Genomic DNA, 104,426 nt, shown 5'->3' with positions numbered 1-104,426 from the left:
GAGGAGTTTGGATATTTAACATTTGCAGGAGGATGGACTTTTGCAAGTGTTTTGTGGACGGAATTCGGTGTCGAACAATGGCCAGGAAGAAATTTAGGACGGAATTAAGTCTATCTGAATTTGAGGGGCATGCCATAGACCAGATCGGAGAACAGTATTCAATTTTAGGTGACAAAAGATTTGTAAAAGGTGCCGAGGGCAGTCAAGTTGTTTATTTCCGTGAAACGATAGAGAAGACCCAGCATAGGCATTGAACTCCTTGTGACTGTAGAGATGTGCTCAGAAAAGGAAAGTTTCTCGTCAAATATGACGCCCAGGTCCTTTTGTGCGGCAACTCTTTGAACACAATTATTTTTTATGAAATATTTAGTATTAAATGTGTTTTTCTTCAAGGAGAAGGTCATCATGGTACATTTTTGAGGGTTGAGTTGTGAATTATATCTAATCCTTGGTATTTGCTGCTTGTAATATGAAGCTTATATTACACAGCGCTTCACATTGATATTTATTTCCACAAAGTATTTACCATACTTTCGGTCATCCAGTGCTCAGCTCATTTTCTTCGGGGAGAGTTAGCAACACTCATTGAGTGTTCGCCAGCCCCCGCAAGCACAGCTTTGAATTTGAAATGACCGATCGTCTGCCCCCGCCAGTTGGACAATGAACGTGGATGGACAAGGATTGAGGGTGCCGCGTGATGTATGGAGGCTGCTTTGTTTTTGGACTCGTTAGCAACGGCAGTGAGTGGATGCTGTTTAAAGCACTCTTATCGTAATCTATAGCTGCAAAATAAGATATTTCGCTCATGCTTACATTGAAGAGGTGATGATATTAACAGTAGGATATTTAAAAGGTAAAAAGGAGAAAGTTAGAAATTTTTTGAAATACATTGTTTGGTACAACCCCTCCCCTCCATCTCCTCTGCCCAGCCTGCCATCTAGCATGCCCACAGAGAAGCAAATCGACAACATAGTTTGGTGCACTGCCAATAGATGTCGCTCGTTTCGCCCATGACGTATTAAGACCACAAATTATAACATTGAGTTCGCAAGTCTCTCCTAGTAGTTTGTCTATGACGGAAACGCTCGGAAGTCGATATCTCGAAGAAAGAAAAGCTATAATCGATCTTCATAATCGACCAATCCTTGCCGGTCAAAAATTCTGGTCATGAATATTCAATACCGGTAGCTATTTTCATGTTCAGGCCATGTCCGAAAGGTGCAAGATTGTACTTGAAGCGAGCATCCTCCGAGTATGGTCTTGGAGTACGGTATTCAAGTCGTGGACTGGAAGTGTTGTCTTTCGAATTGCACTTCGACTGCAGCACCTAATACGATCAGTACATAAAACTGAGTACTCGTTGTTTTCCTCACGTTTTAAACATTTATTTTTCACCATAGAAATCACATAGCACTTTCAAATGTTCGTACACATACATTTCCACACATTAGAAGAACTATAACCAACAACCTGCTGGCCATAACGTATATCTACCTGTGTCGCTGGTTTTCTACCTCCGCAATTTTAAACAAACGAACGAGTGTGGAAACCACGTGACCTAGTCCCCACCCATCTGTACTGCAAGCTGTGCACTTGCATACTTCTGTTCTTGGCGCTTTTGAACTGTACTAGATGACGTCACTTCCACAAAGACCATACTTCAAGTCTGTACTTTGTACCTTGTCACGTACACAAACTGCATTGCTATTCTTTGAAATAAAGGACCATAGATGGCAGCATGCAAAAGGAACAACGGTTATATGAGGTGATGCATAAAGCAGTCTAGAAAGTGGGTAAGAGATGGCACCACCCAGGAGAACTTATACGATTGTAAATAGAGACAACAGAAAGAGCAGATATGATGAAATAGTGATTGTATATATTAATACTAATTATGAGGAAATAAATAAATAAATTTAACATAATAACAGGATATAAATAAGGAGAAAAGGGGAATTATCATTCAGTAACGGCATAAGTGATTAATATACAAAAGTAATGAAGTCGAATTGTAATTTCGATTTTGTGTCTTTTTCGGTTCCCACGAACTTAGAGTTTCATGTGGCTTTTGGGTTGTTATTTCCCAGGTGTAGCACCATCTCACGGCAGCACCCAAGCACATTTGGAAGCGCATACACTGTAGCTCCAAGTTAAGGTTAGCGCCGGCTAGGCGGCGATCTTTAACTAACCCCTTTTCTCTTTGTTTGTCTGGGGGATTGATTTTTTTCCGTCAATTTGGATCAACAAAGAAAAGGAAGAAGAAATATTATTGATTACAAGAAAGAGAAGCCTTAGCGATTATAAGAAGAAGAAGCCTTATTAATTGCATGAAGAAGGCACCTTAAGAAGAAGATGATATATTAATTAAGAGGCTATAAGAAGAAGATGCCATATTAAGAAGATGTCATATTAATTATAAGAAGAAGATGCCATATTAATTATAAGAAGAAGATGCCACATTAATTATAAGAAGAAGATGCCATATTAATTATAAGAAGAAGATGCCATATTAATTAAGAGGCCATAAGAAGAAGATGCCATAAGAAGAAGAGGCTATATTGATTACAAGAAGAAGAAGCATAAAGAAGATTAGCCACAATAGAAGAATAATATTGTATAAAAGGATTTACAAAGATATTAACACTTGTATATAATTATTCAAGAATATAGTACGAATTGTACCCTCCGTAGTGGGTTAAATCTGTTGTTTCTTTTCATATATTCTTAGCGTTAGTAACCTTGGTCTGTGCCCAGAGGTATCTCATTGTCTCTACTCTGTGCTAAGCTGGCAGATGCTCACGCGAGGAACGTGGCAACCTTTTGGACAGAGCTTAAGATTCTGAAAACTACGAACATTTTGAAATTCTGGACAGCACTAAAAAACCAGGACTGTATGGGCTAATCCCGGATGTATGGTAAGCCTACGTATGTTAACTTGTGCGAAACCAGTAATACGTCAGGATGATGAAAGAAAACCTTCGTAAGCACTGCTATATTAAATAAGGTGAAGTGAGCCGGAAGAGTAATAAAATTCCAGCAGCATATTTGCAGTCTAAAGCTCTTCTTTGCAAGCGATTTTTATTGGATGTTGCAGTCCGAAGACATTCAACAAAAATCAATTCCATACGAGTGCCATGCATGCAATTTCTGTCGCATGTTGTAGTGAGATACTTTGTTGGATGGCGATATTCGACAAAAATCGTATGTATCAATGGAGCGTATTTGTTTCAATGTTCCTTCAGTTTGTCCAACAAAATGCCTTACTTTGACGTCCGACAACTATCGGATGGCGCCACCTGCTCCCATCCCCTCCATCTGTTGACAGTTCTGTCCCCTTACTACTCCCATACGGACAAGTAAAAATTATAATTCAATGCATTTTCCACATAGTACTTAGAAGCTTAACCACTTGCCTGACACATTATTTTCCCAAAAGTGGTCCATATGTTACACATTTTTTTTATTGTGTGTTTGTAATGTACCGATATCGGCAATTAAGGAACAGTTATGAAATTCTATTTTTGGGGTCAAATAAGATTACCAAACTATTCAAAAAACCTCCATAATTATTAACCCGAGTTAACTCGTACATACATGGAAAGTACTACAAATGTTTCAAAATAGCATATAAACTGTGGAAAATAAAATGTCTTCACATTTTAATGTTGAATTCCAAAGAGACAGATCCAACAGATGAAAGAAAATCTTTTTATAATACTTTTTGCCACGCTTCGTTGGTGTGGCGTATGAAGCAAGATGCTGATCAACACCATGCATTTTGTCGTTGTAATCGACCACCACTCGTGGTTTAATTTTTGCTTTGTGACGTTGTGTTACAGTCATCATTTCAACAGAATGGATGGTTGACAACAATGTCACATCCTTCTTATCTTTCCATTTCATGACTGTCACTTTGCCTCATTGCAACCCTACTTCTTCACCTTTCTTCAATTTGGCTGTTCTTAGAGCCTGTGGTAGATCTTTCCTACTGCGTTTCAGTGTTCCAAATACATCAGTCTTTTTAGAAATCAACAGATCTGCAATTTGTGGTGAGTTATAATAATTGTTCATTGTCAAACAGTACCCCTTTCCCAACAAATCATATACCAAAGCAAAGATTTTGGAAGGCGACTGTACACCACCACAACTATCTGTATCTGTCTCCTCAGTACACACACTGTCCACTGTTGTATCACTTTCACTCACATCCATTTCCTCCTCCTCCTCCTCTATACTGTTGTCTAAGCTTGTCGTCACTCATCTTGTCGTTCTTCACACGATGGAAAACACTAAAACATGAACAGAATGTATTCACAACACAAAAATGCTCTGTAAGTTTTGGCACTACACTCACACAACGACCACAAGTACCACTGGAAAGATGACAACTACGTAGTGTCATGGGAATCCGGTAGATGCCAGCAAGCTATCTACACCTTCCATCTAGTGGCCAAAATGGGAATTAACACCTTTTAAAGTTCAAACGAGTCTGTCCGGGTAGGCAGAAAAGTGCACTGCAGTTGCACGATTTTAACGAGATAACTCGGGTAAATAATATGTAAAGCAAAAACAAATTCCGAGTTAACTCGGGTTAATCAGGCAAGTGGTTAACCTTTACTCGGCCAATGGGTCACATGTGACCCATAGAAAATATAGGAGTAGTCGGACGATGGGTCACTGGTGACCCATAGAAAATATAGGAGTAGTCACTGGTGACCCATCGTGCTGATTAAAAAATGCATGTGCTTTTAGCACCTTCATACTTGTATGTGAGGTTGTAAACGCTGACAGATGTTGAGATAAAACTTTGAAATGTCATGTGCAGAACTCACCATGCACATGTTGCCTGAACGACACACTCTGTAAATGGGTCGAATGAATGGAATAAATGACATGGAATTTAGAGGAACAGCATAAGAGCATCCGCTATACAAAGAACCAAAAAGGAAACTGAGGGAAAACAATGAAGCAGCCCTAATAGCAATGGCCCAAAACCTTGTAGTCAAAACCATTGTATAATTCAAGCAAATATGATCCCCTCTTCTTAGAAACTATAAATAATAGCATCAGCGGAGCAAAAAATAGTTTAGAATCCCGGTGGACACCGTGAAGTAGTTGGTAAACACATCGAATCACAGATCCGTCGTAGGTTCGATCCTCACCACCGGCAAGAAGAAAATTGTTCACCTGAAGACGAGAGAAGAGGTACTCTCTCGATACGTTGTGTTAGAATTAGTGTAACTCAGAAGCCAAGGACAACATTGCTTTTGGGGATGAAGGACTTGTCAAAATTTCCTGCCGATTTCAGCTCACTGGGAGAGAGATGATTCGAGAAAACATTAACAGAGCATTTGAACACGCCAGAAGTTGAGGTACATAGTGTGCATGCTACTCTAATATCATCAAGTGAAGATAAACAAGGCATTTTTCAAGGTAAACTTGATTCTGACACCAGAGACTGACTATGTTAGTGAACACAATTAAGAATGTTAGGATTGTACGACCACCCACAACATATTTTGGCCCTTCACTGTATGCGAAAATATGGTTGCTATAAGAACATCACTCACATGTAGACACTCAAAGTAAAGCACAAAAACGAAGAAGAAACAGGACAAATATCCAAAGTTTGGAAAATCTCAAAAAAGGTGACATCTTGATGGTATATTTTGTTAATTATTGAATAGTAGGCTATAATTGTGTACTTTGTATTTTTACAAAGTGTATAAATTATTTTTAAAAAATATGGGCTGTTAAAAATTAGTTTCGGTACATCCTTTGTAGAAAAAATGTCTGCTAAAAATAAATATATAAATAAGAATAAATTATCCTTCTATGCAGTATTATATTAATTATACCGTCTCAGTTATGACTAGAGCAAGGCCACACATAGAGTCACAGAAGGGGAAGAAATTGAGTGTTCGTTGGTGGAGCCGTCTCGCGTCACTACTTGGGCAGAGACTGGTTTTCTTTCGTCTGCTCCAGAGATAGCTGGGACAGGGTATAGTGTAATGTTATAGATTATGTCTTCTACTCTTCACACAAATGACATGTATGAAAATGAAACTATTTCTGATCATAGAATAGACTCAAAGGACGAACATGAAAATGAAAATTTTTTGACATTCACAAAACTATTCATTTCTCAAGCATGTGTTAAATATTTTACAAATCCTCATCTAAATATATTCGAGTGTATAAAAATATAAAATATATGCATGGTTTACATTAGTTTTCAGCAACTCTCTTACATCAAGAGTTTACAAAAGTCATTTTACATTATCTTCCGCTAACATGTTACCATACTACATCTACTCACTGGCAAAGGTATATTTCATCAAGCAACACCAAAAGTAAACACGTCAGACAATTACGACAAAAAGTAACCCCACACAGCTACAATCTAAATACAAAATTATTTCTTAGTTCTACAGTAACACATTTTACAGTTATGTTGATATAAATAATATGAAATAATTTGAAACACAAGTACAACATATATCACACCTTCATTTAGTATATATTTCAGCATCACACAAGAACACTTTTGCAGATATCTTATGAGTATACTGAGAATTTATATTCACTAAAAACTAGCAGAATGTACACATACATGCAAGTATGCCATACAGGCCTTAAAAATATACACTAAAATATCCAAAATTAGAAATGAACAAGAAAAGTAGCTACACAAACAATTTTACAGCTATCTTACAGAACACTAAGGAAAAAGTAAAACTAGTACACAAGTTATCATTTATTACTAAAACCATTGCATCAAGCCTATTGAAAATATCTGTTGCAATATTCATTTGGTCTGCTTAAACGTTTAAGTGCAACATCAAAAAAAAGATGCAGGAACGTACATCAGAAATGCATCAAATGATGCTTTAAAGTGCATCTCGACTGAAAGAAATCCTCACTTGCACCATATGATGCATTTTGGTGTCTTTCACGACATACAACAATGCATCAAATATGAATCTGATTCTTCACAGAGGCCATAAAATACACATTAGTGCTTCAGTCGGTGCATTCTGGTACATTCATCGATATGATGCATTTGTTCTCTGAGTGTAAGTTGAGTGCACTATATTGTGGTTCAAAGGGGTTACATCAACTCGATAATAATCAGTATCAAAATGATTCGCTTGTATTTGCAATGCCCTAATAAGTAATTTAATTTGTTCCAGAGTTTCAGCATCAGATGATTATACACTACTGTGGTTCACAAGAATAGAAGTAACATGAACTAGAAAATGATCGGATGCCTAATATTTCTCTACATAGGCTATGTAATTCCCCTTCAAGTAGCTTCTCTTTTTCCCTAGGTTCATTGATTGATTGATTGATTGATTGATATGTTGTTTTAAGTCCACTTTATGCACAGTAAGGCTAATCGGGACTGGACCTACAGTTTAAAGTGGGATCCGAACCACTTGTGCCTCCACCGGGTATCAAACCCGGGACCCCTTGATTACAAGGCGATGACGCTACCACTGCACCCCCTAGGTTCATACAAGAGTGCCCGCAGTGTGGGGGCAGGGAGGTACATGCCCCCGAAATATCTGGAAATATTAATGTAATTCGAATTGTGAAATTGTAGCAATATTTTAAGACTGTCGTAATAAGAGGTGTGCTGGATGGGACGGGATTGGGAAAATTAATATTAATAATCTTGATGTTCAGAACTGCAAAAAGCCTCCATCTCCCGACAGGTCGGGAAATTTTGGGAACAGGGAATTATTGAAAAATTATCAAATTGTACACACTATTTCCCTTCAACTGATAGTTTTTGCACATCTCGAATAGTATTTGTAAATTTCAGATACTTATAGCGAAGAAAATATCAACAATTATCCTCTTTTAAAAATGATCTTTGGAATTCCTCGGCAGTTTGGGATTTCGAAAAGTCGGGAAATCATTTGATGAACTTGGGATCTGACCTTGATAGTTCATATCCCATCATTTTAAATCATTACTTCTTTACAGTACTGGATCAGAGGCAGACCAATAGCAAGAAGCATAGGGGAACTGAAGCCTGTAGGTCATGCACATACAAGGAAGTCAGAATATTCTGCGGAGAATTTACACTTGACACAGCAATATTCCGATAACACACTGCTGTTATTTTCTGCTTACCAAAGTAGTAGTATGTTTGTAAAGATGTTCTTCAGACACTACAACAATACTGAAACATTCTTGTGATAACAGTATTAAGCCTTGATGAAAAGATTCTCTCGGGCTATCGACCAGGTGAGTTGTGGAAATGATTCCAAGCTTTCGAGAGCTAACGTCACTCTCATCTTCAGACCTGAGTCTGAAGAAGACCCCACTATAAAGTTGAAACGTCATGTTTATGGTGTGTTTATATGACAATAAATTCTGCCTTGGTCAGCATTTTGAGTGTTTTTTAAAGCACTTTTCAATGATGAAAAGACTTTCTCGGGCTATCGACCAGGATTCGAAAGCTTGGAATAATTTCCACAACTCACCTCATCAACAGGGAATATAGAAATGGAGACCAGTGTAGGATTAAATATATGCAATTATGGTGCGGAATTTGGATTGTCTTCTTATTGGTTCGCTCTGGATCCTGTTGATCTTATTGGTTGCAGCTTTGTTTTAATGGAGGAGCAAATTCCAGGCGTGACTGAGCTGGAGTCCCATGTCCTGTTGAGATTGGTACTTTACTATGACATGTCTATGGCTTTTTTACTCATCGGTCCCAGTAACCAGAACATTTGGCTATTATTTTGATGTTAACAAATAAAACCCTGTGTCCCTCTGTAATGCTGTGTTCTGCAAGTCCTGACTATTCAGGTTGGAATAATCTGATGTTGTGCTGATGTTCGTTGTGTGGTTGTTCAATGGTGCATCCTGTTTGCCTATGTATGGTGTCCTACACTCGCAAGGAATATGGTATATTCCTGAAATTCGTAGCTCCAAGTTATACTTGACTGAGCGGAGAAGAGCCTTGGTCTTGAGTGGTGGTCTGTGGATGGTCTTTACTCCATGTCTTGCAAGAATTCTATAACACCAAACTTTACAAAACTACGTTACAACCTTGACTCTCCAGGCATCAACAAGATTCTACAACACAGCAGCCTTTCCTTGGTAAAAGAAGGATCCACTACACCCATCAGCAGCTGGACTGCCTAGATCGCTCACTACTTTCACTACACCTTGAAATCTCCTCACAGATTTCACCTTCTCACTGGGAATGGGTGGACGTCGTGACATCAAGCCAAGCCGAATGACTCCGACTGAAGCTGACCACCAAACAAGCCAAGAAGTTTGCAAAACTGCAAACTTCAAGACCCAGTAGACCAGAACTGGATGTGAACAACCTCACCGACAAGCAACTGGATGTCAACCAAACTTCCACATTGAAGAAGGGACAGAATATCATTTCTGGCATAGAACGAGCTCTTATTCACCTGCCTTTAAGATGCCAAAGAAGAAATCTGCCACAAAGTCAGCCGGACCCTCAGGAGAGCGGTCCTACCAAAATCCAACATCACCAGAGCCGAAAGAAAAGCCCTGAAATCACTCCGTTGAGATCCAGACATCACGATTCTACCGACAGACAAAGGGAACGCGACCATGCTACTACCTACGGGAGCCTACCAGGAGAAGATCACTGAACTTCTAAGTGACCAAGCGTACAGGGAACTAACCAAGGACCCCATCGCATCAGTGGAGATAAAAAAAAATGCCTTCTCAAGAAATTCGGTTTAACTGAAGACATCAGCAAACACTGAAAACCCATGGCAGCCAGCCTTCCAGATTATATGGCTCCTTGAGAACCATTGTTAAGTGCTATAGCCAGTCCTACCTACCACTTTGCCAAATACCTCACATCCCTGCTTCAACCTCTAGTCGGACAATGTGGACATCATGTTGAGAACTCTACTGAATTCATCCAGAAACTGAAGAAACTCAAAGTTTCTGAAAACGACATCCTCGTCAGCTTTGACGTTGTTTCCTTGTTCATAAAGAGTTCCGATTAAACTTCTGAGGAGCCACTTTCCACCGGGCAAGTAGACCTCTTTCGCCACATGCTTACTTCGACATATTCCTTTACAACGGGAAATATTATGAACAAACTGACGGAGTGGCCATGGGTTTACCACTTTCACCGGCCATAGCGAATTTCTATGTGCAGCATTTTGAACACGAAGCTCTGAAGGATGCACCGCATCCACCATCCTGCTTCTACAGGTATGTGGATGACACATTCGTCATTTGGCTACATGGATGACTGGCATGAAATAGTTTCCTTGAATTCCTTAATGGCCGCCATTTAAACATCATGTATACTAAGGAGATAGAAGAAGATGGCCTCTTTTTCCTGGACAGCCTAATCTGCCACAAACCAGATGGAACACTCGGGGGCATGGTGTATACAGAAAGCCCATGCACACCGATCTCTACCTTAATGGCTATAGTTTTCACCACAAGGCTCAATGTCTTGCAGTTCTCAACACGCTAGCTAACAGAGCAGTAACCATTTCGGACGAAGATAACCTACATTCAGAACTCAACCATCTTGGAACCACGCTACAACAGAATGGATACAGCATCAGTGACATAAGGGCAATCAACAAGGCAGTGACTTCTCAGCAGAAACCAACCCTGGACAACAGTGTGGTCCTTAGAAGGGCTGATTCTTCACCACTCAGACAAGCCGAATATGGGGGTTTGGTCCCTTCACCACACAGCCCCCTGCTAACAGCAACACAGGAGAACATCCCACTACAACAGTTTTACATTTTTTTAAGCACACCTCTGGGAAATTAAGTAGAATTCTCGCAAGACACGAAGTAAATACCGGCTCTTCTCCGCTCAGTCAAGGATAACTTGGAGCTACGAATTCCAGGAGTATACCGTATTCCTTGCAAGTGTGGGACACCATACATAGGCCAAACAAGATGCACCATTTGACAGCAACGCAATGAACATCAGCGCAACATCAGATTATTCCAACCTGAAAAGTCAGGACTTGCAGAACACAGCATTACAGAGGGACACAGGGTTTTATTTGCTAACATCAAAATAATAGCCAAATGTGCCAGTTACTGGGACCGACAAATGAAAGAAGCCATAACCATATCACGGGAAAGTACCAATCTCAACAGGGACGTGGGACTCAAGCTCAGTCTCGCCTGTCTTTTGCTCCTCCGTAAAAACAAAGCTGCAACCAATAAGAACAAGATCCAGAATGACACAATAAGTAGAGAGAATTCAAATTCTGCACCATAATTGCATATATTTAACCCTACACTGGTCTCCATTTCTATATTTCATGATGATGAGAGCAATGTATGTGCTCGAAACGTTGGAAGCTAACACAGACTTAACCTGGCTGGTAACCTGAGAACACTTGTCGGAATCACGTTGAAAGGAGAGCTACAATTCCTAAGACCAAATTATGTTCTATTCAATTTGAATTGTATGATTTGAAAAGTAATAACATTAGTAATAATAACAAGAATAAAAATATTTTGACTGATAGGCAAGATATGAAATTTTACTCCACACCCTTAGAAAAAACTTCGGTTCATATAGAGATCGGTAAACAGCATTCAAACTAGCATTTCTGCTATTTTTCAATTCTCTATTAAGTAATTTCTTGATTGCAAACACTCACTTAACAACACCTGAATGTTTCTCTTGTATTTCCAATGCCCTCTCAAGCAGTTTCTTCTGTTCCAGAGGTTCACCCATATCTCTGTAGGCATGACTTAACTTCACAAGAGTAGTAGCAACTTGAAAATGATCAGCACCATAATGTTTTTCTTTTATTTCCAATGCCCTCTCAAGTAATTTCTTTTATTCCAGAGGGTCACCTATTGATGAGTAGGCATTAGCTAAGTTTACAAGAGTAGCAGCAACTCGAAAATGATCGGTACCATAATGTTTCTCTTGTATTTCCAATGCCCTCTCAAGTAATTTCTTTTGTTCCAGAGGTTCTCCAATATCTCCATAGGCATTACCTAGGTTCACAAGAGCAATAGCAACTTGAAAATGATCAGCACCGTAATGTTTCTCTTTTATTTCCAATGCCCTCTCAAGTAATTTTTTTTGTTCCAGAGGGTCACCTAATGATGAGTAGGCATTAGCTAAGTTCACAAGAGTAGTTGCTACTTGAAAATAATCGGCACCATAACGTTTCTCTTGCATTTCCAATGCCCTCTCAAGTAATTTTTTTTGTTCCAAAGGATCTCCCATATCTCCATAGGCATTACCTAAGTTCACAAGAGCAATAGCAACTTGAAAATGATCAGCACCGTAATGTTTCTCTTTTATTTCCAATGCCCTCTCAAGCATTTTCTTTTGTTCCAGAGGGTCACCTAATGATGAGTAGGCATTAGCTAAGTTCACAAGAGTAGTAGCAACTTGAAAATGATCAGCACCGTAGTGTTTCTCTTGTATTTCCAATGCCCTCTCAAGTAATTTCTTCTGTTGCAGAGGTTCTCCTATATCTCCGTAAGCATTACCTAAGTTCATAAGGGTAGTAGCAACTTGAAAATGATCAACACCGTAGTGTTTCTCTTGTATTTCCAATGCCCTCTCAAGTAATTTCTTTTGTTCCAGAGGTTCTCCAATATCTCCGTAGGCATTACTTAAGTTCACAAGAGTAGTAGCAAATCTAAAATGATCGGCACCGTAATGTTTCTCTTGTATTTCCAATGCCCTCTCAAGTATTTCTTTTTTTTTCAGAGGTTTTCCAATATCTCCGTAGGCAATAGCTAAGTTCACAAGAGTAGTAGCAACTTGAAAATGATCAGCACCGTAGTGTTTCTCTTTTATTTCCAATGCCCTCTCAAGTAATTTCTTTTGTTCCAGAGGGTCACCTAATGATGAGTAGGCATTAGCTAAGTTCACAAGAGTAGTAGCAACTTGAAAATGATCAGCACCGTAGTGTTTCTCTTGTATTTCCAATGCCCTCTCAAGTAATTTCTTTTGTTCCAGAGGTTCTCCAATATCTCCGTAGGCATTACTTAAGTTCACAAGAGTAGTAGCAAATCTAAAATGATCGGCACCGTAATGTTTCTCTTGTATTTCCAATGCCCTCTCAAGTATTTCTTTTTTTTTCAGAGGTTTTCCAATATCTCCGTAGGCATTAGCTAAGTTCACAAGAGTAGTAGCAACTTGAAAATGATCAGCACCGTAGTGTTTCTCTTTTATTTCCAATGCCCTCTCAAGTAATTTCTTTTGTTCCAGAGGGTCACCTAATGATGAGTAGGCATTAGCTAAGTTCACAAGAGTAGTAGCAACTTGAAAATGATCAGCACCGTAGTGTTTCTCTTGTATTTCCAATGCCCTCTCAAGTAATTTCTTTTGTTCCAGAGGTTCTCCAATATCTCCGTAGGCATTACTTAAGTTCACAAGAGTAGTAGCAAATCTAAAATGATCGGCACCGTAATGTTTCTCTTGTATTTCCAATGCCCTCTCAAGTATTTCTTTTTTTTTCAGAGGTTTTCCAATATCTCCGTAGGCATTAGCTAAGTTCACAAGAGTAGTAGCAACTTGAAAATGATCAGCACCGTAGTGTTTCTCTTTTATTTCCAATGCCCTCTCAAGTAATTTCTTTTGTTCCAGAGGGTCACCTAATGATGAGTAGGCATTAGCTAAGTTCACAAGAGTAGTAGCAACTTGAAAATGATCAGCACCGTAGTGTTTCTCTTGTATTTCCAATGCCCTCTCAAGTAATTTCTTTTGTTCCAGAGGTTCTCCAATATCTCCGTAGGCATTACTTAAGTTCACAAGAGTAGTAGCAAAACTAAAATGATCGGCACCGTAATGTTTCTCTTGTATTTCCAATGCCCTCTCAAGTATTTCTTTTTTTTTCAGAGGTTTTCCAATATCTCCGTAGGCATTAGCTAAGTTCACAAGAGTAGTAGCAACTTGAAAATGATCAGCACCGTAGTGTTTCTCTTTTATTTCCAATGCCCTCTCAAGTAATTTCTTTTGTTCCAGAGGGTCACCTAATGATGAGTAGGCATTAGCTAAGTTCACAAGAGTAGTAGCAACTTGAAAATGATCAGCACCGTAGTGTTTCTCTTGTATTTCCAATGCCCTCTCAAGTAATTTCTTTTGTTCCAGAGGTTCTCCAATATCTCCGTAGGCATTACTTAAGTTCACAAGAGTAGTAGCAAAACTAAAATGATCGGCACCGTAATGTTTCTCTTGTATTTCCAATGCCCTCTCAAGTATTTCTTTTTTTTTCAGAGGTTTTCCAATATCTCCGTAGGCATTAGCTAAGTTCACAAGAGTAGTAGCAACTTGAAAATGATCAGCACCGTAGTGTTTCTCTTTTATTTCCAATGCCCTCTCAAGTAATTTCTTTTGTTCCAGAGGGTCACCTAATGATGAGTAGGCATTAGCTAAGTTCACAAGAGTAGTAGCAACTTGAAAATGATCAGCACCGTAGTGTTTCTCTTGTATTTCCAATGCCCTCTCAAGTAATTTCTTTTGTTCCAGAGGTTCTCCAATATCTCCGTAGGCATTACTTAAGTTCACAAGAGTAGTAGCAAATCTAAAATGATCGGCACCGTAATGTTTCTCTTGTATTTCCAATGCCCTCTCAAGTATTTCTTTTTTTTTCAGAGGTTTTCCAATATCTCCGTAGGCATTAGCTAAGTTCACAAGAGTAGTAGCAACTTGAAAATGATCAGCACCGTAGTGTTTCTCTTTTATTTCCAATGCCCTCTCAAGTAATTTCTTTTGTTCCAGAGGGTCACCTAATGATGAGTAGGCATTAGCTAAGTTCACAAGAGTAGTAGCAACTTGAAAATGATCAGCACCGTAGTGTTTCTCTTGTATTTCCAATGCCCTCTCAAGTAATTTCTTTTGTTCCAGAGGTTCTCCAATATCTCCGTAGGCATTACTTAAGTTCACAAGAGTAGTAGCAAATCTAAAATGATCGGCACCGTAATGTTTCTCTTGTATTTCCAATGCCCTCTCAAGTATTTCTTTTTTTTTCAGAGGTTTTCCAATATCTCCGTAGGCATTAGCTAAGTTCACAAGAGTAGTAGCAACTTGAAAATGATCAGCACCGTAGTGTTTCTCTTTTATTTCCAATGCCCTCTCAAGTAATTTCTTTTGTTCCAGAGGGTCACCTAATGATGAGTAGGCATTAGCTAAGTTCACAAGAGTAGTAGCAACTTGAAAATGATCAGCACCGTAGTGTTTCTCTTGTATTTCCAATGCCCTCTCAAGTAATTTCTTTTGTTCCAGAGGTTCTCCAATATCTCCGTAGGCATTACTTAAGTTCACAAGAGTAGTAGCAAATCTAAAATGATCGGCACCGTAATGTTTCTCTTGTATTTCCAATGCCCTCTCAAGTATTTCTTTTTTTTTCAGAGGTTTTCCAATATCTCCGTAGGCATTAGCTAAGTTCACAAGAGTAGTAGCAACTTGAAAATGATCAGCACCGTAGTGTTTCTCTTTTATTTCCAATGCCCTCTCAAGTAATTTCTTTTGTTCCAGAGGGTCACCTAATGATGAGTAGGCATTAGCTAAGTTCACAAGAGTAGTAGCAACTTGAAAATGATCAGCACCGTAGTGTTTCTCTTGTATTTCCAATGCCCTCTCAAGTAATTTCTTTTGTTCCAGAGGTTCTCCAATATCTCCGTAGGCATTACTTAAGTTCACAAGAGTAGTAGCAAATCTAAAATGATCGGCACCGTAATGTTTCTCTTGTATTTCCAATGCCCTCTCAAGTATTTCTTTTTTTTTCAGAGGTTTTCCAATATCTCCGTAGGCATTAGCTAAGTTCACAAGAATAGTAGCAACTTGAAAATGATCGACACCATAATATTTCTCTTGTATTTCCAATGCCCGACGTAATAACTGCTTTTTTCTTTTAGGATTTCCGATGATTTGATACATCCATCCCATTTCCATTAATAGATACTCAAGATTTTCACTGTCATTGCCACCCCTATGTATCATATCATCTGTATGGGCAAGAAATGCTTCTAAGTGTGGTAATAACCGCCTCATCCAGGAAACACCTTTAACTGTGTAATCACAAAATTGTGCACTGCTTATAAGTAATTCAAATGCTTTCCTCATAATAAGTTGCTCCTTTCCTTCCTTTCTTATATTGATCTGCGTCACTTTCTGCACTAATTTGTGCACATTAACAAAACCTTCTCTTATATCAATCATTGAGTGTTTTTTAAGTATGTGTAATGTGTTGGCCAGGCATTCATCGTTTGCTTCTGATTGTTCATTCTCCCTGAAAATTTCTGAAGGGATACTATTTTCAGATAAGTAAGCAATAATATGTAGAATCAAAATTGCTTGCTGACCGTATTCAGTATTTTCTTCAATTTTGTTAGTGGTAATTGTCCATGTCGTAAATGTTGTTTTCGTGTACAAATCGGAACTATCACCTGGAAATTGATAATTGAGTAATTTTTCAGTTTCTTTTTTATATCGCTCAACATAATCTGTGATCGAAAATCTTAAACCCACGATTTGTAATTTCTTGTTTGTTTCTCTTATGTAGGCAACTGCCTGCTGGAGAGCCAGGGGGAAATACTGTAAAGTTTTAGCTAACATCTTGACTTCAGTTTCTTCAGATTCCTCTCCTAACTTCAGAGCTATTGTTATGAATTCTACTGCTTCCTGCTCAGTGAAAGTGTCTAAAGACAGAACTTCTATGTTTCCCCATTCATGGTTTCGAGACGTGATAAGGATGTAAGGTATCTTTGAATTTGGTGGCAATGAAGGCCTAAATTGTCCAATACCTTCATCCCCATCTCTTTCACTTCTGTATTTTTCAGCATTGTCGAACACAAAAAGACATTTCCTTTTCGAGAAAAACAAGAACACCTCTTTCACTATACATTGTATATTCCTAGGTTTTCCTTCCAATGTTTCTGTGCAAATTCTCAACTTGTTTTGTGCAAGTCCACGAAATGATTCACAAAGTGTATCATAATTTTCTGCATTGATCCAAACAATGTTATTTTCATAATACTTTGAATATAGTTCAATGTATTTCCTTGCTAACTCGCTCTTTCCTATTCCACCTAATCCACTAATTGAAGTACTTTGAGATATAACTGTTATTTTATCATCTCCTTTGTTTCTTTGGAAAGCTTCATGCAATTTGAGTAACTCTTTTTGCCGTCCTGTAAATAACTCTACTGGACCTCTTACTTCAAACCAAACTGAAACTCTAGCTGATTCCTCATAAAATTTATTGTCTTGTGTGAGGAAATAATCTTCGTTTTTCCACCAGTTTTGAACTTTAGTTCTTGTTTCAGAAAACACACTCTCTATGTCACTGTATTCCACAGCAAACTTAGCCTGTATATCCTTCATTATGATTTCACTTAATCTTTTCTCATTAGGCTGATTCACAAAAATTTTAAATCTACTTAAAAAATCTACTATTTCCTCGTCATAAATAATGTCGTTTGGTAATGCTGGTTTCTCTTCCTTGTCCTTGACACTTCCAAAGTTCCCTGGAAGTTTAATATTTCTTGCAACCAGTTGTGATATCAGATCATCCTTACATAATACATTGAAACCTTCCCTAGTATGAATTTCATCTAAGAACATTTGTTTAAAATGACTGTCATTTTCATTTGTTAGAAAATCTTCTTTCAAATGTCCATAATTTGCTTCTGTCCTTTCTATCACTTCTTCAGCTAATTTGTAGTGATATAATTTCATGACACCTTTATCCACATTTGCACACTTTTTTGAAATAACACACTCGGCTAACTGCTTCGCTAGTTTCTTACAATCGGACGATTCTTTGAGACTGGTTCGTATCTTTTGATCATTACTTTCATGTAAATTGAGCTTGTAATAATAGTTACCTTTTCCCTCATCAAATATATATAGTATGTCATTTTCATTCACTTTTACTTTACTAACATTTTTGTCGCTCTCACGGAAAGAAGATGTGCTATTAGTAAACAAAACTAGCTCACAGTCTTCAAATCTATTTCTGAATACAGTATGAGTCTTCAGTTTCCGAAAACACTCTTTTATTTTACGGTAGGCTGAGAAATATTTCTTCAGCTGAAAATCCCCTTTATCCTTCCCTGCAAGTAATTTATCTAGAGTAATATTATCCTTCTGCTGGCTTTCTCGGTGTTTTGCTTGTAGGAATATAACTTTGTATTTTTCTGCTCCAGTCTGGTCTATGTAATGGCACCTGAAAACGACATCATCAAGATCACCTGCTTCTTGCAAGTTTGTGGCTAGGTCGAAATCTTTCATCTTGTTTTCCTCAAACAGCTTTTTCCCTTGCAGCAGAAAATACATCAAAAGATGTATTTCGTAAAGCTGGCCACTCATTCCTGCTGTCCCTGGTCTTTTATTATATGTTATATGTTGCTGTACATCCACAGACACTCTTCCTTTCACTGCAAGTGATTCATTCAATGTTCTTCCATTACACTTATCTTCCACAGATTCTATTCCTTTCATTTCAGGTGATTCATTCAATGTTCTTCCATTACCTGTTTCTTCCACAGACTCTATTCCTTTCACTTCAGGTGATTCATTCAATGTTCTTCCATTACACGTTTCTTCCTCTCTCCCGCTACCTTCCTTTAACTTTGAACATAGGCTCCCCATTTCTGCTCACAAGTGGTATTTATGAAAGGATGCACTTTTCATGATTCAATTCTGAGATAGGTGATCGACTGAAAGCACGTGTATCATTTGATTCATTATATCGACTTGATGAAGATATCCTAAGCGTGTTTTTCAAAGTCTAGGTTCTCTGTACCCATTATCTCCTTTTGCACATGGGAACTTGTGATCATTTCTTTAGTTTCTGCCAATGAACCAATTAATTTTTCGGAACCTCTACCATTCTGAAGGAATGAGAATAAATGAATATACACACCCATTCGGTTTGCACCAGTTCTTGGCCCACTCGTGGTTTCAAGAACTGATTCATAAAGTTATGACTTTTCAATGTGATGCTCCAACTCTCTTAGAAACAAATGTTTGTTGAGAAGATCATCCTGAACTGATGTACGACCTAGAACAAAAAGTAAAAAGTGTCAGTGATTAATGAGAGAATGTCGTCCTACATGTGAATAATGGTTCTTAACTGGCACTATAGATTTAGATTTAATTCATCCGTGAATCACATTTGCATTTTCATGCTGTGATATTGGACATGTTTAGCAACATTACAATATACTAATACAATGTAATAAAATAATGTAATATACAATGAAATGATACCCTAGCCTATTAGTTTTATGCTAGGTGGTGTCTACTCATATTAGTTTTAATATTTATACATAAGGGTACCACCAGTAACACATGTTAATGTTACAATATAAAAATAATGTGTATTCTGTAATGGATTCGAACATTAAATATTGAGAGATAATATAAAACTAATAACATTTTAAAATACTAAAATTTCACTTTTGTGATATAACAGGTACATCACGTGAGATTGGATCCTGCACTCTTGTGAATGTATCAATGAACCTCCAATCCATCAACCCACAAGTGAGTTGATGGACTAGAGGTTCAAAAACTCACTGAGTAAAAGCAGATGATTTACTAGTTTCTTTTTTTTAATTTGGCTACTGGTTCAATAGTTTTTATATGATCTGACAACTTATTGTATAGGTGGATGCCTGTGGATTTGAATAGTGTTATCCATTGGAACTGCAAGATTGGAGTTATTTCTCATGTTGTAATGTACTTCTTTGTTGCATTTGGAGAACTTTGTCAGATCAATTTTTACATGACATAATAAATTAAGTATATAGAGGAAGGGTAGTGTTATAATGCCAAGTTCCCTGAAGATTTCCCTACATGGTTCATTCAATTTCTTTCCCATCATAACTCTTAATACTTTTTTCTGAGTATTAAATATTTTCGTGCAGTTTGCTGCATTCCCCAGAATATAATGCCATATGTTAGTTCCGATTAGAAGATACTGAAATATAGGGTTTCTATTGTGTTCTTTCTGTTATATCTTTCATGATTCTTATGCCATAAATGATTTTGCTTAATTTTCCTGCTAAATAGTTCATATGGATGTCCCAATTGAGAATTTCTTGTATCCATTTTGTGGAATTTTCAAATTTAATGTTTTCATTTTCTATGTTTACAATTAATATATTGTTGCTTTTATTTCTTGGGTGGTGGAATTTTATTGCTACTTTTTGTTTTCATTTATTGTTAGTTTGTTGCTGCTGAACCACTCTGAAAGTCTGTCTGTTGAGGTTTGAAGTGTTGCATAATAATCAAAATTTGTATCCTACTCATTGTTCGACCCTCAAAAATTAATAACACTGCCAAAATCAATCTTCGATACTACAGATTACGCCTACCCAGTTTTATCAAACAATCAGAAATGATACTTAGATTTAAAAGTATATGCATTTTTATTATGTCTGTAAATATTTTGTTTTTAGGTAAAGTTTCCTTAAAATTGTCTTTAACACTATTTCAATTCCTTTCTGTACAGATAGACTAAAAGACAGTCAAATGTTAAGAACAGCCTTGTTCTTCCATTAAGAGATAAATTGGCCAACTAATCTATGTATAATAGTGAATATATTGTACTGTTATGTTATTGTACTGTGAAAATACTGACAGAACTTTTCGTGCTCATTGCTTACTAGTGAGAAGTATATCACCAGCATTTTTCGGTTTCAAAATTCTTCAGTAGTACTGAAGATGCTGCCATTGTACAGCTGCCCCTTGTAAATTCAGGGGCCAAAATTATAAATTAATTTTACAAGTCCTTTCATTCTGAATTACAGTAAACCATTGTCTTGGGCTCACCAACAGGTGTAAAAATAAATCAGACAAACTTGAAGCTATCACACTAATGTGACCTATTGTATGTGACACACCATGCAAAAACTAATCTTTAAAATCATGCTTCACATAGTGCATTTTGCAGTACATAGTAAAAACAACAGATAAAACATGTTAACATAGAAATGTTCTCAGTGTATAGAGATCATTAAGGACATATTTTTTGGTTTAATAATCTTGTTTCTATCTATGAGGCAATGACGTAGAAGCTGCAAAGTAGATGAAACTGGAATATGAATTTCTCGCATAGATAGCACCAGACATTGAAGTAAATGGTTTCCGGATATGCATGTTGGATTCGTTGTATATTTAGTGTGTGATTGATCATCACAGCATGCCAATAGTTTCGAATTTCTAATAACGTCACTTCGCAACAATGCATGATAGGAGTGAAGATGTGTCTTATTGAATGTATGTGGTGTTCTGATGCTACTGACTCACCTAGAAAATTACAGGTATCAAAATTCACAATCACGACTTGTTGCATACGACTGAATATCAATTACATTACAGTAAAATAGGAAGAATTTTTTGGTGCAAGTGAACATTTTTGAGACGATGACCATGATCTCATTTCAGATTTCATTTTTACTTATAGCACAGTTAAGTTAATAGGCAGATATTTACCACAGGTAGCAAAACAAAAAAGTAAAGTGTTCCCCTGTGCTTTGCACCATGCCATGAAGGCCTATAGGGGGTGTGGGGTAAGGGCACCATACTTTCTTGATCTCGGCCGAACTGAGGGTGATGTGATCAGCACCACATCCCAGGCCACCTTTACCCCCCAGAGTTTCCTCCAGGTACCTACCCACTTTATACGATACTGGGTGGATGCTGGGGCCACTTGAACAGGTTGAAAAAGACCCGGTTATCCCCTGCCAGGGATCAAACCCTGGTCTCTCGCATGGTAGTCAGACAGCCTAATGACTGAGGTACCGTGGCTTCAAACCAGCTACACCAAAATGTCAATGCCCGCCAGAAGTTGAGGCAGTCACTGATAGGAAGAGCCAATGGCACTTTAACTAGTGCCAGTGACACCTCAAAGCGGTGACACTAAGAACTTCTTGCGGAGAATAAGCCTATTAACTTATCTGTGCTTATACACTTCCTAACAAGATATTATTGGTATCTGAAAAAGAGAATGCTAAAAAATGCTTTTGGTTTTGTGCCAACCTATCTTCCACACACTGACTGCATTTTGAAGACTAACGAGGCTCTGACGCCTTCACTCATGGCCAGCAGTCACTAGGTAGGCCCTGACTCTCCCTGGCTGTTGCACCATGGGATATTTATTATTTATAAGTGCATCTATGTGATATGAATCAACTATTGCCGTTATCAGTTATATTTTCTGTCGAAAAATAATAAATAATGTGCCTTGGACAGACTTCGATCAATGCTCTCTCTGGTACAAAACGTGCCCAGATCATTAATAATAATAAAAAAAATGTAGTCGCAGGATTCACTGATACGAGAAAAGTGTGCGAGGAGAAAATAAATGACCATGTCCTGGAGCGGCTATGGAATATATGTCGGAAAATTTTTGAAAATGTGGAAATTATATGTGAAAATAATTGTGCTAAATTCTAATATGTGTACAAATATGGAAAATAAGGGCAGCATTTTCTGAGCTTACATACCTTGATTCACAAAATTAATACAAAATAATATTGATATTAGCATCAATTGAAGACATGTATTTACATACAAATCTGTTACACGATCACATCAAAGACTTGTTTGGAAATTTTAGCTGCTATGGGAGACCTGAACGATTCAAATGGATATGAATATATCTAACTGTAATTCTGGTGATGCTGGATCAGCTGCTGCAACCACAAATTCTTACAAGTTAATTCCAGTGATTGTAAAGGATGGAACACTACTAGCAAGTATGAACCATCTCCTACAGTAACCCAGAAACCTGTTCACAACTGATATGAATGTTGATTTGCCAATCATATAAACATTTTCATGTATTACCTAACATCAGACACTCTGATTAGGGGGGCGAAATCCTTTATGAAAGTTCAATGAGGAGAGAAAAACCTCTTTCCATCTCACTATATTATAGGGTATGACAGTGCCAGCGATTCAGTTGGCGTGGGAGGCGGTTGTGGAACCCAATCGTCGCCACTGGGTATGAAATAAGGGCATATGTAGTATGTGTTAGGACCTACTGAAAAAATTACTCTTATTGTAATCTTAGGCATCATATATATATAAATATAAATGTGGCCTAGGTCACGAAATATCAACCTTTTTCTTTTTGTGTGGTAAATGTTTAATGTCTCCATCATTTGTATTTATCCGCCCTTCTGGCACCTTTTCTCATCCTATTCCTGTGTTATATATATACAGGGTGATTCTAAAGGTATAGTACAAACGAAAACCACAGATACCTCCCATGAAATAGAGACGAAAGATCCCCTTCCACTTTGCCGAGAGATGCCTCCGTGAGGAGCTAGACAATGCCGAAAACGTGTGAAAATGAACTTCACACCTCTGTACAGCCAGTACCAGTGAAGATAGAAAGGCGGAACAAACGAAGTCAAAAGGAACACCAAAGTCGCCCATCCGAAAAACACTAGGCGGCAGCTGCGCAACGCATGCGCATGGGGTTCCACAAAGGAAATAGGAGTGTCCCGCAAGACAAGTGAAGGGAAAGGGTAGCGATCGACAACGGTAGGGGCAAAAGAAGCAATGAAGCATGAAGTAACAATTGCACAGCAGGAAACAAACACATGCAGCATGTGGGGAGTCCCCAAACATAGTGGGGAGACACCGCAGCAAGAACAAAGCACGGTTCAACAAAAGAGAAAGAGGACCAGACGGGGGGAATGGTACCTGTCAAGGAGACAACAAATGCGGGATGAGGGATTCCCCGTAGCAGCACCGAGGGGATGTCACACAGAGGTCGTGCGCCAGCAGGAAAAACACAGCAACTACGGGCACAGGAGGTTTATTGCCACGCAAAGGTGCACTTACAGATAGGAATAGTACGTAGTACGTAGTCGTACCCCGGACTGACGTTGTTACAAAAGTTGCTCAAATTGACGACCACCACATTCAATGCAGGCATTGCAGCGTCGCAGGAAATTCTGGCGAACCCTATCAAAAATCCCTGGCATGGTACACACCTCGGCCGATGCTGCAAGTATCCGCGCTACCAATGTTTCCTTGTCAGGCACCAGGGTTTCGTAGACGAGTGTTTTCACATGGCCCCACAAGAAGAAATCCATTGGTGTGAGGTCAGGCAAACGGGCAGGCCAGGGGACGGGGCCCTCTCTGCCGATCCAGCGCTGTGGGTAGGTACGGTGCAAAAGGGTTCGCACTGTGCCATCAAAATGTGCAGGCGCTCCATCCAATTGAAACCACATACGATGTCGCACGTTGAGGGGTACATCTAGCAGCTCTGGAAGGACTGATGCAAGAAAGGTGCGATAGAGGCGGCCATTTAAACGTGGTGGCAGCAGGTATGGACCGATAATCTGTTCATCGATGATACCTGCCCAGATATTCACTGCAAACTGGGTCTGATGGTGCACCTCGACTACTGCATGTGGATTTTCATAATCCCACACATGGCTGTTTCGGCAATTGAAGATGCCCTCACGGGTGAATGTTGCCTCGTCCGTGAAAAGCACATGGCGCAAAAAACGGGGATCGTCGGTACAAAACTGCAACTGTTGTTGACAGAATTCCACACGTCGAGGGTAATCCCCAGCCTGCAACGCGTGGACTCGCTGTGGATGATAGGGATACAGCAGATCATCATGAAGGACACGCCACACTGTCTACTGTGATACTCCCACTGTGCAATGCTACAGGTGCTAGTGGACGGTGTGTCGTCCACGCGAGCAAGTACGTCCTCCTCGACCGCCACGGTGCGCACATGTCTTGGCTGACCGACATGATGGCCTGCACGTAACACACCCGATTCACCAAGGGTACGGTGCACGTTCGAAAACAACCTGCTGTCGGGTTGTTGCCTCTCCGGATACCGTCCGCGATAAAGGCGTGCAGCTGCTCGGCCATTGCCATCTGCAAGGCCGTAGACAAAATGCATGTCCCTCAGTTCTACAAATGTGTAGCGTTCCATGGTACGGTGAGGATAGTGCCAATTATGGAATACTGTACTGCAGTGCACAGGTGGCACACACACACACACTGGTCACAACGGCTTCGAAACAACGTACTCAATTGTCGTATGTCAAGCACACCACCACCGCACCGGCTCTTTCACTGACACGCTCCCTGACGCTGCACTTCCAATCAGCCCACACGTCCGCACGGCGCTGTGGTACAATCAGCTGACGTTCCTGAGCCACCTGTGCCTGTGCTCTTCACTACCTGACCACTGCCGTCAGGTGGGACCATGTACTCTGGGGCCTTGTCATCGTGGAACACATGTAGCGTCCTTCATTCTTGCGACATTCACCCACAACACGTACTTCGTCCGTCTTGCTCGAGCCGACGGGGAGCACTATGTACGATCGTGTGGTGTTTGTGTACACCAATGTGGGGTAACCCAGCAGTTGAAAAGACGTGCATACCCCCACGTAGCTTCATTACACGATTGTCCCACGCAGTTTATCTGTCCAGCCTTGCTCGGCCCGGTCTCACACCCACGCGGTAGTGTGAGGCCACGCTTGGTTTCGGAGCGGAAGACTGCGGCCGAGTTGTTCGGCTGGGGTTGCGCTCGGAAGCAAGCAGCCGCGTCAGGTCTGAGAACGGTGGACCTGGTGATCGGGATGGAAACATTCCGACCTCGTCCATTAGTGCCGTCCACCGTACGGAGTGGTGGGGTCCGTACGACACTCCAGCAGCCTTTCGCCCGCTCTCACCCAGCGATGTGCCTCCGGCTTCATTTCTAAGAGGCTGATTGGGCCCCATCACGACGTTTGTTACAACGTCAGTACGGGGTACGTGGTCCTATCTGTACGTGCACCTTTCATTAGCAATAAACTCCTGTGCCCGTAGTTGCTGTGTTTGTCCTGCTGGCGCACGACCTCTGTGTGACATCCCCTCGGTGCTGCTACGGGGAATCCCTCGTCCCGCATTTGTTGTCTCCTTGGCAGGTACCATTCCCCGTCCGGTCCTCTTTCTCTTTTGTTGCACCGTGCTTTGTTCTTGCTGCGGTGTCTCCCCACTGTGTTTTGGGGACTCCCCTTAAGCTGCACCGCCAGCGCCGCCATTTCTGCCCCGAACCATGTACACGTCTGTTGCCTGTCGAGTGTCACGGACCACTTTGCTTGCATTCTCGGTGTGTTTTTACATCCTACGTCGTCCTCCCGTGGTTCTGCAACCCCGCACTACTTTTATCAACTGCACTGCTTCAGTCATGGTGTTTGTTTCCTGCTGTGCAATTGTTACTTCATGCTTCATTGCTTCTTTTCTCCCTACCGTTGTCGATCGCTACCCTTTCCCTTCACTTGTCTTGCGGGACACTCCTATTTCCTTTGTGGAACCCCATGCGCATGCGTTGCGCAGCTGCCGCCTAGTGTTTTTCGGATGGGCGACTTTGGTGTTCCTTTTGACTTCGTTTGTTCCGCCTTTCTATCTTCACTGGTACTGGCTGTACAGAGGTGTGAAGTTCATTTTCACACGTTTTCGGCGTTGTCTAGGTCCTCACGGAGGCATCTCTCGGCAAAGTGGAAGGGGATCTTTCGTCTCTATTTCATGGGAGGTATCTGTGGTTTTCGTTTGTAATATACCTTTAGAATATATATATACCGCGTGAGGCACCTAAAAGTATCACCTGAAATAGCGAAGAAACCAGAAACATGTGAGGTTTGCGGGAAACAATAATATCTAATGGGGCTCGTAAATCGGAGGTATGGGGTGGGTCGAAAAATATCGACAAATGGGGCATCTGGAGCAAAGTCATATTTTTTTAAATGGAACGATATACAATAACATGCATAATATAAAAGAGCACACGCAGAGAAATACAACGCCGTTGGTCTCATGCATCTACTGCATATAGGAACAAAGATATGGCCATGTGAAAATATGTAAACAAACTAACAAGTGGCCCACTTGACCGTCAGTACCACGGCATGTACAAGTATGAGATGTCGGAAGCCATTGGACAAGATGAAGACAGAACGTGTTAAAGGAAGAAAAAATACAGTAGACATCATCAGCACCATGTATTGGACAGTGTTACAGCATAAGGAAAATGACCATGACAGTATGTCGAAGAACCACTGCGTAAGAAGCGAAAACCTGTCAAAGTGTGTGTTCAAAGTGGTGGCCGTCAGCTGCGATAGAGGCAACGAGGCGCCCACGCAAAGATCGTTGCACAGAATGTAGCATCTCGTAGGGAATGTCCCTACAGGCCACAGTAATGCGGTGTTGCATATCCTCTGGAGTTGTTGGCACATCCCGGTAGACAATGTCCTTCAGCTTTCCCCACAGGAAAAAGTCTAACGGTGCCAAATCGGGGGAACGAGCCGGCCATTTGACAGGCCCTCCACGTCCAATCCAACGATTTGGAAATGTATTTTCCACACATGCTGTAGCACGTCTTGTACTGTGAGCTGGGCACCCGTCATGTTGGTACCACATGTCCCTCTTTGTCTGAAGTGGTATGTTCTCCAATAGTACAGGCAGTTCATGTTGTAAAAACTGTATGCATCAGTCAGCATTCAGTGTCCCTTGTATAAAAAAGGGACAATGAGATGTTCACCCACTATACCACACCACACGTTCACACTCCATGGGCGCTGGCGTTCCACTTGGCGAAGCCAATGTGGATTTGTCACCTACCAATAGTGCATGTTCCTTAGCTTGACATTTCCATGATTGGTAAAAGTTGCCTCGTCAGTGAAGAGGATACGTGACAAATCGGGTGTATCGTGTCGTAACAACCATGTGCAAAACCGAACACGGTCCCAAATTATTTTGATTTACATTCTACATGCCCCGCATTATGCTAAAACTTATATACCAACAGAAAGTAAACTGCCCCCCAGTTTTGGAACCCAATCGCCACCACTGGTAATGATAGTACATTTTCAGTGGCAGCGATTGAGGGGTCGCAGTTGCCCCCCCCCCTACACACACACTTTTGCCCCAGCATTATGCTGAACCTTATGTACCAAGGCAAAGTAAACTGTCCTTGCCCCTTGTCCTATGTAACCCAATCGCCCTGGCCCCACTGATTCTACAAGCGTGGCTCCTCGAAAAATCTTGCCCGATGATTTCACAATACTTTGGGGAATGAGTTTGAAAGTGGACAAATGACAAAGGTATTTCACATAGAACTCTTACTGCATTCGTTACTCAGAGAAGGAAATTTAAATATATAATGAAGATCAATATCTAGTTGCCCTCATTGCTCTAATACATCTCTATCCAAATGTCATTGATCAAAATTACTATGTATGAGTAAGATGTGTATGTCTGATTTGAATTTAGTTTTGAACACTCACGATGTACACCCATATGTGTTGTGACATGTATAGTTTTGTTGTGGTATGTATAGTTTTATATTGTTTATCGAATGGAATAAATATACTCCTCCCATATTTCGACAACATAACATACCCAGGGACTTTAATTTTTTTGTGCCAGTCCCAGTAGTGGAGTGGATAGCACATCGCGCTACAATGCCAGGGGTCCCGGTTTCGAATCCCAGCTTGGACATGGATGTTTGTGAGTGTCCATTTATCAATTTCATAATATCATCATTCATCTCTATGTTTGCGATTAGCCAAAACTGAAGTAAAAGATACCAAATAAATCAATCGAACCTGAATCGAGTGATATAGTTTGTTTTTGTTTTTTTAATAAAAAAATAGAAGTTTGCTTAAGTCGGCGATGGATGAAGGTGTTATCAGTGCGTTCATTTTTCACAGTTATTTCATATCGAGTGGTTTGTGCATGATCTCGTGATATTTTCTTGTCAGATAACGTTTATTTTTAACTAGGGCTTAGCCGATGCCGATCTGGTATCGGAAAGTATTGGTTGGAATTTATCTACCGATACTTTCCCGACATTTTGGTCTTTCACGGGGTCAGCAAAAATGGCACGTGACATTGGAAATTATGCAAAATTCAAACTTTCCTTTTATTTTGAACCAATTTTGCACAAAAAAGTATATTTTGTGATTACATAATATATATTTAATATTTTGATGTAATTCTTCGATATTCTAAATCAAGTTTCTTAGTAAATTCATTCATATAATTAAAGAATAATATTCACACATATATATTGATCAATATTTTGAACAAATTTTAATTATTGCAATATTCGAGTATCGGTATCGGTGGGAATTGGTGAGAGTATCAGCATTGGTTCAAAGTGGTATCGGCTCAGCCCTATTTTTAACATCTTTTCTTTCAAGATATCACACTTGTTCTTGATGTAAACAGAAGAAGCAGGAAGAGATAGAAAAAGAGAGGTGGTTTGGCATAAGGAGTATGGGGACTGCCACAGACGATAAGCAAAGTACTTAGAAAACCGGGCATAAAAGTATACAGAAAGGGAGGCTGCAGCAATTTAAGGATAGCGAACAAGAAGAAGGAAGAAAACAGAGAAGAGGATGAGGAAGATATTATCTATGAGGTTCAGTGCAAGGAATGTGTGTACATAGGGAAACGAAAAAGAGACTGAAAGACAGGCTGAAGCAACATAAAGATGACGTAAGACTAAAGAGGGAGAAAAATGCTATATTCAAGCACACAAAAAAATGGGACATGACATACAATGGGAGATGGCTAGGAGGATATGGAGGGAGAAGAGATGACTAGTGAGGAAGTGGAAAGAGGCCAAGGAAATAGAGAAGAAAGGAGAAGACATAATGAACTGGAATGGGGGAATAAAAATCAACAGAGAATGGAAAGGAGTAGTAGAAAAAGTGGAAAGGATGAGAGAAGAGGAAAAATTGATAAGATACAGACTCTCACCAGATACCTGTCAACCACCTGTCAGGAGATTCCTCACTCGGTAATTCTGGACAGGAAATGTTCTCAGAAAAGGACTGGCTCCTTCATGTCGTTTTGTGTATGGATCCTGTACTGGAAGTGTGTATATATAAGATGATGGTTGCATCTTTCATAAATTTATTGTAAATTTTCATCTGAAGAAGACCCTGTTATACTGGATCCGCGCTTAGAAGGAACTGTACGGTAAACAAATGCACCTGTATGAATACAGTGTTGCCAACCAATAACTGCAGAATATAGCGAAAAGCAAATTCTCACAGTGTGTAGGGTTCTACATTATATTGTAGAAATGCTTTTTATAGATAATCTCTATAATCACAATGTGGACATGTCATAACCTATTTGTTGCTAGTTTTCATAGAATAAAAAATAGAAATTTTCCCCCTCACAATAAAAGCCATTTTTTGAATGGCCAGTTCTTTCCGAGTGTTATCTTTGTATATCCGTAGGTTTATTAAATATAGCTATGTATGTAGTATAAACATATTCACATAACTAGAGTAGTTTTGCATACATTTTTAGAGTTTTCCAAATTTCAAGCAAATTGGACAAAAATTGTAAGAGAATTTGAAAAAAAATCCAATATCGTGGATCCGCGATTTTCTTTTTTTATGGACGAAGAGAATAGATGTGCAGAATTTCATCTAATTTACTCAAAAATCATAAGAGGTATGACGAATCGAAGAACAATAAAATGGAAGTTCAGCCACACTTTATTTCTTCTATTTTTCAAAATTTTGAAAATGTAGTATCATATTTGCAAACAGCGACGTAGAGAACGTTCGAATAGGAACATCTGCAACAATACCACAAGGATTAACACTGCTGTTAAAGAAAATAAATAAACAAACAAAAAATAGGTCACTTCCGTGTCTATTTTTGAATGAAGTAAAATAACTATGATACTACTGTGCAAATATCTGAAAGCCATTATTGTCACCAATGCAGGGCCAAAAAGTTCAAAACAGCTAATTTTAGCAAAAGAATAGGTGGATTGGTAACACTTCTCGTTGAGTCTGCTTGAACAACAGACGCAACAAAATATAGTCCACCTCCTAACTTGCAAAAATGGAACATTCCTTCAACACAATTGTAATTATCGTACTCTAGAATTATCATAACCAATATTTAGTATGTAAATGAACTCCAGGTTGTCATAAATACACAAAACGTGACAATTTTTACTCTGAGTACAAGACGCATGCGTAAAGGCTGGGCAGGAGGGAGGGAATTTCAGTTTGTGCGAGATGGATGTTCGCGTTGGCTACGTTAAACACTGCAGCGGGAAATGGTTGAAAAGCTGCAAGATACAAATTGTATTGAATGTGTTCGCCAAGTTTTTCGAGAAATATCCAACTATGGTTTTCCAGGACGTGATGAAATTGACATCTGAGTTTACTGGTGTGTCTGTTAAGAGTGTAAAATCTGCACGCAGTGAGGTTCTAAATAAGGGCATTTTAAAAACACCAGGAAAAAAGTGTCAACGTCAAAAGCCTGTGTTACAAGGTCAGTGCGATGAGTTTGCGAGAAGTGCCATCCGTTGTAAGGTTAATCACTTTTTTGAGAGGAACGAAGCGCCAACAATAAATAAAGTGTTGGTGAGTGTGAATAGTGATCCGGATCTGTTGATATATGAGAAAACAAGTTTCCACACACTTCTGAAAGAAATCGGCTTCGAGTTTGTGCAACGCAACAGAAAAAATATTATTGTTGACCAAGAAGACATATTGTTGTGGCGGGAGGGGCGAATACAGGCGGGAGGGGTGAAAGTTGTATTTCCTTGATGAAACGTGGGTGAATGAAGGTCATACTGTTTCTAAGGTGTGGGTAGATTCTGCTGTAAAATCTAAAAAACAGGCTTTCCTCTCAGGATTAACCACAGGGCTAAGAAACCCGACCGGCAAAGGCAGACGCCTTATTGTATTGCATATTGGAAGTCAAGATGGATTTTTAGAGGGTGGGGAATTCATTATGGAATCTAAAAAACCTGTAGATTACCATGAAGAAATGACAGGTGACGTTTTTAAAAACTGGTTAAAGAAAATTTTACCTCTCCTTTCACAGAACAGTGTGATCATATTAGATAATGCATCCTATCACTGTGTTAAGTTGGAACGTATTCCTAACAAGCAGTGGCTGAAACATGATATTATTGAATGGATGGATGCAAAAGGTATCGAAGGCAGGCCAAACATGGTGAAAGATGAACTCATAAACGAGATAAAAGAGGCTAACATTCACCACGTTTATGATAAGTTTGTTGTGGATTCAATGGCTGAGCAGGAAGGCCACAAGGTGTTAAGACTCCCCCTTATCATTGTGTCCTGAATCCTATAGAGCACGTTTGGAGCCAGGTAAAGGGTCATGTTGCTCGGAACAATAAAACATTCAAATTGAGTGACGTCAGAACTTTGCTTCATGATGGTATTAGGCTGGTAACTGCTGAAATGTGGAAAGCGTTTATACGCCATGTGGAGAAAGAAGAGGAACGCTTCTGGGAATCAGATTACATGTGTGACATGGTTGTTGACCGACTTGTTATCAATCCAGTTGATAGCAGTAGGGGTGGGTGGCACCAGCAGTGAAGGGGAGAAATGAATCTATGTAAGGAATCGACTTTCTATCTGACTCTGCTTAGGCAAGTAAAACACTTTTATATCTTCAAATTAAATTCTTAAGTACAGTTGTTCAGCTTATCTTGTGAATAGTTATAGTTTTCCTTTTTATTTAATTTATTGTAGCTTGTAACATTGCTTTTGCGCCGATTTTCTCTCACACGTGGTGGAAGCAGCAGATGCTTTACGATCATCCAATCGCTGAAGCCTGGCAGAGTAATACCTTTGCCCTTGTGTTTACAGTGCAGTCCCTTCTAAGCGCCGAAATACTATAGAGGGTGGTGGAAATGTTAAATTTTTAGTGTATATTTCTTATACAAGAAATTTTGCCTTGGTCACCATTAACATGGAAACAAGGCTTAACAGTGTCAGCATTTAATGTTATATTGACTGTTTCTCTATCTTTCTTATTTAACGATAGCTAATTTTCATAACTTCAAACACCAAGTTTCATCAAGACTGAAACAAGTCTGCCCATCCAAAAGTATATGCATAATATTAATATCTAGAGTGCGCGTCAAATCTCCTGCATATGGCCTTGAATGGCTGAACGGCACCAGCGAATCACAGACGTACGGCATTGCCTTGTTCCGTGACAAGGCGTTTCCCTCAACCACGCTGTCTCTTTTCCGTGTGAGATTTCGACATGGCACCCCTGCAGTGCGCTGCTATTGGCTATCGCCATATGCAGGAGATTTGACGTGTACTCTAATATTATGTTACATTATAAGGTTAAAAAACTTCGTTCCATTTATTTTTTTTGTATGAATATTGTACAAAATGACTACCCACCAGCCATTATTTTTGCCAAATGTACAAAAAACACAAAATTTTCGTTACAAGGAGTAAAAAACAAAATTTTCATTCTTTGTAGAGAAAGAGCATGTCTTTGCTATGATTTTCAACATCAAAAATTTTGGTTCCATGATGCCCACATGCTGAAAATTCAGATTTTCATAACCTAGTTTTTCCACCACAAAAATTAGGCTACAAGAACATTATCAATTCCTTTTAGGCTTTTAATATAAAACTTTTTGAGTGCTGATGTATTTTTTTTATGAAATCCTCATAATTTCACTGAGCTTTGTGTAAAATTGCAGAGATCTGATCATTGGTTAAAGAGGAAAAAAAATGCAAACAAGTGTATCTTGTGCCTAGGACCTTAAGAGTGACAGACAACACAGATTTAATTAAATTTCATAGTGTTGTAAAATTAAAACCATTTGAGAAGACGGGGGGGAAAAATCAGGGGGTTTCCTTCAACCATAAGGGAAGGGTTACACCAAGTTTCATCAAAATCTGAGATGGTGGGTGACAAAATCTTTGTTTTTCGTGTTGATTTGATATGATTTGATTTGTTGTTTTAAGTCCATTTTATGCACAGTAAGGCTAATCGGGACTGGACCTACAGTTTAAAGTGGGATCCGAACCACTTGTGCCTCCACCTGTTGATTTCATGTGAAATGACCTGGCTGCATGTATGTATCTTGATATTGAAGAAAATAGTATAGTATACTTATTTGTACATTTTTACTATCAGTAATACAAAAAAACCAGTACAGAAATATATATTATACATATTTTAGATGTTTTAGTATACATAGATATTCTTACACATTTCCGTAGTTACATACAAGGGTTGTTTCGAAAGTTCGTGAACTGAGAACACTATTCGGAGTCCGAGTCAGTACAAGGTGTGAGTTTCATTTTCAAAATAGCACCCTCCACACTCTATACACCGATTCCAGTGATTCAGTAGCTTCTCAAACACATATTGCAACCATTTTCTGATAGTCTGTGTAAGATAGTGGATATGAGAGCTTTCACTTCCTGGTCCGTTCCAAATTTTACTTTAGTTTTGGAAATGCCCAGAAATCACAGGGTGTGAGGTCTGGGCTGTATGGAGGATGGTCTATAGACTGCCCACCAATTTTCTCCAAAGCTGCCATAGCTTGCTGTGCCACATGTGGCTTAGGGTTATCCTGCAGGACCAACCAAGAAACCATTCTTTATGAAGCAGTTCACATCTTTTTTTGCGAATTGCTCCCTTCAAACGCACTTGCAAAACGTTAGCATAATCTCCATTTACAGTTGGATTATGTGGAACCCAATGCTGCAGTACTATTTCCATGGATATCAAAAAACAAAATCAATATTAACTTATTTGAGGAACCAGAAACCCAAAATTTTCTGACTCATTGTGTTTCCATACGCTGGACTGCTGCTTGGATTCGGGATCATAATGTCTAATCCAGGACTCGTCAGTGGTGATTATTCTGTTCAAGAATTGAGGATTTTGTTCCACTCGTTGAAGAAATGCCTGGCAACACTGAATGCGATGGGACGGTTCTTCTGTTCTTCACTCAGTGAATGTGGCACCCATCTTACACAAACACGAGACATCAGGTGTTCTTTAATGATTTTGTGACATCTTGCTACACCAACATTCAGTTTAGCTGCCAATTCACGAATCGATAAACGTCTATCTTCTTTCAACAATCTATCTGCTTTCACAATGTTCTCATCAATCACAGATGTTAATGGACGCACACTTCTCACCTTATCCTGCACATTGCGTTTACCTTCCTTAAGATGCTTCCACAACTTGAATATGGCCGATTTGCCCATTGCTTCACCACCTTAAGCTTCTTTGATCATCTCAAACGTTTCCTGGCCACTTTTGCGTAACTTCACACACAATTCAATAGTGATCCTTTGTCTGGTAATTATCAGTATATTCTTTTCATCCGCCATTGTAATACACATACAATCTGCAGTTCGACTTTTATAGTGAGCAAACAAACAACAGCTGTGCATTGTACATTAACAAAGCACACCACAGGCTATCTTCATGTACAACATTCACAGACTCAGCTTACACAGAATCAGCGCAGTATTGCCAATCCACGAACTTTCAGAATTTCCCTCATATTTCAGCAATATTTTCTACACATTCAAGTACATATTTCGCACATTTTGGCTACATAAAAACCCAGGCCCAACAGAAGCTAAAAGTGGCCATCGCCAACATCTTGCACAAAGAAGCTTCATAAATGGTCCAGGCCCGTAGCTAGAGGGGGGCAACTGCCCCCCCTGAGAGCCTGCTCTGCCCCCCCTGTGAAAAATACAGAACACATTCCTACTTCGAATTCTCACTAATCTTTACAATTATATCATGTGTTACTCTAGCAACATTACAAAGACACTTATTGATTTTGTGATTTATTAGGGTGTATGCGATTCCGGATAATGTCGAATCAGGATTGGGGGGGGGGGGATTCCCTTCCAGATTAGACTTCGGGAAATTATTTCACAATTTGCAGTATCTAGAACAGTTGTGACATTTTGAGTAGTATTGTATTAAAGGTATCTAATGTGTTTGGATATTTTTCTTGGATGTCTTGCTATGAACTTTGAATTGGTTAAATTTTTGTTTCCCAAGTCTATCTTTTGGTAATAGTATGGTAGAGAGAGGGAGTGGATATTTGATTTTTGTTACTTTGCGTTGCTTTTCTGCCACTTCTAGCTAATCGCAACAATGAAGAATGGCGTGAAATTGATGAAGAGACACTCATAAACAGTGCCGCAACTACAGGGGGGCAGGGGGCATTGTCCTCTCCCCCTGACCTTGACAGAAGTCCATTCTAGGGGAAGCAAACATTTAAGTAAAAAACAAGACTAGGAGAATCTAAGAATAGCAGAACAATTGGATACTCATGATGGAATAAATTTTTACGTGTTCCTTGCATTTTTCTACCAGACGGACAAGGGCACTTGCAAGGGGCACAGAGGGGCAATTGCCCCCCCTCGATTTCAAATTTTATACAAATAAAAAAACATTTCGTAAAATTTTCTTGCTCGCTTCACTCGCAATGGCTGCTGTTCTATTCTGTTCTATAGTCCAAGATCAGAGCCATAAGTATCTATGGGGCGGCAGAAGTTGGCTCTGGAAGCCAAACGATCTTTATGAAGAAAAAATGTTAAACAGAATGCCATGGTGCCCCGTAAAATTATTGCACCCTATTAAAATAATTTCTTTCTATGAAACTCAATATGAAATATTACTGATGACACTGTAATCCAAGAAGTCATTGATCAATGAAGGGATTCCCATTTGTTTGTCAGGTGTTAAAACATGTATTTCAACTATACTACAATTCACACAATATTTTGCAAAATGGTTAACGTAACCAGTAGGCAAACATTGTCTGTAGTGATGCAAGAGTCTCCCCTTTGAAAGAAATAAAGTCCGTGGTGGACTAAGGGACCCATGTTTTAATGTTTTAGCAAGTACAAAAAAAAAATTAGCTACAAATGTTTACACTTTTAAGGAGATCTCATCGCATCATGACATGATGATTCTTCAAAATGCTCTCACAGAACTTGTTAAGTGGTGTCGGCAGTGGAATTTAGAACTAAACCCTCAGAAATGCTCTTTCCTTACTTATTCCCTAAAAAAGAACAAAGTGGTGTCTACTTATATTATTGAAAACAATCCAATCCAAAACGTTTCCACCCAAAAGGACCTAGGTATTATCATGGATGAAAAACTCACCTTTAATTATCATATTATTGCTACCACTAAAAAAGCCATGCGCCTTCTCGGTCTTCTATACAGATTTAGCGAAATTCAAAACCCATCATCTCTTGCTTTATTCTTTAAATCTTTCATCTCGCCCATTCTCGAAATCTGTTCCCCAATTTGGGCGATGGCCTCAAAAACCAATCTCATCAGAATAGATTCTGTTCTCAGTTTCTTTCTTGCAATTGTTCGCCATAGAATACCTTCCTTTCGACATGTATCCAAATCAGAGACCATGGCTGCTCTGAATATTCACACTCCATCCTTTCGTCGGGATCTAGCTGACATGAAATTTTTATACAAGATAATAAATGGCAAACTCAGAACAGATCTCCTAATCAGTGAATTCACACTTAGGGTACCCCAAAAGCTAACGCGCAACCTGCAACTTTTCCACAACCCAACCACTAGGCTATCCCTTCTACAACGCTCCTTGTTTTACAGGCTCCCAGAAATCTACAACAAACTTCCCCTGAATGTAGATATTTTCCTTCCAGAACGAAATTTTTGTATATTACTGACGAAGAACATGTAAATCTATCCCATCTTGTTATTGTTTTTATCTTTTGTTATTTTTTGTTTCTACTTTATGATGTTTCAGTGTAAAATGGCCAAATAAGACTGTATCTGAAACTCTGAGTAAATAAATAAATAAATAAATAAACAAAGTGTAGATAATATGTAACCAACATTATTTAATTAATTCTATTTTCCTTGTATAATACAACACAATGGTGTTGTTGGATTCTCGTTAGATTCCTTTGTGTGTAAAAATCTTGCATACTAGAAACTAGAGGGAATCATAATGAAGCATGATTTATAAAGGGCTCCAGTTCTGCAGAGAGGCCCAAAGTTGTTGGTGCATATTAATAATCTATTAACATTATCGACCTGTAAATATCAAGTAGATACAGTCCCAATTAGCCTACCTAGGTATTTATGTTAAACTTCATATTCTTTGGCAATCTAGAAAGGTCATTATCGAAATATTGCTATTTGATGTTGCTCGAAGTTCGTTTGTTCGTTGCACTTTCAAGATATCATCCCTTTCTGTTACTTACCTCTTTTCGTGGAGGGGGCAAGTGCCTCCGTGTACCCCGTTATATCTGCCAATGCCACACAATATATTAACAATTTGCCCCCTCTAGGATTGACTTTGCCCCCCCTACAAAGAATTCCTGGCTATGGGCCTGAAATGGTCGCAAGAGTGCCTTCGATGTTCCTCTCCAGCTTTGCCAACCTGCGGAACTTCGTATTTTAATATCCCCACAAGCAAATTTCAGGGGATTCAGATCAGGCAAATGACAATATCATGTGCAGACTTTACTTCACTTTTGTTGGCTGTGGTGCTTGCTACTGACCTCCCAATCGGGATGGATGCTCTGTCAACAAGAATTCCTGGGTTCCATTCCAGGTTGCACTTCGAACTATAGGTCAGGATCCAATCAGCCTATCTGAGCATAAAGTGGACTTGCAAACAAATCTTGAATTAACTTGCACATAAAATCAAATGACAGGAAAACATAGAAAAAATTCAATACCAACTTGGAATCTTGTGAGGTAATCTTACAACCCGAAAGAGACACAACTAACACTAGATATGATTAACAATTACGAATGGTCTAAAATAATATTTAAAAATAAAATCTTAAGAGAATTTAGAATGAAAGGACATGTAACAACAGGAGAAGAGGTGCATGCAAAGGGTCACCTGGTACTTCACGTATTCCAAGTATGAGTAATAATACGATACAATAAGAATTTTGTTCAGAGTTAAAGTACAGAGCAACAAGTAAAAATCTTAACATTACTTGTATAGCAGGCATGATAACAATTATGAAAAATAATTGATGTGTGCTACTTGTGCATTTAATACAATAACAGCCATTATCACAATTCAAATGATAAGTTGTCTGGACTAAACAAACCATGCAAACTTGTGGATATACTCTTTACTTTTACCTGGTCAAAAGTCAAAACATGTTTCAAGTCAAAACATGTTTCTACCAGTGGCGTCTCATCCCTTGGGGCTTCTAGGGGCTAAGAAAAATGGATGTATTGATGTAATTATCAATCACCATAATGCATAACTATCACACAATCTTTTAAAAGGTGATTATTACCCATGTAAGTTCATCGTCTGCTGCAATGGATACGACAGTGATCCTAGCAGCATTGATGTCAATTATCAGTCTCCACGGCTTGTCACAAAGGAGGCGTGGCCTACGCTACAGTGAAGGTCACATGCTAGCAGATAGAGAAGGGGAGAGTGCAATGGGTTTGAGTGCTGAATTCTGGGCTAGTTTCGTCATGTCGAGTTTGATCTCACGTGTTGTACTGTAGTGTTGTGGTGGCTTTTATTCGCTATGAACAAAGTGGATTTCTTGTTGGCAACACCATTTCAGATGCTGAGTGACCAAGAAAAACTTGTTGTTAAACAATTAGGTCCTAACCATCCGAGTGACACAATAATACAAAAATACAAATCACAATCATGCTCTTTCAATCCAGACTGGTACAACATGAAACCGTGGTTGACAGCTAGCAAGATCAAGAAAACTCTCTTTTGTTCTAATTGCCTTTTGTTTGGTGGTGATGCTTCATGGACAGTTCATGGTATAACAGATCTCAAACATCTTTCTGAAAGAATTAAGTCACATGAAACTAGTTCTTCGCACATTGGAAACTCGTTAAAATTGAGTTTGTTTGGAAAGGTTGATGTTCGAACACAAATTGATGAAGGAGATAGGCTGTCAATTACAAGACACAATGAATTAGTCTGGAAAAATAGTCATATATTAAATAGAATTATCGATTGCTTAAAATTCTGTGGTCGACATGAACTTGCTCTACGAGGACATAATGAAAGAGAAGAATCTTTAAACAGAGGCATCTTCCTAGATTTAGTAAATGAAATTGCTAAGCTAGATAAAAGTTTGCATGAACATTTAGAGGAATCCAAAGTAAATAAATACACATCAGCCATGATACAAAATGAGTTGTTAGACTGTATGTACCAGGTTTACAGTGAGGCCCTCCAGGAAGATGTAAACAAAGCGGTTTGTGTCTGTACAAGCAGATGAAACCAGCGACATTTCCAATAAGACACAATTGGTTATTGTGATTCATTTTGTTCAGTGTTCGCAAGTAGTAGAGCATTTTCATGGTTTCGTGCAACTGACTGACAGATCTGCATCAGGTATATCCCTACGTATATTAGACACATAAGAGCAGTACAAACTCAAAGATAAATTAGTTTCTCAAACGTATGATGGTGGATCTGCATTCCGAGGGGTACGGCTTGGAGTCCAGAAACTTGTAAGAGATGTTTATCCGTGTGCTTATTTTGTGCATTGTTATGCACACCAACGCATTCTCATAATGCAACAAGTATGCTCTACCATCACATCTATCAGATGGTAATTTATCTGCATTTTCTTCGTTCTTCTCTTCATCTAGTAAGAGAACAGATTTACTGCAGGAGATATGTCATCGACGGTTACCGCAAACATGCCAAACAAGATGGAATTTCCAGAGCAGGGTAGTGCCGTCTGTTTCCCAGTGCAAGGAAGCCCTGACAAGAGTGTTTGGAAATTATTCAGCAGGATGGCTCGTATGATTCTGTGTCAATTCGGGAAGCAACTGGACTGATACATTTCCTTGAAGATGAGGAATTCACTTTTTTCTTGGATATCTTTAACAGGATAATGCCCTTCATCGAAAATATTTTACAATATTTTGCAGAAGAAAATTACAACAATGGTACACGTAAAGGAACATCTTCGTAAATTTGTTGCTGACATCAGTGATATTAGAAATCAATTGGTCAACTCTTCAGATGATAGTTCTGTTCTGTGTAACATCTCAAAGAAAAGAAAAAGCAGTGTTTACAAAACAGCATGCACTATTGAGTGTTGCAAGCCTCCTCATCTTCTCATCTCATCTGCTTCATCAAGCCAAAGACAAATTTAGTGCAACTGAACATTTGGAGTGTTTCAATTTAGTTGACCCTGCAAAATTCAATGACTGGAGGAAGTCTGACTTTCTCAATGATTTGTGTAAGAATTGTGCCAAATATTATCACTTCATAGAAGAGGGAAAACTAAAGAGTGAACTTCGTGTTCTTTATTGTAGTGAAGAGTTTAAAAACATAAACTCTATCAGTACATTGCATTCACTTTTCATTGAAAATAATTTAGAGGATACCTTTTCAGAAACAGTAAAAATGACAAACATAGTTTTAACAACTCCAGCTGATCGATGTTTCAGCACATTGAAGCTTATTAAAACCTGCTTAAGAAATGCAATGGGATAAGACAGACTCAATGCCTTGGCAGTGCTTACAATAGAGAAATAATACATTGCAAACATAGAAGGCTTCAACGAAAAAGTAATAACAAAATTTGCACAGCAGAACAGGAGAGTACAGTTCTTGTTTAAATGACAGTCAACGTTCGTAGAAAGGTACGTTTCACAGCAATACCTGTTTCTTTTTTTAATTCATGTGAATTGTCATTATTTTAAATTCTTTAAAAAAATAAATCCAGTTTTGTAGTTTACAAGAAGATAAATACCTGTTGTTTTCTTTTGTAATTCATGTGAATTGTCATTACATTTTTGTTCAGTTTTGTAGTCTAGAAGAAGGAAAATACCGATCTTTTGTAATTCATGTGAATTGTCAGCGTGGTTACAAGCAAGCAGAAATGAGATAAGAGTGAAGAGTGAATGATTAAGAAATACAATTTGTAATTTATCAGTCTCCTTATACATTCTCCGTATTATATGTTGATATTTCCACTGAGGTTTGGAAACCTCTGCTTGCAAGAACCATGAGTGCGGACTCATTTTTCAATGCATAAAGCTACTTCTCTCTTCTCTGTAAAGCAAACAACTTAACTCTTGCATATAAGTGAAACAATTGAATTGTACAACAAAAGAAAATGTCATATTTCCTTACATTATTAATGGGATTTCTGCTTCAGTACAGTATATCCAAGTGAAGTACTGTGAAACTGACAACATGCAGTTATACCATTAATGCTGACGAAAAGGGTATGTAGGTATTAGAAATTTAACACAAGGAATTCATAGAATTGCATTGTATAGGTACCTGATTTAGCTAACCACACATTAAAACAAGAACACTTTAATAATAAAAGCTTCTGAAAGTTCATATACGAGTCACATCCTGAATGAAGCTCCAATGGTGCCTATATGCAGCACTAGTGGTTCGAGAGCGACACACACACACATGCAGGCAGGAAGAAATGGCATGTAGCTGTAATCTGGTACAGTTGCAATGCAGCCGTTTTAGGACAGTTCTAGGTTAAAGATTGCAGCTCTCATACAGTCTCCCACCGACTGCGATGTAGCCTACATTGCACGCTCAGAATTTGGCACAGAGCCACCAGCAATCATGTGAGATGTGCAGACCGGATGTCATGAGTGATAGTATGGTCAGACGATGGTGCAGACAATTCACGGAAGGCCAATCGAATGTGCACAACCACATACAGCTTGTACACACGAGCCTTTTGCATCACTTCAGGTGAGAGATCTTGGACCACTCCCTGTACAGCCCTGGCCTTGAATGTACCGACTTTCATCTCTTTGTTTAACTGAAGAGGTTTCTGGCAGGGAAAGGATTTGACAGCTACACTGCGGTAGAGATAGTTCCAGTCTTTGCTGTCGGACACATATACCATGGGCATACAAAATTTAGTGCTATGCTACGACAAATGCCAGAACGACGGTGGTGATTATGCCGAAAATTAGGTTAGGACTCACTGTTACTAATGCAATAAATTACAACTAATATTCTTGTTTTATTTATGCCTAATCGGTAGTGTAAGCCCATAGTGTACGATAGCTCATTGGTGACGTATTGAAGACTCAATATACATGTGTCTAAGGTAGGATATGCCATTGGCTAAGCTTATGCGCTGGTTCAGCGAGGAGTTTGGCGTGGCAGATCCTTGCCGACTGGGGGAGACGTAGGACTAACTGGACACAGGCTGAGTATACTATATTTCCGTGTATCACCCTTTTTGGGCCTGCATGGCCTGGTGTAATTTGCCTAACGTTAATATAGTTATTTCGACTTCTTACAAGTGCTAGAGAAGGAATGTGTTTTTTTTTTAAGGGTAGATTGCTCCGGGTCATGTTGGCTGTGGGTGTTTTGGGTGGGGCTGCAGTTGACTCCGACTCGTATAGCCGTTACGTACTGACTTTTGACAATCTAATTGGACGGACTGTTATAATTTAATTAGGAGATAATACATAGTTATTTTTGTTGAGTTAACTAAAATGTGGTTCTTAGGTGTTTGGATTGGTTATGAATGAACCATGTTATGCATATATAAATTTGGAAAGTATATTTAATGATATGATTTGTTAATAAATATTATGGTTGAAAGAATTTTAAGTTTACATTAAATAGTTTAATTACCTACTGAATGATAATTAACTTCCACTGCGCAGATAATATAATCCTCGTCTCACTTCTTTATTATTTATAAAGGGGAAATAAGAGACGTACAGGATTATAGTAGGGACCTTGAAATTTTATTTTTTTTCAAATTGGTGTATTTTATTATTTTTTATTATATGGTGATATTTTTCCCAAAATTCACATTTTCATTTTAGCACATTTTCTGGCAAATATCTGAAATTATACCTTCATGGTGTTTTTAAACTACTGTTTCAAATTGTAAGTCACATGGCTTACGCCTCTTCATGAGAGTTTGATATCTTGAAAGTTATTTTGGGAAGTTATTTTCCATACCCCTTTTTTAATTTTAAGGTAAGGATTTTAGATAATGGAATTTTCCCCGTATATACTGAAGGGTGCATAATAACCATAAGTGGAGACGCACCCAAAAAATTAAAATCAATCAATCTCAAGTGACAGATACCGATATATTATGGCACCAAAAATTGGCATTATCTCTTTTGACTTGTTAGTGTTACGTTTCCCAAAATTCGTGTTTTTCTTTTAGAACATTTATCTGCCAAATATACCAAAATTTAATACTCCATTGTGCTTTTAAACTATTATTTTAAATTGTAGGTCACATCGTCTACGTATTTTCGTGACAGTTTGATATGTTGGAACAGATTTTTGAGGAAGTAAAGTGCTCCCCTGCACTTTTCCATGAAGGTGTAGGCTATAGGGGTGTGGAGTTAGGGCCCCACACTTTCTTGATCACGACTGAAGGTGGGGGTGATGTGATCAGCACCACGCTCCTGGCTACCTTCATCCCTCAAAGTTTCCTCAAGGTAGCAGCTTCATATGATGCTGGGAGGGTGCCGGAGCAGTTTGAATAGGTGGAAAACATCCCGGTCCTCCCCCGCAGGGGATCGACTCCGGGTCTCTTGCATAGTAGTCAGACACCCTAATCACTGAGCTCCATTATTACTCGCTCGACAAATGCCGATGGTGCACACTTAGCTTGGTAATTCAAAACATATCTCGTGCGACAAATACAAAGATGTGGCTCCCGTGTGACGGTAGATACGCACTCGATCTCCTGTTAGAACCCTGCCACTTTGCTCTGTGATGCAAATGGTTTTGATAGAAGTTGAAAAAATCGTGGGAAAAACATGATTTCATGTGGCTGCCGGAATTATTCCATGTACGTATAACTCTATAGTTTACTCTTGAGTAAAATGTTGGAAAACTTGCATGTTCTATGTACACAAACATGGCCTAGAAAAGACAAGAATGTTGGATTTCATGGAATTCTTCGTTGTTTTAGGACATTTCTTTAAAAAAAATTGCTAAAAATGCCAACAATTCGCATTTTATGCCAAATTCGCATTATTTCGATATTTCGAAAGGGCAAAAAATGTGTCCAGACATCACTGCAATTCATAAACATAACTTCGCAGCAATTAACATTTCACGGTTTTGGCGTTTGCGAAAAATCAATGTCCCTACTAATCGGAAATTACTTTCTGGCCACCCCTCATATAAATCAGTGGATGGAAAGTAAAAATTTAGTAGGGCTGGCAGAGAAAAGTCAATTCTTGAAGAAAGTGATTTGCTTTTACGATTGAATGATTCAAGTAAATATGATATTAAAATATTAACGTATTTATTATTAGTATTTTATTTCATAATATTGGACATTAACCTTACTCAGTGAAAGATTAATGACCATCTCACACGAGTTTAAACAGACAGGACAGAGAGTGACCTTCATTTCATTGCAATGCAGTAAATTTAAGGTTGAGAGCATGCACTTGCTAATTTTTATAACATTCACCAATGCAGATTTATGTTTCACTTTTTCGTGATAGTACTCAATATATATCCCGTTTGGTTGGATTCTTCTTGATATCTAAGAATAGTGCAATGTCATTGTAAATGTATGTTAACTTGTGTGAAACCAGTAATACGTCAGGATGATGAAGGAAAACCTTCATAAGCACTGCTACATTAAATAAGGTGAAGTGAGCCAGAAGAGTAATAAAATTCCAGCAGCATATTTGTAGTCTAAAGCTCTTCTTGTTTATGCATACGATTTTCATTGGATGTTGCAGTCCATGCAATTTCTGTCGCATGTTGTAGTGAGATACTTTGTCGGGTGGCGATATTCGACAAAAGTCGTATGTATCAATGGAACTTATTTGTTTCCATGTTCCTTCAGTTTGCCCAACAAAATGACTTACTACGACGTCCGACAACTATCAGATGGCGCCACCTGCTTTTATACCCTCCATCTGTTGACAAGTCCCCTTACTACTCCCATACAGACATGAAAAAATGATAATTCATTTTCCACGTAATATTTAGAGGCTTAACCTTTACTCCCCCGATGATACCATATGGTATCATCCGAGTAAGGTTGTACTGGCCCGATGATACCATATGGTATCATGGTGCTGATTACGAAATGAATGTGCTTTTTGGACCTTCATACTCTTCTGTTTGGGTGGAAACTCTGACACAGGTCTGAAGCAAGCCTGGGAAATTCATATTGATGACCAACCTCCCCCCTCTCCGCAACATATCCATACCACATTTCCAAACAGAGTTTCACATTTTGGCTCATTATTCAACTTGTATGGCACCCAGGAACATGAAACATGTTTCAATCTCTTTGGAAACATCCATTCTTTGAAGAGAATACTAAGGTTTGTGCCTTCTCCCCAAAATAGCGGGAGAAGAGGGGGCAAACTCCAGATTTTTATGTTGTTTTTTTTTCATTGAAATTATGTGGTAGCGCACCCAAACCCCCCTTCCTCGGTTCGGTGTTCTGAATTGTTGCATGCTATGATGTTTTAGCTGCAAAAAAAAAAACTTATCCGAAGTAGATTGCTCCCATAGTGCCCGAGTTATAACAATTTTCCTCCAAAAATGCAAATTAATTATTTTTCGTAAAAGAAAATTTTAAAAAATCACATTTTGGCTTAGTATTCAACTTGTATGGCACCCAAGAACATGAAACATGTTTCATTCTGTTTAGAAATATTTATTCTTTGAAAAGAATACTAAAGTTCGCGCCTTCTTTCCAAATAGCGGGAGAAGAGGGGGCAAAATCCAGATTTTTATGGTTTTTTCATTGAAATTCAATGGTCGCGCCTCCCAAACCCCTCTTTCACGGTTCGGCATTCTGAATTGTACACGGTTGCATGCTCTGATGTTTTAGCTGCAAAACAAAACTTATCCGAAGTAGATTGCTCCCATAGTGCCAGAGTTATAACAATTTTCTGAGCAATATGAAAATTACCTATTTTTCGTAAAAAACAGAGTTTCATATTTTCGCTTATTATTCAACTTGTATGGTACCCAAGAACATGAAACATGTTTCATTCTCTTTGAAAACGTCCATTCTTTGAAAAGAATACTAAGGTTTGCGCTTTCTCCCAAAAATAGCAGGAGAAGAGGGGGCAAATTCCATATTTTTATGTTGTTTTTTTCATTTAAATTTGGGGGTCGCACCCCCAAGCCCTCATCTTCGGTTCGGCATTCTGAATTGAACACGCTTGCATGCTCTGATGTTCTAGCTGCAAAACAAAACCTATCCGAAGTAGATTTCTTCCATAGTGCCCTAACCTAACAATTTACCTTTAAAAATGCAAATTACCTATTATCCGTAAAAAAAAATAATTCACATTTTGGCTTATTATTCAACTTGTATGGCACCCAAAAACATGAAACATGTTTCATTTTCTTGAGAAATGTTTATTCTTTGAAAATAATACTAAAGTTCGCACCTTCTCCCCAAAATCGCAGGAGAAGAGGGGGCAAACTCCAGATTTTTACGTTTTTTCCATTGAAATTCGGGGCCGTGTTATCAAGAGTTACGTCACAGGGGGTGGTGCTAATTCAGTGGTTCATCAACTACGATCAAAATGGACATGCAGCATTCTCACATCAAAATATACAGTCTCTTGGGAGAATAATGCCTGAGAATGCAACAGGAAGCTGATGGAACTGTCATGAGTTGTTAAGTGTGCATAATATCTCAGTCAACATTCAATTGTTTAAAAAGTTGTTCATTACAAAATTGTATGTGGAGTCATGTTAGAAATGGTTCTCCCGCTACTACATTATGAAGTACCTACGTGTGTGCATAAATTAACTTCTGTGTACATACGAGTACATGACAGAGATATTGCAATGAGGATGGAATCCGAACCCATGCGGGCAAAACCCATTGGACAGGTCAAGATGGTGAATCAGTTTTCTGCAATGATGATTTATTGATGGTTGCAAGAAATGGAAACAATAACAGTGGTACTGAACTTTCAATGCCAGGAAACCAGCCATCTACGTCGTATTCAGACAATTCCTGGACTTGGGAGTCATTAGTTTGCATCTACATCAATAGAGTGCACAAATAACATAAAGTGGAAATTATGAGGTTGTGTTCACTGTTATTAGGCAAAAACTAATGGCAGAACCACAAGCAGACAATACAGAAAAGAAAAGGCCTGAAATATATTAAGGGAGTAGGCGACTTGCAAAGGCAGACTTGTGGAAAGAAAAACAACTGGTGAAGAGTGTGAATGTGTGAAAAAGTGTAGCTTTGCATTACATCAGGAAGAGATAAACAGTTTTATTAAGCATGTGTATAGTGGTAGGAACAAAAACGAACAAAATACATATTTAACGGGAATTTATCGAGATTCATGATGTGGAGAAACATAGGCTTGAAAAACGAATAATCCAAGCAAATCACAAGTTTTAAGTATTTGGCAGTTAAGGGGAATACATGATATGAAGTGTGTAGAAAAGCCTTCCCAAGTTTACATGGCATTTCAAGGAAGGGAATATTTCGATAAGACATGCCTCTTTGAGAAGAATGAACTGCCCAATATTCTTACTTGTGAGTAAAGCATGATATCCACACATGTATTAACAATGATGTAGTTACAAAAATTACCGAACCTATTTCAGCATTTTCTACTAAGGTTTCACATTAATGGTTTAACATGTAACAACGTACATGAACTTTTTTTTGCCAGTATAGAAAACTTATCTACAAGAAATATCAGAAAGTGTTTGTTAATGCATTCAGGTTCAGTGACATTTTAACATGTCCAAAGGTCATGGGGACATAGTTCTGTGTACAGTCCTAGCCTATGATGGTTAAGTTTCAAACCAAACCACCTCGAGGACATTGCCAAGATAGTACACATTCCAAATGAATAGAATAAACTCTACAACACAATATTGTTGTGATCTGACATGGGTGCAGAAGAAGAACATGACTGACAGTTTTGAGTGAAGGGAAAGACAGACAGGCTGTTCCAATTTGTTTTTCTCATTACCTGTTTGTAGATTAATAACTATTCCTCAATATTATTTTGTTACAGCTATCATTGTAATGAACGTTTTGTTTGTATCATTTAAATACTGTGATACTTTGTGGTAATATATCTGATATTTCAGGGTGGCCACTCTGGGACAATGATAAAATTCAAGTATAATTCCCGGTTTTCAAGTTGAACTTTACCAAAATTCAAGGGGTACAAGCAGATATTTTCTCTATTATGTTACTGCCTATCACCATCCAAACACATACCCACAAAAATACATTACCGATATAAAGGGTCTGTGTGATTCCAATGTATCCAAAAATTCTGATTCAATTAAATTAAATGGTATATAATATATACGAGGGGTGTCCCATAAGTAGTGAGCCTGATAGGGTTCCCATAGTTCAAACTGAAAATAATTTGGGGAATTTGAAATACCAATTCTTTGTAAGTGTATATGCGAAACGGTGTCCAGTTCTAACCATCCTATTAGTCTTTGCAGGAGCTAGAAGTGTGCTAAGTGCGTAACGTCAGAAAAATGAAGAGAGAAGAGATACGAGCAATGATCAAGTATCTGTTGATAAAGAGGTTGAGTTCCAAGGAAATCCATGAGGATATGGTGACAACATTAGGAGAGGATGCTCCATCCTCTGCCACAGTGAAGAGATGGATAGCCGAATTGAAGCGGGGGTGAGTAAGTGTGGAAGATGACCCTCGCCCAGGCAGGCAAGTGGAGATGGTGACACAAGAAAATGTAGAGAAAGTGCACAAGATATTCTTGCAGACAGATGTGTGACTGTGCGATATATTGAAGAGGAACTGAAGATGTCCAAATCAACAGTGGAACGCATTGTGCATGACCAGTTGGCGATTAAAAAGGTTTCTGCGAATTGGGTTCCAAAACTTCTGACAAGTGAACAAAAGTTGACAAGATGCATGATCTCAGAACGAAATCTTGAGTTGTTCCAGGCCGATCCAGACAGATTTGTTGAACGACTTGTGACTGTTGATGAAACCTGGGCTCATCACTATGTACTGGAGCCAAAACAGGCATCAAAACAGTGGAAACACCCCAGCTCCCCCACCCCAAAGAAGGCAAAGTCCGGCTCCTCTGCTGGGAAAGTAATGAGGACAGTCTTCTGGGACTCTAAGGGTGTTTTGTTGGTTGATCATCTCCGAAAAATAAACACCATGATCAGAGAGCACTATGCTTCCCTGGTGAGGCAATTATAGGGTGTTTTGAAGACTAAGCGACGGGGAAAGCTCTCTAAAGGGGTGATTCTGCATCAGGACAATGCACGTGTTCACACATCACTTCTTGTGATGGCAACCATCCGTGATAGTGGGTTCAAATTGTTGGAACATCCCCCTTACTCACCCAATCTTGCTCCATCAGACTTTCATCTCTTCCCTAACCTGAAAAAAAGCTTTGGGCAGTGTGCCTTATCAGTGTGATGATGACGTCATCAGTGCTGTGGGTGACTATTTTGCAAGCCTTGAGGAAAGCTTTTATTAGACCAGGATAAAAACACTGCAGAAGCGTTGGCAAAAGTGTGTGGACCTGCAGGGAGACTACGTAGAAAAATAGGTCGCTATTGTGGTCCCATCCTGTTCCCTTCTAGGTTAGGGTCGCTACTTATGGGACACCCCTCATATTTAAAGCACTTAATTTAACAGGCAGAGTTTACATTTGCCACTTCACATACTCAGACTTGAAATACATCTACAAACACAAGTCACAAATGTTATGGGATATACACTAATCTGCGAAAAATTGTATTGTATGAGAATTTCAAACTTAAAATTACTTAATAAACTTCAAGATATATATTGCAATAATCTTCCGTCTGTGACATAGATTGTTCTGCAAAGAACACCAATGAAATAAACATATTGGGAGAACTGTTTTATTTTCCATGCAACTTTCTTTTCCTTCCTCGATAAAAATAAAATGTAAACTGTGAAAAACTTGCCTCAGGTCATTTATAAATATGTATAAAATCAATGGGATTTGGATTAATAAAAGTTACAAATTTTCACGTCTAGGGAGAAAAAATTCATGCAGAATTTCTGTTGAGTAGCCACTCTGTATTTGAACCAATGCTGGTATTCTTCTCATAAAAATTATGAGACGTAAAAGGAAAATATTCCATGCACTTTGCACATTTATTGTGAGGCCATGGTGAACATTATGGCATGGAGTACATATTTCTCTGTAGTGTATCCATTTTCTGTTGCACACTGTTTTCTCATTGTTCTCTAACTTGTGCAGCTTGGAATATTTTCCTTTTACTTCTCATCAAGGTGACATCATCAAGATTGAAACTTCTCTGATTGTCTGATATTTCAAACAGGTAGTGATTGCTCCCACTACAGTTTTAAGCAATCAGATTGGCTGACGTGACGTGACATCATTAGTGTGAACACAGACAATGTGAGGTTAGGTTAGGTTGGATAGAAGAAGAAGAAAAAGAGTTGTGGTACAATTTCCAAGCTGTCCAAATACTGTCAAGGATGCAACACTCTTGTTTTTAAGAGGAAAAATTCACACAACTTATAAGGAATACATGAATGTAATTGTGCATAGAAAAATGTAAGCATAATTTTACCCACAGTTAATGCTGGAAAAAACTTTAAAACGAGCAGCTCTGGAGCCATTGTTTTTGCTTCATGGTATTTCTCCTCTTAATTTTTTGAATCCTCCCATTCAAATATTAAATTTGGAAAAAAAATGTTCTAGATTAGGAGGAGATTCCTCCCCCAATTTTTGCTATACTTTTGCCCCTGAGGTATGGCCTCATAATGCTAAGCATTCTCTAACAAAAGAAAGTAAATTGTCCTTGCCCCTCACTTTTGGCATGCAATCGCTGCTACTTTTTATAAAACACTAAGTACTTTATGTTGTTTTGTGTTTACGATTGCTTCTTTTTCTAATGAACAAACAAATGACAAGTATGATCAAGAATTTTGTTCTCAATGTTACACACACACTTACTCAGACAACCTTAATCCAAGCACATCTTGCTTTCACATTACAGACGGTCAAAGATATCCAGAAAATTAAAAACTCGAGTTGGATTTCTGAGGCAATCTGAATTTCAGATAGAGAATTTTTCCATTTTTCAGGTAGAATTTATTACCATAGCTCGTAATGTGCTGTATTTTAAGTTTTGTCTTCCTCATTTCACGATCATGTACACACACAGTGTGTCCATACTAGAACTGAACCAATTCCAGTGGTACTGATATCAGAAAGGATTGGTTCAAAATGTAATCGCAGATAGTTTTTCTTGTATGTACGCATTGCTTGCATTGTAGAATAATTTTCCTGTAATTTATGGTTATTACAAGCATAAGAAAACAGTTTTTTCTTTGTGACGTTTCAGGAGAACACACACTCCTTTCATCAGACATTTATTTTCATTTTGACTAAAGATACAGTTATAACAATGGTTACTAATTTTTTAAACAAAAAGAATCCGTTCTATAATGGATGTTGTCAATGTTACATTGTTGTAATATAGCAACATAACTGTGAAAAGAAGCAGTCTGTTTTATTTTTATTTCAGATTATTATTATTATTATTATTATTTAATTATGAATCCCAAATATCATCAGGTAATTCAAATTCATCATTGTTTTCACAAAGTTTGTAAAAATAAAGGACTCACAGATACCAGCCGATACTTTTCAGGAGTCTAATTATCCTAAAAATTATGTACCATGGAAAAATATCATTTCTTTTGTGCCAGTATTGTTAAAATATTGCATGATTAATAACAGCCTACTTATCCAATTAAATTCTTTGAATTTAAAATAAACAAAAACTGTAGTCAATTGATGTAGCATAACCGAAATGGACTAAACTAATTGTTTCAGTGCTCAAGCATTGGTAGTAGTGGATATTGAGTCACTGATTGAATGATTGATTGATTTGTTGCTTTATGCACAGAAAGGATAATCAGGACCAGACATACAGTATAAAGTGGGATCCTGGATATTGAATCAGGATTGGTTTAGCTATAGTCCTTGCACCTTAGGTTCACATACAAATTGCTTTGTGAAAGTTGTTTCTAAAATTCATAAAAGGGTGTATTTGCATCAGAGAAAAAACAAAACCTGTATAACAAGAAGAATGGTGTCAAAAAGTGTGTACTGATGTAGGTTTACTGAGCTGGGGAAAAATAAAAACTTAAATTTTACCAACCAAAATGCCATGGTAAAAAAAAATGTTTCTTGTGCTCCCCCCCAAAAAAAAAATCAGCCACTTTCACCTCTGCAATTGGTAGATTTGGAACTTTTAGTACTATCAATTGTGAAACTGACCTGTGACAAGTTTTCTGCTTCTGCTTATGTCCATTAACATTAAAAGGATTGCAAAAGTACATCCAAGATGAAATTTTGTCATCCACAGTTTTCTGTTTTGTTCATATCAATCCAATAACAGGTTACTGAAAGAAAAAAATGAGATCATTAGGAAGCACATACATTTCAGTAATATTTCAGGTGAAACTTCAAAAATCAAGAATATTAATGTAAACTGCTAATACCTTACAGAATATTAGGTGTTACATAACAAATGAAGACACTATGCAAGAACTGGGGCGTAAGGGGGTGACCCTTCCATTAGTACACCCAAATGTCAACCTCACTTCCACTTAGTACACCCTGGACTGCACATTAGACTAATGAGGCTCTGGTGACTGGACGTACGGCAGTATAATTGTGTGTAGGGCTGTGTGTGTGTGTGTGTGTTGTCCTCTGTTTTGTCCTTATTTATGTGCTGAATGCCCCTCCCCTTTATAGCCTCAGTTTTTTACCCAGGTAAGAATATTTTTACTCCTCAGACACATGAGGCTGGTGCGAAGCTGGTCCCCATATAATGTGACAGGTGTGAAATGGCCTAAGTGATGACACACCCAAATTTTCAATTGAAGCAATGTATCCAAGAACTTCAAAATAACAGCAAACAAATTTTCTATCATAATAAAGTCAAAGCTACAAGGTAACTATGTGAAAAATGGAAGTTATACTTCATTAACAGCAGTTTTTTCTGGATGTATGCATTAACTTGCAAGCAGTTCTGGATGCAAATGTGGATTTTTTAATGAATAAGTTTGATTATAACTCCATTAAGCCTTGTTTCCATGATTATGAAAAACTAAATATGCTGACCAAGGCAGTAATTTATTTTATTAAAAACATAAACTAACGTAACGTTTCAACCTTCTAGCAAGGTCTTCATCAGACTCTGTATCAAGTACAAAAGTAACCAGATACAACAAAAAGCGTAATAAATATACACAATCATTACTCCCTCCAGACTATTTAGAAAGTTGTTTGGAACTTTCTAGCAGATGACTTTCACTTTCCAACTTTACTTTCACCTAAAAGGCTAAACACAATTACTTCCAAATAGAATGGGGTTGGACTTTTTAATCTCACGCTCTTTTCCCTTCATTTTTCTTCCTTCTCCTCTCCTCTTTTTCTCTTGTCCTTTCCACTCTTTCCAACATCATCTTCCATTCTTTGTTTAACTTCAGTCCCCCATTCCAGTTCATTGTGTCTTCTTCGCCTTTCTTCTCTATTTCCTTGGCTTCCTTCCATTTTCTCACTAGCATTCTCTTCTCCCTTCCTATCTGCTTAGCCTCATCCCACTCTATGTCATGTCCTGTTTCTCTCGTGTGTTTAAATATTGCATTTCTCTCTCTCTTAAGTCGTACATCATCCCTATGTTGTTTCAACCTGTCTTCCAGCCTTTTTTTCGTTTCTCCTATGTACACACTCTGACATTCTTTACATTTTACTTCGTAGATAATCCCTTCTTCTTCCTCTTCTCTGTTTTCCTTTATCTTGTTAGCATTCCTCGCTATTCCTAAGATGCTTCTCCCTCCCTTCCTGTAAGTTTTAATTCCTGCTTTCCTAAGCACTTTGCATATCTTTTCTGTGGTCTTCCCCATACTCCTTATTCCAAACCTTCTCTCCTCTTTTTCTTTCTCTTCCAATTCTCCCCTGCCCGTTTTCTTACTTCTTCTGTTTATGTCCAGTCTATCCTGCTTCTCATAGCCATTCTTTTCCAGCTGTTTCCATAGGCTATTTATTTTGCCTTCTTTTTCACATTCTTTCATGCATATTTTCTTGATTCTGTCCTCCATATTCTTTATAAAATTTATTTTTGTCACCTCACTTACATCACTTCTTTTGTGGCAGAATACCCCTGCTGCACACTTCTTCTGATGCCAAGCGGTTTCAATTTCTTGTCCTCTTTTCCTTTTCATCAATATATCTAGATAGCAGAGTCTGAAGAAGACCTTGCTAGAAGGTTGAAACGTTACGTTAGTTTATGTTTTTAATAAAATAAATTACTGCCTTGGTCAGCATATTTAGTTTTTGAATAAGTTTGGTGAAACAGTATGTTTGTTCTTTGTTTCATGTAATCATCACCCATCTTTTTGTGGGATTTTAGAGTCAAATATAGGCAGGCCCTGGTTCAGAGGTGTGTGAATGGGGGTAGTACAAATAGCTATATTTTACCTACATTAAGACTATTCTCAAAAAGGTTTTCACATTCATTTATCATGAATGTGTGTCAAGCATATAATAAGAGTATGGGTTATGCAAATTAATGTTAATGTGAAATAAAGAATAGCCACATTAAAAAGTGTAAGGGATAAACTTAAGTAGGGCACCTGACGTCAGCATATCTTCCACATAGTACACTCCAGATCTTCATTGCAAGCTAACAATGGTCTGGCATGAGGAAAATCCTCTGTGGTGTTGTCCTTAGGTGTGCTTCCCTTTGTAGTCTTAGCTTGAACAATGGAATCAGACTTTGGAGTGTAAGGCGTCAGGCTTTGGGCTCAGGCTACAGGACACAATCTGATTTGAGTCTCCTGGGGGAATGGGTATCAACTTTTCTCTTGATAGTATGGAATCATCGTGAAAGATTGGAAGCTAAGGACGAGTAGTGTAACCTGGTCATGGAAATCTACAAGAATGATTGGAGGTTTTTCATGCTGATCACACATCACCCCATAAGTGGTTGAATGATCTCCCACCTCTGCTGGGGGAAGTGGGAATGAGGCCAGTAGTTGGTAGATAGGCCCTGGCCCTCAAGAGCTGTTATCCTATGGGTTATTATTGTGTATATCAACTTCTTCCATCAATGAGATACTGATTTTAGCTGCTGCTCCTTTGTTTTTCAGTATATTTTCTTCTTTGTGAGAAAAAGTGCTTCATGCATGAATACATTTAAAAAAATGTTTCTATTGCTGCTGCATACTAAAATTGAAGAAAATACTTTCTGGGGAATTGTTTCCTCATATCAAAAAAGCACTGTATGTACACATTGTGAAAATCATGCATGAAAAAATCATATGTACACAGTATGACAACAAAGTAATGAGACAGATTTTTGGGTTGTACCACGCATACATTCTATATGTGAAGTAACATGTTCATGGTGTAGTGTAGTCAATCATATGCAACCTGGCAACACCTCATGTTGGGAGTTATGCCATCATGTTGTGAAGGTGATGTAAGGGTGTCGTCATGTAATCACTGTGAAACAGCGAGGGAACATCAAGTTTCATGAATGGCATCCTGAAAACTCCTCACAGGAATAAACATTTCTTGATTTCCATTGATGTGGAGGATGAACTGTGAATTTTCACTAATGTCCTGAAAGTTGCTAAATTTACTAAAAAACAAGAAAATGCAGCTCTCAAAGTCAAGGGTGAAAACAAAGCAAGAGCATTATTCATAGTTTACTTGTTCCAGAGGTTGAAATGGTAATTGATTGGCTGTTACTGTTGTCATGCACTGAATGGTTGTGAAAGAGAACAGTAGGTCCAACCGTAGTATCCTGAATCGGACAATTGGTTACTGCTCCACAATAATGTACAGTGCCAGTTGGAAGTGATTGACCAGGTATTCCAAGCCGGCCCACAAATAAAAGTGTGTTGATCATCCTCTCTACTCGGCCAAATTTATCCCTCTAAGACTATTTCCTATTCACAAAAGTGAAGGTTCTGCAAAAATTACATACTTTTATGAACATCCAACAGGTTATGACATCGAATTTTGAAGCCATACCACCTGAAAACTTGTCATTTCAACCATTGGTCAACCATGGCACTTGCTGTCTTATTAGGAATTAATGTAAGAAATGGATTATGAAACTTGATTAATTCTTCCCTTTCATTGTCACAGTGATTCATACTTACCCTTCTGTTTAAGTACCAATATTTGACAAAGGGTAAATCATATGTTTTCAATTTCTAATATAATCATCATTATTATATTTTTCCAGCAAGTCAAGTAACTATTACGGTGTATACTCAGGGTGGCCACTCAAGGATCATGATAAAATTCATGCATAATTCCCAGTTATCAAGGCGAACTCTTCAAAAATTCAAGCAAGATGCTTTCCCTGCTTCAACCTTACAGATTACCGCTCACACCACACATACACACAGAGAGATACAGGGGATGGACAAAAATATGGAAACACCTGGTATAAAACAGGTAGCCATTTCAAACAAGATTTTCGTCTGAATGGTAGGTGGCGCTGTGGTCACTGGCACTTCCTGCAAGGTATACATCCTGGCCTACCTGACAGATGGGCCAGTTACAGTTCAGCGACCGGTCCATGCAGGTTATCGTGAATCATGTCTGAGCTGACAGAGTTTAAAAGAGGGCAAATTGTGGGTGCGCGTATGGTGGGAGCTTCCGTGACGAAAGTAGCGGAAATGTTTGGTGTATCAAGAGGCATAGTCTCGAAGATCATGACTGCCTACGAGACTTCCCGAAAAAACACATCAGCGAAGCACCAGCATGGACGCAAGTGTGTGTTGCGTGACAGAAACAGACGCACATTGGGTAGGATTGTGACCAAGCAGAAGATCACCACGGCTCCAAAAGTCACTGCTGAGCTGAATACAGTGCTTACAAACCCTGTTAGCGTCAAAACAGTCAGAAGAGAACTCCACAAGCAGGGTATTCATGGCAGATCTGCAATTCCCAAACCACTCGTGACTGTTGACCATGCTGCTAGATGGAGACAGTGGTGCAACGCCCATAAAAACTGGACAATGGAGCAGTGGAAGACTGTAATTTGGTCGGATGAGTCATCCTTCCTTTATATTGTTTCCAACTGCTGGCCGAGTGTACGTGTGGAGAACGCCAGCACAAGCGTACGATACAGACTGTCTGTTACCGAGAGTGAAGCATGGCGGTGGTTCAGTGATGATTTGGGCAGCCATCTCCTGGTATTCTGCCGGACCCATCATCACCCTGCATGGACATGTCACTACCAGGGACTACGTAACCATTTTGAGTGACCAACTGCATCCCATGGTGCAAACTTTGTTCCCAGATGGCGATGCCGTGTTTCAAGATGACAGAGCCCCTGTTCATGCAGCTCACATCGTCCAGGACTGGTTTGATGAGCACAAAGATGCAGTGTCACATCTGCCATGGCCTCCACAATTGCCAGACCTCAATATTATTGAGCCCGTGTGGTCGGTTTTGGAGACCAAGGTGCGAGGCCGCTACCCACCACCATCGTCTCTACAACAACTTGCAGCTGCTTTGGAGGAAGAATGGTACAACATCCCTTTGACAATCATACGCGACCTGTATTTGTCCATTTCACGTCGACTGCAGGACGTTCTGCGTGCCAAAGGTGGTCCTACTCGATCCTAATAAAGGTAATGTGCATTTCTGCAGGTGTTTCCATATTTTTGTCCATCCTCTGTATATTAACAATATAAAGGATCTGTGTGATTCCAATGTATCCAAAAATTCTAGTCCAATTCAATTAAATGGTATCTTCAATATTTAAAATATTTAATTTAAGGTGCAAAGTCTACATTTACCATTTCACATACCCAGAAGATGCTTAAAACTTGTGCAAATACAAGTTACAAATGTTACGCGATGTACTAATGTATGAAAAATTGTTAATTGTATAATAATTTCAAACTCGAATTTAACTAATCAACTTCAAGATAATCTTTCGTCTGTCAGAGAGATTGTTCTGCAAAGGACACTTATAAAGTAAACTAAAAGGACTGAGAGAATTCAGATTTATTTTCCAAGCAGCTTTATTTTCCTTCTCGATAAAATTAATAGCTTAACTGTGAAAAACTTGCCTCAGGGCATTTATACATACATTTAAATTCAATGGGATGTGGATTAATAAAAGTTGCAATTTTTCACATTTACGGAGAAAAATTCATACATAATTCCAGGAGCCGATAAATCATGCAGAATTCCCAGTAATCAGCCACCTGATACTGTAGTGCCATGCTCTTCTTCTTAATGTTTTGTCATGAGTCGCAGGAACCAAAAACGTATTCTGTGTGGTGACAAAATAGTATAGATAATGTAAAAAAATTAATGTTATGTAAAAATGTACAAGAAAATCTGCACATACTTATAAATACAGTAAAACCTAGTTAATCCAGACTTCGCTTAATCCGGACAGGCAAAAGGAAAAAAAAAGAAGCATTATGCAAGGTTTTAAATGTGGCTAGAAGTCAACAATCAACTTTCAGAGCAACAGTTTCGAGTGATCCAGAGCCAGGTCCATCGGACACATCATCATAATATGGGTATCGCGTATGTACGTACTGTGTTGTCATATTGCTTTATATTTTACTGTACTGTATAGTGTATTTAGGCCTATGCCCTTCAAATACACCATAATAAACGTGTTTTGTTGCTATAAACAGAGTTTTAATGCACTTTCTACTGTTCTTTTAGGTTATTCCAGTTAATCCAGACTTTTGTTAAACCGGTCAACTTATCGCCCCCATTAGTCCAGATTAATGTGGTTTTACTGTATATCAGCCTAGAAATAGGTTTCCTTTCCCATATGGCTTATGTTAGAATAATGGCATTGTACTCCTTCCACTAAAAGTTAGAAACATGCATTCAATTTGCTTTTTTCATTTAATATAGGATAATTCTATCAAAACAACTGGAATCGCTAATTCAAGATGTAGTGGAAACTTATAATGAAGATTTGACCTTGCAAATAAAATACCAAAGTAGAACAGCTCACACTTGTGAGATAATCAGGGCTCTAGTCCCGATTAGCCTTCCTTTGCATAAAGTGGCAAAACAGTATAGATAATGTAAAAATGTAATGTTAAACATGAAAGCTGAAAAATACTCAGTAATTGGTTTGGTTTCACCTAAAAAAAAAAAAGGTAAAGTGCTCCCCTGTGCTTAGCACCACGCCATGAAGGAAGGCGTATAGGGAGTGTGGGGGTAACGCTTTACCAAAATTATTATCAAGAGTAAAATTTAAACTAAATAGCATTGTTTTTCTTGTATGTATGCATTGCTTGCATTGTAGAATTATTTTCCTGTAGTTTACGGTTATTACAAGCATAAGAAAACAGTTTTTCGTTGTGACGTTTCAGGAGAACACACACTCCCTTCATCAGACATTTATTTTCATTTTGACTAAAGATACAGTTATAACAATGGTTAGCAATTTTTTAAACAAAAAGAATCCGTTCTATAATGGATGTTGTCAATGTTACATTGTTGTAATATAGCAACTTAACTGTGAAAAGAAGCAGAATGTTTTATTTTATTTCAGATAAAAAAATTTTGATCACAATATTTTTTAATTTAAAATTATGAATCCCAAATATCATCAGGTAATTCAAATTCATCATTGTTTTCACAAAGTCTCTTGATGTTTTCTGTTACATTCAATTTTAAAGATGGTGGCTTACTCCATTTGTGAAAAAGAAAACTCCATACTGGATCTATGTTACCATTTTCATTATTTAATTTATTCCAGTGTTCTTCTGCAATGATCAAAGCTTCCCAGACATTCAACTCTATGTTTCCCGTCAATCTTTTTAAAACCCTTCTATTTTTAATCAAATGCTTCTCTTCGATGATGTGAGCTGACAAACCTGTTCTTGGGTTTAGATTTATAATGTCCAAATCGTGTTCGTGCCATCTTATCGCCATTTTCCTTGCTGTTTGTCCTACATAATCCTTTGAACATGAACAACGTATATTATATATTCCTGTGGTTTCCACATCTGGTAGAGAGTTTCTCATTTTGAATTCATTAAATGTACAGTCCAAACTTCTTGGTGATCTAAAAACAATTTTGAAATTAAAACTTCTAATAATTTTGGCAATTTTATGTGAGACTCCCTTGTGGAATGGAATGCACACAAATTTCTTTTCAACAGATTTTTCATCTTTGTCTGTTATCCTTTAGTTTTCTTGTGACTTGTTTTTTGACGTGTGTTCTCCTGAAACGTCACAATGAAAAACTGTACCATTTTTTTTAAGCCAATCTCTAGTCCATACTTTTCTTCTTTAATTTTTGATAAAAGCACAACATTCTTCAAATTGAATGCTATGAATTACACCATCTATGCTGAGTGCATGGTATTTGTTTACAATTGAAACAACTAAAATATTGTTCCATATGAGTACAGTAACCGTTATAAAATATGTATTTTAGCAGTGCCATTGTTTTATACCTAATAACATTTTATAAGATGTTATTCAATTTGAAGAATGTTGTGCTTCTATCAGAAATTAAAGAAGAAAAGTATGGACTGGAGATTGGCTCAAAAAAAAAACTGGTATGCATATCAATATATTCATACATGACATTCGCAGAATTCATTCACAAATTTAAAAAAAAAATCAAACCTGAATTTAATACACTTGTAATAATAAAGATTTTCATTTTCAGCTAATTTTATTTGTCACATACACATCTCATTGCTTTGCATAAATACCTAAATATTAATGAACTGATTTCTTATGCTTGTAGTAACCGTAAACTACAGGAAAATAAATAGCATTGGTTGGTTGATTTTACTTGCCATTCCTAATGACAGGACTGTATAATTTTTCTCTGCCAGAAGGAAAGATTGTGACAGCTGTAAAGTTAATGCATGACATTTGGTACAAAAGAAAGCAACTGCTACTGCACCATTTATCATTACAGTCAGCATACTGGAGAGAGTGTGCCCCTCTCCCTCTGATTTGATACATTAAACCTTGGAGATTCTAATAGTTCTTAATAGTTAGTTCAGATCGTTGACAATCACACACACTTAACACTTCCTGCAAAATTTTGTATTGTGGGTTACACTTTACCTACACTATTCAAGTAAAGCCCCTATCACATGGAACTGCATTTCTAGTAGGAATGCCCTAGTTGGCGCTGAACTCACTTTCTAGGTAGAAATCATGGCCGCCTGGCTGACTGCTTGACTGGTTTTGAGGAATAGAACATGTTCTAATTGCTACTGGCTTTCCTCGACTAGATACTGTGGAACAGCCAATCAGAGCAAAGTTTGGGCATGTTAAGATAATCTGTGACTTTCCAAAAGGGAGTTTTTTTTGTCTGTGCTTTCAGAGTGTTGGTTGTTTTTGTTAGCAACGAGATGATGACGTGCGGTGCATTCGTGTTCAGTTCATTAATATTTAGGTATTTATGCAAAGCGATGAGATCTGTACGTCACAAATAACATTAGCCGAAAATGAAAATCTTTATTATTACAAGTGTATTAAATTCATGTTTGATTTTTTTTTAAATTTGTGAATGAATTCTGCGAATCTCATGTATGAATATATTGATATGCATACTAGTTTGTTTTTTTTGAGCCAATCTCCAGTCCATACTTTTCTTCTTTAATTTTTGATAAAAGCACAACATTCTTCAAATTGAATGCTATGAATTACACCATCTATGCTGAGTGCATGGTATTTGTTTACAATTGAAACTAAAATATTGTTCCATACGTGTACAGTAACCGTTATAAAGTATGTATTTTAGCAGCGCCATTGTTTTATACCTAATAACGTTTTATACGAGACATTATTACTCTCGGATCAATAGTTATTGGCTTTTAAAAATGTGAAGTGATATATTGTTTACATTTCACGCGGCCGCCATTACATTTTCACTCGTCTATCAACAAGTACGACAACAAGTATCGTGTGAGGCAAAAACTAGCAAATGGGTAGCTAGACCAGCGGTAACTAGGGCATTCCTACTGGAAATCCAGTTCCGTGTGATTCAGGCTTAAGAGACAAATAAGTGTTATGTACTGGTTAGCGCACTCAGAGGGAGGAGATATTCTCTCAAAATGTAACGATAGAATAAGTCAAAGCAAAGCACTAGGCAGTGGATAATATCAAATGAACATTGCATGATACTATGTCACTAACACTCAATACTGTTAAGCTAACTTTTGAAATACTTTTTTCCCATGGATTTTCAGAAAATTACTTTCTGTACTTCAATTCTGACTAATGGTATTCTGTAGTTAGCTGAATTACATATTTTTAAAAAAAAAAAAAAAAAAAAAACTTTCTTCTTCTACTGGGTAAATAAAAAATGTCTATTCCATACTGAACGAAACAAGTTATGATTTGTAAAACTATCATTCTTAGTTTCCGAGATATTAACTTCATTTAAAACATTACATGCTTTTAAATTTCTTGCTGAAAACATCTTGGGCATTACCGCAAATACCAGGAAAAAAACCCTGGGCTTCTAATGGTTAAAAAATGTATGTTGGTTCAACCTGCAAATTCTTTGGTCATGCTTAAACGTTGAATACATGTGTGAACTGGAAAGTAAATATGTATAATCAGTTATTTATATTTCCTAATACGAGTACAATGAGAATGTTTAGGACATAACATTTTATCACTCTTCGCTATCAGGCAAGGCCGGGCCGGCTTGGTAGCTCAGTGGTTAGAGCAATGGCAGTTGGCCACCGTGGCAAAGTGGTCAGCACATCGCACTACGACGACAGGGGTCCCGGGTTCGAATCCTGGCTCGGACATGGATGTTTGTGATTGTCTGTCCTGAAGAGTCCTGAAATAGAATTGAGTGAAATGATATGAGTGAATGAAGTGTGATGGGGGAAACTTCGGCTTAGGGGCTTTCATTTATAAAAAGAAGAAAAAAATGGCACGGTGTGCCAGAGACCCGGGTTTGAGTTCTGGTAGAGCCTGCATTTTCCGCCGAAAATTTCTACGTAGTACATCTCCTGTGTGTGCCTAATCTACAATAACATTTTATGTTATGAACTTATTTGGCATTTACTTTTTACTTTTCGGTGACTTACAACTACACCACATATGACCATGTGATGGTTTGTTTCTACTCTTCACCAAAAGGAGTTGTGCCAACCTCATAGGCAGGGTGGTTAGCACAACATGCTAAGAGTCCTCAGTTCAAATTCCAGCTTGGGCATAAGTGTTCTTTAAGAGTGTCTCTTTATCAATTTCATTCTATCATCTCTCATTCTCATTATTGCAATTAGTCAAAAGTGGAAAAAAATAACTAAAATAAAATCACATCACAAAGGAGGTATATGAACAATGGAATTACATTTTGATTATACACTAGAAAAAAGATGACTGCGATAAGGAGAAATTCTTCTACAGACTCTAAACTATCCATCTCTCAAGCATGAATCAAATATTTTACATTTTTTGAAAGTTTATGATTTTATTAGCATATGAAGTACACATTCCTCAAACAAATATATTACAATATACAAAAATATGTAGTTATGAAAACACTAAGTCTTCTATTTACATTGGTTTTCAGCAACTCTCTCACATTAAGAATTAACAAAAGTGATTCCACATGTTCTTCCAATAATATGTTACAATATTAATACATTCATTGGCAACAGAAATATTTCTTCAGACAACAACAAAAGCTAAAACTTCACAAAATTATCAGAAACATTGAACAACACATTTCAACATCCACCCTGTAACAATGTGACAATACAGTCATATTATTACAAAATTATTCTGCAATTGTATAATAGCACACTGCATATCTAATTCTAATTTGATGTAAATAACATGAATTTAATTTCAACACAGTTATAATACATTCAATATATTTATTGTTCAGTGTGGAGAAATTAATCTTAATATAAGAACAACAATGATATTATCCACTAATATATTTCATCTATATTTATAGAGGTCATGCATGTTGAAACTAAAGTGTCCTTGCAAGTGTGTTTATTGGTGTTTCTTTGTTTAATCACATGTCAACAATGAAAAATGTACACTGAAGAAACATGGTGCACTTTACTAATTCGGTGATGCTGATTTCAAAAACGTAATTAGTTTTTTTTCACATCACGTAAGGTTTGCGAGTTCTTGATTGATCTTATTTTTCATCCATAAAGTAAATGTTAATTAGGTTTTCATACAACAGATGTGTTTGTTTCCAAAGTTATCGTATTCCCTTTGTTATTTGTATATATTTTAAATAAGCATTGTTAAAAGTTATCATTTTCACGCACCAACAACCAGTGGGAAAGAAGGTAGGAAGGAAGCATTGTTTGGTGCTGCGTTAGATTAAACAAACGCGTGTCATTCGGGGTGCCTGCTATCCCAGGCGAGTCATAGTCTTCTGCCGAGGTAGAGTGTTTTACCGTGTGTGGCAGCGATCAGTGTTCGAATATGAAGAAACAAAGGCGTAGTTGTAAAAATTCACCAAATATATTTTGTTATGTTTGCGGTGAATTTACACCAAAAAATCGTAGGCGTTCGATTTCCGAACTACTGAGGTCAGCATATAAGTTGTATTTTAGGCTGTGCTGTTGGGGATCAGGATCGTGCTTGGGCACCTCACGTGGTCCCTACAAATTGTAACGCAAGACTGACTCAGTGGTTAAAGGGCAAGAAAGATCACTTGTCATTTGGTGTTCCAATGGTTTGGCGTAAACCGAAAAACTATACCGATGACTGTTACTGCTTAACAAATGGGAGTGGTTTTTCATCTAAAAACAAGAGGTGTATTCAATATCCAAACCTCCCTTCCGCAATGAGGCCCATACCGCATGGCTACAACATATCCGTTCCAGTGCCACCTTCTACATTGCCAGATTTGATTGGGCCAGCTGATGATGATATGGAGCTGTATCCTTGTACCTCAAACGATGACACCTATGTTCCAGAAGAAGGGTCTCGTCTCATTACACAAGAGGAACTTAAGGATCTGGTACGTGATTTGTACGTATCTAAACAGTCTGTAGAGCTTCTAGGTTCTCGGCTTCAAGAATGGAAGTTGCTTAATAAAGGTACAAAGGTTTCAGTGTACAGAAACAGAAATTACGATTTATTGCCATTTTTCAACATTACAGATTCTTGAGTTTGTGCATGCAATGATGTAGGTGGTCTGATGTTAAAGTTAGGTATGCAACATAATTCTGAGGAATGGTGTTTATTTATTGATGCATCTAAAGTTAGTTTAAAGGCAGTTTTGTTACATAATGGTAATAAATTTCCTTCTGTGCCTGTAGCAATGAAGGAAACTTACGAAAATATGTGCCATATTCTTGAAGCAATTAAATACGAGAAATACCGTTGGCATATATGCGGAGGCCTTAAAGTAATTGGTCTTCTACTTGGCATGCAGAGTGGATTTACCAAATATCCTTGTTTTCTGTGCCTCTGGGACAGCCGTGATACTCAACACCACTACATACGTACAGAATGGCCAGTAAGAGAAGAATTCACGCCAGGTCAAGATAATGTCAAATTTACCCCTTTAGTCGATTCTCAGAGTATTTCTTCCTCCTTTGCATATTAAATTAGGACTAATGAAAAATTTTGTAAAAGGTATGGACAAAACAGGAGACTGTTTTAAATATTTACGTTCAATTTTTCCTGCAGTGAATGATGCAAAATTAAAAGAAGGAATTTTCATTGAACCACAAATTAGAAAATTGTTAAATGATAGCCTTTTTTTAGAAAAACTTTCCCCAAGGAATTTGCAGCATGGGATTCATTTAAAGCTGTTGTGAAAGGATTCCTTGGCAACAAGAAACAAGAAGATAGTGAAAAACAAGTGCAAACACTTCTTGAAAAATTACAAGGCATTGGGTTGCAGGATGTCTCTCAAAATCCACTTCCTGCATTCCCATTTCAAATTTCTCCCTAACAATCTGGGTGATGTGAGCGACGAAGAAGGTGAACGCTTCCACCAGGACATTTTGCAGATGGAGCAGCGTTAGAAAGGAAAATGGGATCCATCTATGATGAGTGACTATTGTTGGTTCCTTCAAAGAGAGGATTTGACAGCACATAAAAGAAAAAGTGTCTTGAAGCAGTTCCTTCATTCCACTATGTAAATGCAAGTTGTCACAGATACATCTATTGTATTACACTAAATTGTATTTAACTGTATTGTTACAATGATATACATACAGGGTGACTGGTAATTCGATGTATTCCCTGAAAGGGGTTAAAGTAGACAAAATTTGCAATAAATTTAACCATATGATACCCCGTCCGAAAATTAGTAGTTTTCGAGATAATCTAATTTCTTTTGTTTCTTTAAAAAATTACAATTTTCCAGATAAAAAGATGAATTGAGAAAAAACTGCTCATTGTATGGAACTTATTTCAGCATTTTCTGATAGCTAACAAATAAGTGGTTCGTTGAAAAAAAAAGTTTTGCCCAAATAACAATCACATGTAAGTACCGGGTGGGTCTAAACTTACAAGTGATGATAAAAAAACACACTCTTAGTTTACGTGGCAACGTATTAATAACAAAAATGGTATGACACGAAGCGTACAAAATAATTAAATTATACTTCCTTGTGTCACCTGCTATCCAACAAGGTACAAATGTTGCTAACATTCACATTTGTGTACAAGAAATAATACTTCATTCATCTTCATGTGAATGGAATCAATGAACAAAACAATTAAAGAACATTACACGTCTTGCTCAAAGTGGGCACCTCCGTTACGAATGCAGGCATGCAGGTTTTTACGGACGTAACTCGTGATGTGATGGTGTCCTTAATGTATTGACCAGCTGTTAAGATCCTCTTCCGGAGTTCTTCTTGAGAGTTTACCGGTGTCTTGTAAATAAATTATTTCATGTGGCTCCAAATGTAGAAGTCGCAAGGCGTCAAATCGATCGGGGGATCGAGCTGGGCAGTCATCATGTCACGTCTTGTAGCTAGAGGTGCATCGTCCAACAACATTGCCATCCCATTCCTCAAAAAATGATCATAAGTAATGCCATTTAAGATTTTGGGCAGGAAAAATGGTTCGATCAAATGATTGTTGATGACGCCCATCCATACTTCTGCCTGGGCGTGCGACAGTGACTGGATGAAAATTACCCAAAGAAATGGATTGGCCGAGGCAGCCCGATTCCCTGGCCGGCTCAATCCCCCGATTTGACGTTTTGCGACTTCTACATTTGGAGCCACATGAAAGAATTAGTTTACAAGACACCGGTAAACTCGAAAGAAGAGTGCAGGGAGAGGATCTTAACAGCTGGTCAACACATCAAGGACACCATCACATCACGAGTTACGTTTGTAAAAACCTGCATGCCTGCATTCGTAACGGAGGTGCTCACTTTGAGCAAGACGTGTAATGTTCCTTAATTGTATTGTTCATTGATTCCATCAACATGAAGATGAACGAAGTATTATTTCTTGTACACAAATGTGAATGTTAGCAACATTTGTACCTTGTTGGATAGCAGATGACACAAGGAAGTAATTTAATTATTTTGTACGCTTGGTGTCATACCATTTTTGTTATTAATATGTTGCCAAGTAAACTAGGAGTGCATTTTTTTATCATCACTTGTAAGTTTAGACACACCCGGTACTTACTTGTGATTGTTATTTTGGAAAAACCTTTTTTTCAACGAACCACTTATTTGTTAGCTTTCAGAAAATGCTGAAATAAGTTCCATACAATGAGCAGTTTTTTCTCAATTCATCTTTTTATGTGGAAAATTGTCATTTTTTAAAGAAACAAAAGAAATTAGATTATCTCGAAAACTACTAATTTTCGGACGGGGTATCATATGGTCAAATTTATTGCAAATTGTCTATACTTTAACCCCTTTCAGGGAATACATCTAATTACCAGTCACGCTGTATATGCATAATATGTATAATATAATGTTTGTCATACATTTAATTTGGCATTTTGAATGTCAATTTCCATTATATATTCAACAACTTGCAATATTATTGCAAATGTATGCTCTTCAAGTTTGTTGAATTTTTTTGTACGTAGTGTATTAAAAACTAAAATAACGACAAATCTGAGGGTGCTGTAAAAAAGTGAGTTACATTTTTGGATTCAGCATCACATATTCATAAAGGATCTCTGTACAATTTTCAAAGTTAAAATTTGTTGACAGTTTATTTCTTTATGCTCAAGGAATGCTAGGTGGTGGCTGTACATGCATTTGTAGACTTGCTATTATAGTTTATCGCTCACCATTTATGATTTAAATGGGGCTGCTTGGGCAATCTATTTGTAGGTGGCAGCACAATAGCTGTGTCCTTACACTTTAAACAAGTAACTGTTCTTCCACATTTACACGTGGGGAATTTGATGCTGGACGTGTTGGCAGTTTATTAATTTGCAAGTTTAATTTGATATTAATGTAAGAAATTATATCTGAGCATGGCAAAAGAATAACCGGTGCTCTAAAACCAGGATTTTTTCAAAAGAAAGATGATTGTTGACAAGAGAAAAGTATCATACTAAAAAAAATGTTAAAATTTGAGAAAATAAAGCAATAAGTTGAGCAATTAAGAAAACAACATTTATTGAATGAAAAACTCCTACCAAAAGGCTAGTTGAAATGAAAATTGAAGCTGTATTTAAAAAGAGTATTACACTTGGTTTATCTATTAATGCATCCTGGACTGCATTTGACAGACTAACGAGACCCTGTCACCTAAGACAGAGAGAGAAAGAGAGAGAGAGAGAGAGAGAGATCAACTCACATCCAGCATAATTTTATGTGGCTCATGTTGTTACCCATATATATTTGTAATTGTCCCTTCATCCTCCATCTCACCACCATTCATCCTCACTGTCGTAAACAGCCAAAAGTGGCAAAAAAGTGAAGTAAAAAATACAATAAACTAAAATCTAGCAAACATTGTGATATCAAAAATTCTTGACACAAGTATAATTTGTTGACCTTTTATTGACTTCTTAGCTTACTTCTTGATTTCCTTACTTTTTCTTGACTTTCATGAATGGCAGCTCGCAACCAAAAAACAAAGCCTGACTTAGATTCAAAATGCTTGTAATATCAGTCAATGGCAGCTGGGAACTACCCAAATAACACCAACTTTAGTGCTCTTTGTGCATAAACATTATTAGTTACAAAAAGATGGTCATTTTCGGAAATTTTCTACATTATCTAAAAGGTTGACAAAACAAATATTTATTATCAGTTCAGACAAGAAACTCTGTGGTGAATATAATTTTTGAATAAACACTCCATCATGTTCCAATGTAAAGCTTACAACTACCAAATGAACAAAATTCTCAGGACACAACTATGCTGGCACTGACTTCTAGAGCATTCACACAAGTCTTTATGTAGTTTGCTTCTGCTGCTATCTAGACATTATCAATAGCATAATAAACTTAATTAGCCATGAACCTATTGAGAATATCCAGGCAACAGTGAAAGCACATCTCATGAAAGTACACATGAATGCTCTGAAAGGAATTCTAAGCATATGTAACTTTTCAGAATTTGGAAAATCATAGTAGTTTTTCAAAAGGAGAGGAAACTTTGAAAACAGCTGCCTTGACATAAGCCAAAAGTCCAGCCAATCCATAAGACTATGAGCAGAAATGTAGACAATTCCATCAAAATAAGTGCACATGAATTTGTACTGTAATATTTCTAAATGTTGCTTTTTGTACCTCATGTTACAACTGCAAATATCTGAGATGACAAAAGTAGTAAACACATTTAAGTGAACATAGAAAGCTCTAGCAAGTGAAACATGAAACATATCATCACTGGCCTTATTTACGAAGCAGGTAAGTGGTTAGGAAATTTTGCTCCTATTGCTTATGTGAGCGCAGAGTCTTATGTATTACAGTGCTTGAATCATTGCAATTAAACAGATCATCCAGAGGATTTAAATCGGGACATGTTTATTTAGAATTGTAATGCTGAAAGTCATATTTCAGATGTATTTTTGTCTTGCATTTTTTCAAACATCCTGCAATTACAAGTACATGAATGATATCAAAATGTGTCATTGGTTTCAAACCAAAGTTTCATAGTTTACGCTAAAGATTTGAAAATGTTATTCAGACAATTGAGCAAATCTACCATTTTCAAAAGCCCTTGTAAGTTCACAATTATCACTCTGGTAATGTTTAACCTCTATTTGAAATGATGCATTTAGGTGATTTCCTTTGTTCCACAATTTCACCTACAAATGTGCAGGACTTACTTGAGTTTACAATACGGCATGACACTTAATTATCAGGAGTATCTTAGGATCTCTCCTTAATTTGTAATAGGGATGGGCCGATATGAAATTTTGGCCGATACCTATAAAGTACCGATATAAAATTTACCGATACCGATAACCGATATTCTACCGATCCGATATAAAATTAGAAATGGTACATGAAGAACCTGAAATGTTCATTTATCTCCTTAATAAATGTGTGTTTCGAGGTGACTGCAGTGCAAAATAAGTATAATATTACTTATAATTACTTTTCTAAAAAGTAGGCATCGAGATTATCCATAAAAATTACAACAAATGGCAGAATTTTGCACTAAATTATAAGATATTTATCGATATATCGGATCGGTAAAATAATCGGTAATTTTACCGATAAACCGATATGCCTATATCGGCCGATACCGATAGAGCACCGATTAATCGGTCCCATCCCTAATTTGTAAGATTCATTGAAAAAAATTTTTTTGATCAAGATATTCACCTAAATCTCGGCAAAATAACCTACAGATTGAAAATGACAAGGAACATGTCTTTCACTCATTTGCAAAACCCTGTTAGTGATATCAAGACCTGCATCTAAAGCTCTGAAGTCAATGATGGCATATGCAGAGGGGGGGGGGGGGGGCTGAAGGGGCTACAGCCGAAATTTTTAGAAAATAAAAATTCAAATGAAGTCAGTAAAGAATTAAATTAGGAAAAACTTAAAATGACCCCGATAATCACTTTTGTGTTTGAATAACTTTTAAAACAAAGATTTTAAACAGTAATTGGAGCTCATATCTCATGAAAATAAACTCCCAATAATAGTGTTTCACTGAAATTAATTTACGGCGATGCATTCCATGATCCAAGCAAATATTTAATCTCACCATGCTCAGTGAAGGTTAGAATCATGACACTGAACCCGCATCCAGATTCAGATGTAGATATTGGTACAATTTCAGTTTAATTCACACAATTTTTGAGTGAGATGGAAATGTGTTTTGGATTTTCTTTGTAGATGTGAAAACCTTTAACTAGTGATGCACACATACTGTCTCTTACATTAAAGTTCACCTGACATGTCACCATGTGTGTGCATTTAATAGGATATATACGAATAGAAACCCTTCAAATCGGCTATTCATATTGTGCACCAAAGATTGAAAAAAATACTTTCGACCATATTGTTTTCCTGTACTCCTGAACTACGGTTCTTCCTATGTGATGAATCAATCATTTAGATGTTTCAAGAGTAGCCACATCAATTTCTTACTCTGCTCCAAGAACTGAAGCATTTTGGTTTGACAATGATAGTATGGGTACTTTCAGAATTTGTAGAGAATCTTAAAATATAGAAAATTTCATCATAACTAACTACTTTGTCAAATGTTTTACCAATCCTTCAAACCTGAACCTCCCACGGGGACCATCTCAACTTATTTTTTAAGACACAATAAAACATTACTGATTTCAACAAGCGCTTTTATTTTTTATTTATTTATTTAATAGAAGATTCCAAATACAGCATTAGCCATTTTACATTGGAACGTTTTTATAGAACATAAGGACAAAAAAATAATAACATAATACATCAAAAATAATAACATAAAAAAAAAATTACATGTGGTTAAAAGACTTACATATTTTTTGCTAACTTTCTTCTAAAACTGTCCAGATTTTCAAAAATGTCTATTTGGCTTCCTAGATTATTATATTCACTGGGCAGTCTATGGAACAGAGAGCGCTGGATGAGACACAATCTCGGCTTCTGAGAGGCAAAAAGTTGAGTGCTTCTTGTTGAACGGGCAGGCACACGAAAGTGAATTTCCTGAAGAAGGCGGTCACTTCTGAGGTTGCCATTCACTATTTTATGTAGAAATATTTGGTCAGCCTGTCTATGTCTCTCTTGTGGAGTTTGGATATTTAACATTTGCAGGAGGATGGACTTTTGCAAGTGTTTTGTGGACGGAATTCGGTGTCGAACAATGGCCAGGAAGAAATTTAGGACGGAATTAAGTCTATCTGAATTTGAGGGGCATGCCATAGACCAGATCGGAGAACGGTATTCAATTTTAGGTGACACAAAAGATTTGTAAAAGGTGCTGAGGGCAGTCAAGTTGTTTATTTCCGTGAAACGATAGAGAAGACCCAGCATACGCATTGAACCCCTTGTGACTGTAGAGATGTGCTCAGAAAAGGAAAGTTTCTCGTCAAATATGACGCCCAGGTCCTTTTGTGCGGCAACTCTTTGAACACAATTATTTCTTATGAAATATTTAGTATTAAATGTGTTTTTCTTTAAGGAGAAGGTCATCATGGTACATTTTCTGAGGGTTGAGTTTTAAGTTCCATAATTCACACCACTTTATTAGAGAATCTAAATTCTTTTGCAGAAGTGTCATGTCACTGAAATTGGAGATTTTACTATATATTTTGCAATCGTCAGCGAACAAGAGAAGGTTCTTGCATGACTCGGAAAGATATTCTGGGAGATCATCAAGGTACAGGATGAAGAGAAGAGGTCCAAGAACACTGCCTTGAGGTACACCAGAAGATACAGCTTGATAAGAAGAAGACATTCCGGAAAGAACAACTTTTTGTTGTCTGTTTTGGAGGTAGTGCTTGAGCAGAGAGAGAAAGTTTCCATGAATATTGAAACGGTGGGATAATTTATGAAGCAGGAAATTGTGGTTTATAGAGTCAAAAGCTTTCGAAAAATCCAGATATATTACATCCAGTTGAGAATTTTCAGATATAGAGTTGATAGCGTCAGATAATAAAATCCTTAAGTTGGTTAAGCAGGAGTTTCCTGGTAAAAAGCCGTGCTGTGCTGTATTTATATATGGAGAGGTAAATTTGTAGAGTCGGTCCTTTATTATCTTTTCACAGGCGATAGAAAGTGGTGAAAGAAGGGAAATAGGTCTATAAGAAGAAACAGCACACTTGTCTCCAGATTTATATAATGGTACCACGTTAGCATTTTTCCATGAATCTGGAAATGTACCCTCATTGAAGCATCTGAAAAGGATTAAACGAAAAATCAACGAAATATGTCAAAAACACATGCAACTTTTACTATTCAATACAAAAGTACTTGTGAACAGTGTCGTGCGATGACGTGGACACTTGGAGTAGCAATCAGTGGTGTGCCAAAGGGGGGGGGGGGTTGATGAGGTACCATAAACTACGACCTTTCACCCATAGCAACGGGGGTGAGGGGGAAAGGGAGGTAGAGGTAGAAATCTTCCCTTTCCCTTCTGGTGGCCGTTTCTACCTGGAACTGGTGAGGTGGAGGAAAAGCCAGCTAGTGTAGCTCCTTCCAGTCTTGCCCGCTAATCTCACCGAGGGACGAGAAACACATGTAAAAAGAAGTGTTACATGTGAACGTTGGCTTCAACAAGACAATAAATATGACTAGAAAACTTCTTACATCACGTGCCAGCAACATATTTGTTAAAAACACTAAGGAGTTCTTCCGAGTTTTCGACTCCTTCAGAGAGTCATCTTCAGGGCTGGTCGAGGGAAGGCGGAGTGGATGCAATTGTAGTTCCACTGGCGTTACTCGATGTGTCTGCCGGGAGATGTTGCGGTCTTGCAGTGTTGGTAAGTCCTTGTATGTTTGGATTGTTGACTGGGGGAGATAAATTTTTTAAGTTTTACTGTGTTGTACCATGATGAATAAAGATTCCCACATAAATTGTCATTGAGGTTATTTGTGTTTTTGATCATGTGTACCCCTTCTTTAACATCCCGTTCTATTTTTGTGCAACGAAGGAAACGCAATCCTGTGGAAGTTGGTGGATTGTGTTTCCATTAAAACTTACAGGAAGGAGGAAGAAGCATCTTAAGAATAGCGAAGAATGCAAACAAGAAAAAGGAAAACAGAAGAGGAAGGGATTATCTACGAAGTGAAATGTAAAGAATGTCAAAGTGTGTACATAAAAGAAACGAAAAAGAGGCTGAAAGACAGGTTGAAACGACATAGGGATGATGTACGACTTAAGAGAGAGAGAAATGCAATATTTAAACACACGAGAGAAACAGGACATGACATAGAGTGGGATGAGGCTAAACAGATAGGAAGGGAGAAGAGAATACTAGTGAGAAAATGGAAGGAGGCCAAGAAAATAGAGAAGAAAGGTGAAGAAGACACAATGAACTGGAATGGGGGACTGAAGATAAACAAAGAATGGAAGAAGGTGTTAGAAAGAGTGGAAAGGACAAGAGAGAAAGAGGAGAGAAGAATGAAGGAAAAACAGCGTGAGATAAAAGAGTCCAACCACATTCCATATGGAAGAAAATGTTTAGCCTTTCAGGTGAAAGTACAGTTAACAAGGGAAAGTCACCTTCTAGAATGTTCCAGAACAACTTTCTAATAGTCTGGAGGGGAGTAATTTTTACATTTGTACATGGTGCAGTCTGAAGAAGACCTTGCTAGAAGGTTGAAACGTTACGTTCAGTTTATGTTTTATAATAAAATAAATTTCTGCCTTGGTCAGCATATTGAGTTTTTCATATCATGGAAACAAGGCTTAACGGTGTTATAATATATATGGAGGACGACATTTGTAATGAAAATGATCTTGTGTCACTGAACACACCTATGCATTATCCATGTTCACAAGTTCAGCCCCCCGCCAAAAAAAAATTCCTGCGTACTCCAGTGTCTGAAGTCAACCTCTGTGATGGAGTATTTAGTGCAGCATGCTATGGAGCAAGGGGTCCTACGTTCGAATTGCAGCCTGGGCATGTGTGTTCCTTGTGAATGTCCTTCACCAATTTCATCACTCATCCTCATCTTTGTAATTAACCACAATTGGCAAAAAAGCAAACTTAAATAAACGTAATTAACAAGCTACATCCTGGTAGGCTTTACCTAGTTTACAATACACTTTTCAACTTCAAGATCATCAGAACTATAATGTTACTCTACTATTTCAAATTCTTTAAAATATTTTCTTCTTCTCTGAATTCATCCGAAACTACGCAGGCATCACATAAATTGACAATATGCCTCACAACTAACAAATACGATCCCGACAGCAATGTCTTTCTAGAATTTGCAAGGATCTTTCTAGTAATCTCCTTTGTTCCAAGAGTTTCACCTAAATGTCTGTATATCTGCCCTAATTTACAAGACACTTCCGAACCTGAAAATCATCAGGACTGAATTGTTTCTCTTCCATTCGCAAGGCACTCGTTAGTTAGCTCTTTTTCTCAAAAGATTCACCAAAATCTCGCATACCTTACTTATCCCGGGAGAATGCACGTGGAGGGGATTTTACCACAAATTAATTTCTTTGCTTGCAATTTTGCGCATACCTGTTGGTTTGGTTCTCCCCCCCCCCCTCCCACCTTATCTATGCTGGACATGTGGCTGACATGCTGGGCAGCCAACAGTTATAACAGTCGCCTTCTACCATTTAAAAGGCACAGTTCAGTTTCATCTGTGGTGCTTTTGACTGGCATGCTTTCTCGTGTTATAGATTTAACAATAGATCTTTGTTGGACTTTTTCCCTGTAATTATGAACATGGAAGAAGAGGATCGCATTCATAGGCTTCGAGTAGGAGGAACAACGTAATAAAGAGCTTGGAAGGCAATTTGAAAGAGTAAGATGACACATCTTTGGCGATGAAGAATATAAATCAGAAAAATAAAGAATAAGCACCCACTGTTCACTCTAAGTTTGCCGTGAACATATATTGTTTTTTAATGTGTGGAATATGGAAATCTTGAGGGTGATGAAGTGCAAGTGAAGTAAAGAGATGAAATATATAAATATATATATAAAAAAAACTGTAGTAGTAAACGCAGAAAATATACTACAATTATAAATACATTTTAGTATCAAAATCTTGTTCTCTATAGAACCTTTGCATCAATTATATTGTATTCTTGGGACAATTACACTAACTAAGCAAGTCATGAATAGTATAACTTTTCAAAAAGGAGGGGATATCTTGAGCAACTAATTTGAATATTGAATTGTCAAAATTACACCAGAGAAAATCTTTAGCAACATTTTTCCAAGTTCTTTGAAAAATAGTTTAATGTAAAACAACAACCAGCCATGCAATGTTCCAAAAAATGTATTTACGATGGCACATTTTGTAAAACTTGGTTTGTATTCCTTTCCAGGTGTCAGTAATAAAAATAAATCTCTGCAATTTCAAATTGATAAACCATGATGAACATTTCAGGTTTCCATCAACAATTTAGAATCAAAAGGTTGGCAACACTGACTGCATGACTCGTGTATCTGGAGACAGTGCAAAACTGGAAGGAGAGATCGATGTAGATAAGATAGCTGGGTCTTCAGAAGTATGTAAGGCCTCCCAGTTACCCGTAGGCTTTCGATGCTTGAAGCTTCAAACCCCAGGCACAAAGTTTTTACTCACCGACTCGCTACGCAGGAGGAGCAAAGCCTGGCCCTGCAACCAGACAGGCATAATAAGCGAAACTGGCCGACGTCTAAGCCTCTGGCCACGAGACCCATGTAAATTTCACCAGAGTGCGACTGCTGGCAGCCACGGAGAGGAATGATTCCACAGACAAGACACCTCAGGCCAACCAACGGAACCAGCACCCAGAAACTTGACCCAAGGTCAACCTTCCAGAATAACGGATGAGATCCGGTACGGCTAAGGTGAACATCCCATTTAAGTTTCCATGAAACTGCCCTGGGATGGAAATCTTTAACCATAACACTAGGAAACTCATTATTAAACTAGATTTCAATTTTTCCCCCTATCTTATGGTTGTCTTGCACCACACACACAATAATTCTGAATGGTCCAAATTTAACAGGCCAGTTAAAAATGTTCAAACTTGGCAACATCGCATATTTTAGACATTATAAACATAACAAACATTCATTTGATTCTATATAATAAAAAAAATAAAGTATAAGCAATTTCATTCTCTTCAATAATGTCTAATATTAGTGTGTCATGTTTCCTCGAACTTTGTGTGTGCAAGGAATAGCAAGCAGCACTATGCAACTATAAAATGAAGTAAGTTACCGAAATATGTATTAATGCAAAAGTTGCCTGCATTCAATTTGCCGACATTTTCCCTCACTCCCTGCACACAAGTTAGCTTCAATGTCAGTATATTCTACATGGTAAAATGAAATGTGTGTTTGAACAAGAAATATGTATGTAACATGAATTTTTAAATCTAAATATTTATTTTACAACAGGCAATGTTGTAAATGTGAGAGATAAAAAAAAAGGTAAAGTGCTCCCCTGTGCATAGCACCACGCCATGAAGGCGTATAGGGGGTGTGGGGGTAACACCCCACACTTTCTTAATCTGGTCGTGAGTGGGGGTGATGTGATCAGCATCATGCCCCTGACTGCCTTTACCCCCAGGGTTTCCCCCAGGTACCCATGTTATTTGACGCTGGGTGGGCGCCGGGGCTGCTTCCAACGTTAGAAAAGTTCCCGAATTTGAACCGGCCAGGGATCGAACCCGGGACCTTTAGCATGGTAGTCAGACGCGTTACCGCCTGAGAGATAAAGAAAATAAAAGAAACAACTTACGAACATAAATTTTCTTCAGCGAGTCATCTTCATATCATCATCAGCTGGTGGATTCATGTGCACTAAAAGGCCAAAATATGTCTTAAAAACAGGCAAAATAAGCACCTAAAATATGTACTAAACTATATAAAAACGTATCCTAAAAATTGTGTATTATTACCCACACTCAAAGTTTGAGAATGTTAATGCTTATAATTTATTGAACTTGTAATCTATGCAATGTATGCATATAGTATTTGTAAACTATATCTTGAAATACACAAAATAATAATGTGTAAACTAAAATGTGTGTAACACTGCAATCTCTGAGGTCAAGAACACACTGACAAGTATACTTCTCCAGGAAATGTAGTGTTTCCAACTGTTGTATATTTTTCACTCTAAACTAGGTACAAGAAATGTCAATATCTTATAATGCAAAGTTTTACTGGAAAGTTAAGATTTTTTTAAAAAAAACGTCATGTAACAACAAAATTAAATTGCATCTATTTGTAACATGAAAACCTTGTCACTCTACCTTCTACAAAATCCTTCTCCATAGCAGTTCACAGTGTATACATCTTCAGGAACGCAGATTTCTGAATCTCAGCATGTTGTATATGGGAATTAAAAGGAAAGGAAGAATAGGCAAGACATTAAAAAATGCCCATGTAATATTCCTTATGATTTTAAGGATCACTTTGGTCCTATTTGCACCAAGCATAGTGGCTTTCTCAAAAGCTTACCTTCAATATTTTGTACTGCATTATGCATAAAACTTGAATGTAAGTGGGAATGTAGTATTGTGGACATTCTTTTTAGAACAGGGTTCTATGTTACAAATGTTTATAAATCGGGGGAAAATTGCCAAATTGTATGAGGGAAGGGATCTTTCGCAACTTTTAGGACACCATTGGTCAAGACATTAAAAAGTGACTAGGCCAATATTTGAAAAATACAGACATGTGCTGCAATTAGCGCAAAATGGAAATTTTGATGGAGATGGAATAGCAACAAGCATTGGGTTGCTTGTAGTCATTAGAAAACTCATTCCGGTTTTGCTTAATGTTAATGATAAAAAGATGCTTGAAAATACTGATAAAATTTTGTAACAGTGTAACAGTTGCATGACCTCCCCACCTCTTGTGGAAGTGAGGCTGGTAGTCTGTAGGTAGCAATGGTTCTTAAGGGCTGTTACGCAACAGGTTATTAAATTTAATGACCTTCCCCCCCACACACACAAACATAATTTACCTTAATTTCATACTGTTTAAAGTTTTGAAAATATGAACTTGGTTCATAAAGCCCCCCCCCCCCCCCCAGCTGCGCTGGAGATCTAGCAATGGGCATGCTGTTTAATACTGTACATTAGCAACACTATCTAACAAAGAGTGATAGGAAGGTGGCTCAAAACTTCCTACCACAAAACTTCTTATCATGATTTCAATAAGCAAGAGTTTGATGTCACCTACGCTTGTTGAGAAATAAAAAATTAGATTTATATTAGTTCTTAACCACTGGATGTAATGAAATTCTCTCATCATGGAATAACTGATGCCATGGCCTAGTGTTTTAAAAAGAGTGGCCTAATGAACAATGGGGACCAAGTTCTGATTGTCTAACTCCAAATTTATTGCAGTGCACAGTTGTTGGGTATCTTTTTTTGTTTCGTTCATTACATGATTCAATTTTGATTTCTAATTATGCCAGTTAAAACATATTCACATTCTCAATGCACATTTTGGCCGGACCCCGTGGCCAAGTGGTTAGCACATCGCGCTGCGATGCTAGGGGTCCCAGGTTCAAATCCCACTCGGGCATGGTTGTTTGTACATGTCCATTCATCAATTTTATAATTTCATCTCCATCTTCGCAAATTAGCCAAGAGGCACAAAACGCGAAGTAAAATAAAAACAAATCAATCATCAATCAATGCACATTTTATGGAGAACAACCTTTCCCTTCTACATATTCCTGTACGATTCTTTGAGAGCAGCCATTCATTTACTGTTGTTGGTTAGGTTGGTCAGTTTTAGGGCTCTTACCATTAACACATTCCGCCGGTAAAGGACCATGGTCATTTTAAAGTACATGCTTGTATTTGACCATTTAGCTGTGGTGTCCATTTTATCAGTTTCTTTAGGACATTTTCTCCCTCCGTGTTGATTGACGAACAAATAGGGGTGCACCATTTGACTTTTGGAGAGGAGCAATGCGGTACCCGAGAGCATGTCCAGGGCAACCGAATTACTGAGGAGTCCAGGGCGCCCAAAACATTCAGATCCTTTGGGGACCAATGAGAGGAAGGGGGGGGGGGGGGTTCATCGGTAGGGAACACCAGCAGGAACTATCAAAGATTGTTTCCTATCCTCAGGGCTGAAAATGTCGATGAGAAAGCACCATTTGCAGCCTCCACAACGGTATTTTGAAAAACTCGAAAATTTAAGATGACGGACGGCCACATTTGTTTTAGGCAAGTTTGGATTCAGAAAATGTCTGGGCTGGCTGTTTAAATGCCCCTCCCAGAGCTGGCCGTGAATGTGTTAATATAACACACGCATAAATAAACCTTTGGCATGCGAAACAGGCTAATCATATTAAACTGTAAATGATGTCATTATCATTAAGCTCTACATAAACATGACAGCTATTAATATTTTGCAAAGTATAATTAAAAAATCACCAAAATTCAGCTACAAAAACTGTAATTAATATTTTAAGATGTTTAATTTTTGCTGTAAGAAGAGTAGAAGATCTCTCTCTATCCATCTTGTCATTCGAAAAATAAATAACAATCTGCAACCTTTGTGTTTGGAAGTTGGTTTTGTACAGGAAGTGTTGTGAGTGAATAATGTGAACAATGGCCCTAGTTCCATTTGTTTTATTGTGACTTCATAATGCTACATACGTAATTTTTACATGGTTTGATTTCAATTTACGTCTGTTAACACATACAGTGGATTACTTACTACGCGATTCCTTGACACTGCTTTTTCACTTTCATATACATCTATATAGTTCTGTACTTGCGTTTATACTGTCTTGGTTAAGAACAAACTCCCCCTCCTGCCTAGGTCACAAGTGTGAGGTACAAGGGATTTCCGGTATCACTTCACAGAAACTGTTCCTTTACCATGAGGTGTGATGTGTACTGTCTTCTTGCGACTAAAATGTTTGAAGATTTTGTTCAATACATGGTTTCATGGTTAGATTAGGCAGGTCAGGTTTAGTTCTCTTAGCATTACAATACCACCCCTAAATGCTTTCTAAAAAAAAGTTTCGAAATTACTTCTACATTCAATTCCACTATACACTATACTGAACTTGAACTGGCGGATGGGAAACAGCAAATCAGCGCTCAGTTGAATTTTCTTCGACTGAGATTGGGAATTTTCAAGTCACAAGGTACTGAACGTTGTTCGCGGGACGAAACAAATTAGAGTTGGGCAACCACATCTTGCCAAACGTACTGTAAAGCGAGAAAGAATCTTGTTGGGCAACGGAATTGTCAGCACCAGAAATCAGCGGGTGTTAATGGTACAACTGCACACTCGGTCCTGAACGATGAAGTTTCCGGAAAAACCACCCACAGGTCAGAATGCAGGCAGACACAGAGTCATATAAAGACAAATGGCAAAAACAGAAGTATGCTTGGCAACGTTGGTTTGGAAGAGCGATGTGATGTCTTCAGCTTTTACTTCGCAACTGAGTTTATTGACACCCATAGGACCACATGCCCCAGAAAATAATTGCGAGACAGAAAGGGCCAGAAATAGCCTCCAAGGTCAGACATCAGTTGGAGTTGCGTTCAGTATAGTCTACGATACTTACTATTGTTTCTATCAACAGATAATGCCTTGTCCATGGGGAGGACACATGCTTGCATCAGCTATTTTTTTTCAAACATAAAAAACTTTTTTTAATAAATAACGCAAATAGTGCTCATTACTTCAAGGAAGCTTCATATTTTGTACGCCAAGGATTGTTAAAATTCTATGATAATAATTAGTCTATCTGCAAGGAGAATTTGAAAAAAAAATCATAAAACAATGTGAACCATTACCTGAACAATTACTATGATATGTAAAAAACAACTAACGTTATTCTAAACTGAAAAGTGATAGCACACTTTCACTTGTGACATTTAAAAAATAATCCAAGTTGTCTTGTCATGTTGACCACATAACATACCTGTTTTCTCCCTTCCCTGTATCAGTATGGTGCAGTTAACGTATGTACTAAAAATTATTTTTTTCTAAAATGGTCATGCAACCATTTTTTAAAAAAATTGGTTGATTTGACATGGAATGACCCAGTTACTATTTAGTTTAATCTCAATTTTTGACATACCGATTATTTCTTGTTTGTTCGTTTTTGCTTGCATTACACACAATATGGTGGAGAAATCTTGACTAGCATTGTCCATGATCAGTGGTTATGCAGTGTTGCAACCTTCTTCATCGAAAAATACCTACTTTCGTGTTACTGATTTTGCATTTTTTTCCAGGTTCGAAAACCCCACGAACCATGCATGGCAAGGTTAGGTCAGGTTCGGTTAGGTTAGGCAAACATAGTTAAAATTGTCATCTTCAAAATTGTGATGCTCTTGGAAAACAACGGTGTGGTTGGAAACACTGACCAGGGGTTACATCATCGAATGCACGCAACATTTGATTCACGAAGTGGAAGGACATAGAGGCAACAGCTTTCGTGCATTGGAGAGAGAATTAATCTTCAAAAATACATGATTTACCAGCGAAATAAATTAATCAATAGGAAAAAACACTTCCACGACCTTTCAAAAGTGTACGGAAAGTCAGTTCGGTAAGTACTTTATCCTGCAAAATTGAAGAAATACGTTTCGGGCATACTAAAATTTTACCTAGTGGTTATCTTCATGCACATAAAGGTGACTTGGCACTCGCCCTCCAAAATTTCCCTGCTTATGAAAATTTATATTAGGGCATTTTGTGGGGGCTTCTGGAAACTCCCACTTAGGCCACTAAAAATTTACTATAGTTCGGACACCTATAATTTCTTCGTTTCGTCAATTTTTGACATTCGTACTTACCTATCTGCTTGGCGGAACATTCCTTAAGATGTATTGATGTTTTTTTGATCAAAGTAATTGCAATTTTTCACATTACGAGTACTTCTTTCTCGGTCTGTTCGCTTGCCTGAGACACAATATGGCATGTACACCTTCCTACATAATCGCGCATCGTCATTGTGTTTTGTCGATTTTCATTCGTTATGCAGTGTTTAAACCTTCGGAACCCAAGAAATACCCGTGAACAAAGCTCATCTGGTCTAATTTTCTTAAAAAAACTTTTTCGCATTGTTTTTCGAAAAAAAAAATTGTAATGTTTCGTGGTGAATGGTTGATATGGTGAATATCTGTGAATGGTTTTTGGGGCTATCCATCCCGGAATCGGTAGGAAATTTAAACCAAAAAATTATTTTCGCTTGAAATTTCTGAGTCCAAATTTCCCACCGATTCCAGGCTCCGTCCCTGGGGTAATTGACCTACCGCTACCGCGGCCCCACCTCCGCTCCGGCTACCCGGCTTTATCTATAGAGTCCCTGTTAAAGGAATGTTAGAAATTGGCCAGAGTCACCTGCCCGCAAATGAGCCCCAAACTTTTAAATTTGAAGAAATCAGTTTCCAGGATACGGAAAACTTACCTGAATTTCAGCACGCATCCACGACACGTTATATTAGGCAATAGGCATATACCCACAGCCCATTATGCCGTTGTTTCCATTATGTACCTGCAGATGGCGCGAGCGTCGAAAGTCATGCAGTCTCACCAGTGTTTCCAAATGTGCCTTTTTTTTAACTAAGCTTACCTAACCTAACCTTGCCAGAAATGGTTCGTGGGGCTATCGTGAATGGTTTTTTGGCTATCGTGAATGGTTTTTGGGGCTATCATGAATGGTTTTTGGGGCTATCCGTCAATGGTTTTTGGGGCTATCGTCAATGGTATTTGGGGCTATCCATCAATGGTTTGTGATAACATAATGAACACGAAAGTAGGTATTTTTTGGTTAAGAAGGTTGAAACACTACATACCCCCTCCAAATCGACAAAACACAAGCACGACGATCCACAGCTGTGCGCGCCATATTGTATGTTCCGCAACGGAAGAAAGGACCTAAAAGGATTACTCGTAATGTGAAAGATCGAAGTTATTTTCGAGTAAAAAGCATAATGGCACCTTCAACTATGTTCCGCAATAGACAATTGGTAAGTACGAACCATTTAAAACTGAAAATATCCGATAGAAATGTGTCTCCAATATAACAGACATTTACCGAAATTTTTGAGTCCAAATTTCCCACAGATTCCGGGCTCCGCCCCTGGGGTAATTGACCTACCGCCCCCTACCGCAACCGCGGACCCGTCTCCGCTCCGCTCCGGCTTTCTCTATAGAGTCCCTGTTAAAGGCATGTTAGAAATCGGCCGGAGCCACCTGGCCCCAAATGAGCCACAAACTTTTAAATTTGAAGAAATCCGGTACATAACACAAAACACGTTCCAGATGTTAGACAATGCTACAGGAACTTATTCCCGTAAATAGTTTCGGTAGTTTCTTCTGCAAAAATGAAGAAATCTGTCAGGGGAACTAATTCTCTCTTAATATATAGACGAAGCTATGAAGCTATTCCCTAAACCACACAAAATTCAAGTTATTCGTGGAAATTACCTGGAAATTTCATGCGGTGTCTTAGTTTTCCCACGTTGTGATGTGATGCACTTGTTGCTCTGCTGGTTACTTGGACACTGTGAATTCCTAGGATATGCAATCAAAATTCTTCATTTACTTATGTGATAGTCATCTTGTAGTTTCTTTGGCGGACGTTACAGAGGAAAAACCGAGGGCTGCATCTTCCTTTAACACAACACATAAGAATTTAAATACTTGACGTAAAGGAAATGTATATTTACGTGTGACCTCAGCATCTCACCATCATCACGTGCTTTCAAGGAACTGTCATGTCAAGGTAACTTAATATACTATAAGGTAGCGCCATCCGAAAATTGCCGATCATGCACGAGCGCGTGACGTCATGTGGGAGGATCGGTTATGCTCGGTGCCCCTTCGGTTATGTTCGTTCGGGGCTTGGCCGAAGCAAACGGCCGCTATCATTTCTATGCGAGTTTCAGAGAGGGAAAGTGTTTCATTACTTTGAGGGGTAAATATTAATTATCATACTTCGGGATGGTATTGAGGTATTCCTTTAATGATTAGTAACATAATTAAAACATGCTACTTTTAAAAGAGGGAAAATTGCACATGTAAACGTATTGTAAAAATTCATGTTTCTGAAACCTGATCGATATATTACAAAGAAGGTTGTCCGTGTTCTCATTAGAATTTCAGATTTCATCATTTCAGAAATCGTATTATGATTTTAATAAGAAACGTTGCATGCTAAAGAAGAATTGCATAGTGAAAGAGTTACAAAGAAAGAATTGATTGACAGATTTGGTTTATTTTTTCTTTTATGTCTTTTTTTAAATAAGAAAGGAAAACCCATAAAAGGTAGTCCCCCCCCCCTTCGATCTCTTTCTTTGTTTCCACAAGCCGGCCTCCTTGGCGTAGTGGTTAGCACATCGCACTTCAACGCCAGATGTTTGGGTTCGAATCCTGGCTTGGGCACGGATGTTTGTGTGTGTTCATTCATCATTTCATCACTCATCCCTATCTTCGCAAATTAGCCAAAAGTGGCACAAAAAGCGAAGTAAAATGAAGCAAATCAATCAATCAATATTTGTTTTCACATATACTATCACATTTACTAAATTCTTAATTTTCTCATTAAGGACAAATCAATGTCTTAACCGATTGGATTCGAATCCGGGACCCCTGGCGTCGAAGCGCGATGTGCTAAACCACTACTCCAAGGAGATCGACAGAGGCCTCCGAGGTACTACGGGCCTCACAGAACGTCACAGGAGTACTATCGGATTATAAATTATGGATATTAGAGTTTGGATAATAAATATATAAATTATATAATATATAATCTATAAATAAAAAACACCAGTTCTTTATTTATAGAATCTCAAAGAGAGCGATAGTTTGCCAAACTAAAAAATAATCCTATTTTGTTCTCACGATGAAAAAAATAGAAGGCATAATCAAAAATAAATTGGTAACTATAGATTGAAACAGAATTGAATAAGCTGAATTTTGATGTAACTCGTTTTTATGTGGTTGTACTGATTAACTTTTAATTGGAGTCCAAACTTGAATATCCGTAATTTTTTATCCGATAGTAGTCCGGTATAATCTATTTACAACATTTAACACAACGCAGTACAAAAGCCTAATATTTAGTTTTCTGACTGAATAGTTCCTTCTTATTCATTCAGAACGTTGCGATCATTTCCAGGAACATTTCAAATTTTACATAACATCAGAAAGTATTAAAATTATACTGATATACTTAAAATACAATCTTTACCATTCTCAATAATGTAACTTTATTTTTGAAATTATCAAGTGAGATAAAATTTTACTCTGCATTTGAAACTTACTCTAAATTCGAAAGAATTCCCAACCTTCTTCATATATTTATTTACTGTACAATAATTTACGTACGGATCAAAGTTCCACATGCAAAAATTTTTTGGAAAGTTTTATGTGGAGGAAGAATGACGAAATAGTTTGTAAGATAGTAGTTTCAGACTTTGAAAACGCAATTCCAGTTTGTAATTTGCAGATATTTTTAATTTCTCTGGTTCAAATTTGGCTGCAAGTTATCGTTGTCATAGTTCTAAAAAGTATTTTTTCGTATTAAGAACTTTACATACAAACGCGTGCAGAAGACGAGCCAAAGTGTACAAGTATTAATTTAACTAAGTTATACGTGATGAGTGCTAGGAACATCAAACTTAAATGTCTTAACCTACTAATTCAAGCCTATAGAAATAGATTTATGATCACACGGTAAATGAAACGCTTTGAGAATATCGATGAAAATATCTTAGTTTAATTAAACAATAAAGGAGAAAAGTTACATGAACTTCACAATGATTGACCGTGCAACTGTACGAATCATTATTCGTTAAAGGACTTTGTCCGCAGATTTTCCATTAACATTTCCATGTGTGTCTGAGTTGTATAACCGGAAAATATACTCCAAGGCTGATATGCGACAACCATTTGTATAACGAAGTAACTTGCATTACACTAATCTTAGATCTTGCTCTTTTTGACAGAAATGTACTACAAAGAAATAATGTAACATCCATTGGTTTATATTGAGTACAAGGGTACAAAATTATTCACAAGATATTTGTGAAATACCAAAATTGAACAAAGTTGCAAAAAATTCAATGATGGGTGTAATATTCACTCATGCAATATTTACCATCGTGCATACAACGCTATGTAACTCGAATTGAAGATGTACTAAGTGAATTTCATTTCGAATAGCGTGAAAGTTAGTAGGCGATCTTCGAAATGCCCATTGCCGACAACGTTTTTCACAATAATGTGAACATACAAATCACAATCAACATCGGTCTGTGTTAAATGAAATTGTTAATAATTATAAATCCGACTTACATAAAATGTACATAAGAAATCAGTTAGGCTCACTACGTACTTCGCACTAGTTGAACACATTTTCAAGATATTGATAACTTTTATTTGGTACTGTCGGTTAGGTTACGTTGTAGATTTTGAACTTCTTTATTCAGTTAAAGCAGGTTGATACAGGTTGTTTGTAATCTTTAATTTATTTGCTTCATTATGCAGACGTGTGTTTCTCCTTTGTAAACGATTGAATATGTTTTCCAACAAAGAAACCATTGCTTGCAGTTTGTGCATATACCTTCGTCTATATATTTTTATCTTTTCTGCCAGCATAGTCTTTAGCTTGTTTAGGGCACGTCTCCTTATTGCATATCTTTCGTAGCGTACATCTCTGCAAACCTTATCAACACGTCCTACAAGCGAATCATATTGTGAAGATAAGTGTTTAGGAGAAATACACTATTTCCTCGATTATTTGGTACTAAAGTAATTGGGTGTAATTTTAGCGATGGCACTGCAGTTGGCTTCAGCACGTTCTTTGGTGGAAAATACAGAAATTCTGCTTTTAGATCTCGCGCATAGTCTTCTTCACAATAATTGGCACTGCACACTTGCATTTTTTACATTTCGTCTACAAGTATGAATCAACTGTTTCCTTACGCAATTATCGACTGGAAATCTATGATATTTTATGACAGTTTCTTTAGTTTTCTAGTTATAGTTTTCATAGCTTGCTACAGCACAATTAGACATGATTGCAGTCTACAAGTACAAAAATACAATAAAAATAAATCGAACGCTACAAAATCAACAACCTGCTTGTTCCGAATTTTGCGACGTGTTAGTAGCTAAATGTATCCCGCACCAAACTTACTGCACATAGCAACAAGCACCGTCAAACCCGATCCTCCCAGATGACGTAATGCATACGTACTTCACATAGCAACGAGCACCCCCTGCTGTCATGTGTTTAGCAAGTGTTGCAACTTTCTACGGTACAATTTGCCTTTGCAAGGGGGGAAACGTTCCCTTTCTTATCCAAATTTTCCCTCTAAAAAATAATCGCGCATATGCTTATAGCCACTCTCCTCACGACCTGGCTATAAATTAATTTGCATTTTTCATACATACAAACATGCATTGGCGGATCAATAGGGTTACTAAGTATTATACAAAATATAGATATCATCATATTGCAACGAACAAGAAAATTTCAAGCAATCATTTTCCACATAGTAAATAATAAACAAAGTTCAGCACATATATACGTATGAATCGGGACTAAATTTACTAGACAATATAAATAGACGATACTGGAAATCGAATAGGCAATAACTTTATCTGGTTATCTAAAACCCCAGGTACTATTAGAATAATAATATAATAATCACGGACGTATCTAGGTTGATCAGTTTGGGTGGGCCCAAAACCAAAATGTAAGATTTTTTTTCTATCAAACCATTAACAATTAACAAGCTATTAATATAATGTACCATTTTTCTACCTCTTGGGTTAAATGCGATGATGAGATTGAATGATGACACGATGAAATGGCGATGGGACAGACATGATGCAACCATAACTTTCCAAGGTCCGAACCTGGTACCTCTGGTGTCGTAGCGGTTTATGATCACGCCAGGGGTGCAGTTCGAATCCCGGCCTGGACATGGGTATTTGTAAGTGTCCCTTCATCAATTTAACCATTAAATACGGTGAAGCACAAGGACCCTTGCTCATCGACGGTGTTACGCAATTTTCTTTTAGATAAAATGTCCAGTGATATTGGTAGTGAGATTAAGATTAGCTTGCCATTAGTTTCGAATATTTGTGTAATTTCGTGTGAATAAACATTCAAGAAAAAATAAAATATGCAGAATGAAAGTCTTGAAACGCCTTTACTCCTCTGCATATGCATAAATTCGACACTGTTTCCAAGATGCCTAAAACTAAAAGTAAATTATCAATTACGAAGCTTAGGAGTAAAATGTGATCGCCCGACTCAGCTCCCTCACCCACTTACATATAAGCAGCCTCCTATTTGAGAGTCCTGTTATAATCCCAGAAAGTAAAATTGTTCACGTAAAAATACGTAGCACAATATATTGCACGTTGCGCGAGCGAATCGAGTAATAATAGTGGTTGAATGATTTGGTTTAGTATTTTACTTTGTTTTTGTGTCACCTTCAGCTAATCGCGAAGATAAGGACGATTGATGGAGGGACACTCACAAAAAACATTCATGCCCATGCCCGGATTCGAACCCGGAATCCCTGGCGTTGTGGTGCTCTGCGCTAACCACTCCGCCACGAAGGTTGAAACGAGACATAAAAATGTAACAAATAAAATAATTACTGTAAATAATTCTATTTGGATGAAATAACAATCGGTCTACAAATACATACAGTGCTGCTAATACGAGTAGTATTGGAATTATATTTATTATTAATATTTTTACTCTTTATTTAAATATTTCATGTGGTGTAAGACTTGATGTGTAAATAAATAAAACTAGTATTCTACCTGAGAATACCACAAATTGATTTAAAAGTTACACATTCTTCTGTGACACATATGGGTCGTATACTAATGGAGCCATTATGGGGGTGATTACGAGAGTAATGTATATTTCCGTGGATGAGTGGTTAGCATGTGCTACGATGCCACGAGTCCAAGTATTCTTTGTGAGTGCCCCTTCATCAATTACATCTAATCATCACTCAACCTCTTCGTCGCCATTAGCCAAAGTGGCAGGAAAGGGACGTCGAATAACTAAGAATAGAGATACAGTTAAAATGATTAATTAGGAATATTGTTTGGATATATCGGTCTCTATGAATCTTTATACATATCCGTAAAAAAAGGGCACTTAAACATTTTCTTTGCCGATCTATGGAGAAACGTGCTTCCAACATTTGCAAGATGGTATTTAATGCAATTTGCCGGCCCCGTGGCGGAGTGGTTAACATATCGCGCTACGACGTCAGGGTCCCGGATTTGAATCCCGGCCTGGGCATGGACGTTCGAGAGTGTCCATTCATCAATTTCATGCTATCATCACTCATCCCTATCTTCGCAAATTAGCCAAAAGTAGCACAAAAAGCAAAGTAAAATAAAGCGAATCAATCAATCATTCAATCAAAATTCCATGCAATTTATTGCATATAGCAGGTTTATCTCTATTTACCGTGACGAATTGAGCTTTCGTTTCATTCATATTAAAATATTTTCAGTCCCTATTTATGTCACAGTAGCACGTGAAAAGGGCAGGAAAGGGTTACTTCGAGGGAGGGGGAGTAACCTTGAGTGGCCAATCACAGAGCTGCCATTTGGAAAAAGGGACTCAAGATCAAACCTTGTTTCTTCTTAGGAACCTCTCGCCAGGAGCGGGGCTCCACTATGCTGTTCTCCATTTAACTCCATGGGTTTGAATTGCCTGAAACTTCTCCTCGCGAGTTTCTGGCAATGTGAGACTTGTTCTGTGCTTCACTGTATTTTTATCATTAGGCTTCGCCGCCCTTGGCCTTGTTGAGGGTGCCACCTATTTCGGAAACGACTCGAAACTAAAAATTTGGCAACGCAGAATACCACGAAAATTTCCCCTCACCACGGCAACTGAGTCAAGCCGATTGGCTCCTTGGCTTTCGACGGAAAAGATAAAAATATAATTTCGAAGTCCATTCTTTGGCCGGAACCACTGTAGCAGTCAAATGGGAAAGAAAGGTATTGCTTGGGGGTTCGTGAAACTCAAATTGAAGAATAGCGTTTCAAACTGAAAGCAAAATTTATTGAAATCCTATTTTGCAATATTTGTCATCAAAGTAAAATTTTCAGCAAATGTAGAACAGTTTGCCGTGGCCACATGAACGTTTTGGGGGGCCGGTGCCCTCGCGGGCCCCCCCTTAACGACGTCTCTGATAATAATAATAATCGAGAATACTTGAAGGGGCGGCCATGTGGCACGAATGGGAGAAGAAAGAAGAGTTTACTGGATTCTTGTAAACCTCATGGTTTGAATGTATTGATGGGATTGGGAAACTTGATGGTAAGATGCCTGTAGGAAGGCCAAGACAAAGATGGAAGGATAACGCTGAGATGGACCTAAAGGAAATCGGTAAGGATGGAAAATATTGGATTGATCTTGACCGGATAGATGGAAGGCTTGTGTTGTTGCAGTCATAAACCTTCGGGTAGAGTTGTGTCACCTCCAGAAATCTGGACATCCCACCCCCCCTCTTTTTCAAATTGTTAATTGGAATCCCCTCTGGCAGCGAACACCCTGCATACACCTATTTTTTTTATTATTATTATTATTTTTTAGTGCCCTGAAACGTATCTTCAAGCGTGCCATATTCAATTCATGAGAACTTTGTACGTACATGATTTTGTACGCAGCAAGTATCTAGGAATTCATTTCGGGGGGGGGGGCTCAACACCATTTTTTAAGGGGTATAGTAAGAACCTCACAATTGTATATTTTAGACCAGTGGCGGCAATTGGGTTCCAAAACGGGGGGGGGGGGGTGCGGAGGGCGGTGCAAGGAAAGTTTACTTTCTCTTGGTAGACAAAGCTTAACATTAAGAGGCCATAATGTTGAGGCAAAAAAATGGGGAGCAACTATCCCTTTTTTCTTTTTTTCGCTGAGTGACGCGCTAGGAAGAAGACGTCACGCGCGCGAGCTCTGTCTTCGTCCGTTTAAATCAAGTTGGAACGAATGTTTCGTGTGTCCAAAAGTGCCGGGAGTTAGTGCGGTGTGTGTGGTGATTGTTTTGTTTTTGGTGTTGTGTGGAGATCTGGAAGCCAGCTCTCCGGGAAGCCGTAAGTATTGAGCTTTTATAAACAATTTGCTTTATGAGAACTATCCTCCGAGTTTTCCCACGCGGTGACTTTTCGGAACAGTCAGGAAACCGTCGACACCACAATGAAAAATAAACTTTGAACTTATAATCGCAGACAATATATTTCAGTAAAATTACACACCTGTTTAGCGAAAAACAATTCCGAATGCCCCAAGAAGGGGAATCAAATCGAAAACCCCCCACACAGAATAAAACAAGAGAAAATGATACTCCATCCTTCCAAATTGGCGGTCCGGTCTCAGATCGGTCTGGTCTCCACTCACAAACAACAGTAGTTAATAAAAGACTGCGCTCCCACGAAACATTAGAGGACCCAAGAAAGAAGAGAAACCAGCAGATAGGGGGCGGCCCCCAGTCCAGCCCCCCACCCCCCGTATTTACAAGGGCAAAGGGAAGGGAATTGGATACAATGAACCCCATAATGGAAAATATTCCAGATACCGCGGATATACAGCTTGGACTCTTCATTAAACTGTCACTAGAGCTAAACCTGATGATAACCAAAGACAGGAACATCGCATCAGAGAATAAGACATCTATTCTGGAAATAGTTGCTAAAATGGCTCAGGTACACCAAGACACAGTGGCGGAGAACAAGTCTCTAAAAACAGCATGCGACATTCTGCAAAGCACTGCCAAAGCAGACTCCAAACCCTCCTACGCTCAAACGCTGGCCCAACCGGCGGTAACACAATCTGGGAAAACTGCACAAATACAGAAGACAGTGCAGAAACCCAAGCACACTGTCTTCATATCAGATGAGAATCGAACAAAAGATTCAAAAAAGGTGCAGGAGGTATTTAAAAAGGCAATTAACCCCCCCAGGGATGGTATTAAAATAAAGCAAATGCGGACGACTAACAAAATGCTTATAGTGGAAACGGAGACCAGAGAAGAGGCAGAGAAGATAATAAATCATCGCGAACTTGCCAAACTCAAGATCAGGGCCGAATTTCCTAAAAAGAGAAATCCGCTTCTCATCGTCTACGATGTCCCTTCAAATAAATCCGAAACGGAGCTTTATGAGGAGATTTTCTTGTTGAATTTAGAGAATCATATATCATGGGAGGACTACATCAAAAAGTTTAATCTCAGATTTAAAACAGGACCACGCAACAGGGCAAATTGTCATTGCGTATTCGAAGCTACCCCTGACTTAAGAAAGATCCTACTAAAAACAAGCCAGGTTTTTATATCCTTCCAGTCATTGTCTATAAAAGACTACATTGCCGTGTCAAACTGCCATAAATGTGGAAATTTAGGACACATAAGCAAAAACTGCAAGGACAACGAAATCTGCACTCACTGTGCTTGCGAGGGGCATACCAGAAATAAGTGCCCCAAGATCGAAGAACCAAAGAAGTGTATACCCTGCCTCAGAAGGAAAAAAGAATGTGACGGCAAAGACTGCCCCACATATAACATTCATTTACAAAGACTAATTGAAAGAACCGATTATGGACTATAAGACAAACTCCAAACAGTCATCCAGGGCCAAGAACAGGAAAACACCCAGCCGCGTTCGCCGCGATGCAGCAAGGGCGGCAGCATACAGAGAAAGAAAGATAAGAGAATGGAAACTAATCTTAGCTACTAAAGAAGAGAAACCGATTGACGATCTAATTATTAACCTGCTAAAATCGACAATACTTAACTCAGAGCATTGCAATACTCACTGCAATAACAATCCATTATCAAATTTTTACCTAACCAACAATCAATCCACCCCTCCAGCGAGACTACCTTACCAAATAATTAGTCGAAACATTCCCGGACTACCCATGAGCGTTTTCACCGCATTGCCTTGCATTTTCCCCACACTTAATCCCCCATATGGCTCCCCGGAGTCATCCTACTCGGAAATGCCACACAGTTATTCTCCATTTTCCTCATCCACCCCGCCATCACCAGTTTGTGCCTCACCAGTCCATGAACCTAATACAAACAATCTTTTAACTCTGCCTATGACCCCACCCGATTCCCCATCGGAATCACCCGAGAGACCTCACACTATCTACTATTCTCCTAAACTCGAAAGGACTACTCCCTCCCCTCCCTCGCCAACAAACATCCTTGCGCAACTGCACCTGGAGCCCACCCCCTCAGAACTTCCGCGAACAAACCTTGTAAACACAACCTCTGCTTCAGAAAAGAACCTCAACCCCAACGCTCCTGAGTTCCAACCTTCCAGTAAATACCCTAATTTTTGCAAACCGACACTCCTAAACCCACCTACACCGGAAGTCACTTTCAATAACATAAACCCAGATACAATATATAAAGATTTCGAAACGTCTTTACACCTCAGTCGGCTGGAACAGAAAGATAACCTGGCAACCGCACTGAGACTAATAATCAGATATAAACATAAGAACGGCAGAAACATTACTTTTCCATATCCGGAGGCTATAGACAAAATAACTCTAGCGTCGAACAACATACCAATTACGGAGAATGAACTCTTTGAACTCCTTGAGAAGGTTTTCTCACGAAGGGAAGTGCCCTTCGAGCTGGAAGACATTTATGCTGACTTCGCAAGGGCGTACGGAAGAGTCGCGTTTATCCACCATAAAGAATGGCCGCAATGTTACCAGATCGTCAGGCATCCATGAACGGCCAAATAAGAGTCTTACAGGCCAACCTCAATGGTGCAAAACTAGCTACCCAGGAAATATTTGAATTCGCAAATATAAATAAAATTGATATTCTGTCCATTCAAGAACCGTATACTATTAATAGTAAAATACCATACGTACCGTCAGGAATAAAAGTATTACATGACAGCGAGAAACCACAAGCTGCTGTAATTTTAATGAACAAGAACATCATTCCAACCAAAATCGCTCAATTTTCGAACTCGCACATTAATTGTGTACAACTCTCCCTAGAAAACTTTACGTTCATCCTTATAAATAGTTATCGTCAATTCAGCACTAACCTCGAAATTTTTCTTGACAAGATTGGGGAAGCATGCGATGCCTACAACATCCACAAATTACTGATAACTGCGGATGCGAACTCTTCCTCCCCTTGGTGGCACGGCGACACAACGGATCCTAACGGAGAGTTGATGGAAGATTTTATCGCGAGCCACAACCTCTTTGTCGAAAATGCTCCTGGAAATCCGCCAACGTACAGTGGAAGAGCGGGGGCGTCCAGCAACATAGACGTCACTTTATCAAACAACAAACTCTCAGGAAAAGTGCGAGAGTGGAAGGTCTTCGACATGGAAACCACGAGTGACCATAACATAATCACCTTCTGTTTATTAACCGACATCAACGAACCCACAAGCAATGCCGAAAATACGTACGACTGGAGAAAAACTAATCATAGGCTTCTTATGCAAGCAATAAATCTCCCACCGCAGGTGGACTTTACAAAGACCGTGCATGAATGGGCAAAATACGTGACAGAAGAACTAAAAAATGCAATAGGTCAATCAACCCCGAAATTATCGTCCAGCGGGAGACAATCTGGTAAGCTCTGGCCCAAAAAACTTAAAAACCTAAAGCAAGTCATGAAGAAAGCGCGTAAGCTGTACCAGAGGACGCGAATACATGCTCTGAGGGTAATAAACTTAGATCTCTACAGGAGGGCCAAGAGCAGATACGAAGCCGAGCTGAAGAACTTTAAAACCAATAGCTGGAAACGCTTTGTCGAATCAAAATTAAAAAATGACAAATGGGGACTCCCCTATAGGGTTGCAATGGACAAGATAAAGATTGGAACTGGTTTTACAACTCTGCAGAAAGAGGACGGCACCTACACCAAGGACATGCAAGACACAGCGGAATTGCTACTTAACACTCTACTTCCCGATGATAACGTAAATGAAGATAACGACACCCATAAATACATCAGAAGTAATTATAAAGAAAAAAACAACAACAGACCCCTCCTTCCCTTCAGCGTGGAGGAGGTCATAACTGTAATCACGGCCACAAGAAGCAAAAAATCGCCTGGTCCAGACAAAATTCCTGCCGAAATCATTAAAATGGCAACCCCGGCAATCGCCCCTTTCCTAACGTCTCTGTACAATCGATGTCTCATTGTTAAGGAATTTCCGAAAATTTGGAAGGAATCTGAACTTATTATTATTAAAAAAGACGGGAAAAAAGAGGAAACGCACCCCAAGTCGTACAGACCGATCTGTCTTATCAACATATTGGGAAAAATATTCGAAAAATTACTGACTAAAAGACTTTTGGAATTCACAGCTTTAACAAACAGCTCAGACATTCAATTCGGCTTCACGAAAGGCAGATCTACCGAACACGCTATAAACAATCTATTAAACACGATCGGCTTGGTTGACGAGAAATATGCAGTGGCGGTGCTGGCGGATATATCGGGGGCCTTCGACAACCTCTGGTGGCCCCACCTCTTCCAAACTTTGCGGAACTTGGACTGTCCTGGGACACTGTACACTATCTTACTTGACTACCTCACCGACAGGAGAGTGTTTTTATCTCTTCCAGAAGGAAAAATCAACAAACTTACATCTAAAGGATGCCCACAGGGATCGGTCCTCGGTCCACACTTGTGGAATGCTAATTTCGAACCATGTCTCCAAGTCATGAAGGGCCTACAGGTAGTACACAAGTGCATTGCGTATGCAGATGACTTATTGCTGGTGATAACTGGAAATTCCAGACGGGAGATTGAATCACGCACTTCTACTGCTCTTAATAGATTGACGCAATGGTGTAACAAAGCCAAATTGGATCTTTCTGCGAATAAAACCAACTATGTTTTACTAAAAGGAAAATTAAGTTTTAACAGAAACCCTACAATTAAAATAAATAATAATTCCATCAAAAGAGTGAAGGAAGTAAAATATCTCGGAGTCACTCTCTACGAGGGGCTGCTTTTCAAGAGGCACATCGAAACCATTACCTCTAAAGCAGAACTAATAATGAACAAGGTGGCCACGGTAGCCTCCAACAAATTCCATCTGCCACCCTCAACCTGGAAAACGTACTTGGTCTCCATTTATGACTCGATAGTATCGTATGGTGCATCTGCGTGGGCATCGACATCCCTGGAGAAATCGACGTACGTGCATAGACTCAGATCGTCGCAGAGAAAGGTTCTGCTCAGGCTAACCGGGGCGTTCAGAACAACATCTACCGAAGCCTTGCTCACAGTAACGGGCACCTTGCCGTTGGATTACATTATAAAGCTCCGGGCCCTTTCCTACTTTTTTCAGGAAAGGCAACGAAAGAAAGATAACCGAGATGCTAGGAAACTTCTACCCAACATTCCGTGACGTAAAGCAAAGAGTAAGAGAGGATTGGCAGAGGGAATGGAGCTCTTCCGAGAAGGATAGGAGACTCTACCAGTTCATGCCGAACACGAACGAGCCTTTGGTGCATAAAAACAAGGGGTTCTCAAAGGGCTTGATCCATTTTCTCACGGGCCACGGCCCATACGGCACCCATCTTTTAAAAACGGAGAGACGAGACAACGATCTCTGCAGGTCCTGCACGACGGAAATCGACACCCCAGAGCACAAGGTATTTTTCTGCCAAGCTTCGGACGAAATTATCATCGCAGCGAGGCGGGAACTTCCCCACACGGACGTCTACAATCTGCTAAGGAGTCCACATTTTGATAAACTAAATGCTCTGGCAGACACGGTGTCCGATGCGGAGCTGAAGATATTCATGCGAGATAATCGCCGGCGACCTTTTGCCCCCCTGCCCCGCCCAGCCCCCGCCGAAACACGAAGAAGGAATCCGAGGAGAGGAATCCCTGCGCCCCCTCCCGAGCCCCTCCCCGAAGAGGAGTCGCCGGAGGGTGCGTCGGGGCGTCGCTGCTGCGATGTCGCCGCTGGACGAGGGAGGCGGCCGAGAGAAGAAGAATCCACCCACCCCGCACGCCTGGGGAGCGACACAGGAAGAACATGAGACGGATGGAACGGCGTTAGGAGGAACAGCAGTGTTAAGTAAATGATCTCAGCTCGATCCCCAGGGAGGACCAAAAAATGCTAAAGAAACAAATTTAAAAAAATAATTAAAAAAAAAAAAATCCCAAAACAAGAAACTGACATCCCGGGAGCTTCCCTTCTGGAGATTTTTAATTTACTTAAGAAAGCTTATCTGATCAAATTAGATCAAATAAATGAATCACCGCTGGAAGCCAGTGGACTCCCTGGGAGTTGAGCTCGGGACTGGGATTAGAATTACAATTTAAGATTATAATTTAACAACATCTAATATATGTATGTTCATTGCGTGCAATTAACTTACACAAGTTGTACGCTTAGCATGGTTAAACATATTCTATTTTTCTTATGTAATATATTAATGTTTATATTTCTTGTACTTTAAACATATATAATTTTAACAGGTGAAGGTAATAAAGGGATATTTTTAGTTTCATAAACATTAATCACTCCCGTTACATTGATTAAATAATTAAATAATAATGTAATAAAACAAAAAGTTATGACCCCTGGTAGTGAGACGGGCGTGATAGGATGCCATTTTATAATGTAGAGAAGCAACGACAATAAAGCATCTTTCTTCACACGGACATTGCTCCTTGTCCGTCGTGATCCCTTGTCCCCTCCCTGGAATGCAGACGCTGCACTCTTGCATGGACGTGTGCCAGATCAGCAGTTGTGCACGCGGCGGTAACGACCCTAAAGAATTCAAATACAAATACAAATATCACACTCCAAAATTTTAATTTTATCTCTTCTTTCTAATTAATGAATAGCAATCAGTGTGGGCGCAGGATGCGGCCTTTCTTTGGGCTCCCTGCTCTGGTATGCCAGACTGGGGTTCTGGACTTGTGAGTTGGGTTCTGTGGGTTTGATGAGGAAAATAATCTTGTACATCAAACCGCTCTGGAATGCCGGAACGGAATCTTCTGCGACTCCAATATTATGCATGTTTGTCTCACTGCCAGGGAAACGTTATCGAGAATGTTATTGAAGATGTTCTTCATGATGTTGTTAAAAAATATTATTAATATTGTTATGTAATGTAATGTCATGTCATCTGTTCTGGATTCCAGAACAGAAATAATATCACATAAAGTATTGTATACATCAATTATATCATGTATATATTCCTTGTATAACATTACAATTTATTATTATTATACCTATTTTAAAATGCAAATAGTAATAAATAGAGGAAATAAAGTCGGGGGAACCGTCAAATTCGGAGCAACTGACGTCCTGGTATATTTTTAGGAACCAGGACAATAAGACCATACCCTCGAATGTAGGCGGGAGGAGCCGGGCTTACTTCGGGGGTTCCCCCCTTATTACATGTATTGAATAGCTGTATATTTGTGTATGATTGTTGCTTATAGTTGATAATTGTCTAAATTATATGAGTTGAGTTGAGTTGAGTTGTTGTTTTAAGTCCACTTTATGCACAGTAAGGCTAATCGGGACTGGACCTACAGTTTAAAGTGGGATCCGAACCACTTGTGCCTCCATCGGGTATCGAACCCGGGACCCCTTGATTACAAGGCGACGACGCTACCACTGCGCCATGGGGGAGGCCCTCTAAATTATATGATAATGCAAATTCAGTATGTAATGTAATAATGTAATAAAGGGAATTATTATTATCCCTTAAATCGTCGCCACTGTAAGGCTGTCATTTTAATCAGAACGTGAAATCGGAAAATTTTTTACCACTCGACTCCTCTGTTTCCATGCATTAACTTTGTGTGCCGAAACCAACTCAGTATGTGTGTTTGTTAATTTCTTCTCATCAGGCATAAAAACATCTATGGTGTCTTTCCGTGTTTTTACGAAGCTGTTACACATGCACGGGATGGACAATCCACTCGACAACGCGAGATTCAAATTGTGGGCTGCGAATTGGACGCAGACAGCTCTCGAATATTTCTCTCTGATTCGAGCCTGAATACCACTAACGTGTCTTGTCCTTCCATGTTTGCAGCTCTTATAAAAGCCGAAACCCACCAAATTGTTCAGATTCAGGCCTTAGCACTCACAAGTGTTCAAAAATGCCTGTCACAGCTTCCGCTGCCTTGTCATATATCGGCACGAAACAAAGGAAGTCTTCTCGAATACGACTGGATCACGAAACAATTAATGCACAATGAAAACCCTTCCGTTCCCAACACATCTAATATTTCGACTCCCAGTATGATCAAATGCTTACTCATTTATCTCCAGTGACGTGCCCAAGGGAGGGTTGGTGAGGTCATAACCCCATTTGACACAGTATTCCTTTTCTTTTAAAAAAGAAGAACGTCAAAGACAGGATATAAATGGCAAAATCAGGACTTACCACCAAAAATAGTATGCGTAACCCCTCTCCATTCCGAAAATCCTGGTCACGCCACTCTTTATCTCGGACACATTTTCAAAAATCAACTCACCAGAAGTTTTTGTCATTCCGTATTGGAGATTAAAGTAAGATGCGTTCTTCCTGCAGGTTTGGATATGATCTTTTAGGGTGCTGTCGTCTGCCTGCCTTCACACCTAACCTTAACAAGGCCCTAATTTTCCATCCTTGTGACTTGGATTTTCAAGACTTAGGAAGGTTTCAGACCGAAGGCCACGCGATACATGTCGATTGAAATCGGCCAATCAACAGCAACGTTTCACACCGTAGCGACACAAAAGGCCGCACAAACCTAATTTCGACCTGTGAAATCCTCAGGCGACACGGTGTGAAATCTCCCTTAGTAGGCCACTGTCATTGTCACCTCGATGTATAGATCGACCACAAGGAAAAAAACCGTGGGACGAGAAGTCCCCGCGCAGCTTTCCCTTCTTCCCTCCACCTCGGGCCATAAGGAAGCATGGTCCACTCTCCCCCTCCCCTACTCGCGGGAGATCGGTGCACAGGAGTCGCGGGTCTGCGCAAGTTGTTTTGCTCGTGGTTCCACCTCTTGTTGACCACAGAAGAAAAAAATTCTCCTCAACCGGTGGGAATGCTCCTCAGTTTTCTTCTCTCTCCTATATTTTCTGTGCTTGTTCACTATACAGGCAACACCTTACGATTTGATATACACAGGACATGTATACTTTGTAGACATTTTAACGAAAAATCGGTTGAAGTCAAGGATGGCTAGGTGGCTCAGTTGGTAGAGCTCTGATTCGGGTTCTGGTAGAGCCTGCAATTTCCGCCTAAAATGTCTACATATGCAACATCTTCTTGCTTTCTCTTCCCGACATTCATAAACATTTCGGCTGTCTCTTTATGGTAGTTAAGTGTTTGAATGTGTTTCGAACCCAGTAAGCTTAAACAAAGTATTTCTTTATACTATGAAATTCTCGGACTGCATATACGAATTTTAGTTCTGGCAAAACTAATTCATCACTCAAAACTTTGATTTTCAGTTGATCTATGCAGCTTATTTCTGTTTTAATAAACCGCCCAAATATCCGGTCCTGCTGAAATATTCACGAGAGAGAAAGAGAGAGATAGAGCGAGAGAGAGAGAGAGAGAGAGGCCTTGCTCTTCGGCCCTCGACCCGAACTAGCACTACACTGAGGCCCCGGAAGTTCTGCTGTTGTCAATGTCTTAATTTTGGAATCACTATATAAAGCAACCAGAGGACGCTGACTGATCACTAATCGACTGTATGAATTGTGACACTTACCTCTGAAATCTCATTAACCGATTATTTGTACAGATCAACCCAAAAATTGAATTATTTTCCTGTAGTTTACGGTTTTTACAAGCATAAGAAAACAGTTTTTCTTTGTGACGTTTCAGGAGAACACACGCTCCTTTCATCAGACATTTATTTTCATTTTGACTAAAGATACAGTTATAACAATGGTTAGTAATTTTTAAACAAAAAGAATCTGTTATATAATGGATGTTGTCAATGTTACATTGTTGTAATATAGCAACTTAACTGTGAAAAAACTGGACATTATAAATCTAAACCCAAGAACAGGTTTGTCAACTCATATCATCGAAGAGAAGCATTTGATTAAAAAGAGAAGGGTTTTAAAAAGATTAACGGGAAACACAGAGTTGAATGTCTGGGAAGCTTCGTTCATTGCAGAAGAACACTGGAATAAATTAAATAATGAAAATGGTAACATAGATCCAGTATGGAGTTTTCTTTTTCACAAATGGAGTAAGCCACCATCTTTAAAATTTAATGTAACAGAAAACATCAAGAGTCTTTGTGAAAACAATGATGAATTTGAATTGCCTGATGATATTTTGGATTCATAATTTAAACAAAAATAAAACAGACTGCTTTTTTCACAGTTAAGTTGCTATATTACAACAATGTAACATTGACAACATCCATTATATAACAGATTCTTTTTGTTTAAAAATTACTAACCATTGTTATAACTGTATCTTTAGTCAAAATGAAAATAAATGTCTGATGAAAGGAGCGTGTGTTCTCCTGAAACGTCACAAAGAAAAACTGTTTTCTTATGCTTGTAAAAACCGTAAACTACAGGAAAATAATTCTATAATGCAAGCAATGCGTACATACAAGAAAAACCAAAAATTGAATCCGCGTATATATATCCTCATTATATTCTAGAACGTTCCGCAGATAAAACGATTTGTTAATATTGCCAGTAGATGACTCCTTCTCTCATTCAAGAACGTACCCTCTCCCGCCTTCCAAAGATTAGAAATTACAACGAATCGCCCTACGTGTGGCGCTACCTTTGCTGTGCAGCTTCCAAATGCTGATAAGTTTCTACATAGTGCTTAAGTGCGCTGCGACAACACCGAAAGCGCAAGAAAAGCTTACGTGCAATATTATCAACAACAGGGTTATAGAACATTCTCCGTCTTGTCTCGATAATTGTCTATCTCCTTAAATCATCGTCACATTATTCCAAAAGCCAAAAACCTAATTTTATCTAGTGTAAAATTAAAAAATCCTGGGGGGAGGGGCTCGAGCCACCTCAACCCACCTTGGATACGTGCTATTAACAATAACAGGGTTATATAACATTCTCCGTCTTGTTTCGATAATTATTTCTCCCAAATTATCATCACATTATTTATGAAGCCAAAATCCTAATTTTATCTAGTGTAAACAGAAAAATTTCCTGAAGGGGGGCTCGAGTCCCCTGATTCCCACCTTGGATACGTGCTATTGACAATAATAGGGTTATAGAACACTCTCCGTCCTGTCTCGATAATTATTTCTCTCAGATTTATAAATTTATTATCTTCACATTATTCAAGACGCCAAAAATCTAATTTTATCTAGTGTAAATTGAAAAATCTCCTGAGAGAGGGGGGGGCTCGAGCCACCTCACCCCCACCTTGGATACGTGCTATTAACAATAACAGAGGTTTAAAACATTCTCCGTCTTGCCTCGATAATTATTTCTCTCCTTAAATTATTTTCGCATTATTCAAGAAGCCAAAAACCTAATTTAATCTAACGTTAACTGAAAAATTTCCTGGAGAGGGTCGAGCCCCCTTTGCT

General features: G+C 38.4%; 1 protein-coding gene across 3 annotated transcripts; it reads right to left on the bottom strand.

Annotated features, from left to right (window-relative positions):
- Positions 1–8,934: 8,934 nt before the first annotated feature.
- LOC145981069 (uncharacterized) lies at positions 8,935–85,532 on the bottom strand. 3 transcript variants are annotated; one of them, XM_083114184.1, is made up of 4 exons: positions 85,303–85,532; positions 78,617–78,678; positions 53,090–53,214; positions 8,935–19,027 (listed from the first exon to the last, which is right to left on the bottom strand). In XM_083114184.1, exon 4 carries the CDS (start codon positions 18,613–18,615, stop codon positions 11,836–11,838), a length of 6,780 nt encoding a protein of 2,259 aa, XP_082970310.1. In that variant the 5' UTR covers positions 18,616–19,027; positions 53,090–53,214; positions 78,617–78,678; positions 85,303–85,532; the 3' UTR covers positions 8,935–11,835. The 3 variants fall into 3 exon arrangements, with proteins under 3 accessions (XP_082970310.1, XP_082970311.1, XP_082970312.1); XM_083114185.1 differs by lacking the exon at positions 78,617–78,678; XM_083114186.1 differs by lacking the exons at positions 78,617–78,678; positions 85,303–85,532 and adding an exon at positions 58,938–58,990.
- Positions 85,533–104,426: the final 18,894 nt, after the last annotated feature.

Source organism: Lepisma saccharinum, chromosome 28, assembly GCF_977018435.1.
Source record: "Lepisma saccharinum chromosome 28, izLepSacc3.1, whole genome shotgun sequence".
NCBI classification, from domain to species: Eukaryota; Metazoa; Arthropoda; class Insecta; order Zygentoma; family Lepismatidae; genus Lepisma; species Lepisma saccharinum.
The sequence above is the reverse complement of the archived record's forward strand: the minus strand, read 5'-3'. Positions and strand labels throughout refer to the sequence as shown.

What these genes read in the sequence shown, in the direction of transcription:
- LOC145981069 (XM_083114184.1), bottom strand. Translation starts at nt 18,615, where the DNA reads ATGGGGAGCCTATGTTCAAAGTTAAAGGAAGGTAGCGGGAGAGAGGAA.